Source organism: Phaseolus vulgaris, chromosome 7, assembly GCF_051622355.1.
Source record: "Phaseolus vulgaris cultivar YP4 chromosome 7, ASM5162235v1, whole genome shotgun sequence".
Classification (NCBI taxonomy): domain Eukaryota; kingdom Viridiplantae; phylum Streptophyta; class Magnoliopsida; order Fabales; family Fabaceae; genus Phaseolus; species Phaseolus vulgaris.
The window spans coordinates 54,943,149-55,048,975 of record NC_143504.1 but is presented as its reverse complement, the minus strand read 5'-3'; the positions used below and the strand labels follow the sequence as shown (position 1 = coordinate 55,048,975).

At 31.0% G+C, this 105,827-nt stretch overlaps 8 protein-coding genes across 15 annotated transcripts; 3 read left to right on the top strand and 5 right to left on the bottom strand.

The window, feature by feature from the left end:
- Positions 1 to 5,230: 5,230 nt before the first annotated feature.
- Positions 5,231 to 8,027, top strand: TBL8 (TRICHOME BIREFRINGENCE-LIKE 8; the record flags this gene model as incomplete). The annotated part of the gene is given in 4 exon segments (XM_068636234.2): positions 5,231 to 5,559; positions 5,898 to 6,206; positions 6,568 to 6,720; positions 7,652 to 8,027. Coding segments are annotated over 4 exon segments (1,167 nt in total), but the record flags the coding sequence as incomplete, so codon positions are not given.
- LOC137830359 (LETM1-like protein) lies at positions 7,329 to 31,844 on the bottom strand. Of its 2 annotated transcripts, none has more exons than XM_068637647.1 (18): positions 31,592 to 31,844; positions 30,562 to 31,033; positions 29,567 to 29,658; positions 27,562 to 27,726; positions 27,042 to 27,429; positions 26,194 to 26,312; positions 25,582 to 25,654; positions 25,278 to 25,498; positions 25,151 to 25,195; positions 17,729 to 17,822; positions 14,861 to 15,052; positions 12,974 to 13,074; positions 12,765 to 12,852; positions 11,611 to 11,757; positions 9,988 to 10,113; positions 9,601 to 9,771; positions 8,290 to 8,349; positions 7,329 to 8,187 (listed from the first exon to the last, which is right to left on the bottom strand). In XM_068637647.1, the coding sequence occupies exons 1-18, from the start codon at positions 31,633 to 31,635 to the stop codon at positions 8,074 to 8,076; spliced, it is 2,712 nt and encodes a 903-aa protein (XP_068493748.1). In that variant the 5' UTR covers positions 31,636 to 31,844; the 3' UTR covers positions 7,329 to 8,073. The 2 variants fall into 2 exon arrangements, with proteins under 2 accessions (XP_068493748.1, XP_068493749.1); XM_068637648.2 differs by having other exon boundaries at positions 29,567 to 29,693; positions 31,592 to 31,749.
- A 4,707-nt stretch (positions 31,845 to 36,551) lies between these two features.
- MDAR1 (monodehydroascorbate reductase 1) lies at positions 36,552 to 40,320 on the top strand. Its single transcript, XM_068637646.2, has 10 exons — positions 36,552 to 36,678; positions 37,060 to 37,131; positions 38,051 to 38,102; positions 38,367 to 38,447; positions 38,608 to 38,726; positions 38,806 to 39,025; positions 39,129 to 39,247; positions 39,335 to 39,460; positions 39,569 to 39,709; positions 39,854 to 40,320. The coding sequence occupies exons 1-10, from the start codon at positions 36,631 to 36,633 to the stop codon at positions 40,175 to 40,177; spliced, it is 1,302 nt and encodes a 433-aa protein (XP_068493747.1). The 5' UTR covers positions 36,552 to 36,630; the 3' UTR covers positions 40,178 to 40,320.
- A 4,605-nt stretch (positions 40,321 to 44,925) lies between these two features.
- On the bottom strand, positions 44,926 to 46,648 carry LOC137830360 (large ribosomal subunit protein P2y). Its single transcript, XM_068637649.2, has 4 exons — positions 46,451 to 46,648; positions 46,289 to 46,380; positions 45,689 to 45,918; positions 44,926 to 45,157 (listed from the first exon to the last, which is right to left on the bottom strand). Exons 2-4 carry the CDS (start codon positions 46,374 to 46,376, stop codon positions 45,131 to 45,133), a joined length of 345 nt encoding a protein of 114 aa, XP_068493750.2. The 5' UTR covers positions 46,377 to 46,380; positions 46,451 to 46,648; the 3' UTR covers positions 44,926 to 45,130.
- Positions 46,649 to 64,406: 17,758 nt separating this feature from the next.
- LOC137830357 (IQ calmodulin-binding motif family protein) lies at positions 64,407 to 67,901 on the top strand. Its single transcript, XM_068637645.1, has 9 exons — positions 64,407 to 65,068; positions 65,212 to 65,320; positions 65,482 to 65,547; positions 65,785 to 65,873; positions 66,242 to 66,329; positions 66,481 to 66,627; positions 66,739 to 66,831; positions 66,995 to 67,096; positions 67,267 to 67,901. The coding sequence occupies exons 1-9, from the start codon at positions 64,767 to 64,769 to the stop codon at positions 67,774 to 67,776; spliced, it is 1,506 nt and encodes a 501-aa protein (XP_068493746.1). The 5' UTR covers positions 64,407 to 64,766; the 3' UTR covers positions 67,777 to 67,901.
- A 4,450-nt stretch (positions 67,902 to 72,351) lies between these two features.
- On the bottom strand, positions 72,352 to 78,357 carry LOC137830350 (subtilisin-like protease SBT4.15). The gene is given in 12 exon segments (XM_068637637.2): positions 72,352 to 72,953; positions 73,570 to 73,783; positions 73,942 to 74,050; positions 74,717 to 74,941; positions 75,062 to 75,162; positions 75,853 to 76,061; positions 76,064 to 76,356; positions 77,169 to 77,274; positions 77,394 to 77,537; positions 77,815 to 77,912; positions 78,038 to 78,129; positions 78,262 to 78,357. Coding segments are annotated over 12 exon segments (2,226 nt in total). The 3' UTR covers positions 72,352 to 72,414.
- Positions 78,358 to 78,805: 448 nt separating this feature from the next.
- Positions 78,806 to 93,293, bottom strand: LOC137830349 (uncharacterized). 7 transcript variants are annotated; one of them, XR_016523400.1, is made up of 15 exons: positions 92,932 to 93,289; positions 91,815 to 91,947; positions 91,632 to 91,681; positions 91,369 to 91,459; positions 89,383 to 90,809; positions 87,793 to 87,918; positions 84,844 to 84,963; positions 84,547 to 84,592; positions 84,355 to 84,427; positions 81,082 to 81,147; positions 80,899 to 80,976; positions 80,641 to 80,813; positions 80,339 to 80,385; positions 79,480 to 79,738; positions 78,806 to 79,390 (listed from the first exon to the last, which is right to left on the bottom strand). XR_016523400.1 is itself a non-coding variant. In XM_068637634.2 (15 exons), exons 3-15 carry the CDS (start codon positions 91,673 to 91,675, stop codon positions 79,026 to 79,028), a joined length of 2,868 nt encoding a protein of 955 aa, XP_068493735.1. In that variant the 5' UTR covers positions 91,676 to 91,718; positions 91,815 to 91,947; positions 92,932 to 93,293; the 3' UTR covers positions 78,806 to 79,025. The 7 variants fall into 7 exon arrangements, 4 of the variants coding, with proteins under 4 accessions (XP_068493735.1, XP_068493736.1, XP_068493733.1 ...); XR_016523398.1 differs by having other exon boundaries at positions 79,480 to 79,757; positions 84,844 to 84,916; XM_068637634.2 differs by having other exon boundaries at positions 84,844 to 84,916; positions 91,632 to 91,718; positions 92,932 to 93,293.
- Positions 93,294 to 99,578: 6,285 nt separating this feature from the next.
- On the bottom strand, positions 99,579 to 101,525 carry LOC137830348 (cytochrome P450 94C1). The gene is given in 2 exon segments (XM_068637631.2): positions 99,579 to 99,824; positions 99,827 to 101,525. Coding segments are annotated over 2 exon segments (1,560 nt in total). The 5' UTR covers positions 101,352 to 101,525; the 3' UTR covers positions 99,579 to 99,789.
- Positions 101,526 to 105,827: the final 4,302 nt, after the last annotated feature.

The following is a 105,827-nucleotide window of genomic DNA, read 5'->3' as shown; positions in this document are numbered from 1 at the left end:
TAAGAGAGTAGTAATTTTACAAAATTACAATCACTTTATCATTAATTCATATTTTCACTAATTTATTGTCTACAATATATCATTAATATGTAGTATAAGTGGGAAAAAATAGATAACATTACATTGCAAAATTAAAATGAATCTTATTTTAAGATTTTTGTTTGTCTTTATCAAAAAATAATATGGGATGGAAAAAAGGGTTAGTCGTGTTGGAATCCCATGCCTACCATATTCTTGAACATATGATCAAAATATGTGTTGCTATAAACATGATTTTAGGATAATTATTATATTAAATTAACAAACTTCTATATATATATAAATATAAACAGTAATTAAAATAATATTCCTTCAAAATTAAAGAAGACGAATGTGTTTAGAAATTGATTGTTTGAAAACTGTTTTGTTTGTTTGAATATAAATTTAACCTAATAGGTGCTAGAAATGGATATTCACAAGTATTGAGTTTTGAACATAAGAAGGGTGTTGTGTTTGGTTATGTGGGAATCTTAATCTGCCATGAAGATTGAAACTTGTGGATGAAAAAAAGCTGAATAGAGCAGGGCGTGGAGCCCCCAACCCCACTTCATTGCTGCCAAATCTGTTTTATGTGAGATTCTCATTTGGCCATGCTGTAAGCTTCTGCAAAATACGAACAAGACACCTAAGAAAACAATAGTGAGGGCAAAGAGGAACAACGTTAACAATATCGCTAACTGGGGTGAAATGTTTAAGCAAAAGTGGGAAAAAGTGAAAGAAGGAGTTGAAAATGAGTTGATCTTATCTACTTATCTGGTGAATCATGGGTTCTAAATTGTGATGAAGATGTTGTGTGATGTAGTATGAGAGCATGAGGGAAACTGGCATGCAGCATTTGTGGCAACCTGAGTCTTTGCTTTTTGGCTGATTAGCAGAGTGGGTGAGCCAGTTTTGGACCACTTCCACATACCCATTTCAACTCTTACATAATAATACATACAAAAAAAGAGAGAATACTTGATTCATTCAACTTTCCTTTCCACCATTCAAAACCTCTCTCTCTCTCTCCAAGTTAATGTGGTAGTTCAATTCTTTTTCTTCATTGCAAACTCCTTCTTTCAAATAAATAATACTACTTAAACTCATTACATACAACACTTAACATTGCATACAAAACATCATTATATATTTAATTTTGTTTCATTGTACTGAACATGTATGTGATATAAACAGTTAAAATATTATTTAAGGATATTAATATTTTTTAAGCATGATATTGGTATGAATTTGTGTTGTCCGGATAGGTCAATCACGTCAGTCAATTGATCAACCTATTATCAAATAAGGTAATTATTTAACGAACAATGACTTGATATGTTATGTTGAGATTTCTGAGTAAGTCGGTATATAAATTGAATTAAAACATTATTTAGTAAATATATTGTTTCAATAAGCATCATGAAAGAAAATATTCGGAATAAAACATCACTCTAAGAAATCACCGATAAGAGGAACATTTTCAGTGAGGAGTAGAGATTATTTGAATCGTAAAATAGAAGATGACTAAGTAAGCGATACTAAAAATGACGTGGGAACATGTCTGTAACGACTCATTCCAAAATCGGGACAGAGGAATTTCATGAAGAGAAAAAGGACTATAAAAAAAAATACATAAAAGAAAAGAGATGGAAGAGAGAGTGACAACAGATAATAGAAGAAAAAAGAAAGAGAAAAAAATCTATTAGATTTTCCAATTCATAACTTGGTCAGAATTATTCAAAATTAATCATCACCACACTTCAATGCATTGAACATAAATATGTTTAGTATTTATTTTTCTTATATATTTATTTGATATTCAAATACAAATATTAATTATTTAAGATTAATCTATCAATATTATATAAAGGATAGGATATATAGATTTATTTTTTATAACTACTTTCGATAATATGTTTTATTTAGACTATTTTGTGATTGGATAAATTGAAGTATTTTTTTAAAATAATGTCATATTTTTTCATTTTATGCCGACGAAAGGTCTTTCCACTCTTCATATAACTAATTTCACTTTGGTAATCACGAATAAACGTAGAAAGGGATTGAATTAAGGGTGGAAGAATGATGAAATGTTAGAAAGCGTAATTCGATAATAAAAATGAAGAGAAAAAAAGTACAATAGTTAGCAAACTAGTTGTAATTGCTAATTACAAAATTGAATTATCACAATATAATTTATTGCTATTATTATATTTCGTGTCACACGATTATAATTGATTATTTATTTTTGTACTTTACAATTTGTTTTTCTTATTTAAGTCCTTTTCTTTTTCTACTTTCACTTATTTTACTTTTTATTAATTTGTCTAATTCTTTTTTAAAAGAATATATTTTGTTTCATTATTCCAAATAGCATGCATAATGAAAAGAATGAAAAGGAAAGATGGATATAATGTAAACCAAAGTGTGAGGAGCCAGTGGAACACCTTCCACCCATTGCTGTGTTTATCAAACATATGTCAATGTCATATCATAAATCATCATGCAATAACCACAGTGTCTACTTTGGTACTTGGATTAACCATAAATATATAATTAGGATCTATATTTTTAAATATATAAATTTAAATTAATTATTAAATCTTTTTATGTAGTTTTTTAATGTTTTCATTTTCAATTTGTATATAAAATAATTTTAATTTTTTTTTATTTTAAAAATATTTATTGGAAGTGTATGGAAATATATGATGAGTTTAGTGGAAAAGGTGAGGAAGTGGGAAGGTCCCCAGGTATGTAGTTGGTAGCATCTATAATAGCCAATCAATCAAACCAACAAACAAACACATTTGACTTCACCACTATACAAAACTTGGATTGGATTTGGCTCTATACTAAATAAAAAAAAGGCTAATTTTCATCAAAAAAAGTTTGATTATAATTTTTTTGTTTCAAAGTTCGGATGATTTTTTTATTTAAAAATGTCATTTTAGTACTTCAATATTTAAAAAATGCATTTTTAGTTTCAAATAAACTCTTACAAAAATGTTAAAAATATTATTTCTGTACTAAGAAAAATGTTAAAAATATTCTTTCTATACTAAGAAAAATGTTAAAAACATTCTTTCTACACTAGTATAAATATATTGATTTTATCTATATATAACATTCACTACTTTCAAATAAACTATATTGATTGTTAATAAAGTGTTGATAAATATGTAAATACTTTCTATATAATTATTGAAATTATTATTATTAATATTAATATTAACATTAACATTACTATTATTATATTAATAATATTATTGTAATAATTATTATTATAATTATTAATATTAACATTAATATAAATATTAATATTATTGTAATTATTAATAATATTAGTATTATTATGAATATTACTAAGATAAATATTATTATTATTATGGAATTTACTTGATGAATTTTAATTTGCGTCTAGTTATCGATAGATATTAATAATAAATTTTATTAATATTTAATTGACGAATTTTATTAATAGGTATTATTTTTTACGTTTAAATTATTTTTTAAAATTTTAGATTCGTTGATAATTATCAACGGATAAAATTTCGTTAGTAATAAAAAATTATCAGTAAATATAAATTTATTCATAATTTTTTATTAATAATAATATTTGTTCTTATAATACTAATATCTCCTTATGATACCAAAGAAATATATTACAAAGTAGATTTTAAATCTAACTCAACTCCATAAAACCGGCTCATAGGATTGAGGTTTGCACCCACTTATATCCAATGAAAGGCTCTAATCTCTAGTTGATGTGGGATCTTCAACAAAATATTTTAACACTTAATCTCTCTTATCTTTATTATTATATAATGTGAAGGGATGGGTACATATTCCTTTCCTCTTCAGTTGGTTGTGACTAAGATATTAAACTAATTTGTGAAGTTTTAAACTAAAGTAACCAATTGTGCTAATTTTATGTCAATTTCAAAAGATTGTTACTTGAGGGAGGAATTTCTATTATATGTTTCTAACACTTACATTTTTTCTTTGATTTTTTTAGTATATTTTACATTTGAGTCATGATATTTTAACACTTTGTCTATCCTAAATCAGTATACAATTGTTGTATTTACCCACCCCAACTAATTAATAAAAATAATAATTAAGTACTTTTAATATGACTAAAGACTAAATATTACTCATTTAAGTCTTCTTAGCTCACTGTTTTGAAGAAAATAAACTACGAAGTGCAAATGTTAGATTTTGAGATTGAAAAGATTTGAAGTGATTTGAGTGATTGTTGTTTGTTTAAGAAAATACAATGCTGGAAGGGTCATAGTGGAGGGCTACTGGTGAGGAAGACTGACCAATAATACTCAAAAGTTTATTTATGAAGAAGATTTTAAAAAAAGAGTCCATTGTTAAAAATTCAATAATTGCTGTTATAAATGTTTTTTAAATTTATTATTAATTATTGTTTTTTAATAAAAAAAGATTTTAAATTACATTTTACCTTCTAAATTAATAGTGTTTAGCCGCCAACATTTTAGTCATTGCACAACACTGTATGAATCCAGTAAAAACCAATATTAACAGGGAAATCACAAAAATATTAATACTGGCATAGTTCACTTACATTGGTTTAGTTAACATTGGATTTTCATATTTAAAACTAAATCAAATTGAACCAAAAAAAACATACCTCCTCACTTATATTAGTTTTTTATTCTTTTCTCAAATACCACTAAAAAAAATCATTAAATCATAATTAAATTTAAAAATTAAAAATAATTAATAATTAAATTAAATATTAATTAAAAAATTAGTAATATTCAATATGATTTCTATTATTAATAAAATATTATAAAATAATTTCTAAATTAGTATTTAAATTAGATAATAAAATTTTAGTTATTAATATTTTAAATTCTAAACTAATCTTTAAAAAATTAATAAAGACTAATTTAAAAGTTAGTAGCTATACCTTACTAACTAATCTCTAAAATTACTTTGGGGTAAAATATGTATACGAGAAGATGAATTGAATTAGTCAAAAGAAGAATCTCATAATCAGGGAGAGTTTAATTAGTGTAAAGGCAATTAGCTAGACTGGGAAGAATTAAACAAAAGCTCTAGACTGTGTGCTTCCTTTTCTTATGGATCTTCTTCAACTACTCAAAGAAAGAACCCTCAAAATAAACACCTTAACCTTAGATTACTTTTTTAAGCCTCACGTAGTTTTAATAGAATGTGAAAAATGAAGAAAGAATCAACATGGGCACTCTATTTTCTTCTTCTCTTACTAACATCCATATTCCTCTTCAATTTCGTGTACCCTTTTGATCGACAGTTTCTCTCTCGTTTTGCTTTCTTATCATCATCATATTTCGCTCACAAGAAATCGCCGTTCATCGGACCCTGTGATTACTCCAGAGGTCACTGGGTTTGGGATGAAACCTACCCACATCGGTTATACGATGAAAACTGTCCCTTTCTGGATCCAGGATTCCGGTGCCACCAAAACGGACGCAAAAATGAAACCTTTCGTAAATGGCGATGGCAACCTGATGACTGTGACATTCCCCGGTATGTGATATATGTTGCCATTCTCTCATGCATGGCTATGTATATATGCTATCATTCCTTATCAGTGTAAGAGAGAATTGGGTGTGAGTTGAGTGAAATAGTAGATTTTTGTTTTGAGGTTTATGATTGTCGAATTGAATTAAGGAGCATAATCTGCATTAAAAGAAAAGGGTTAAATACAATGGTTGAACATGTAGCATTAATTAAGGTTCTGACAGGTGTAATTTGTTGAAAGTAACTAGCTATTGCACATTTGTTATAATTTTGTATGGTACTTCCTAAAAGTGACGAGTAGCTGAAAGCAAGTTCTCTTGATGGGGTATGGTGATGAAACTCAGATTCAATGCAAGTGTGCTGCTAGAGAGAAATCGCAATGGACGCATTGTGTTTGCGGGTGATTCTGTGGGAAGAAACCAGTGGGAGTCTTTCCTATGCATGCTGACACAAGGGGTTTCTAACCTGTCAAAAATATATGAAGTAAATGGAAATCCCATAAGCAAACACAAAGGGTATCTGGTGATGAGGTTTGAGGAATACAACATGACAGTAGAATACTACAGGACACCCTTCTTGTGTGTTATAGGTCGTCCACCGCTCAACTTATCCAATAATGTAAGAAGGACTATCAGGCTTGACGAGTTGCACTGGTATTCCAAAAAATGGGTTGGTGCTGATATTCTTATTTTCAATTCCGGACATTGGTGGAACCCAGACAAAACTATCAAGTCGTAGGTCAACCGCAACTATTTCTTTAATAAAGTTAGTCTTGCCAAATTTCTTATCAACTTTCGGACTTATTTGAAAGACCTTTTTTTCTTTCTGAAAAAAAAAACGCTTAAAAATGCTTTCTTCTTACCTTTTAAACAAAGATTCTTCAAAAACAGCTTCTGTATCTCGTAAAGATATCCTTTCTAAAATGATTTTTACTAGTGTTACAGTAAATAATGTAAAAATTAAATCTTCTACAATCGAAAATAACACTCTTACAAGCTCCTTAACATTTTGCAGGCGCAACTACTTCCAGGAAGGAGGGAGGGTAAACATGATGAACGTGAAAGAAGCATTTAGGAGATCCTTGCAGACCTGGAAATCATGGGCATTGCACAATCTAGATTCTAGGAGTTCCGTCTTCTTTCGTAGCTTTTCCCCCGTCCACTTCAGGCAAGTGCATTCACACATTTTTTTCTGGGTCTGACACTCAAATAAAAACCCTCCAAGACAATCTTTGATACGAAACACGAATAGAAATCTTTCTGCCACTTTTTACTTACCGCTTGAACAAAATTCTTAATGCCCCCAAGTCACTCTACAAAAGTTAGTTTTCAAGGGTCTAGAGTGCTTGTAACAACATTCCACACTTCTCATTACGTGACAACAACATATTCAATCGGAGTATATGTACATTAAAGACTTATGTGAACCCAAATGTATTAAGATGGATGTAAAGAACAAATAGGGAGTAACATCTATAGTTCTTATGAAAGGAGGAAGATGCAAGGAACACAGTTTTCTTGTAATACCCGTTTGTGACCAAATAACTAAAGAACGTCTGTTAAGAATTTTTCATATAAACAAAAAGAGATATTCATATTTGTAATAAACATCTGTAAGAACATGTTTCATGTAGCATGACGTTTATAATTTCGGCCAAACAGTTAATTAACTCACTTCAAAATTATTGCTAAGTTTTGTCATTCAATAGTTTTTTGTGATTTCTTATGATCATCCACATCCACCGTAAATTTACAAATAAAATAACAGGTAACCACTTGAGATTATAACACAGGTGTGTTTGTTTTTCCATTTGAAACCTTTAAAACGAACGTTCGATTCAAAGTTACAAAATTGTAACGAAGCTTTGGAACGTGTGCACGTGTATCCAAACATGCACAACTTAACTAGAAGTTAGATATCAATTATGAGAAATAAGTTTATCTAATTCACCCCCTCCCCCATTTTTCCTTTAACAACTAATGTTCTGAAATTTGTTATAGTAGATCTAAAATAACATGTATTTGGGGGAGGGAGTTTGGGATGACATGATGCAAGCCTTACATTTTGGACAAGTGTTTACAAAACACTGAAATTGCAGGAATGGCACATGGAATGATGGAGGACGGTGTGACAAACAAACAGAGCCAGAAAATGACCCTACAAAACTTGAAACTGAACCATATCATAACATATTTATATCTGGTGTTGTCAAACAGATGCAATACGAGAGCCGGAAAGCCCACTTTTTGAACATCACATATCTTTCAGAGTTCAGGAAAGATGGTCACCCTTCAAGATTTCGGGAACCAGGCACCCCACCTGATGCCCCACAGGATTGTAGCCACTGGTGCTTACCAGGAGTGCCAGACACGTGGAATGAACTTCTCTATGCCCAACTCCTATCTGAGAAATTTGGCACGAACAAAAAATTTCCAGAAAGAGGATAACAAAGCAGTCCAATTTTCATCAGATCACAAAGAATAGTTTTGCTAGCTATACATAAATCGGCCTTGCTTCTGATCATTTATCTTCATCTACTTCCTCGTCTGAGCCCATATCATCGGCTGTCATTTGCTTTACTTTCTCAAGCTGCCTCAAGAGATCTAACCTTTCTGGTGCATAAGTGGATGGAATCTGCAAGAAATAACGCATAGTAAATTCTCATGGCGTGATTGGAGATGTGATATCTGAATAGGAGATTGAAAAAAATGCAGCCGTAAGTTATAGTATGCATACTAGAGCTGGTACATATCTCTGAATAGCAGCCAACATTGCAGCATGCCCCACGGCAGTAACCTGTGCAATATAAGCATTTCTTCTTAGTAGGTTACACTGGACAATTACACAAAGAAAAGGACCAGATCTAATGTGGGAAAATGATAATTTACCAGTCACACATAAAAATAGCAATAGGTTTTTAATCTTCCATCTTTTCTGCATTTCCTATAAGCAGTCGCTCTTCATCTTATATTTCCAGTTAAATATTTTATAAGAGAAGGGAGAGCTAAATGGGTAAAACGAAGACCATGCCAAGTTTAGCAGACTCAGTCTCAGGAAAAAAAAATGGAGGAAACAAGAATCTGTCGCTTTTACAGGATCAATAATTAAATTTATTCACCATTGATTCAAAAACAGTACTAAGCTTAGAGATATATTTCACTTGAAATATGGCGGAGAAGGATTCTTTTGAATATTATTTGATGATACCCAGAAGGAATATGCAATATGGATATATTAGCAAATCCTAATAAATAATGAGACTCGTATGGCAATACAATATAATTATAATAATGCCCAGAAGGAATAGGCTCTAATATGGATATTGGCAAATCCCAATAAATAATGAGACTCGTGAAATATGGCAATACAATATAATTACAAAGATTAATTGGATATGTACAAGAAGGAGAGAAGTTATTCTACCCCAAATTGGAGCTATTTACATATTTCAACACTCCTCAAGTTGATGAGAATATACAGACCCACCGCAAAAAAATTCCTCCATTAAGGGGGTACATTTGGTTAAGAATAGGAAGAATATTAGGGTTCAAAGGTGCTAGCGAAGAGATATATGAAGGCCTGAAGGTACCAACCAATTGGTGGCAGATCGTACTCAGTGAAGAAGCAAAAAAGGGGTACAGTGAAGGTGCCAAATGCTGCAATAAAGGCAGAAAATAGGTGCCAGATACTATTCCTTGTCATTTATAGGCAACATGCCTTATTTCTTCAACCAACAATCTTAAATATTTAGGTAACTAGCTAACTAAATAATGGATATTTATCAAAGCTTTCACCTAATAGCATAATTTTTAGTAGTTACTTCTTGACATTAAAATTTTAGCCTCTATGGTACAAATGGGCTTGCGCATTCTCCATTTTCACTGGCATCAAGGGGTGCACCCAATGTGTAAACAGACTTCACTAATTAATAGCTCTATGTTCTTTGTTGCACATGGTAACTTCAAGCTAAAACACTTGCATGAGGAGAACAATGTGCTTCTCTACGCTAGAGATTAGAAAATGAGTAATAAAGTGTGTTCAACTCACTGGAAGAAGCATTAAAACACCAATAGGAACAACCGAAGCCATGTCAGTCAAGGTTCTTTTAAGTGTTTTCTTCTCCTTCTCAGTCAATTCATCCCCTATGAGTGCCCTTTTAAGTAAACCCATGGCCGCGGCAACATCAATAGCAAGAAGCTGAGTTCCTTGCCACACATCCTGCTTATTCAAAAGTAGGTTTCAGATGTTTATAAAGAGATAACAGATGATGTAATTCTAAATATTTTCAGAGGCACTAATGCATATTGTGCCCACCAATTTCTTAGTCTCCACAGAAAAAACAGGGTAAAAACTTGACTAAAATATGCACAGATGCAAATGAATAAAATTAAGATAATATTTCCAAGAAAGAAAAGCCAGGAGATTAAACCGTACTGTTCCGGTTTCTTTCAGTCTGACAATAGATTTTTCCAGGATATTTTCTTTCTTCTCAACCCTGGTAATCTGAACAACCCCAGCCTCATCACTATAACGAGGACCATCATCAGTAGCCAGTGAATCCTGTAAAAGTGACATTCAATGCTTAATCTAAAAGAAAAGTCAGGGCAAAACTCTTAGTTCAAAGGACATACAGACAGTAATATTGACCAAATGATATCATGGTCATGGACCTTCAAAATCAGTGAGTATGGAACAAAGTGATAGACCAAAATCGGGTTTAGGCAATTATAGTTCTATATTAAGAATTTATTAGTGTGAAGGATGATGATGACGTATATAATTGAGAATATGAAGATAGTGATGCAATGTTTTAATGAATACTTCACACTTGGAGTAAAGAAAGACTTGGTGTTAGTTTGATACTTGTAATTTTGTGTTCATCTTGCTTGAAAGTTTAGATATTGAGCCTACTTAAAATCAACTTAAAATTCACAAGAATTGATTTTTGAAATTAAAATTAATCATCCGCTTAATAATGAGTATGTAAACCCCATGGAGGATTTAAGGTTTGTGATAAGTGGAGAAAGCAGGATATGTCGAGGGAGAAGATGCTATGGGGTGGATAGGGAAGGTAGAAAGATATATCTGATTGAGAGCAAAAAGATGAGAAAAATGAAACTCTCATGGTGGTGATGGAAGGAAATGCATATCTTGGTTTTAGTGGTGGGAAATATGCAATCGAAACCAATCTTGGATAGGTCTCAAGAATGCACTCAGCTAGAGGCTTCAACCAAATATTATACTGATGGGAGATCCTTTCGAATCGTGTTGTCAATAAGGCAGGAGAAGTATGTGAGTGAATTCATCATGTAGTTTGAAAATTTTGCAAGGGTTATTAAGGGTTAGGTGAACAATATTTTATGTGAATTTTTTCCAATAGGTTAATGGAAGAGACCAGAGCAGAATTGGAATTGTATAAAGTAGAAAATCTTTTTGAAATGATTTCTACTCAAATCTGGCCTGAAAACTAGATTATTTTATGTTTTTTTCGAATTCAGTGTGTTTATACTTGAGTCAAATACAAAGGCTTCAAAAACAATTTTTTAAACCTCAAACACACTAGAACCTATCCAGTTTGATATCCCACATGTGTGGACTGTCAGTGGTTGGCCTTTGCATTATTTGTTGATACAAAGACTATAAATCAAGAATAAGTAACTGGTGGATCAAAAAGAAAGATGAATAAAAGATAAAAAGAAAAGATGACTAAAACAACAAAACTGTATGTATCCCCAGCAAAAAACAACAGTTAAGTTTAAAAAATCTTTAGTTTTTCAGCAGCAATCCACACAAAAATTGCAAATGAAGCTTACAAGGTACGTAAAATTTTTAGGACAGAGATAGAAGTAGGATGAGGCAGCAGTACAATTAGGGTGATTATTGACAACAACAAAGCTTTATCATACTAGGCGAGATCAGCTGCATGGGTCACACAACATCATTTGGCACGGTCAAAGACCAAATTTTCAGAATTATTACCAATGCACTTAGTAAGCAAAACATATGAAAGAAATATAAAATCATAAACTTGAAACTTATTGAATGTTTAAGACATACTTCATTATTTTCTGATTGATAGGCACTTCTTTGAACCCGTTTCTCAAGTTCTATTAGCTCATTTCGCAGAAGCTCAAAGCGGTGGATTTCATTGGGTTCTTGGTCCACAACCCCAACGTTTGGTGCAGGCACTTCAATATTATTTTCCTTCAATCAAGATAGCAAGTCCATGTTACTCAAGTTCCACGCAGTATCCACTCACTAATTGTAACAGAACTATTTTTACAACTAGACCAAATGAAGTACAGGCCAATTCAAGATACGAATTAATAGGCAATACAACTCATGCAAAAACAGGTTTAATCTTAGCATTTCAACATTGTAAAAATTTGAAGCTAAGAATAGTCAACCACTTTTGCAAGGTCTAAGCAAAAGGTATAAAAACAGAGGTTTTTAAATTCTTAAGATAGGCTTTTTGAGGTCAACCTTCATTTCTGCATATGTGAGCTGCAGCAGTTTTTTTTTCTGTTTCAATAATCTAGTATATAACTGACCAGCAAAATTGGGCTACTCCTCCATCCTTGAATGGCCAGAGGCAGGAGACAAAGGCTCATCCTCAAGTGGCCTGAGAGGGGTGGGTTGCATTATGCAGTGCCAGACAAGGCTGCTTCCTAAGTCCAGAAGAAGGGTGACAGAGACTTGTGCCTCAAGTGCCCTGACACAGGTTGGGTTGCAAGATCTATGCAGTGGTTATTTCTCACTTAATGCAGTGAAACAGCTTTAACAAGCAATTGTGGCAAGTTGACCCAATTATTCACACTAAAACACTTAGTAATACCTAATAGGTATCGAATCTAAAGGGGTTTTAACTCTTATATCTAGTCAATAATTTTAATTGACTTTGCTATTTATCACCTAAACATTATATTTAGACATAACCAGATAGAATCTTTATTGTGCTACCAATCAAACATTGACTTTTAATTCCCAGTTAAATTAGCAAAAGTGATTATATATTAGACAAGATTAGAGGACAACTGAAGAACATATAATAATAATAATAATATAACACAATTACAATGAAAATATGCTTATACATTTATGATAATAAAAGCAAAACCATCATGGACATTTATGAGTTATGTTGCACTAAAGCCACTAAAGATATGGAGAGCATATTAACAACATCAAATTATAAAGACAACAACGCATACATAAGGATCCACGTCAGACTCCAAGCCAGGCTTTTTGGTGACAGGACTTCCAAACAAGCTCCAAAATCCACGAGATTTTCCAACATTTCTGGAGAAAAAACATGTTTATTTTTATATAAATATAAAAAAAAAAGAAACAAAACTCCAAAAAATAGAAGTAATAGCTGCCACTTGTACTCAGAAATAAGCAACTAGATAGATATTCATACCTTTTGTTCCTGTCCACCCTTACATTAGCATTCTTTCTGCTTTTCCCTTTTATATACTCGTCTTCTTCAACTGGTGTGTAGGAACGGCCACTGTTAACCCCCTGAATGAGTACAATAGAAATATTATGGACGGTAAAAAAGATTCTCAAAAAGCAAACAGTATGTGACTGGTACTAGGGAGTCAAGCAACACAATGAATTATTGTGCAAGGAAATTGTTACATTGTTACAAGTACAGATATAAGGATCATATCTTTATAAGTACAGATATATGAAGATGATATCTCTGTAATTAGAAATATCAAGATAGGAGATCCTGGATTGACCAAATTGCAGAAGATGGTTCCAAGTTTAAAAAATTGTCTAGTTTGAATTATGAGAAGTGCAAGTCAGGGAAACACAGTTGACGGTCATTCTTTATAGCATCAGTAAACAAGCTTTGTCTCCGTTCTCTTTAGTTCACTTGGATATTTGGTTTTAAATATTTGTTTCCTTAATTGATGACTATTCTAGGTGTATATGGATTTGGTTTATGAAAAATTGATTGGAGTTCTTTTCTATCTTTCAAATATTCTACAGCCAAACACAATTTTCATAGTGACAATGCTCGTGAATATCTGTTTCAACAATTACAACTCCTAGAAAGTATAATTTTATCTTAACTCAACCTCATAAAATCAGTTTGGTAAAATGAGGTTTACACTTACCAATACATTATAATTTGACTATATCACTAGTCGATATAGGATCTCCAGTAACAACAATACACAACATCCATTGTGATGAGTGCATTTGATAACAAGTCAACCATGAGCCTTGTCCATAATAATTCAATCCAACATGATAGGACAAAACATATTAAGATTAGAAGGCATTTCATCAAAGATAATCTTGACAGGCCTAGTAGTTACAACTTATGTTCCTACAAGATTTTAGATAGCACACATTTTCACTAAACAGGATCTTTTAGGCAAGTTGGGAATAATCTATATTCATTCACCAACTTTAGGAGGAGTGTTGTAAATAGCATATTATTAGAATAAAAAATATTTTCAATATCTCCATAATAGTTAGGAAAAATATCTTCCTATTTCTTTGAACATATTTATATTTTCTTTTTGAAAGGTTTTGGTTGATACAAATAGATATGATGAGAATGTAATTGAAGTGATTGATATCAATAAAATAATTCTTTATATTTCAAGTCCACTTATATATTATAATTTGATGTATCTCTACCTAACTTCGGGTCACCTACACACCTTCTCACACTAAGGACTGAACATCTTAAACGCAGAACTAGATATTTGTGAGTGGCTCAATATCAGCTTGATAACAAGTGGCATCATAGGCCCAACAACCTCTCAAAATTGGCTTAGTAAGGTGAGATTTGCATCCACTTATATACTATAATTCAATCTTATCTCTAGTCGGTGTGGAATCTCCAACAAACATCAACATATGAAAAAGGACAGCGTTGTAGATTGTGTATTTCCATCATTTAACTTGTATATTGTATTATTATCAAAGTTTACTTTGTTATTCTTTCACAAAATTTAAGAAGATATATTTCCCCGTTATATGTAATTAGGACTGATTTTCATTTTTGTAGTAATCAGGCAAGATTTGTTGGCCGGAATTCTATGATAGTTTTTATCATCAAAGGCTTCTCTCTTTACGATAGTTTAGAAGTGTAAGCTAGTTACAGGTTAGTTTAACAGTTGTCCCCAGCCTAAGCAGTTAGTTGTATTATAATATCTCATTACATCATTCACAAATTAGAAATTGATATTCAGAGAAAGTCACAGAAAAAATTTCAAGGTAGTTATTCATTATGCAGAGTTCCAAAGGATTGATCAAGAAGGTTAGGGAGGAGTGGAAGGTGTACCTCATGAAGAGAATCAGCTTTTGCTCTGAAAGATGCCACCAGGAATTCAGCTTCTTTCCAAAGTTTTCGAATTTTCTCCAAGTCAGAACAGGCTGCTTTCAAATGCTCTTTTCCAGAACTAGAGCTTGATACATGCAACTCTTCAAGCAGCTTTTCAAGTCTTATGACAGTTTCTTCAACACTTTCCAATGCCTAAAATTATATGCCAAATAGAATGCGTAAACAAGAATGGGATACATGAAAACAAAAGGTTTGAGAACCATCTAAAGTATGAAGCAAGAATATTGATAAAGATATCCTTTGTATATATTATTCTATTTTATAGACAGGATATTGCTATATACTATTGAATAATTAGGACATAATTATTCCGTAATTAAGTGCAGATTTCATTATCTAACAGATTTGATATTTTTTAGTGATTTGATTTGATTTGTATAGCTCTAATTACCTATTATTTCTTACTTTCATTACCTATTACTTTTTTTCTTAATTAGGTTGTAAACAGTCTATAAATTGAGACTGTAAATATGAAATATATTTCATCTAATTCTTTCAACTTGGTATTAGAGCTGGAGACTCTGCTTCTGCAATCTTTTTTTTAGCAGTCTTCATTGCTGCAATTACTTTGGTAGCCTTAATTGCTGCAAAAAAAAATTCTTCTCTTTTCTCTATTGACTACCACCTTGCACCATTGACCGTCACTGCCACCAACATTGACTGTCGACCGCCGACCACCGCTTCCGACCGCCGGAACCTCCACCAACCACCAGAAACCACCGTCGGAGAATTTTTCCGAAAAACTCTTTTTTGTGAACGGAACCAAATTTTGCCAAACTTTCCTTTAAAAAATGTGCTTCATGTTCCTAAATTATCCAATAACCTCTTGTCTATTCAAAAATGTTACCCAAGATTTAAATTATGCAGTGGTATTTTTTCATTCCCATTGTATTTTTTAGGATCTTGCCACGGGGAAGACTGTTGGAATTGCTAAAGAGCAGGGCGAGTTATATTATTTACAGCATGAAGAAAATAAAAAGTGCTAGACTACAGGCACACACTTCTAATCTTCAGCAAGGCCTTGAATCTTGGTCATCATCTCAGATATGGCTTCAACACAGACGTCTTTGTAAAACATACTCTGTTTATAAAACATTCTCAGAATGGTAAATGCACTCTACTTTTGGTCTATGTAGATGATATGATTATTACAGGTGATAATGAGATTGAAAAACAAACTTTGAGGGAGAGACTGGCTGCTCAATTTGAGATGAAGGATTTTCAGATGTTGAAGTACTTCCTTGGGATAGAGGTTGCTTACTTCATAGACAGGGCATCTTTATTTCTCAAAGGAAATACATCCTTGATCTCCTCAAAGAGACTGGTAAGATGGGTTGCAAGACCACTGAAGTGCCAATAGAGCAAAATTATAGGATTGAGAATGATGAGGAAAACCCTAAATCCTAAACCGTAAATCCAAAGGTGGAGAAGATACAATATCAAAGACTTGTTGAAAAACTCATTTATCTATCACACCTAGGCCAGACATAACTTATGCAGTTAGTGTGGTTAGCCAATTCATGCATGATCCAAGAGAAAGACACTTGCAAGCAGTAAATAGAATTATTCAGTACTTAAAAGCCTCTCCAGGGAAAGGATTGCTATTCAAAAAAGGGGAAAACTTATCCATGAAAATATATACTGATGTTGACTATGCAGGATCAATTGTTGATTGGAGATCCATCACAGGCTATTGCATGTTCCTGGGTGGAAATCTGGTGACATGGAGGAGCAAGAAACAAAATGTAGTTGCAAGATCAAGTGCAAAAGTAGAATTTAGAGTCATGGCTCAAGGGGTTTGTGAACTATTATGGATGAAGATCATGCTCGATGACCTCAAAATAAAATATGAAGCTCCTATGGGTTTGGTGTGTGATAATAAGTCCGTCATCAGTATTGCACACAATCCAGTTCAACATGACCGAACAAAGCACGTAGAGATAGACCGACATTTCATTAAGGAGAAGTTGGATAATGGTCTTATAGGCACCGAGTACATCCCTTCAAGACTTCAATTGGTAGATATGTTTACTAATGGACTTCCCACAAAACACTTCAAAGATCTTACTTGCAAGTTGGGAATGATAGATATGCATTCACCAACTTGAGGAGGAGTGTTGAATAATTAGGAGATAATTATTCCGTAATTAAGTGATATCTTTTAGTTATCTTTTATTAGGATAGATTTGATATCTTTTAGTGATTTGATTTGATTTGTATAGCTTTAATTACCTATCATTTCTTACTTTCATTACCTATTATTTATTTCCTTAATTAGGTTGTAAACAGTCTATAAATTGAGACTGTAAATACATCTCAAAAATATAATTCATCTATTTCTTTCAACTTATACTATTTCCTTTTATACACAAGAATCAAATTCCATAACTAGTAGAGTTGATTATCTGAATGTTTTGTATTTATGCATAGGAATCATTGATCCTTAATTACACAAATTGAGAGTGGGTAAAATGATGAAAAATAATTTATTTTCCTTTTTTAGATTATCTTGTATACTATAAGAGAACATTTCTATATACATTGTTTGTAGGGAACAATACTGCATTTGCATCACACAGAGAAAGACTAGATATTGCAAGAGAGAGAGAAAGAGTACAATTTCTCTAGTGAAACTGATTGACTGTACAGTACTTAGGCTCCAAAGAACAACTATCTATCTACAAAGTCTTAACAGACTACGTGGTTATAGAGCATCTATATTTATATATAGACTCTTCATAGACTAAGTGACAACTGTTATTAACTTGGATGCGGCACTTAGATCAAATTTGAAAGTGGGAATCAAACCTCGTCAAAAGAACCTGACTCTTTTATAGTTGACTGAAGTGTAGATCTATGTCCCTGAACTATTTCATTGGCTTCACTCTCCAGGGCTTTTTCCCTGCATTACATTTTAGAAAAAAAAATAAGTGATACAACCTTTGGAATAAGAAACTCTATAAAAATTCAATTTCACAATTCCTGGAATTCTAGTAATGCTATAAAATATAAAATACATTGTATAAACTATCTTCAAAAACCTGTTGCCCCATACAAGCAAATTAGTTCAACATCACATGGTATCTGCATTGTTTGCATGTGGGTCCCAGTGTAAAACAAACACACTAGTAGGTGACACACTGTACCATAATATGACCATTCAACCCATATACCCTGCCCTTGGATAGGATTTTCATCCCCCCCTGCCCTCCCAAGTGAAAGGATATTTGGTAACCAAATCTAACTGACATGACTGTGACATGTGTTAGCTATTTCTGAGAGAGCCCAGATGATTTATTTATTTGAGTAAAAGAAATCAATATAATAAATAGAGGAAATTTGGTATATGCTAATAATAAAGATATGATATGGAAATAAATAAAAATGTTCCTAAGAATAGATATATAATCTAGATATTCTTGATTATATATAATTTACTTCTTGTTTCTATAGTTATAACACTTCCTCTCAAGCAAGATCATATAAGCTGTATGTTCCCAACTTGCTGCAAATATATTTGATCCTTGATCCTCTAAAAGACTTTGTGAATATGTCAACCACATATTCATTAGAGTTGACAAATCTAGTAATGATGTCTCCAAAATAACAATCAACCTCAATATGTTTCATCCTCATGAAAGACAATTAGAGGTAATGTGTAATGTTGCCTCATTGTCACAAATAAGGTAGGAGTTGCTTTAGTCATATGAGCTCACAAGTGACTAATGTCTTCGTTGTGTATTCTAATTCTGCACTTGATCTTGCCACAAAATTTTGCTTCTTACATCTCCAAATTATTAAATTACCTCAACAAGAACACAATACCCTAAATCGAGAGTTTATTGCTAGGTAACTCTGCCTAGTTAGGGTGAGAATACCCAACAATTTGAGTATGTAGAAATATAAGATAGTGTTGAAAATCTCATATTGACTAGAGATATGGTGAAATTATATTATATAAGTGAGTGTCAACCTCACCTTACAAGCCAATTTTGTGAGATTAGGCTTAAAGTTCACTTTCCAAGATTGTTATTCTAGTCTATAGATTCAACTCACGACCTTCCATTTTGTCTTCATTTATTGCAGAGATTCTAGTTCTGGAATGAAAAACTAATAAAAAAAATTATCTTTAATACAAGTGTTAGGTTTATCTTGGAGCAAGTGTACTCATGACATTCGAAGACGAATGTCCTTGAAGAAAGAGGGAATGATATGATCTAGACTGGTCAATATGATTTTGGGATTTCTTGTAATTTTTATTGTTTTTAATTAAGAGTACACTTGGAAGAATATCAAGAATAAAGAAGATGGAGTGATTTGCATGATAGGCTCATGAAAATATATCATCTAATGTTATTTTCTACATGTTGATGAAGACTTTAGCAAAATTTGAAGACAAGATATGACAAGCCAAATTCACATGATCTAGAAGAAGCATTGATGGGCTGGAGTCTAAGTAGTTGGGCTAAATAATTGCTTAAGCCCATTTTTCTTCCTTATTAATGTAATTTTCGCATTTATTTTTATTTAAATATTTCAAATGTCTTTTACGATGGTCTAGGTCATTTTTTAGTGTCTTATTAGGCCTCCTAAACCATAATGATAAGTAGTAGGATAGTGGTGGGGAGTCAATTATAGTGGAAGATAAGTGCTAGTGGGAATTTATTTCTATGTGGAGTCTTAGTGGGCATTTCCTACTAGTTGCTATCTAAGCTTTGTAAATATGAATATTTGTAAGAAGTTGGGACATATATATGAACTCTGTAAGAAAAATAAGTTTTCTCTTTGTGAGAACTTTACAAATAAAAACCCAAATTTAATCTTTTCAGACCACCTATGCCGATCAAACTGATGCCTTAGCAATCACCTTCTCATCTTTCTTTGAGTGTAATGACAATATCCTTCCCCAAACTGAATATTAGAACAGTCCCCCTTCCATCTTCTCATCACATATTCAACTCCTTTTATGTGATTATGGTTGTTCATTTTTGTTAGATATTATTAGATATAATTAGATATTATTTGATATTATGAGATATTATAGATATTGTTAGATATCTCATATTTATGTAATGGGTTTAGCCCATATGTTTCTTTTTCCTATATAAACATAACCCTATGTGTTCAATATACACAAGGGATTTACCCTATTCTTTCTTTTCCTTTAATATGGTATCAGAGCATAAGGTTAGAGTTTAGGGTTTAGGGTTCAAATTTTATTGATGAATCCACTATTCACTGGAATTTTCCAGCCACCACCCCCACTGTCTCGCCGGACCTTCGCCGGACCTTTGCCGGACCTTCGCCGGACCTTCGCCGGACCTTCACCGTACCTCCACCGGACCTTCGCCGGACCTTCACCGGAACTTCGCCGGACCTTCGCCGGAGACGCCGCCGGAATCTCGCCGGAATCGCTGTCGGAGCCTTCATCTTTGTTGCTCCCGCCAATTAACCGGTGACTGGATTTGTCCTTATCTTTTATGGCTTCTTCCGCTTCCGCTGCCACTATGGCTTCTTCTTCAGTCATTATGCCGGATTCATCTATTTATACTAATTACGTCAATGTTCATCTTTCCATTGACAAATTGGATGGAACCAATTATGACACTTGGGCATCAGATATTAAATTATGGCTTAAGAGTCAAGGTTATGTTGATCATCTTACTCATCCTACTCTTGCTGAAAATGAGGTTGTTCGTTGGTCGAAAATTGATGCTCAATTATGCATTGTTATCAAATCGACCATTCACTCATCTTTAAAACAAATTTTTCGTACCTATGAAACATGTTCAGAAGTTTGGGAACAAGCAAAATTATTATACACCAATGATACTCAACGTCTTTATGGTGTGTGTCAAAATCTTCTCACAATTGTTGCTCCCAAACGTCTTGATGGTACAATGGCAGAATATCTAGGTAAACTTCATGCTCTTCTTCATGATTTTAATGAGTTATTACCTCCTGCCTCTACTCCTTCTCAAGAACTAGAACAAAGATCCAAGTTCTTCATGTTATTGGGTTTACATGGTCTTCCTGATGATTATTCTCACGTTCGTGATCAAATTTTGGGATCTCCTATTGTGCCCAATTTTACTTCCACTTGTTCTACCCTTTTGCGCGTGCCAGGTAAACACACCGCTGATATAACGTCTCATGTTGATGACTCTTCTGCTTTAGTATCTCAGCATAATGATCGTACTCGCCCTCACAAGCCGGGCAAAGGGCGTCACAAGTGTGACCATTGTGGCAAACTTGGCCACAAAATTGACAGATGTTATGCCTTACATGGTCGTCCTCCTAGATCTGTTGCGGTTGCTCAAATTGCCCCTGTGCAACCTTCTACCATGGACCATACTTCAATTGATACCCCAAGCCAGCCTGCTATTTTCAATGAATTTCTTAAATGGTATGAGGATCGTCAGAACCCTAGTTCCACGGCTTCTGTTGCACATTCAGGTACATCTTTTGTTGGCCTCACTCACTCCACTTCCCATGGCCCTTGGGTTCTAGATTCAGGTGCCACTGATCACATTACTGGTAATAAATCTTTTTTCTCTTCCCTATCTACTACGGGTTATTTACCTTCAGTTACCATGGCCAATGGATATAGGGTACCATCACATGGTGTTGGTACTATTAATCTTTTTTCATCTTTATCTATTGATAATGTTCTTTATGTCCCTGGGTCTCCATTTAACTTATTATCCATTAGTCGTCTCACTCGTTCCCTTGACTGTGTTATTTCTTTTACCAAAGATTCTGTTACTTTACAGGACCGGAGTTCGGGACGGATGATTGGCACCGGATGTGAGTCTCATGGACTTTATCAACTACAGATCTCTGCACATGTTGGCGCAATTATGGATTCTCCATCTCTCATTCATGCTCGGTTGGGTCATCCTAGTCTTGCCAAGATGCAACAGCTTGTTCCAAGTTTGTCTAATGTGTCTACTTTATCGTGTGAGTCGTGTCAGTTAGGGAAACACATTCGTAGTTCTTTTCCTCGTAGTGTCTCACAACGTGCTTCATCTCCTTTTGCCTTAGTTCACTCTGACATTTGGGGACCAAGTCGTATTAAGTCTAATTTAGGATTTCAGTATTTTGTTACTTTTATTGATGATTATTCAAGATGTACTTGGGTATTTTTAATGAAAAACCGTTCTGAGTTGTTTTCTATATTTCAAATATTTTACAATGAAATTAAAAATCAATTTGGAATTTCCATCCGAATTTTGCGCAGTGATAATGGACGTGAGTATCTTTCTCATTCTTTTAAAAATTTTATGGCTTCTCATGGTATTCTTCATCAAACTTCATGTGCTTATACACCTCAACAAAATGGGGTAGCTGAGCGCAAGAATAGACATCTTGTTGAAACAACTCGTACTATTTTAATCCATGGTGATGTTCCTCAGCGTTTTTGGGGTGATGTTGTTCTTAGTGCATGTTATCTCATTAATCGCATGCCATCTTCAGTTTTAGATAACAAAATTCCTCATTCTATTTTATTTCCACATGACCCTCTCCACTCTTTACCTCCCAAAGTTTTTGGGTCCACATGTTTTGTTCATAATTTTAGTCCTGGTCTTGATAAATTATCTCCTAAGTCACACAAATGTGTCTTTTTAGGGTTCACTAGATCACAAAAAGGATATAAATGTTTCTCACCGTCTTTAAACCGTTATTTTATTTCAGCAGATGTCACCTTCAGTGAATCTTCCCTTTACTTTAAGTCTTGTCCTTCTCCTTCACTTTCTTCATCTAATCAAGTTAATATTCCTCTTGTTGTGCCTAGTGCACCTAACAATTCACCACCGCCGCCAACTCTTCAGGTGTATAGTCGTCGTCAACCGTCTCATCGTCCATCAGCAGACTTTATTCTGGTGCCAACACCTCATCCCCCTCCGGCTCCTATAGTTGAACCTCCGACTGTTGAACCTGATCTTCCTATTGCTATCCGTAAAGGTATACGTTCTACTCGTAATCCCTCTCCACATTATACTGCTTTGAGTTACCATAGACTATCTCAACCCTTTTATACCTGCCTTTCGTCTATTTCTTCTGTATCCATTCCAAAATCTGTAGGTGATGCCTTAGCCCATCCTGGTTGGCGTTAGGCCATGCTTGATGAAATGAATGCGCTTCAGAATAATGGAACTTGGGAACTTGTTCCTTTACCATCTAGGAAATCTGTTGTTGGTTGCAGGTGGATTTTTGCTATCAAAGTTGGTCCTGATGGTACTATTGATCATCTCAAAGCTCGTCTTGTAGCTAAGGGTTATACCCAAATTTTTGGTTTAGACTATGGTGATACTTTTTCTCCAGTAGCAAAGATGGCCTCTGTTCGCTTATTCATAGCTATGGCTGCTCTTCAACAATGGCCTCTTTATCAACTGGATGTTAAAAATGCTTTTCTTAATGGGGATTTGCAGGAAGAAATTTATATGGAGCAACCTCCCGGTTTTGTTGCTCAGGGGGAGTCTTCTGGATTGGTATGTCGTCTTCGCAAATCCTTATATGGCCTCAAGCAGTCTCCTAGGACTTGGTTTGGAAAATTTAGCAATGTTGTTCAACAATTTGGTATGACTCGCAGTGAAGGCGATCATTCAGTTTTTTATCGTCACTCGAGTGCTGGGTGTATCTATCTTGTAGTATATGTTGATGACATTGTTCTTACAGGCAGTGATCACCATGGCATCTCACAAGTAAAACAACACCTTTGTCAACACTTTCAGACCAAAGATCTTGGCAAACTCAGATATTTCTTGGGGATTGAGGTAGCACAATCCAATACTGGTATTGTTATCTCTCAAAGAAAATACGCATTAGATATTTTGGAGGAAATTGGGTTGATGAATTCGAAATCTGTTGATACTCCCATGGATCCCAACGTCAAGCTTCTACCCAATCAGGGGGAGCCTCTTTCAGATCCTGAGAAGTACAGGAGATTAGTTGGAAGATTGAACTATCTCACTGTTACTCGTCCTGATATTTCCTTTGCAATCAGTGTGGTGAGTCAATTTCTTAATTCTCCATGTGAAGATCATTGGAATGCAGTCATTCGTATAGTGAAGTACATTAAAGGCTCTCCTGGAAAAGGTTTGTTATATGGTCATAATAACCATACTAAAGTCGTTTGTTATTCAGATGCTGATTGGGCAGGATCTCCATCTGATAGAAGGTCAACTTCTGGTTATTGTGTCTCCATTGGTGATAACTTGATCTCTTGGAAGAGCAAGAAACAAAGTGTTGTGGCAAGATCTAGTGCAGAAGCAGAATATAGAGCTATGGCCTCGGCTACTTGTGAGCTTATTTGGCTTAAACAGTTACTTAAAGAATTGCAATTTGGAGAGGTTACTCAAATGACACTGATATGTGATAATCAGGTTGCTCTTCATATTAGCTCAAATCCAGTTTTTCATGAAAGGACAAAACATATTGAGATTGATTGTCATTTCATTCGAGAAAAGATTATATCAGGAGATATCAAGACTGAGTTTGTTAATTCAAATAATCAATTAGCAGATATTTTTACTAAACCCTTACGAGGACCTAGGATTGATTACATTTGTAACAAGCTGGGTACATATGATCTATATGCACCAGCTTGAGGGGTAGTGTTAGATATTATTAGATATAATTAGATATTATTTGATATTATGAGATATTATAGATATTGTTAGATATCTCATATTTATGTAATGGGCTTAGCCCATATGTTTCTTTTTCCTATATAAACATAACCCTATGTGTTCAATATACACAAGGGATTTACCCTATTCTTTCTTTTCCTTTAATAATTTTCAATAAAAAGAAAACTCTCCTCTAATAGAAGAGCTTCTTTTTTTCAGATAAAATTTAGCAATGCAATAAGAATTTTTTTATTGAAGAAATGAAGTGTTTATTATGAAAGCTAAAGTTGACAAAATACCCATATTTGGCCAGTTACAAAAACAAGAACAACCAAGCACCTTTGATAATCCAAACATTCTTGGTGAATATTTTGACAAGACTATAAAACAAAAGCATATGCAACTGTAACATGCAGTTACTACACTGGTTTCTTTCGGTTGTTCTTATGAAGCTTTCAGGTATCAATTAATATCCTGGCCTTTATTTAACCCCAAAACTGTATGGTTTTGATGCCTAAATATCAGTGTTGATGAATATGTGAATGCAACTATTTGAGTGAAAATACATCATAAATGCAGAATTTCTTTCATAGCTTACCTAATCATCCCAAGTTCTTCCATACATTCCATCAGCTTCTTGTGTCTAAAATAAAAGAAAAAACATATAAGAATTTATTAAATGGGTGATGTTTTGTCAAACCATAAACAAACATTGTTCAAGTTACCCTGTTGACAGAAACTCAGCTGCTTTCACATTTGAAGGGCTCTCTGGCCATGTACTGTATTTAATAAAGCTCTGAATCCAATGAGAGCAAGCATCAAAAACTTGGGGCACTGCATCAGAATTTGGAGGACCTTCTTGTTTATTTCTATGCATATGAGACTGTTTTGTAAGACTGGTGATTCCCGGATAAAAAGGAAGCCAATCCAACTCTTCACAAACTACCTACGCAGTCAATTGGCCTTCACCAGTTAAAATAACTAAATGATTAAGCATGTCTGCCAATTTTAATGACCATAAATACTAACCTCCACATACAATTGATATGAACTAATTGATGAGAGCTGAGGGTAGTATAAAATACTGCCTCCAATAAGATACCTGCACCAAATAGTCAAAAAATAAAGAAATGCATAAATATTCATAGAAAGCATAAACAGAGTTGATAATAAATATTTGAGTTTGAATTTGATGGGAAAGGAGAGAAGACATACTCTTACAGTGATATGGTGTATAAAGTCACTAACCTAAAACACTTATTATTTATACTAATCATCTAGGCCAAGTACTAGTTTAGTACTCTAAAAGAAATTAGTTGTCTAGTGATATCTACTTCAACTATAAAGAAAGAAAATCATGTCAAAACTGATTTGTTTTATGTATTCTGAAAAGCCTATGCTGGAGTAGGTTATCCCAGTCTGAACCTATCATCTCAATCTTCTTTTTTACTCTTTTCTGCAATCTATACACACACATACTCACTGCTGCTGCTGAGAGAAATACTCACTCAAGCATTCTTCACTTAACCAAATATTCAAGTAGTTCAAGCCCAATCTAAAAGAAACTAACATGATAAGACTCCTAAAACAATAAGAAACATAATGTTTTAACAACAGGGATAACATATAAACAAGTTGTACCTGATGAAATCTTCGATTGGATCATCTAGAGTTTCAAAACCATTTGTCAAAAGAAATGACCTTGTACTTCTGCCTAAAGCAATAAAGAACCCAAAAACAGCCAAATCCTTCTCCAAGACCTGCACTGAGCTAACTTTCAATTGAAGCTTTTTGTAAGAACAAAGCACTAACATGAACGAAAGAGAAGTTATTACACTCAACTAAACTCATCTCTTCTTTCCCTTTTTATTCCATTCATTGAACTATTTCCCTTGAAACATTTTGATGATTATGTGATAGATTTTTATTCATATTTGCAGATTCCTTCCATGTTTCCATGTTTTCCCTATACGATATATCTTACTGAGGAGATTGTTGTAACATATGGAGATAATAGGATGCAGAAAAAAATTGTTGATGCAGTTTTGCTACAGGTGGAGCAGTGACCGTTTGACACATGGGAGGCAATTTCACAAATGAGAACACAGGGTTTGACCGCTAACTTTTTCTAGCAATAACCCAGTGAATTCAAATCCTGATCAAGCCCTAGAACAATATTGATCACGAGTATGGTATACAAGTTGATTTTTATAGGTTTTGATGTGACAGTTTCAGTGTTATACAAGTTGATTTTCACATTTGTATGAGGTAATTAAGAAGTGACATTGTTACTTCTAGTGTTTTGATTGAAGGAGAAAAATCCTTGTTATGTGAAATTCCTTGTTTGTTGATGTTTGTACTCAAGCTGGGCCTAAAAATCACAGTTTTCGATAATTTATTCTAAATTCAGTGTTCCTAGACATTTAATCCAGTATCGCCTCTCTAGAGTGGACAAAAGCAAGCTCTCTTCAAAATTGAAGATAACTAACCTCAATACTTTCAGATGTTGTCAATCTTGACCATATTTTCTCCTTATCAATGGCTTGTTGCAGCTGCCTCTGAGCAAGATTTACCCAGAAAACAACCTCTTCCGAACCCCACTTCTCTTTAGCTCTACATGATGAAGCCCGAGGACCCAAATGTACAAGAAATTCTCTATGTAGACCGATATTCTTTATAGAATTATATGCTTGACTTACAGGAATCAAACCAACTAGCATGTGCATCAAACTACCAGTTATTTCTGTGATCATTGAAAAGAATTGTGAACAAGAAACTTTTGATGGACCAAGTTTAGCAATTGCAGCAATACACGTTAGTGCCAGCAGAAGAAGTGATATGTCACTTGCACTGCTTAAACCCACATTTTTTCCAGACCTGTGAATTCCGTTAAAAGATCATTAATATGCATTTGCAATAAATAATAATAATAATAATAATATCAAGGAATAAGAACTGATCAGTAGCAATTAATATCTCAATATATAGATAAGTTAAGAGAAAACATACAATGCAATGGCAGCAGTAAAGCGTCCATTCCCTTCTAACTTGTCAACAAAGGATGTCACTACAACTGGAACTTGCTCAGACCAAAACCATTCATATGCTTCAGGGTGTTTGGCTGATAATTTCTCTCTAGTTAAACTCTCCAGGGGAGAAGATAGCCTTAGCAAACTGAAACAATGCAACATTTGCAAAAGTTTTATGCTCAAACCTATAGGGAGTAGTATAAAATTCTAAAACTAAACAAATATAAAAACAGAAAAAATATCCATGAACGGTTTTGGTCAATCAAGCACAGTAAGGCAATCAAATGGTTTAGGAAATTAAGTATACATACATTTTGCTTAATAGAATGTTGAAGTGATAATTAAAATTAGATGTTTGATTTGAAACTTCCACATGAAAGTTACAACATAAGTTACTTACTACCTTAAACTTTCATTAAAAAATTAGAACTAGATGGTTCTGTTATAGACAGAAAATCTATACATGGGTACTATATGTTTCTTGGAGAAAGTCTAGTGACCTAGAGACGCAAAAAACAAGAGTATCTCGTTCTAGTGCAAAAGCTAAATTCAAGCCCTTGCTAAAGGCGTGTGTGAAGGACTCAAGGATGAAGATCATACTTGATGACCTTAAATTAAGGTTGACATCCATATGCAATTTTATTGTGACAATAAGTTAGCCATGAACCTTGACTATAATCCAATCCAAGATGATAGGACCAAACATATTGAAATTGTAAGGCACTTCATCAAAAAAATTATCTTAAGAGAGGCCTAATGGCTACAACTCATGTTCCTATGGTATATCAAATAGCATACACTTACACTCTAAAGGCTTCCTCAAGGCGGATTTCAAGATCTTGTAGACAAGTTGGGAATGATTGATATTCATTTACTAACTTGAGGGACACGGTTGTAAATAGCATATTATTAGGATAAAAAATATTCTCAATATCTCCATAGTAATTGAGAAAAAATATCTTCATGATCTTTCTATTTATTTCAGCATTTTTTTATTTTTTTTTAAGGTTTTTGATATTACATATAGAGATGACAATAATGTAATTATGGCGATTGATATCAATAAAATAATTCTTTATTTTTCAAGTATATTATAGTTTTAGCTTGTGTAGAACGAACATCTTAAGTGTCCAAGTTTACACAAATATTTTATCAATTTGACACCTAGCAATAAGTGTCTGACACGTGTTAGACAGGTGTTGAGGACATGTGAGTGTCATAAACGTTTCCAACGGCACAACAATTCAAACAAGAGAGTTGTACATGCTTCATAGGGAACTAGATCCCGAAATCACTTTTGAACAACATGAGATATTGTTGGAGATCTCACATCGACTAAAGATGAAGACACTTCATTGTATATAAATGGGTGCAAACCTCACCTTTAAGCCGGTTTTATGAGGTTGAATTTAGCTTAAAGTCTATCCTAGCGAGTGTTTGGTGGGTTTATCAGGTCACCCGTTATCGGGCCATTATCGACTACCCATAATATGTTGTATCATGCACGAGTTGTTATAAGCCGGTTTTATGAGGTTGAGTTAGGCTTAAAGTCCACTTCGTAATAGATACAGTTATAAATCCAACAGTGAGTAGCCTTTAAACAATTTTTCCATGCTTTGCTTCAATATGAAAAATAAGGTAAAGTACCTATCACTAAAAATTAAATTCAAAGGATCTTGATCCACTCATAAATTCAATAAAACTTAGATTTCATAAGAAAAACAAAAATACATAATTTTAAACTTTAGAATTTAATAATAAGATGTAAAATAGTTGTTGAATCAATGATATAAAACATAAAATGACCGAACCACTTATCTTATGATTTCTGAAATAATTCTGGTACATCTATCACAAGTTTACACAACAGATAAATTCAAGCGTAGAATTTTATTTCCTTCTGATGAATAAGTTTGACATATTATTGTTTGCAAAGTTCAATGGAAACAGGTAAGAATAAACCAAAATACAAAGCAACATGCTACCTCCTTTGAACAAATATATTGACACTTCTGTCTCTACCATCGCTTTGAGATGAAATTTCACTTGCAGCATGCAATAAGGAGTACACAGCAGCCTGAGAGAATTTATGCAACCTGTTTCTCAGTTGTTCTAGAATTTTGAAAATTTTAAAACAATGAGCTCAAGTGACTTGTGAGTTATGTTTTGACTAACGAGGTCACAGCATTCTTGTAGCAAAGGCAATAGAAGAAACATGACTCAGATTTATTTATAATGAAGCATAAATATTACAGCAATATATAATTAGTTTCTATCAATGCAAATGTTGTCCATCAGGAAGATAATTTTAAAAAAGAGAAATAATGAGGATGAAGCCAAATTCTCAAAGTCCTAGCCTATAAGAAGACAGTATGTTAAATTATCCAAAGACTCAACTACCTAACACTTCCAAAATATTGAAAAATAAAAGACAGAAGTATGTTTAACATACAAACAAAGAAATACTATCCCTTGAAAATGAAAAGTGTTCTCTTTATAAGTGATATCAAGAAAGGAGTGAAATTGATAGGACTGTTCCTATAGGTAAATAATAGAAAGTAATACATAATGACAATGATTAATAACTTTTTATAGTAATATCCAAGAAGCATGTTTTTAAACAGAATTTTCATAATTGCAAGTATAATTTTCACATGTGCGTGTCTAATAATGGAGAGTTTCTTCTAGCAACCATAACTGTGCTTATTTTGTTGACAAGTGTTGGTGCATATTATAATCAGAATATCAACAAAGGCAAGCAACATAAAACCCATTGTCCACACTTCTTACTTTTACAATTCATCTAGCTTGTGTTTGTCTATGCTCACATGAATTAAACAATGGAATAAAATGCTTTCAAAAGCCTATTAGTCAAAATTTCAGCATTCACAGATGCGTGTTGAACTTACACGTGATATATGGCCCAAATACTGCAACCTAACAAAAGTCATGGTAATATCTGACACGATAAATGTCATACCTGACAAGACAGTGCCTTCACCCATGCATTTTGGTCAACCCCAAGCCAGGCTGTTGAAAACCAGGACGTTCGTGAGAATGATTTATGTTCCTTAATTGCTAGTTCATAAACCCTGGCTGCATCATATAAAGCTTGGACAAGTCCATCACAAAACTCTTCATCTTCCAGTGACCTATTCAGTTTCACCCTCGTTTTTTCTAGGTCAGTACCGGTGCTAGCTGGAAGGCTCCCATTGAAAGTTACACCGTCATCAGAGGAGGCAAATGGTAGCAGGTGCACCCTCCTTCTAGATTTAGAAAATACCAAATAACACTTTCTACAACCTAAACCAGGATTACTGCTCGATAACAAATCATATCGTATGAGGCATCCCTTTCTTGAACTCCCACATTTACTCAATAGTAGGCAATGTAAGTTGGACACTTTTTTCCCGGCGAAAGGGGAGCCATTTGAAAGCAAACAATTCGAAGAGCTGCCAGTCGATATACAATTAATACCAGCACATAAACGATGAATTATATACAAAAACTCAGCTCAAAGAGAATGCAATAAATACGAAAACATAAAGCACGCGTTCAACCACACCAAATACACTATGTCTTGCAGAGGTGGTGCAACAAAGATAGTAATTACGCGTTACATCCTTCTATCACTCAAACTCGATAACATAACATAGCCGTATCATTATCACCTAAAGAAATTGCAATAAAACTATACATTGCAAGCCATAAATAGTCTCAAACTACTTCATTCTTCACCCGATTGAAAACACTCGTTTCAATGCTGCAACAGGCAAGAGAGTTAAATAGGGAAATGAAGAAGCACTTCCCGAACTATAATTACTGTCACAAATTCGCTCAAGCAACTTCAAAGAAAGCTATATACACAACAAGCAAATGTTTCAATTTAGAATTTTAATCTATATGGAAAACCTAGGCGCCTCCAGACTCAGCGAAGAACCATAATTCGTAACCAGCCAGAGAAAGAAAGAAAGAAAGAGAGAAGGAAAGAAGGGGAAATCGATTGTCACCTTAACGCGAGAGAGCTATTGCTGCCGCGCAATGTTACTGCCATGTAGTGTGGATGCAGAATCCGAGGGAGGATTGAGTTGTGGTTGGCGCAGAGAAAGAGAGGGAAAAAAAAAACAGTGAAATAAAGCGGTGGAAGAGGTTATTTGGCGAAACAGACACGGAAGAGAGAAGAAAGAAAAGATGACGTGGCAAGAAGGGTGTTTTATCCGTTTACGTGGAGAGTCCGTAAATCACACACCAGTGGTTGCCACTGGTTCTTTACACGGACCATTCGGTCCATATAAACATGGAAAATGATAAGTTAACAAAAAGGCATGTTTCTAATTAGATTAATCATATGAAATTTGAAGATTTGGAATAAAAGTGAAAGAATGAAGTAAAATGTAAATTGGATATAATATTTTTAAATCAATTGTTCATTTTATTAATTAAATGGAATATATATATATGTGTGTTTTACATTGTAAGGAAATTTATAAAAAAAAAGTTGAATTAAAATTATTGTAAAGATATATTTGAACATAATAATTTAATTTAATTATGCATATCCATAAATTAAATGACATTTTTTACATGTTTTTCTATATGTTTTATTTTATATGAAAAAAATTAATTTCTTCCATATGCGAAGTTATTAATAAATATTATAAATGACATTACTTTTAATCATTATAAAAAATTAATAATAATAATTCACAAATATTATGAAAATTATATTTATTTTTTTATTTTAAAGTTCACAACTTGTGACCCTAAAATTCAATTATCATATCTTATCATATGGACTATTACATAAAAGAAAATAAAAAATATAAAAAAACATGTGGACCAAATCAAAGTTATGTTCCAAAATATATTACTAAACTCCAGGAATAGTATGGGCTAATAAGAATCTATTTTCAATCTTAAAGTTAGTAAGACTATTTTGTTGAATATTTTAAGGATTCAATTTGAAGTCATGTTGAAGACTTTTTTGTATTAAGGATTCAATTTGAAGTCATGTGGAAGATTTTTTTTATTAAGTGTCTGGTTAGTTTAATTTTTATTTTGTATGTCTTTGATTTATCTTTTACTTTTACTTTAAGAAACGACGATAAATTTAATGATAAGTTTTTTTTTTTAACTGTTTTTTAAAAAAAAGTTTTGCTTTAAAAAGTTTTCAACTATTTTTTTTAATTGTTTTTTAGAAAGTTATAATTTTTTAATTTATTATCTTTTAAATCAATTGATTGGAAAATAATTACAAATTTTAACTTTTCCTGAGATATGTTATATAATGTCTTAAAATGTAAAATAACAAATGTTTTTAGATAAGTTATTTTTATTTGAGAAAATTTAGTTTTCATGGATATTACATGTGAAATCAATAAATTGTTTTGATTTCTTAACAGGTTGAATTTACTTACCTTTTAATCAAAAAAAAATTATTAAATTTCTATAAAAGGGTATACACTGTTATAGAAAAAGGTTGTTTATACATTTTACAATTTTATATATGTGAGAGTCTCTCTAATTCAAGTTTTTGAAAGATCTTTGAGGTTTTTTAGAGCAAAAATTTAATCATTGAGGTTGAGGTTAAAATATATTTTTACTATTGTTGTGAATTTGAGGAACCATGTTGTATTTCTAAATTCACTTTTCAGGTTAATTCATAGTAATTGGTTTATGTTTACAAAGTGTTAAAAAATTGTTTTGTATTTTTGTAAAGATTTTGTGTTAGTTTTAGTGAAATCCACTGAGATGAGATTGAATATAGTTATGTTATGAGTGAATCCGTATAAAATATTGTGTCTTTTACGTGTTATTTATCTTTGTTTTATAATATGTTTACATAATATTTTGTTATGATATAATTAATTGGTTGTTTTCAAAAATCAATCTCTTATTTTTGTTCTCTACAAATTTGTTTGATTCATCAATTTAGACAATTTATTAAAATATTTATTCAAACTTTATTTTATTTTTCATTCTCAAAATCTCTATTCAGATACCAAAGTTTTAATATTCTCATATTTGAATCTCCTTCGAAGTATCACATATTTTTTTGATTATTTTTTTCACTATTGTACTTGAAAATATGGCTAGTGAGATTTCAATCGTTAATTACTTTATAATTTTTCACTCTTCCTTTTTGTGTAGTTTTATTAACCTCATCTTCATACTCTATTTTATGAATGAGACATCTAAGGAGGTAGACAAAGTTTTCATTTTTATAGTCCAAAAACATAATTTTTTTCTTCAAATTCAAACAAATGAACTTGAACATTGCTATAAATTATATTGCTAACTATTAAAGTATTTTTTGATAAAATATTTTTTATATATTTTTTTACAAAGATTTAGAGTTCTGATACTACTTTATTACAAATTTGGTAACATAGAATTTAAAGTAAAAGAAAAATAATTTAGAAATTGAATTAGTCTCTATTTTGATTATTTTTCTTTGTAATTTGTGCTTATTTTGTAGCACATTCAAAAACATTTTAATGAGTAAACATAATTCTAAAATTTTATAATGGGACTCTCATAGTTACAAAAGTGACATGAGTATCATTAAATGCTCTAAATACACATTCGATAAATATTAAATATTCCTTAAACACTTATAATAATACTTTATTAACAAATATGAAAATAAAGACATATGGATTGGTATGTTTTGGTTGCATGAATATAGGCAAAACAAAGGAGTGAATTACTAACACAACAATTTTTTCCAGTGCCAAATTACACAATCAGATTATTACTTGGTTTATCCTCTATCAACTATCAATAGTTGATATGTTCATCAAATTTTTTCTAGTGCCAAAATTATAATTAATACCTCTATATGGATACCCCTTTTTACATTTATACTGTATTCCAGAAAGTTGTTGGGACTTAGTGTTGTCAATACATATACAATTGACATCAGGGCTTGCGTCAATAAATTTCGCCTTTCCGTTCAAATCAGTGGCGTAGAAAAAAGTGGATGAAATTATGCAGAGTTGACCTCCTAGAAGAGTAACAAGTGAGAAAGTGACAAAGAATTATGTTGGTTTAGTTTAACTTCCATATTTTTTTTTAACTATGGAATTGGTACATTTTCAAATTTTAAATATATTTAAAGTTTAAAAATAATTATAGAAATAAAAATATGTAATATATAATAAATTAACATATTTAAACCTTATAAATAAATATACTTTAATGATATAAAACTTATTTATTATAATCTTTATATGAAAAATATATAAGTCAATCTATTTTAATAAGAGTTAAATATATATTTTTTTCAATGTACTATAATACGATTTATTCCAATTATTCATACTATAAACACATAGACACATAGATGATTTAAAGTTTAGATTAATGATGAAAATTAATTTCATATTATAATACATAGATGAAAATTATATTTAATTCTTTTAATAATTATTTTTTAATTAATCAAACTTAGTTTAAGTAAGAAAAATTACTTTAGTTAACTCTTAGCTAGTAAGTTTACGATACAGTCCCTCACTTGTGAAGATTTTATGGCATAACAAGTCTAGGATTCTAAGGTCTGGAGTCTTGATTTTTGGGTGTAAGAGTAAAATTATTTAGTAGAAACTAAAAAACACTTGTAGTACTTGTATTTAATGTTCTTTAGTAAACTAAAAACTTGTCCTACTTGTATTTAATGGTTATATCCGCATCAGATGCTCCCTAATTGCATAACATAACTGACGAACATATTTTACAAGTGCATGTGATGCTCTTCAGTATTATAGAGAGGCTCATCAAATGTTTTTATATGGAAACAAAGAACCATTAGACAAATTGTTAAGAGACTTTCAACCAAATAAGTTCGAAGACGATATAAAAGTATTGAATGAAGATTATCTAAAAGAAAACTCTCAAATAATAAATTAGTCAAACAATAAGTTAATAAATTTTAAAGGAAGAATGAGTTCACACATTCAATGTTCAAATAATAAAATAAAGATTAACAAAATAATAACTAAAAGAGATAAACAAAAAATACTAGTAAATATATTGTTTAGTTTAGAATTTATGGTTGTTTTAATAATATATTTTTGAAAATAAATACACGAATATACGTTTGTTAATAATTGATTTATCAGAATTAAATATATCTGATACAATCTATATATGTAAACATATAAAAGAAAGAGAGAGAGAGTTATTGTTCTACTAATTTAAACATTATTTAGCATGCACATGCTCTACCTGCAATTGCATCATTAAATTGATATAGTTCTCATTTAAAAAAGAAGGATAGTCATGTTTGCAAGATGGAATGCTGATAATTATATTTTACTAATACTTTTATTATCATTTATATCTCTTTCTATTATATTCTAACGTCGAACTTATACTTTTTTTATGAGAAAAGTTTCTCTGATATCCTAACAGTAAAAACATACATAATAATATTTTAAATCAATCAATAAATAAAATGTTAATTCATTGAAATGTGAAATATATGGTTTTCTATCAGTACTCTTCTTCTCATTGGTGTGATGGTTGTCTAAGAATCATTTTAAGAAAAAAATTCTTATAATAATTCTTTCAATCGTTTTAATACATTGACATAACATATCGAAAGAAATATAATTTAAGTATAAACCATGACTTGTGTTTTTTAAATTATAACCATTTATTAACTTTTGAAACATTATTATTCAACTAACTTTCTCAGAATAAATTGACGGAAATAATATTTATTTGTCTCTTTTTTATTTTGATATTTTGTTCCAATATGGAAGGATTTCATGTCCCTTGTTGGTTGGTTTTTGAAACAAGCAAATTTGTTATTTTTCAGTCGAAAATCTTGGTTAAGGCACCATAGTAACCTTGTGAACGGTCAACGAACCTGCCACGCCAGCGAGATTCCTTTCACATTCACGGTCCGCATTCCCAAAATAACCTCCAAGACCTAATAAAAGGATCAGACCAATCACACCAAAGACCATTGATCTTTTCATTACCAGTGCATCGCATCGCTCTCACTCAACCGAGCTTCCATTCCAGCGTTTCTCGTTTTACTTCAATGGCCAAGACCTTCAAATACATCATCGTCGGTGGAGGAGTTGCCGCTGTTAGTTCCTCACTTTCTCTTTTCATATTCGTTTTTTTTTTCTCACTGTTACCTTGTGTTTCCACTCTATCGGTTTTTACTTTCTTCGATTCGCTTTGAGATGCACTGATATCGAAATTCTACTGTAATTTGCGTTTATCTCCGTGTTCTTCTTGATCCGATTGAGTTTAGTAATGGAATCGAATAATTGAGTTTTAGAATCCGTTAACAGAATGCGAATAGGTCGATTCGCATTTCCGGTGGCTTGCGTTAGCTATTGAATGCTGTGAGCTTGGATTGCGCTATTCCAGAATACGAAAACATTTATCATTGTGAAGACGCTTTGATTTTCTCTTGTTTTGATTTGTGGATATTGTTGCTAATTAGTTTTCGAAATCGCAGGGTTATGCGGCGAGGGAGTTTGTCAAACAGGGAGTTAATCCAGGGGAGTTGGCTATCATATCCAAGGAAGCGGTATATAGTTTATTCATAGATTATTAATCTGTATTTTCTGCCTTCTATTTTCGCAAATCTCAGTAGTTCATTTCGCCGTAAGTTGATGCTTCTATCCTGCACTGTTTGATTTTCCTTTCACTTGGACATATTTTCTATTTGTCTTGTTTTAGGAAGGTTATCAACCTGAAATTATCATTACATATATGAATTTTACAATTTCATAGAAAATGACCGTATGTCTCATGAACAAGTTCAAAATCGTAACTGATTATGTGAAGTCTCTGTTTTAGAAGATTGAAAATAGAGCAATGAAATAGCCAAACAGTGAATGAGTAATGCCTATGCGATGTCTTCAGAAGAATTAAAATGAAACATTTGAAAAATTTGTATTTTTTTAAAAATTTTGTTTAGTTATTCAAGCTTATCAAACTTCTCAATTTCTTTGATAAGAAATGGTAAAAATAAAATAAGAAAGGAAAAATATTGAACTATGCAATTCATATCAATGATACGAAATCGCTCTGATTCATCCATGCATATTCTTCAAATGATATGAATCCTTGGGAAGTCAAATCATATCGAACTGTGTGATTCGAATAGTAAATCGTGTGATTCTAATAATAATTAGCAAGTACAATCTTGAATTGTACATCTTATAATTAATATAGTTGAATATTCGAATAGGAATGGTTCTATTTTCAGTTTAACGTGTCAGTTTTATTGAGATGTGTTATTGCCATTTCCTTGAATGCTTATATCTGGTTGTAAGTTTCCAATGGCTAAAATGGTAAAGCAAACTTCATGCATAATCTCTGTAGTATCTCCACTGATGATACATTATTCTTGTCAATTTTTGTATCATATTTTTATCCATTGAACCTGTTGCAATTATTTTTTGCTTCATATTCCGTTATGTATAATGTATATGTTTGCACAGGTAGCACCTTATGAACGTCCTGCTCTGAGCAAGGCTTACCTTTTTCCAGAGTGTAAGTTTGTAATGCTATTAATTCGTACATCTCTTTTTTTTCTCAATCCATTTATGGGTTTTATATTGGTAGCTAAAATGTTGTATTAGTGTTCTGTTAATTTTATCTCTTAAAACATATTGTTGGGTTGAATTTAATCGAGGCTATGTCTATTGTTTATCCTGGACTTTTCATCTCTGTTGAATTCTCCATTGAAATTTAAATATCAGTTGGCCTTGCTAGTCTCACTGAGTATTACCTTGGTGTCACAATTTAATTTTGCAGCCCCTGCTAGACTTCCTGGGTTCCATGTATGTGTTGGAAGTGGAGGAGAAAGGTTGCTTCCTGAGTGGTACACAGAGAAAGGTGACTTTGGCTTTTACCCACATTGTTTTAGTTCAGCCTTGTTACTCGATGGTGTTAGGAATCAATCGTTGACTATATATTAAGTGAAGCGGAAGTAAATGGAAGAATGGATCTTAACAGTTTTCTAATACAAAGTTACAAATTGTTCTGATGATTGCAGGGATAGAGTTAATTCTTAGCACTGAAATAGTAAAGGCAGACCTTGCTGCAAAATCGCTGATCAGTGCCGCAGGAGAAACATTCAGTTATCAGACTTTGGTTATTGCAACTGGCTCAACAGTAAGGATGCTAGTAGATAGTAGAGATGTTGCATTGTCCCGGTTCGTCTCGTACTAATGCTAATACTATCATATGCCAGGTTATAAGACTGACAGATTTTGGTGTGGAAGGAGCTGATGCGAAAAACATATTTTATTTGAGAGAGGTTGACGATGCTGACAAATTGTACGAGGCAATCAAGGCAAAGAAGAATGGCAAAGCTGTGGTTGTTGGAGGAGGATACATTGGTCTGGAGCTTAGTGCAGTGTTGAAACTAAACAATATTGATGTTACCATGGTCTACCCGGAGCCTTGGTGTAGTAAGTGGATGTTTCTTTTTACACCACCCACTCTCGTGTTACCTGCATGGGGAGTATTCACACACACACATATATGAACTAACACTGTTATTTGATGTTGCAGTGCCACGACTTTTTACTGCCGACATTGCTGCATTCTATGAGGGGTATTACGCAAATAAGGGCGTCAATATTATTAAAGGAACTGTTGCTGTTGGATTCACTTCTAATTCCGATGGAGAGGTATGGTTGTTTGTAATCTCGAACCCTGTCATGGGATAGCATTATAAAGTTCGTAATCAAACTTAGAATAACTCATCAACCATTCAGGTAAATGAAGTCAAACTAAAGGATGGCCGAGTCCTGGAAGCTGATATTGTTGTTGTTGGCGTTGGAGGAAGGCCACAAACAGCCTTATTCAAAGGGCAGGTTGAAGAGGATAAGGGTGGAATCAAGGTGAGTGGTAGCATATCCAGAGACTTGTTGGCAGTGTCTAAAATGTTATCCTAAGTGAATAGTGATTCTTGTTATCAATATCAATGACAGCATTTGTTTTGGTTACAGACTGATTCCTTCTTCAAAACTAATCTTTCCGATGTATACGCTGTTGGTGATGTTGCTACTTTCCCTTTGAAATTATACGGTGAATTGAGAAGAGTTGAACATGTTGATCATTCTCGCAAATCAGCTGAACAGGCTGTGAAGGTAAGAAGCTTCTCTAAATCACTGGCCCATGCCCTCTCGATCCTGATATCCTGTATTGAAAGCATTAAATGGTTCCTTTAACCTATTTGATGTATATATGCTTGCTGTTCTGTTTCTCACGCTATGATAACGTGTTTTATGTAGGCCATCAAGGCAGCTGAGGATGGAAAAACAGTTGAGGAGTATGATTACCTTCCATATTTCTATTCCCGTGCATTTGATCTGTCATGGCAATTCTATGGCGACAATGTTGGTGACACAGTGCTATTTGGAGACAACGAACCAGCGTCACCAAAGCCTAAGTTTGGGACATACTGGATTAAAGATGGGAAAGTTGTGGGGGTGTTTCTGGAGAATGGAACTCCTGAAGAAAACAGTGCTATTGCTAAAGTTGCTAGGGTCCAGCCTCCGGTTGCGGATGTAGACCAGCTTGCCAAGGAAGGCCTTTCCTTTGCTAGTAAAATATAATGGTTATGTTAGGAAGGAAATGATGCTTGCTGATTTGCACAGGTTGTATTTGAACTAGCTTCAGTTTACTATGGATTATGTATTTCGGGAACTTTATTGTGTGTTTTTTTTAAATGTGATTGCAAGGGATATGTTTTACCGTATCTATTTCTTTTATCTTGCAACTTTCTGGTTCTGCGTACGCTTTCCACACTTGATAAGCAGCAGCTATCAGTTATCTCACTTTCCTTCATTCTAACGGGAGGATGTCATATTCCTACGCAATAAGAATCTTTTGGGTGACAAAATTCTCCATCTTCTAGTACTCGTCACCAATCATCGTTGTTTACAACCACTCGCCATCTTTTAAGTGTCTTTTGATTAAGTAGGGCGCAAACATGTTGGTACAATTGTTTATTTTCTTGTTTGCCTAGCAATTTGTAATTAAGTATCGAATGCCAGTATTAGCGCTCCATTCAAGCTATAAAATTAGTGTTTTTTTGTTCACTTTTTAAAAAATAAGATATTTTGTTCAAAATTAAATAAAAATAAGTACTACAAATAAAGCGATAAAAATAAGGAGATGAATAAGAAATCGAAATTGAAGTTAAAAAAACTTTTTAAATAATTAAAAAATGAAGAATGTGATAAATAACAGTATAAAAATATTAAAGTTTAGTTTCAGAAAATTACCCACTTATGAAAATTACCTGAAAATAAAACAATCATTGATAAATCTCAATAATATAGTAAACTCATTAAATTATTTAAATTTTAACTTTTATACAAATAAATATAAATTAATTTACTGTAATTTCATTCCTTTACAAATAAATTTCACTCTCAATGTATTGTATTGAGAGTAGAAAAAATATATAATTAAAATAAACCTTTTCTAAATTTAAAATCAAGTATTTAGAGAGTTTAAATATCTTTTCAACCAAGGCTTATTAAGAGTAAAATTAGTCACATATTCTCAAGTATTTAGAGAGTTTAAATATATTTTCATCCAAGCCTCAAGAGTAAAATTAGTCACTCATATTCTCATTATAAAACAATTCCTAATGGTTGAAAGTTGTAAGAGTTCTAGATCTATTTTGCCTAGCCAAAAGTTATATAACTTTTCCTGGTTTTTATTTAGAAGAATACCAACAGCTCCAAATAAAATATATTTATCATCTTTGCAACTTTTTGCTTAAACGATCAACATGTTATAAATTTCATAGTATGAAATCAGCATTAACAAAATAAAGAGAATTTTCAAAATGACAAGTTTTTTTATAAACTTCTTTTGACAACCTGTTTATCACTTTAAAAACTTGCATATGTAATAACTATTTGAGACCCAACTTGTTAAAAAACTGAAAAAAAAATAATACATAATTTAATCTTCCCTTATATTTGACATATTTTTCATATGAATACAACTTATATACCATGTATACATACATCATAAACCTTAAATTCTAAATTCTAAATCCTAAACTATTTATCCTAAACTATTTACTTAAATAATGCAACATGATATATCAAGATTGAAGAGGTACAATATTAGAATTAAAACAAAAGAATCAATATGAAATTTTTTCTACAACAATCATATTTTAAACTGTTATAAATGGAAGAACAAGATGAAGGTAGAGAAGATAATGCAAATATTATTTAACTTCATGAACAAGCTTGTTAAAAGCTACTTAGTATGTATAAGAAAAAGAAAGGTGAGGACACAAAAGATAAAAGTCTATATAAAAGAATGAAGTGTTAGATGACTAAATCCAGCTTAGATGATGTTACTTGAAGTGTTCAACATTATATAAAGTCCAGGTGATGCTACACATAGTCTAACCAAGAATCGAAGCGACTAGACACACTATAAACATAATGATTGCGTGCGTAACTTAAGACTAACACTTTAAAAACCTAAGCGAAGACTAGATGTCATGCTAAGATAAGATGAAATTTAGAAGATGTCAACATTAGAAATATATGCAATATACATGTGGATATCACAAGACACAATTTTAAATTAATTAATCATGTTGTTATAAACAATGACTTACACATCCTCAAGATTATTCGTCAAACAGTAGACCAAATTTCTGACTTTGTATGCTCACTTTGATAATGCCAATACTATAAAGGAATTTATAGAAAAAAAATATTATCTTGCGTATAACATAGTATTACAAAACAAGTTGTCAGTCAAGCTGCAATCAAACTGACACAATGAGAAATATTAGCAATGAAGATCCAATGGTGGTATTCAAGAACACTATATATAGAAGTTTCTCCTTTCAAAAATGACAAAAAGGATTTTAGATGATTCTACATGAGTTTATTGTTGTGTGCACAACAATTTTATAAGAATTTTACGTATTAAATCATAAAATCGTATGCTATAAAACTTAAAGAGAGTCAAATTTATTAGTAAAACCTTTATTAAGTGAAGTCATTCTTTAATATAATGAGATTATATCCTCTTTAACGAGTTTTGTTGTAATCACTTTCAAACAACTTTTGTTGCAAGGCTAGGGGTGACATTGAGTACTTGGTAAAGTTAGAAATGACTTAATGTTAAAAAATACTTGTGTTTTATCTCAAAAGAAGATGGAGATGAAAAGATAACCAAAAATGAATTTGTCTACTTGAATGAGCCAGAAATGACAATGTATAATACTTGTAATCAAGTGTAATTTGTGTAACATTTTACTATTTGTAAAAGGGATAGGACATAGCTTAGGTTGGGAGAATTAGTATAAAAATTGGAAGTGTTACATTTTACGTCTATTGCTCATGCACCAACTCTTGGTTGTTTTAACATCTAACAAAAATATTTGTGAATTGTTTTAAAATTATTAGACAACCCTCATTGAACTTCTAATTAACGACTTATTTTTAAAAAAAATACAAAAAGCATTTGATAAACTTTGTTCAACCTTATATATAGAGTTAATATGGTATTTCATTATAAACATTTTTGTAAAAGATTCCCAATACCATTTTTTTCCTTTTGAATGAGATAGTGAAGAAGGATATAGAGTTTTAACATACCAAAAAACAAGAAAATGTTTTTCAAAGACTTAATAAACGTTTGATCAATGCACTCATCCTAGCATTACCCAATACCAAATCATTTGAGATAGAATATGTTGCTTCTAATTGTGAGCATTGAGTTGTCTTACTTCAAGAAGCACACCATGTAACCTACTTTAGTAAAAACTCAAAAGTAGTCAAATCAAGTACTTTACTTGTGATAATGAATTTGATGCTCTTATTAGAGCAATGCGAATTTGACCATGCTACATTTTGCCTAAAAAATTCATTATTCATAGTTATCATAGGTATGCTTGAAAGGTTAACGCAAGCTTAATAAGATAGATGTAAAGTGGGTATAGTTGATTGGACAATTCTTTTAGATGATTAAACATAAGCAAAATGTGATTATAGATGCTCTTTTAAGAAGATATACATTGCTTTATACTCTTAAAACAATTTATTAGATTTACTCATACAAAGAAAGTGTATCAAAATGAGGATAACTTCTCCAAGGTTTTCCATGAGCGCTCCAAAAGGTCATGCAAAGATTTGTGTACCCAAAGGATCTTTAAGGGATTTACTCATACAAGAGCAAGTGGATAATGAGACATTTAAGAACTTTGAAAACCTTATATTGCATAATTATTTCTTTTGACCAAAAGTGAGGAAACATGTAATTTTTTTTTGTGAAAAGTGCATTATCGGTAAAAACGCCACATCTAAGGTTTAACCCATGAATTTTATACTCCTCTTTGTATCACTAATTATCCGTGGATGGATGTATCAATTAATTTTGTATTTGGGCTTAGAAGAACAAGAAAGGAACATGATCATTTTTTCCTTCAACTACTTTAATACATGATTCATGGAAACTTAAGAATGAACATTTCAAGCGTGTTATTAAATATTCAGTTCGTCACAACAACTTTAGAGTTGTCGATGATTGATATTATAACTGTAAGTTTATGTCTGAGTTGCAAGATGAAATTTATAACTGATTTATATATTACGATTTAATGATGTCTCTAATTGATATGAGATTTTGAACATATTCATTCAACTAATACGTTTTGACCTTCTAAATTTTCCAAACTTTAACTTTACGTGATAGTTTTGAAAAGGTTCAATTTGTAAAAAAATTGCACACTAGGGTCAAAAAACAAATTGAGAAGAATGTTTTCAACAAGACAAGTCTATAAATAAAAGAATGTATTCTATATCTCTGATTTCATATTATCTTACATTGCTTGAATTCATGCATCAAAACTTATAATTGATTCACTTCATGTTCAAACAAATATGAGATTATATTCCATGACTATCTTAATACGATGTTAAAGAGATTACTGAGGTAGGTAGAACAACGAACTCGGCATACTGCGTTTGGAAAAACAATATCAACATTTATTAGCTAGTGTGGTTCAAGAGAAATGGCTTCCAAAATATTAGAAACATGTTAACATCCATCTACCCTTAGTGCAACCTAACATTTAATAATTAACATTTTTTGCAAGTAGCTAGTGAACCTAACTTCTCCAACCGGTAAAATCACCTCATCCACTTAATTTCAACTGTACTAAAATAAAAACGTTCTATGTTCATTTCAACCTGAGAGAATTTGGGATTGACTTCATTTTTCACCAATAAGCATTTGGCAAGAAATTTAAATAATCAGAATCCTAACAGTAATATCACTTCTAACTTATGATGATAGCCATAGTAAAAACAAAAGAAGAAAAATAGATGAACTTTTCCTTTGATGCCAAAATAAAATTCCATAACATCAATAAACTAAAATATCAAATAAAATTCATCCAACTTGGTTGGTCACTGAGATAAAACACACTAAATACTCTCTAGAACAAAAATTTGACAAACGCAGAATCTCTAGTGTCAATTGAAAATATGTTCTGGACAAAGCTGAATAGACTACACCAATTAATCAAAGAGACTGAAACCCATATCCTGCAAGACAAAATAAAAGTGAAGGATAAACAATTAGAGAAATCAGATTACCAAAAACGTAAAAGCTTGAAATTTGCAAGTTGTACTAGATATTATACAGAGCTAATTAACCATATAAAAAAATAATATATAAAGTTTAGGGTTTATGAACTTCAAAGTTCATAGTGGCAATATGGAAGTTCTCTGACACTATTATGTTTTGAGAGAAAACATAAATACAACTTATGTGATTTTTAGCAATGCTTCCCAATTCACCTAATAAAGGTTTGTTCTATAAACTAAAGAGACCAAAACTCCAATTCTGATTAAAGAATAAAACTAAAAGTACCATAAAAAACATGTATCTAAGTTGCCTTTTGCTATTCTATAATCTACAAGGAACCAAATTAAGAACCTTTAGAGGATTGCTACAGCAGAAATGCTACTCAAAATAGACTCACATGCCAACCATAATTTAGAAACCATTTACAGTGAGTGCATCACAACTACAATACATAAAGACAAATGAAGCAGCTAGGGTATAAAACTTACATCATCGGATTCCTCTTTCTCCTCGACTTTCTCCTCTTTCTTTGCCTCAGCGGCAGGAGCGGCAGCAGCGCCACCTCCCCCAGACGCAGCAGCAACAGCAACACCACCACCACCACCTGAGGGCACTGAGGCAAGCTTTTCCCTACCAGCAGCAATAACCACAACAATATCCTTCCCCTTAACTTCAGACAAAAAGAGTTCTATCCTATCATCATCTGCTTCTGCACCAACTGCAAGTAAAAAACAAAAAGAAAAATTGATCAATCCTCAGCTACAAGAACCTCTCCACAATAACCACGTAACCAAACAAAAAATCACAAGCCCTTTCACCTATTTTTTGTACTGTAAAGAAATTCAGATGGGACAACGAATCTCAACTCAATAATCATGTACAAACACAACTCAATAAAGGAAACTCCCTGACCAATTTCTGTACTAATGATACAAAAAAAATACGGAGCAACAAATCTAAACCTAAACTAAACTAAGAACATAATAATATTGTCATTCATAACTAAACCTAATTAGTTTACACATGTTTAATTTGACAGGTTGAAAAATAGAAATAAATAAATGATTGAAGAGAATAATGCAGCGCACCGGAGCCGAGAATATCCTTGATGACAGCGGCGGACGGGCTCTGGTTGCCTCCGAGGACGGCAAGTAAATACGCAGCAACCACCTTCATCTTCCTGGGAATTTATACAGTATCAGTAACACTAGCAATAACTGTAACCATACAGAAAGAGAAAAGGAGAAAACCTGAGAGAGATTTGGAGCAAGTGAAGATGCAGAGAGTAAACGGCGAATTCTAAGGGTTATGATATGTTATGGCGCTGTATTTGAAGCAGTGAGTGTCATACTTCTAGGGTTTGGTTTTGCAGAAACAAAACCAAAGCTTCCTGGGCTTTGTGGCCATTTCTTTTTGCATCCCCACAGTTTTTATGTTCACTCCTATATGGTAATTAAAAGATCAAATTGCCCTCCTTATAATCGCTACCTGGGAAAGCTTTTAGATTATGCATTTCAAAAGTAAAAAAAAAAACTTTTAGGTTGTATAATCAAAAATCAAGTTTTTTTTTTAAGAATCTACAATTCAAAAATCATTTTTTCTTCAACCACAAAGATAAAATAAGAATTTTCATATTTATGGGAATAAAAAATTTATAGCGTGCAAAAAAATATAGACCTATATTAGGCCCATTAATCAGCAAGTACGGCCTTTATGTGTGACTTTGGGTATTTACTATTTATATCGTCCTGATTTTCTGTTTACACTTCCCCTTCCTTTATTTTAACTGTTAATGTCAAAACTACCCTTTTATTTAAAAGAATGTATACACACTACTCTGTACCCTTTACTTTATTTGTATCCTTAATCATTTCCACCTTTTTTGTTTCTTTTTCTATTAAAGGTATGGGAAATTTATTTTAAATTATTATTATTGCAATTTATTAAATTTAGTTATTCATATAAAATATTTTCATTAAATTTGTGATATTGTACAGAAATTTGAAATATATGTCATTTTTTTTATATTCCAGAAATTATCATTTGGATAAGTTCTAAATATTAACTCTCAAAATAGTTTTAATAAGTAATTTCCACATAGTTCTAGAAAATGCTTCCTTATTTGTGTTGAAAAGTTGTTTTTGGAATTTTCCTAAAAATAATTTTCAAAGTTGTCCCACGAATTACTTTTTGAAAATTTTCAGAAAATACTTTTTAAAATTATATATAAGAAAAATACCTTTCTGACCCTTCAAATTTTATTATTTGTTTCATTTAAATTGATTTTATGTATAGATAAACATGAAAGAGCATGCTAGTAAGGTGGTAAATAATTCAAAAGATGAGGCAACAAAAAAATTGTTGATTACAGTGGTACACTACGAATTAAAAAAGATAAGTAACTTAAAAATTACTTTCTGTTATATTATTATTGTATGACTACATTTATATTGTTACTTTTTGTTCTTCTAATGATGTTACAATGAATTGGGTTACATATGTGGCAAAGATAATGAGTTTGTCCTTATTATTTTTAAGTGTGTGAAAATAATACATGAAATGAAAATAGAAAGTCATTTATAGGATAATTTCAAAAAATATTTTATGATTTTTTTTCCAAAAAAAATACTTTATTAGATTTTATTTTCATAAAAAATACTTTCAGAGATGATCATTTATATATATTCTCTAAATTTATACCAAAAGTTTTTTTTCCAAAACTCCCTCCGAAGATACTTTTCGAAGTAGTGAAAATATTACTTTTGTGATATGAATATGATAATAAAAATCTCAATTTTCATTTATATTTTCAAGTCTTTTATCTCTAAGATGTCATGTTGAATTAGGGTATAGATGTTGCATAATAGAATGACTTTATTCTTACTATTTTATGTCTATAAAATATACAAAATAGAGAAGGCACTTAGAAAATCTCATAAAGTAATTATGTGACAATTCAAAACATTTTCTGTAAAACAATTATAGAAAGTATTTTTAGAATTGTCTCAAAAGTTCCGTACAAAAAAAATTATTTGTAAAGTACTTTTTGAAATGGTAAAAACACTAACATATATTTCAAATTTCTATGCACAAAATTTAGAATTTCGTATAAATATTTTATAAGAATAGCTAAAATTAATAAAATTGTAATAAAATAAAATTAATGTAAAATATGCGTACCATTAGTAAAAAAAGTTGCAGAAAATGGGTGGAAAGGGTTAATAGTAGGGGTGGCAAAGCGGGCCAGCCCGTCCCGCATTGGCCCGCCCCGCAAAGTTATTGCGGGTTAGAATTCTTGACCCGCCCCGCATAAGAGCTGGCCTGCGAGTTTGCGGGCCAGCCCGCGTTCTTTTTAAAAGTAAAATAAAATTAAATATATATTTTTTTTTTACATTTTGTTCTTAAAAAATTGTCAAATTAAATCTATATATTTGTTACTATCAAACCTAAATGTTTTTTCTTCCTTTTCAAACATAGTGAAACATCAAAACATTAAGATAAATATCAAATATCATTATTCTCCCACTTCCAAAACATTAAAAATACCTAATTCCAAAACATTAAACATAAACATAAACATTAATTCAAAAATATTAAATATAAACATTATTAACGCGATTGTATTGGGTTTCTTTCTTTGAATTTTTGTGAAAACCTAATTACGTTGCCCAACTGCTATTAAGTGCCAATTTTTTTTTCTTGCAGGTTAGCGGGTCAGTCCGCCCCGCTGCTGGCCCGCGTGGACTGTGGGCTAATGTGGGTTAGCGGGTTGAAAATGTTAGTCTACCCCGTATCAAAACATTAAGATAAATATCAAATATCATTATTCTCCCACTTCCAAAACATTAAAAATACCTAATTCCAAAACATTAAACATAAACATAAACATTAATTCAAAAATATTAAATATAAACATTATTAACGCGATTGTATTGGGTTTCTTTCTTTGAATTTTTGTGAAAACCTAATTACGTTGCCCAACTGCTATTAAGTGCCAATTTTTTTTTCTTGCGGGTTAGCGGGTTAGTCCGCCCCGCTGCTGGCCCGCGTGGACTGTGGGCTAATGTGGGTTAGCGGGTTGAAAATGTTAGTCTACCCCGTATCAAAACATTAAGATAAATATCAAATATCATTATTCTCCCACTTCCAAAACATTAAAAATACCTAATTCCAAAACATTAAACATAAACATAAACATTAATTCAAAAATATTAAATATAAACATTATTAACGCGATTGTATTGGGTTTCTTTCTTTGAATTTTTGTGAAAACCTAATTACGTTGCCCAACTGCTATTAAGTGCCAATTTTTTTTTCTTACGGGTTAGCGGGTCAGTCCGCCCCGCTGCTGGCCCGCGTGGACTGTGGGCTAATGTGGGTTAGCGGGTTGAAAATGTTAGTCTACCCCGTGTTTTTTACCAACGGGCCGCGGATCGGCCCGCACGATCCGCCCCGCTTTGCCATCCCTAGTTAATAGGCAACTAAAGTGTAAACGAATAGGGTTTATATATTCTTTTAGATAAAAGGGTCTTCTCGGTAACAATAATACAAATGAAGGAAGGTGGCAGATAAGAATGTATGAGAGTGTAAACAGTAAAATCTGTGAATCTAATGGGCCATTTTTTAAAATCTTATGAAATAAAGTTTTTGAAACAAGTTTTTGAAATAAAGTAGTATACTTGGTTTTTTTTAGAAAAAAATTTAAAAACAAATTTTTGAACAAAACAAATTATTTTAATCTTTTTGTTGTTAGTATGAAGGTGCAATTAATAATCATGGAAGTGCAAAAAACAAAAGGCACTCATATTACGAGCAATTGAAAGCAATGAAACCGTCGTAAGACCATTACTATTTGCACTCCAAAATATTATAACCTCTCCCTAATTTAAAACTTAATTAAGCTTATATTTTATTTACAATTTATTTATATCATTAAGATAATATAAAAAATTTGTATTGTAATTATTAAGTATAATATTATATAGTTTATTTATAAATATAAGAAAAAAATTAAAATTATAAATATAACAACGATCATATATTTTTTACACAATATCTCTCTATTAAATACTTTTTTATTATAAAGTTTAACAAATTTTTTTATAACAAAAATGTTTTGTAATCACTTTGTAAATGTTTAATAAATTTCTAATGATAAAAAACATAAAACTTAATCCAAACTGAATTTTATATTAAATTTAAATAAAATTGAATTTAAGTTTTATGTATAATTCACATAACTTTTAATAAAAAAAACAAACTAAAACGAGAACCTCTCATTATAGCAACTCTTACAGATATAGATAAATAGATTAATTGGTGACTTTAAGACAAAGTAAATAACTCATTGACAGCTACATAAACATTAATTTTTTTTCTTTTGTTCTTCACTTTCATTAAATCAAAGTGATTCACTCTTTCCTCTAATCGTGTCATCTAATTATTATTATCATTTTCTTATGTCCCTATCAATGAATAATTAAAAGGTACTGGGGTGTTTAATTTTTGTGAAGAGATGAAATAGCATTGAACTTGAAAGCAACACTCTAAGAATAAAGAATTGGAATTCAAGAGGAGACAAGATCATTGAAATAGGTTTCACATGTGAAGGGTGTTATTTGACTTACGAGGAACCAAGAAGGTGCAAAACTAATTCAGGTAGTAAAACAAAGACAAATATAAACCTAAAAACAGCATACTTTTGACTATAAAGTAAATCCTATGCGTGATACCACATGAAACATGCATGTGTGTGAAAAGGGAGTGGCATACTGTTACTCTATATTTTTATATAATTAATATAATATAATAAACTATGTTTCTAGACATTTCCTTCTCTAAAAGTTTTACTATAATCTAAAAATCAGATAAATTATAATATTATCTATCTTAATTATTATAAATTTCACATTAACTAAATATAAAGAGATTTTATAATATATAAATGAATATAAACATATTGTAATATATAAATAAATATAAATTTTAATTTATAAATTAAATTAAATTAAACTTAAAGTTTATATATTTTATTATTAATTTTAATTTATTAACATGTATTTTAAAGTAATATTCAAACTGATTAAATTAGTGTTTGATCATAAATCTTGAATTATATATATATATATATATTAATGTAATTTAAACAATAAATTATATTAAATTTGTTGTATCTTGTTTTAATATGTTATTTAGAATAGAAATAAACAATTATATTTAATTACTTTTTAAGATTTTTGTAGTGAAGCTATACCTTATATTATGTTAAGTTTTATATGAATAAGGACGATGATAATTTAATATGCATGATTCAATTGTTGGGAAAACTTAATTTTGATGAAAAGTTATTAAAATATAATTTTATTATGTTTGACATTTGATCACACACATGCCGACACGCGTGTGTGGTTTGAGAAGGAAAGTATGTTTTCAAGATAAAAAGAAGGGAGAGCTTTTAGATAAAAGATAACATTTTCATCAAAAGTAAACTATAAAAGACAAGTTTAATAAAATCATTCTATATAATTGTGTTATATACTAAAAAAAAGCTACCACTAACAATTATTATGTTAAAATATCTTCACCTATACTCTTAACAGATTATTGCTTAAATTATTTTGCTAAAACATTTCTACACAATACTTAAAATTACTTTTACAATTATTTCTTAATAATCAAAATAATTTTGTCTAAATTCGTAAAAACAACAATAAATATTATAATGTAATATAATCAATTTTAAATTTTAAAAAATGCGATATTTTTTTCATTCAATAGAAGTTTATATATATAAGTATTTTTTATTTATATACTATCAAAGTAATTTTTACATTTTCGTATTTATAAACAATTATAAAACGATAGATTAATCAACTTCATTACATATATTTTATTCAATATAAGTTTGTTTTTTTTTCATTCTCAACACCTAGATCTCAGTATATTTTTAGAAGTGTGGGTGAAGTAATTAATTAGTTGCATAAATAAGAGTAAATATGCTATATATGTTTTCTTAGCTACAAAATATTAAATTTATTTATGGTCTCTCACTATATATAAATTAGAATAATTACCACGAACAAAAATATTTTTCGTTATTACTTTTAAATGAAAGTATTTACAAAAAATATATTAGCACCTCATTCTTTTCAATTTACAATTTTCAATATTTTTACTTATAACTTCAATTTTAATATATTTTTAAAAAAGACTAATGACATTTTAATTTTATAAATTTAAAACTTGTTTTACATATTAATAAAAGCTATTTCTTATAAATTAACTTATACATTTCACATATTTATTTATATATGTGGTTAAATGGTTAAATTATTATTTTTAGATGAAACAACTAAATAATGTAATATTGAATTTAGAAGAAAAAGAGTGGTGATTGAGACAAATACCAAACTAGTGTAAAACAGATACATATTATATAATATGCATGGTCACATAGTTAGAGCTGCATTTACTAAATACATATTCCTTTGTCTATAATTTTGTACTTTCCATCTTCCAAATGTCTTACCTATTAATTGTCCACTGTTTAAAACCTATCTTCTCATTATTATCATTTTCTTTCAAATTAATTTTGATCATCCAGGTTTTTAAAAACACAGATTTGATGGGTTTTAATAAAGTTTGACTTACTTTTCATATCTTTCAATTTAAATTAAAATTTATAATATTTTTAAATTCATATTTTAGTTATTATTAAATAGTACTATCCAATGCATACCAAATAAATATTTACTAGATATAATTAAAATTAATAATAAACATAGTCATTTTAATGTATAAATTATATTTTTTATTTATGATAAATAATTCATACTGTGATACGGGATTATGTAAATAAATTCAATTTACAAATAAAAATGAAAAGGATAAGGTAAAATAAATAAATAAAATAACAAATATTTCAAAGTTACAGAAAAAGTTACTCAATATTGTGATGTTTCTCTTATCAATAATTTAAAAAAAAACACATCAAAATTCAATTTAAAAATAAAGCTGAAAATAATATATTATAAAAAGCAAGAGATTAGAAAAAGAAAAAATAGAGTACGCACTGGTTTTACAACCCAAAAATATTTTTGTTAAAGAAAAAATCTCAAGAGCATTTTCAGAAGAATTCCTAAAAACAAATAATTTGACTTTATATAGAAAAAAAATATACAAAATAAAAGTTTAGCTAGTGATAATCTATTATTCTTTTCTTATCTTACATTTACATTATTATATTATATTTGAAAAATATATTAATTATAATATATAAATTTAATTCCATACTTCTTTAATTAATATTATAATTAGAGTAATAATATGTGAAAACTACATGTATTATATATGTAATTTTTTTATAATATTATTCTAATTTTTAATCATTTTTAATTCTGGGAAAAAAAAAATAAAGATATGTGCTTGGAATATTTGAAAGTTATATATAAATAAATATGGATATTACTTTATAATTATAAATATTTCATTTTATTTTATTTTACATAAATATGTATCTTAAAAAATAAGATCTGATTTCTCTATGCGGAACTTACGAGACTATTAAATAAAATTAGTAATATTAACCTTTCATTAGTTAATATTATGCATGTATATAAATTGAATCATGCATATATTATGCATATCTATTTTAGTGTTACAATATGTATTATGATTTTAACCGGTTAACACTGAGAGAAATATTTTTTTTTTGTCGGATGTTTCTCTTTTACACCTTGAACGACTTTCTTTTCTTCTTTTCTTGTCTCCTCTCCTTTATAAACTTATGGTCTGAATGATACCTGCAAAAGACACTTTGACATTCAAGTGAGATCTTGATATTCGATGTTCGGTGTAGTTAATGCGTGATGATGACATACATTTTTTTCTCAAAACTTGTAATTATTTATATGATTATTATGGACCCCTTCTTATTGGACCGATTTAGTGTTTAGGTTATGATTAAGAGCATATTACCTAATGTGGCTTGTTAATCATATGTTAGACTTAATGAATTTGATCGTGTTGGTCGACTCGAACCGGACGTTGAGACTTCATCCTTCGTCCAGTACCGACCGATTCATATTACAATATCAACACTTTTCTCAAACAAACAATCAAGATTATTACTTAATCCAAAACTTATTGTCATCTTTTTTTTTTCTTTCAAAAAAAAGGGCATCAATTTGACTAATAAAAAATAGGAAATCAATTTACCTTAGAAAACCTTAAATGGGAGGACTTATAGAGTTACCTCTATTTTTATTTTTACAAATAAGTAGTTAAATGACAAGCCTTCTCAATATTAAAAACATATTTTTTTAAAGATTAAAAAATTATATTGTTATTATAACCTCACTTTATAAATTGGTTTTAGAAAATTGAGTTAAATCTAAAGTTTATTTTTTATTATAGTATCAGAGTGTAACCTAGTGAAAGTTTGTTGAGCTTATAAGATCATTTACTATTGAACCATCTATAATATATAATCTCACATACGAGTTGACAACCGTATGAGGAATGTGTGTTGAAGATTCTACATCAACAAAGATAAAAATGTTTCATATTATACAAGTAAATGCAAATCTCATATTATAAGTCGATTTTGTAAGATTTAATTAAATTTTTAATAATTTTCATAATAATTTTCATTTATTGTAAAGTTTAGGAACTTTAATTATTTTGCAAATAATCCTACACCAGTATCAATGCATATGTTTACATCAACATAATTTACATTAATGATATCTTATGTGAATCATTTAATATATGATAAACCAAATGGACAATTGAATATTTAGATTTATGAGTAAGGTGGACATTAAAATCGGGGGACAGTGTCACAGTGGTTACATTTGACTAATACGAAAGTGGAACATTTTGTGTTCATATATGAACCTTCTCAGCACATATATTAGTCTAATTAAAATCAAATGTAAATTATGTGATATAGTTATTGGCATAAAAAAGTTGGTCCATGCATGCATGCAGGTACCTAATATTAGTTATTGTTTGGGTGATACGTCCTTTCTCTGTAGAAATAGGAAACATGTTATCAGTTCAATCTCTAATAATATTAATGACAGTTTGATCGACTGTACCTTCTGAAACAAATATTAAATTTTATTCTATAAAATTCAAATGAATTGCATACCAATAATGTTTTTATTAAAACATTTATAAAACGACTTACTTAATTAAAATTGTTTCCTTTGATGACGTATAATTTATACACTTATTACGTCTAGTAGATAAATAGATTCGTTGTATATCTATTCAGTGAAATTTATTTACAATATCTCAATATAATAAATTTTTTAAAAATGGATTATTAGCTAAAAGCATGTACTTGTGCTAAAGCGGATCGGCTCGCTCCGCATAGACCCATCCCACATACAAAATACGGGTTGGATTTCGTGACCCGCCTCACATGCGGGTTGGTCTGTGCACTACAAGAAAATGATGGATTTGCGTGGACCAAAAACGGACGCTTATGCCACATGCGGCGGCTTTTGCGTGGGCCTATCCGACGCATAATTACAAAAATTTATATTATATTTTTTTATTGATGTTGGAAATCCAGTGATCCAGGGAAGCATTAACCACTCGACCAGACAAATTCTTTGATCATATTATCATTTTTATTATAGTTATTATTAATATAATTTATACATATTAATATAATTATTATTATTAATAATAAAATAAATTATACTCATATTATTAAATTATTATTAAATTATTATTAACATTATTATTAATATTATTATTAACATTATAATTAATATTATAATTAATATTATAATTAACATTATAATTAACATTATTATTAATATTATAATTAATATTATTATACATATTATACATATTATTAATATTATTAGTATTAATATTTAATAAATTTAATATTATTATCATCAATTTAATAAATTTAATTTAACTAATTTATATCATAATTTCAAAAATAAAATAGTTATGACAATATATAAATAAAATAAGTTTAAAATAAATAATATTTAAAATAAACAAATATTTTATATAACATTTAAATAATTTAAATATATATTTTATTTTACTCAATTAATTTTAAATCAAACGCTTATTTAATTTAATAAATCTAATTTAATTAATTTATATTCAAAATTGATAAATTAAATAATTTATTATAACATTAAAGAAATAATTCTAAAATAAATATAATAAAGAATTCAAAATTAAAATATTTATTATACATTAAAAATATTTAAATTTTAAAATTCTAAACATGCGTGGGTTCTGTGGACAACGCAAAACGGACGCATATGCGTGGATCGTGACCGACGCAAAACCGACGCCTATGCGTGGGCCGCAATTTTTTTTTTTTAAAAATTAAATTAATATATGCGTCTGTTTTGCGTCCAATGTAAATCTTGCGTGGACTTTTACTCATTTTGGCCGACGAAAGTAGCGTCCGCAAATGACCCACGCAAAAATTTGGAAGCTAAATCAAGTTTTTCTTGTAGTGGCGGGTTTGCAGGCCTGCAGCAGCGGGTAGTAGCACGCGACAGTTGCAAGCGAAGTCACGCGGGCTCACAAACAAAGTAAGCGGCGACACTGCAAAGAAGAATACGTCGTGTTGTGTGTGTTTTTTTGAACAGCGTAACTGCGTTGTGTTTTGAGTGAAAACTTAATTTTATTTCACTCAAAGTTGTCACTCCTCCACTGACTGAACCATTGTTGTCAAGTCAATTAATTTTTTCTATTTTTTGGCGGGCTAACGGGCCAACCCGTCCCACCCCGCTGCTAATCCGCACAGACCATGAATTATGCGGGACAGACTAATGCGGGTCAGCGGATTAAAAACGTCAACCCGCCCCACGTTTTTTACTGCATACATACGCATGTCAGCCCGCACGGTCTGCCTCACTTTACCACTCCTACGTACTTTGTTGGTCTTAATTTATTTAAGTATTTTAATTAAATTTAATTGTATAGCATTTTAGCTTTATAAAATTCATTTTATATATTTTGACAAAATTAGTGTTATTTATATAGTTTTAATTATCATTACACAGTTTATACAATGTCATTGTTTAGTGTGATATTGTCCGTTTGACTATAATAGCAGAGATTTTGTCCACAGGAAAATGATGAGTATTACATATTTGGCACCAAGTTTGTGTAAAACACGATCCCATACATGCTTAGTTACGTGACACGTATATATTGGAGGATTTATGCACAGTTTTCTCAAAGTCTTTTCAGATCTGTCTTCTGATTTTTGAAAGAGAAGTGTTACTCGCTAGATATCATCTCATATTTGTGGTATAATTCACATTTGGCATCTAATCATCAAATCAAATTAAAGGTTAATAATATTATCCAATTAGACATCTAGGCTAGGTTCATTTAGATAAATAATCAATTGAAATATTGTAAGTAGGTAAATTTTTCAACTATATACTGTTTATATTTATCATTTATTATTACTTTATTTGCATTTTTTAACGTATCTTTCATATAAAAGTTTTGTGATGCTTATCCTAAACTTTTTGTGAGATTATATAATATCAACCACTAACAGAAACAGCAAATAACCACAATAATAATTAAGATCTAGAATACTCGTGACATGATATTATTGATATTCAACTCTACAAAGAAATAACTGAAATGAAAAGATAAAAATGTTGAAAAAATTGTTGTTCTTAATATAATTATCTCATAACAAATATATATAAAATTTGAGTAATACGTTTTTAAGTAAAAAAATTACATTATAATTATTAATTATAGTTTATTTATTTATTTAAGTGTATGATTCAATAATTAATATTAAAGTCAAGGTCACAAAGAGAAGATGAAAAAAAAGAGACGAAAAGAAATATTTATTACTTATTTATTTTGTTCTAAGTCAAAAGTGTAAACCTTTTGATTTTTTATACTGTTTATTTATTTTATTCATGATAAAAAATATATTTTAAAGCACTTTTAAAAATATATTTTTATTTAAAAACATAAAATAAATATACAATCCATAAATATAAACTAACTTAAAATTGATGTATATGTATTATAAACACTCCTACAGCAAAATAACAATTCATAATTGTTTAAGGTACATCATCAAAAATAACCATATCACTAAACACAATATAAGATTTTCATCTCATATTAAATTACATATACTTTTTAAAAAATAGATATTTTATTAAAAAGTAAGATTTAATAAAAAAAATTGTTATAATATTTTTTTTTCCCAATTTCGTCTTATCTTCGTGATAACAATATGTTACTACAATGACACGTGACATCATTGTTGATGCCGTGTTAATTTTTTTACTAAGTCAACTTCAATTGTTTACTTTATTTATGTTACACTCAATGTAACATACATTGACTCATTTAAAGAAAATGAAATGAAATTTAAAATATTCAAAATAGTAAAACAAAATTAAAATAATAATAATAATAATAACAATATAAAAAGCTATTAAACCTAAAAATAAATACTATATTATATACCTTAATTTACGTTTTTTTATCAGCATATACTTGACGTGATAAATGAATATTAGCAAAGCCATTGTATAAAGTGAGGTGGAAAAAAATTAAGAAAGAAAAACATATAATAATTGAATTAAAGTGGTTCAAATGTGGTGGGCGGAAGAAAGTGAACAAAACGTTAGTTATTTTCAGGACCACTCACTCACCACTGTCACTTCAGTCTGTGTAACTCCAATTTCGTTTGCTTCTATTTTCTTCTCCATTTTTTCTATAAACCACTCATTTTTTCCATTAAAAGTAATTTTATTCAAATAAGATATAATTGATAAATTTGTTCTCCAAATATTTAATATAATATTATTAACACTCAAACTAGAGGTAAAAACAATTTTATATCAGTTCTTCCGAATGTTTAAGTCTTTCTAACTCTAGACAAATTTACATAAATAGATATAATTATAATATCAGAAACTAAAACTAAATATTTGTAATATCACAGTTAAGATATAAAGTACGAAAATCGCTTAATTATAGTAAGCAGTGATAAAAAATAAATTTTAAATCTAAAAATTAATAATAGAGCCGTTTTATTAACCTATTTTAATATATAATTTTTCTGTCAATAATGTAAGATTATATCATCATGTAACTATATTCTAAACCGTGCAGCGATATTAATTTTCGCTATTGTAGTAATGACCCACATTATAATAATATGTTAATTTAATGTATAATTTGTTTGTTTTAATGTTGCTTAACTGTACTTAGGATTCTGATACCTATACTTAAAAAATATTTAGAAAAAGACTGATATACTTGTGGATAACATATAATAATATAAGGTCTAATAAATTCTAATACCGTACATAATTAATGTTTGATATATCATTATTATGACATATACTATTATTTTATATTCCTACATATTTTGCAAAACTAATTAGCTAATGAGAAAGGTAAAATATGTTTTCAATACAATAACTATTGGAAAGAAAGTAAATAAAATGAAGCACGATTAGTTTAGTTTTAGTTTTTTTTAATTATGCTATTGAAAAAAATGTAAGTATAATAAGAAAAAAAAAGCAAGCATGATTAGTTTAATTTTAGTTTCTATTTTAATTATGTTAAAGGTTCAGTTAAATGGGCGTGTAGGACTCCTGTATCAACACATAAGTGGCTATATTGTATTACAATTAACTACAATAAATATTATTTATTTAGTTTGTAAAAATTAAATATTGTTTTGATGAGTTTTAGTATTGATTGAAATGTTGACTTTTGAGGCACGAGTAGAAGAAAATCAGAAGAGATTAGATACGTTTATGGGACGAGGTGCTTTTGTGGAGTGGAATAGATGGTTTAATAACTTTTATGGTTTAATTTTGTGATTTAATTAGGATTTTTAAAAAGCCTTCTAATTAGGATTTTAAATTGAGGATTTTTAGTAACTATTAATAATTAAATATTAGTTTGTTGGTTTTAAATTGAGAGTTTTTTATTGTTACAAGGAAATTTTTAGTAGCTAATCACATTGAAATACAAAGATACAAATAACAACTAATAGGAATGAATGAAAATAATAGAGATTGTAAAAGGTTTTGGGTATTAGTGGAGTGAGATTAGGTTCCTGAAAATGAAATAATGTTAACTTAAAAAATAAATAAATTTTTTCTATCGGTTAAGAATACAATTAATAAAGAGGAATATTTCATGGATATCTCATTTTTTTTTATAAAAAATAGTATTATCAAACTTTCAACATGCATTAAGCTTAAAACGATACTATATTCAAAATAGGATTGACAATACTAAAATTCAAAGGAGAACTTATTAATCCAAACTCTTTACAAGTGACGTTCTCTTGTATTTACATTTCCAAAATTCAATCATAGATTATAGCTATGATTGAATGATTTGGAATTGAATGATTATGCACTTTATAAAAAGATTGATGTTTTTTTACATTACACCATCTTTATTCCTATTCTTTCAACTTCCCTGCAAACTTTGTGCAATAATCCTAAATCGACATATATCACAATTAACCTAATAGTATTTCACTTTAACACATAAAAAATAAAATATCCACGTCATAGTTAATAACATGTGCATATTGCTACAATAGGTTTCATACACATTTAACATTTAAGGAGACCCTCCTAAAAGAAGTAATGGAATTCAACTTATTTTACTATTTTATTTTCATCTTATTATACTAAAAAGGAATTTTTTTTTTTTTATATTTGTTGCAATGAAAACTTATTTTACTCTCTCTTATAATGTAACATGAAATTTTAAGAAGATAATCATTCCATTAGTGTAAAAATAGTCATCAACAATGCCTTGGATTATGGTTACTTTAACAAAAATATGGCGATGGTTTAAAATCAAATTAAACTTTACAATGATGATTGTTAGAGAAATGTTGTTGTTTGTACCTTTCAACAACGATTATATAAAGTATTGTCGTTGTATTTGTTTACAATGAAAGTTATTTATATAATTTCTGTTATATGTCTTAAATTTAAACGTCATACACCATCCTTTTTATTTATCCATTGGGTAGCAATGCAAAAATATCTCTTCTATCTTCTTTCTTGCATTGTGTTTCACTTTTTTCCACTTGCCTCTATTGCCTTTGTCACAACGTTGCATTCATTGTTGCCATCAACTTTCTCCCTTGTGTTTTCTCGCAAAGAGTCATCTGCCTCCTCCCTTTTCAGGTTAGTAATCAAAATGTTTAATAAGTTCTTTGATTCCTTTATTATGATGATTTCTTTTTTTTATCTCCCATTTGAAATGTTATAGTTTTGGACCCATTTCTTTGAGAAAACAACGTAATCTCTTGCGTCAAATTCTTTACAACATTACTATAATAATAGGTGATATTTATTGTTCACGTCGCATATCCACTCAATCAGCAAGTCAACTTTATTTGATGATGTGTCATTTGTTGTTCATTTTGACATAATAAAATTTTTGTCTTGTTTTTTTTTTTTAAAAAAAAGTAACCAAATTGAAAATGTTTAATATAATGAGATGAAATTGAAAAAAAAATATCACAATAGTAGAAAAAAAGGCTATTAAACCTAATAATTTTATTTTTTATATTTTATTTTTTATATTTTAGAAATAATAAGAATTGTTAAGTTATGTAGTATGTTAAAAAGTATAAATTAGAACCTTTAGTTAGGTAGGCTTGTGATTTAGTTAGTTACTTTTCAAGTGTTAATTTTAAAGAATGTTTACTCAACATATAGTTAATGTTTATAGCATTGTCTTTTAACATAAACTAATCTAATACATTTATATATCAAACCACCACCAAAACTTTATTCATTAAGTAACAATTAAGTAAGGCTAGGATCACAAAATCACGAAATCTATTTCTGCATAATTTCTAGAGTGAAACCATCATAATCAAATAATTAATGAAGCTTTCAAACAAAAAGGAAGATTTACTAAAAGATTCATTACAATATCCTTATCTTTCATCTTTACATTCATATCTCCTAGTTCCATTAAAATTGAGTTCATCTCATCAATGTGATCCTTCAGTGACGAACACCCTGTAAATGAAGCCCAAACAACCACTTCTTGAGAAACAACTTACTATAAACAAACTTAGCCATGAAAAATTCTTTTAACTTCAACCACAACCTAGAAGCAGATTCTTCATTCACAACCTCATGAAGAATTTCATTTGAGAGATTCAAGAGAATTAGGTAATGAGCATTCTCGTATTGAATTCTCATAAATGATTTCTCTATACAGATGTCATTCTATTAGGAAAAATGGTCTAGACACCTTATTTATTCAAGAAAACACACATTTTGATGCATTACAAATTGAAATTATTTTATTTCGTAAACTTCACAATTTTCATCGTGTTGATAATCTTCTTGAACATATTCTTAAAGTTTTTTTTCATGACAAACAAACAAAAGTGATTAATTGTAATTAGGGATCACCATTTATAAATGGAACACAAATCATAATGAACCATTTTTAAATGAAACACAAATCATAACCAAAACTTAGACACACATTTGTTAGATATAAAAGAATCCTAAATCCTAACACCTAAACTCACAAACATAAATATTTCAAATCAAATAAAAAAATAAGAAAAATAAATATAATTCTTTATAATGTTCACACAAAAATAAACATAATAACTATAAAAAATAAATACACACTTAAATAAAAAACAAATTAGAAAAATGAACCAAAAGAGGGGAATGAACACATAATATATAAAATAACTACTATTATAATTAATATACAACAATATAATGTAAAGCCTAACAAATTAAATAATAATCTAATAACAATCATTAACAAACACTAATACTTTAGGTTATAATCAATATTCATTAAATAATGTGTCTCTGAATAATGTCTCTCGTACCCACTAGAACATCTCTACGAAACAAACCAACTAAATATTTCTATTAGACAATATATTAGCTGAGAAAGATAGAGGATAAAACTCAACAAATCAATAAAATAAATCTTCTACAATAATAACGTAGGAGGTTTTGTTTATCTTTAATTTGATAAAAGGAAATAATCTTAATTCTTACCTACCGCGGTGTTTTTTTGTGTGGACTTTTCCTCGAAGGTACCCAGATGTGTGCCAGCTTTCATAGCCACCAATAACACAAGTTAAATATTTTTCTGCAGTAAACCACGTGGAAGGAAACTACACAAGCAAAAACACTTTAAGATGATTATTAATTAATTTTATTTATTTAAATACATATATATTATAAATATAATTTTATATATATACATTTATAAATATATTGCATATATAGTTTTTAAATAACATAAAAAATGACAAACTTTTATCTTTCAAAACAACTCTCACATAAACAGATATGAGATAAAATTAAGAAATAATTATCTTAATGATCACTTATAGATAATTTTAAATAATTTAAAAATATATATGCATGTCCTCGGGCAATAGAAATTTACTTATACTTTAAATAAATATATTATATATTATATATTACAATAAAATAATATAATAAAAATTATTTAAGTCATTAATGAGCTGGATTGACTCATTTTAACACTCGATGTTTGACCGAAAGAAGAGAATTTGACGAAGAAGGGAAAAGTTTGAAATTTGAATTAAATCCAAAATTGTTTCAAATTTGTATTAAAAATATTTTTGTTTTTGTTTTTTTTTTTACTTCTAACAAAACATAAAAAAATTTGATCTCTATATTTCCATTCTTATCATAATCACTTCCAAATATGGTATACTGTTGATATTCATTTAAAAAAATTGATTTTGTTTAACATATATATTGTTTTATGTACACAAATTTGAAGATAATCTTCATTCATATACCTATATTTCATTACATTTACTATTTAGTATATAATATTTTGTTGAGTTGATATTTAGTGTGTAATATATTATTTAAAGTATTCATAATTTCTTTATTATAACATTATACATATAAAAATTGTATGAAAAAAACTAATGTATACAATTTTCAAATTGTAACAAATTTATGAAGACAATTATGCAATTCATGAATTGAATTAACTAAGATTAAATCTTTAAAAGGGTTAATAAAGTTTTACTCCATCAGCTTTGACATAGTAAATAAATCGTGTTGCATGGGTAACGTAAAGTGTTTTTTAAGAACAAATATATGGATTTTAAAATGTTGTGCGTGGTCCAGTTCCAAAATCCCTTCCATTGACTGACTCAGTATTAACACATGAAATGAATTTTTTTCTTATAGGTTGGAGGAAGACCACGCGACAAGGGAAGCGCGTGGAGAGGCGGAACAAGAAAGGAAAAATAATAAAGAAAGGGACACCCTGTGTTCCTCACAACGCCATATTTAACTACCACTATCCACTCGCTAAATCCAACGTTGTAATGCGTGCTTCTTAGCTCCCTCTTCACTTACACTCCGACATCGTTTTACTCGAACCACCAAACTCTGTTCAGAAACAAACCCTTCTCTTTCTCTCTCTCTGTGATTCCAAGAACATCCCAAGAACTCGATTGATTCTGCCATTCCTGTTTGCGTTTTCGTGTTTTTTGTCTCAATGGAAGTTCAAACTCACACCCACGCTCACTCCACCTTCGATGTCAACCCCAACCCCAACGCATCATTCCCTTACGACATTCATCATCCTCAATTTCGGAGCTCCGAATACCCGACCCCAACATTCCCGCTCTCCCCTCACGACCCGCCACAACCTTTACCCACCCACGAGTCATCGGAGACTCACGCGCCGGGACGCGCCTGCCCTCAGACTACGGCTGCCCTCCAGGTGCAGAAGGTCTACCGGAGTTACCGCACACGGCGGAGGTTGGCTGATTCCGCCGTCGTCGCCGAGGAGCTCTGGTGCGTCTTCTCTGCATGCAAACTCTCTCTCTCTCTCTGTCTACCTAATTTATATATTTTTTAATTAGAACGATTTTTTTTTTTCTTTAAATTTTCACGGACTATGAGTTCATTTTGATAAAGTGGGGTTTGAAAATTTGAAGGTGGCAATTGATGGATTTCGCGAGGCTAAACCACAGTACCATTTCGTTTTTCAATTTGCCTGAGACTGCTGCATCACGGTGGAATAGGGTCAAACTCAACGCTTCCAAGGTCTCTCTCTATTTTTTTTGTATGCGTGTATAGACTTATATGTGTAATACGGATAGTATTCGGGTACTTGTACGTTTTGTCGGAAGCTATTTTGCCTTTTGTTCCGTTTGATACTAAGATTATGTTTGATTCTGAAGTCAACTGTTTTTTGTATTTTGTAGGTGGGAAAGGGTTTGTCCTTGGACGCCAAAGCACTAAAATTGGCTTTTCAACATTGGATTGAAGCTGTGAGCATACATTTCCTAACACCCTACGTTGACATTATTTAATTTATTTATAATTTGTTATATATGAGACCAAGTCATCCTTATCTCTGTTGTAGCTGTTTGGTTCCACGTCTTGGTTTTTAACGTTTAATGAGAAGCTAGTAGTAATAAATAGTAGCTTTCATGTTTCAAATGTGATTTATTACTTCTCCATATTCCAAACAAATAATTTAGTTGGTGTTATGGCTTGAACTGTAGATTGATCCACGCCACCGCTATGGGCATAACTTGCATTATTACTATGAAGAATGGTGCAAAACGGATTCTGGCCAGCCATTCTTTTATTGGTGAGACTAGTTTTCTACAAAGAAAGCATTTATTGATTCATTCATTGGCCTTGGTCGTTTCTGATTGATGAAATGCTGTTGATATTGAATGGTTCCATTGTGAATACAGGGGAATATGTTTTTGCTGTATACTTAAGCATCTAAATCCCAACGGTCTTTCATTGTCTTCCACACTTTCAATGAAAAAAGGGGATTGTTTAGGGGTCCAATTTCATTAGTTAGATGAAATGAGGAATTTTGATTTTGTTTCCTATTTCTTGTTTTGACTAAGTGAAACTTGTCATGTGGAGTGAAATGTTAAGTGGAACGATGAAGAGGTTAAAGTTGTGGTTTTTCACTGAAGTATTTTGATTTGTCTCATTCTGCAGGTTGGATTTGGGAAATGGAAAAAATCTTGATCTTGAACAGTGCCCGAGATCCAAGCTCCGAAAACAATGCATCAAGTATCTAGGACCTGTATGTATACATACTTGTTTCTATTGTTAATTGTAGTTGTCGTTTACTTCATCGACAATTTGACTTGTAATTTGTACTGCATTATTCCAAAAGTTGTTGTCTTTTCCTGCTTTTCGACTAGTTGATCCTTCTCAATAATTTTCTGTATTAGCAAGAGAGAGAACACTATGAATACATTGTCTGCGAGGGGAAAATTATCCACAGCCAATCTGGAGATTTTCTGCACACAAAAGAAGATTCTAAGGATGCCAAGTGGATATTCATAATGAGCACCTCTAAGAAACTTTATGCTGGCAAGGTAACAACAATGCAAGCTCAGTAATTGTTTCTAATTTTCTATTTCTCCTTTTTATACAGGCACTCTGCCATTTCTTTTCAGCCATATTGATACTTTTTAATTACCTCTCAGAAAAAGAAGGGATTATTCCACCATTCTTCTTTTCTGGCTGGTGGAGCTACCTTGGCTGCTGGAAGGCTGGAGGCTGAGCATGGTGTTCTTAAGGTATACTTAATTTCGTAGGTTGCATGATTAATTTGTCTTTTTTTCTTTTGGTGCAAATTTGGCTTTGCACATAGAATCTCACTGATAGACTCATTTACTAATTGCAATTTATGTGCATTGAAAAATGACAAATGACTGATTCTCAATGCTTTTGGCTTTTTAGTCCATCTCTGCATATAGTGGACACTATCGGCCAACAGATGAGGCGCTCAACTCCTTCTTATCATTTCTCAAGGAAAATGGTGTCAAGATTGATGAAGTTGAGGTAATTGATTTATATTCTTGTGAACTTAGGTGTTTGTTTTCACCAAAAGCTGTTGCTTCAAGTAGAAATTGATCAGTTACAGCCAGAACATTTTGACGATTGTTAGTTGGAACACATGTATGATCACTGGCATTTTTCATTGAACAATTATGATGCATTGTTTGTTTCAGATTCGCAATCCAAAAGATGACAGCGATACTTACGAGGATGGAAAGGTTAGTGAAATAGACACAGCATCTGCAGATTCTAGCCATGGTAAAATACCAGAGCCTGGAATTTTTGAGGAAGCTGAGTACACCTCATCTACAAGCAATGTAAACCTTCAACCTGTGTCTGCTGGTAGTTATAAAAGGACTCTCTCTGGTGGTCTTCAGAGTCCAAGAGCTGAGGTACCCAAGGAAGCAATATTGCAAAGAATCAATTCCAAGAAGGCAAAATCCTACCAATTGGGGCATCAACTTTCACGTAGATGGTCAACTGGGGCTGGACCTAGAATTGGTTGTGTTGCTGACTACCCTGTAGAGCTTAGACTGCAGGCCCTAGAGATGGTTAACCTTTCTCCAAGATTTCCTCCTTCACCTTCCTCATACAGGTTACCGGGTGGTCTTGTGGCACCAACGGCATGTTCAACTCCCAATGGCACTAGAACTGAAACTGATGACAATTCAACTCCTAAATGATATCATATTAGGATTATGTCTGCCAAGGTTATAGGTACCTTAGTTAATGTATTGTTCTTTATGTTATGTCTACTTTGAAGGACTTAATTAATGTTATGTTTTATAAAATTCAGTAGTTTTTATTAGCTCACGTCTTGGTTCTCTCCACTAACCTGAGGATAAAGGCCATCATCCTTTGTTGAATACGCTGTGCCTTGTTAGCAAACTAGACATTAGTGGGGTAATGGTTGAGGGGTTTCCTACATGTACTACAATTGTGCATTGTGCCTTGAAGATAAAGGTGTACTTGTGAGTCCGAACAAAAGAGACAAAGAATGGTTCTTCTTCTTTGTGCTCCTGGTATATCCATGCTTATAAAACCATTAATAAATTTAATGTGTAAATAAAAAGTCTTAGAAAGTGAAAATAAAATAAACACTAAAGAATAACAAGATCATTTTATCTTCAAGGAATCTGGAAATAACAAGATCCTTTATCTTCAAGTTATTATGATTAACAAAGGTTCGACATATGGTTTGTTTGGTTTTGAAGAAATAAAGGGGGAAAGAAAATAATAATGACACTAATCATAACATTTTGGAGAAAACTAACATAACATACAAGTTGTTGTATAAAAATATTCAGTTTCATTTTAATAACAAGTGATGCATTTAAGGAAATTTCAATTATCAAAGTAAAATTTTAAATTTAATTAGAAAATAGCATCAACTGCAGTCATAGTATTGCAATTATTATTTGTATATATTTATTTGTACTTATCGTTCTTTCTCTCTTTCCTTCTATTTTAGTCTTTTTTCAATCAACCCCTTTAACTTCTACTTTATTTTTCATTTTTATTCGTCTCTTTTAATTGTCATTCACCTTATTTTTCTGTTTTATACCAAACATAATATAAGATTTTGACAAAAATCATTTTAAAAGAATTGGATTTAAAAACTTGACTTTTATTTTAGAATGGTATTTTAAAAGTGAGTTAAGAAAAATTAATTGCATGATGCACTACAAGTACTTTATGATAGGAGGCTACCTATCGATAATAAGTGAAAAATATCAAAGTTAACGTTTACCTTTTCTCTATAGCTTTAATAGATATGCATCTTAATTTTAAGGAGAGATAAATTCCTTAATTACTAGTCAATTGGAATAGAAAATAAAATAAATATTATTAATTTTTTTATTAAAATAGAGTAATTTCACAGGTTAACTATTAAAATAGATAAAATTTTAAAAAACTATTAAAATGTGTAAGTTGTGTCAATTTGACATGATTTCATTATAAAGAAGTTATGTCAATGTGACATAGTTTTGGTGTAACTAGTTTTCAACTGAAGTTATATCTTCTTAGCACGATTTCAGTTTTAGTTGAAATCTGATTACACTGAAATTAGAATAAGGTGACATAACTTACTCATTAATAATTTTTAAAATTTTTATTTATCTTGATAATTAACATATAAAATTATTCACATTTTGCTAAAAAAAAAAAACTTCTGACAATAGGAACGACTAGGAAAGGTTGGTGTGGAAAATTAAGAAGTGTACACATTGAAAAGGGTTGGTACAGAAGAAATTAAAGAGGACCCATATATTGAATAAAATCTGTACATCAATTCCTCAACCACTAAATGTCCATTGTAAATTCATTTCTTCAAGTAATAACTCTTCTCGTACTTTCTGCTGAAAATTTTCCTGCTGTGTTCAGTTAGGATCTGATATGCAAAAACTTCAATTGTAATTGTTTAATGTGTGCCTATTTCATTCAAAACAGCAGCAGACCGAATTTCGGTCTCGACATTTATTTTAAACAGAAAATATATTTTTTCAAATAATATATAATAAATTTGGTTAAAATTATCATAATATTAGAAAATTTATTTATATTTTCTAAAAATTGAAAATAAGAACAATAGAGTTTTAGGTATTTTGACTGTTTTAACAAACAAAAAATATTTTTTGTTGATATAAATATAGAAAACAAATTTTGGTTTAAATTATTTTAATTATTAGAACTTTATTTATATTTTTAAATATAAGAAGTAAATGTGCAAAAGTTAATGATTAATTACTTTGTTTGAAGTTAAAAAAATATTAGAAAACGTTAAAGTAAAGTTTAATAGAGCTCATTTGATTTTGATAGGGTATTTTACAACAAAGTATAAAATATATTTTTAAACATTAAATCTCAATAGACGTGACTGTTTTTGAATGATAAACGGGGGTGCTTCATCTTATTGAGAAAGATATAACATTTTGTTTATAGATTTTATTTTAGTAACTTAACATTTCGAAAAACAATAGATACATAGTACGAAACATCTCATGGGATATTTCTAATTTACAAATGTTTATTATATGTTGTAGAAAATATCTATATTTTTGTCTTTCAAAAGATCATACAAATATCATACCAAAATCTATCGATATTAAAATATTTTAAAGAACACACTAAAGTTGTTCCCTACCAATAACTTTCCTTAAAAGAAAAAAATGTTAGCTCCTCAAACACAATCATCCTAGTCTTATGTTTTATGAATTTAATGTATCTCTATAATTAAACATGGACATACACAAACTTGAAAAAGAAGACATTTTTTTAAAGATTTCAATAACTAAGAATGATTTGTAACGATTATTTCTTCTATATATATATAAAAGATCTTTTGAAGAAGAAATGTTGAAGATGATAACTACAAACACTCTTAAAACTCTTGTAATCTTTTAAAGCAATTGATGAACATATATTTATTCACACTCACTAGCCTTATTCATAGATTATTGGACTATAATAAATAAATCCATTTTTTTAATTAATATTCTTATAATTGGGTTTATTTGGGCCTTAACTATTATTATTGTTAATTTTGTGTTTTTAGAGTAAATTATCCGGAGGAAGCATCTACCTTTGTGAATGGGCCAAATATGCAAAAGTCCAAGTTGTTTCTTGAACCAAAACAGAAAACAAATTCTGAGGAGAAGAAAGAGAAAATAAAATCTACAATATCTCAGAAACAGAATTGGAAGCAAATCTTCTGCAAAATATAAGAATTCTGGCAAGATGGAAACTTAGAAACGGTTAACAAAATATAAACTACAATATTCTCTCAAGATCCTGGGAGCAGAAAAGCCTATAAAAGGACAAAGCATAAAAGAGAAAAGGGAGAACTTCATAGGGTTTTCTTGGTTTATTTTCTTCTTAGTAATTCTTTTGTTTTGCCTCCGCATGGAAGGCTAAACCTTTTTGGTTGATTCCTTTGTAATTTCGCATTGAGTTCTGAGGATTCAAGAGAGAGGAGGTAAGCATTCCCATGGAGTATACGCATGGAACAAAGTGGGTATGGATTAAACCAGTAGACGCATGCTTTACTGGTGAGTTTCAGTTGAATCAGATTGACGCATGTTCAATCTGGTTTAGCTCTGTTGAAGGATTGAGAAAAGATTAATCTTTAGACAACCTGTGAAGAATTCAATGGTGGAAGAACTTGGGATCAACAACTTTTTATTTGCTATTTTAATCTCTTTTATATTTTCTGTACAACTATCTAAAATCCCCTTTTTATCTTTAGTGTTATTGCTAACTTTTATTGCTTGCAGATAGATTTTAAACCCTGATCAGCTAATTTTACTATTGGATTCGTTGGGAGACGACTTGGGGACATTTGTCCACAATTATACTATCATCTCTCTTGTTAGACAAGTCTACGCTAGAATCATATTAATTTGACAGCAAAACGACAACTATCAGCCATCCTTGTGTCCTAGTTGTAAGACAAGAACACTATTTTTCTTTTCTTTACCAGGGTAAAAGAATATTATAGATCTTGTGTTCATCTTAAGATGATACCCTCTTTTAATTAACAAACCCGTGATTGTTTAAATCACACTCTTTGTACAAATATTTTTTTTAGCTCAGACTGATTGTCTTTCGAAATTTTATAAGAAGTGATTGTATTCCAAAATAAACACACATTTGCACCATCTAATGTTCTTTTTTTCACTTAATTTTTCATATTTCTTGTTTGTTCTTCTTAATAAAAATAATAGAAAGCGCAGTAGATACGTATCCTTGAACGTTGGACAACTTTTTGCACTAATGAATACTACATTCCCGGAAGTTAAGTGAAATGTAGATATACAAAACAACAGAAGGACCTTCTTAGGACAATGATCATCTTTAGTAACAGTACCAGATAGTTCTTAATGTGAAGAGGTGTCTTAAAGATAAGATGTATTGAAAATTTATTTTAATAAACTGATTTTGTAAGGTTAATTTAAGCTTAATTTTATTAATATCTTAAAGAAAAATATTATTTTGACACTCACTTTTTGCATTGCTCTAAAACACCTTTCAAATGATAGAGGTTATTAAATGTAAAGAGATATTTTTATCATTTGAAGAAGTGTAATTTGGAGCAAGAGGTGTGAAATTATCAGTCCTTTATCTTAAAAAAAACTATAATACTTTAAAAGAATATTAGCAATGCATAAGCAGTACTGGCCATTACCATTGGATGAATGAATAATCCATACAATAAGGAAAACTACCATTCACTAGCTTCCACAGAGATAAGCCAAAAATAAAACTTTTAAATCCTAAACTCAATTTCTTAGCTATTTAACATGCTGACGGCATGCTTAGTATCACAAGGTCCGTTTATAGACAACTATGGGGCTTCTTATATTGTGTTGACAGTCACTCCATTCTAGAGATGCTGATAGTAATTTTGAGTCCTTAGGCATTGGAGGACCCTTAAGCACAACCTTGAAGGACAACTCTTGGTTCACCCCACTAAATGTCAAAGTGTCAGGGATGACCTTAATGGAAAGACCCTTAGGTGATGTGACTTTGGCCTTGTAAGTTGAGTTTCCAAGTCCTACGTTGGTCACACTCCGATAAAAGATTGCAGAAATGCTACCATTAGGTGTGATCTGGGTGTGCATTGAAGGGTAGTTTATTCCATCAGTGCCTTGTGCAGGGTCAATGCCAGAGCAGTCGAAGCCTTTGGTGCCAATTATTATTCCAATGCTGCTGCTGTTGTAGCCTTCTTTGCACAGGAATGCAATGTAGGAATCGATGCTAATGTTGTAAAGTAAGCCAGGATCCAATGCTTTCACCGGGTTGATCTGCCCTGACCCAGATCCTAGCTCTGCAGTATTGTCGTTGATTCTCATTGGGGTGGCTGAACCATAGAGACCAGAATATGTTAGAAACTGAAGAAGAATCGCCTTGTTCATCAAGAATTTCATTGAACAATTATATAATAGCAACTCTTGTTTTCTTTTTATATTTTCTTACCGAAGTTTAGATTGAGACCTTGAGAGGCTAATACTAAGATCAGGACTAAGGACATACAATCATGGTTTCAAATTGTAGTCACAGTTTCACTGCAACATGTGGTCTTTGATATTCTGAGAAATTAAGGTCATATACAACCTATATATGACTGCCATTTTGGTCACGCTAGCTTGAATACCTTGATTTTGCAACAGTTACATGCAACACTTCATGTGGGTGCAAATTGTTTATATGTTGTAAATAGGAGAAAGTTTACTCGTACCCTTGTCTCATAATTGATCAAGGGAAAACTAGAAAATATTCATTACACAGAATGTAGAACTATCATTTTATATTTTAATAACTGAAATATTTTATAAACTGTACCAAATGCTTCTTAACAAGTATCCAAAAAGTCGATTAGCAATAAGATAACAGAATTTTATAGAATGTTTTTCTATTGCAAGATTGAAGTTGAAAATAAGCATTCTAATCTATGGATGGTGAATTTGGGTTCTCACCTGTGGTCATGAGAGCAGATTTAATTGCAGCAGGACTCCAATGAGGATGAAAAGATTTGACATAAGCAGTAGCAGCAGCAGCATGTGGGCATGCCATAGATGTTCCAGACAATATATTGAAAACGTTTCTACGGGTGTCATCAGGATCGCCTGATAGTGTGGCTAATTTGGAATATCCAGCAAGAATGTCCACTCCAGGAGCAGTCAAATCAGGCTGCACATAGAAAACCCTGAAATTCAGAAACCACACACCAAGGCCAAGTCTTTCATGAGTATGCACTACTAATTAGTTGTGCCTATAGTCACTGCATTATTAAATTGCTCACAAGGCAAAGAGAACAAGATATAGATAAATAATCATGTCATGATTACCTTTAGGATATTAGTGGAGATGGATTGAGGTCCTCTAGATGAGAAAGAAGCAACAAATGGAGCAGGGCCTCTGGTGCTTTTAACCTTCTGTATAACAGCTTTAGCATCCCTGAAATTCAGTTACATGCAGGGTTTGTTTGAGATCAATTTGAACATGAGAGAAAGAAGTCAGACATAATAACCAGTCTGAATTTCGTACGCTAAGAAGAAGAAATTTGTTTATGTATCCAATCCACTAAAGATAAAGACATTTAATTTATAAGGTTAATATATCATCAGAATCATTTGGAGTCAATTATAAGAAGAGTTTGTTTGTTGGACTTATAAGATCACGGTTATCGAATCGCTATCAAATCACTCGTAATATAGTTCCACGCACAAGTTGGAAGATCTCGACGTTGGAGAAATGTATTGGAGATCTTCAATCAACTAGAAATAATAACATTTAATAATATATAAGTGAGTGCAAAACTGATCTTATAAAATTTGTTTCATAAGGTTGAGTCCACTTCTTAATAGTCTACATCATATAACACTATATTATCCCGACAAATAAACCTTAAATCTTAAATCAATACATAGAAGACATTGCATCATGTTTTTCTTTTCATAAATTGAAAATACGATAAAGTATTTATCATGTGAGAAGAAGAGATGAAGGTAACCAACAAGATTTTTCATTGAGATTAGTCATTTCATTCCAACATAATAGTTATAAAAGAAATCCAAACAAATTTCTTTGTGAGGGAGGGACATGGTAGACTAAAAAACTTACTTGGTGGAATTGATGTAGAGATCAATGGTTTTACCAGCAGTATTGGAATAAACATATACAGCAGGAATAATAGTGGTGGTGGAGTAGTCTAATGGGTATGAAAGACTTATGATGGTGCCTGCTCCATTTAGTTCTTTGATTATGTAGTCCTTGCTGCCTGGGCCAAGGCAATACACTATCTTCCTCATCACCTTCTCCTTGCTTAGACTCCCATAATCACATGCACTGCATACATCCAATATTATGCAGTACAATTCTCAAACTCATATCATACTTGTTAGAGAAATACACATGTTTTTGTTTAAAGGGTAGGTTCACTATGAACAAAATTGCTTCATATTTTACCTGGCATTGCCATAGCCGCCTTCTGTAACGTTGGAAGCAAGGGCTCCACTGATCAGAGGGTACATTTTTTTCTTAGGGGTGAAGGTATTGATGGACATACCCTGCAAAAAATGTTAATTTTTATTTCTCAGGGTTTAACATGTTTGCTTGTATATGCAAAAAAAAATGGTTCAACCTTTCAATTTTTCTTGCTATAGAAGTTCTGCAAATAATTCACATAACCCTTTGTTCATGTCATCATTTTTAGTCTTTATTCCAAAGTTTTGAAGTGTAATCTTTTACAACTTGAGACATAGTTATTAGAGTCAATATGTCTACTTTAAAATTCGAAACTCTATCATAAATTAAATTGTTCTTTATTTAACTTAAGCTATATGAAATTAAAAAAAAATACTATTGTTCAAAAATACAAAATTAATTATGTTTTCGTTTCTATATGTTAACTTTTTTCATTTAATTTTAATTAATTTACATATTATTGCGATTTAAAAATAATAGGAGTAAAATAATTTTCTATGAATATTTTATTAAAAGTAAAGAAAAACTATGTATCTTAATTTCTCTAAAATTAACTTAAGCACTTAAAGAAGTAGATGGAGTAATTATTATAATGATAAACAAATTTATTATATTCAAGAAAGATGTAAAAAGGTGTATGTTCTTTATTATTTCAACAAAATGAGAGAAAAAAGAGAGTAAGAGTTTAATTTGATAAAAGTTTGTATTATGAAGTAGTAAAAATAGTAAGGTAGATCATTATAGAGTGAGGGAAAATGCAATAATACACTAACCTTAAATTTGTGGCCATCGCCGAGGTCAACGACGGTGGTGAAGAGCCTGTCAGTGTTGGAAGCAGCAACCGTCAAAATCCAAGGAGCAACATTTTCGACGGTCATGGTGGCAGGGCCAGAGTTGCCGGCGGAGCAAGAGGTGACAATCCCTCTCTTCATAGCATGGAAGGCTCCGATGGCCACAGGGTCGCTGAAGAACTTTCTTGGAGTCCTCCCAGAGACAAAGAAATCACGTTTACGCCGTCGGCTATGGCCTCGTCGAAAGCCGCCAGCAAGTCCATGTCGCTGCACCCGGAACTGCCCCAACAGACCTTGTACATCGCTATACGGGCACGCGCCACCCCGCCATGAGCTGTGCCGCCGCCGATTCCTTCCAGGCTGGCGCCCCTCACCGGCACTCCTGCCGCCGTAGATGATGTGTGGGTTCCATGGCCGTCTTCGTCTGCAGGACTGAGGTTTGGCTCAGAGTTTTCGAGATTGAAGAATTTTGCTCCGATTACCTTGCTGCATGCATGGAGCCATGCACTCAATTAGGTTGAACATGCACACAACTATCAAAAATATTTTTTTTTATATTAACACCCTATAATCCAATAAATATTAATATTTTAATTATTTATAAAAATTTATAATTTTTATTTTTTCTTAATTTATTTTATTATAAATATTAACATCTTATTGTGGATTTTATTGGATGTGAGGTGAAACATGTATCAATATCATAATCCACAATTATATATTCAATCGTTTCTGTACTACTCCACTCTCATAATATGGTGTAAGAAAATAATATGTATAGAAACATTATTTTTTCTATTTCTTTTATTAAATTTTAAAAGTGGTAGTTAATTTTTGGTTTCTTAAAAGTATTTTTTTTTCTAGTCAAGTAAGGTGGGTTTTACTTGTTATAGACAAAGTTTATGAACCAAAATGTATGATAAAGGGTTGTGAAACATCTAAATGTCTCTTTTATTTAATTAATTTATTCCTGATAAAAAAGAAAAACTTTAAATTATTATATTAAGTTACAAACTTTTACATATCAATAAATTTTGCTTTTGAAATATTTGTATTTGAGTGTGTTTTTTTTTTCAAAGAATAAAAAACTACTAAATAATTTTAATTAACTATTGTTGGTTACTGAAATATTGAAAATATTATACTTAGTATACATTCTTATTTTACGAGAGATAACAATTCAAAAATAATTTCTCGATATAAAAGTAACATAAAATTTCTTAGTTTTTTTTTTATAAATTTTTGTGTTAGTTTCATCGGTAATAGTGACAAAAAAGTGTGAATGGACAGAAGAATACTTGTTGCAACCAGTGAAATTGGCTCCAGTGACACATTTGCCCTTCCATCTGGGTGGGGGAGGTCCATATCCTGAATCGTTGAAACTGGGGCAATCAAGGGAAATTCCTGTTTATAATTTACATGTTAAAAGATTTAGAGATATAAACATTAAATAGATGAAAAATGAGAAATTTTACTCACTGTATAAAATAAAAATATTTTCTTTTGTCTATTTATATACATACCTGTGTCAAACACACCAACAATCATATGTTTTTCCACACGAGAGTGTCTGTTATTTTTTAAGGGCAACCCTAGAAAATTCCATGATCTTGTCGTGTGTAATTTGTTATGTGTATTTGGAAACACAGATACCACATTTTCCTCCTCTGTATATGTAGAATTAAACATCAATGAATATACATGGATAGAGAGAAGTTATATATATATATATATATATATATATATATATATATATATATATGTATGTATGTATTAAAGCAATTAGTTGAGTTAAATGCAGTTCTTTAGGCGCTTCTGCTGTATTGTTTATTAATTAAAATTAAAATTTGCACTTCACTATCAAATGTTGATTTTTAATGTAATATAGAAAAAAACATTTAAAAAATTATATTTAAGTTTTGTGCTTATTTTAATATACACTACCTAGTAACTTCTCTGCTTCATGAGGCAAAAGTCTTGCAGCAAATCCATTGAAGCTCTTTCCATAGCTATGTATTTTGGATTTTCTGGCTAACTGCTGGCTGTAGAAAGGAAAAAAAGAAAAAAGATGAAAAAATTATGATTATTTGTAATAAACCAAATAAAGTCCAATTTTATAGGATTATAATAATGAAATGCATTTCTACTTGAGAAATGAGATTATTACTCTCCAATGGCTGTAGCCAGCAAGTTGTGGTGATGATCTTCCGGAGCATATGCTGTTGCCACTGGCAGCTCTCCCATGTATACAATATAAGTCTGTTTTTAGTTTCAATTTTTTAATCACAAATTTTTGCGTCAATGTTATTGTTCATCAATTTAAATAAGATCTTCATAAAATTGAATACAAACAATAACAAAAGTGTAAGTTTTAGTCACAAGATAACTTACCTTTCTCTCATGTTGATTTGATCCTTGAACAGGTGAACAACAGAAGAAGAGTAATATTGACAGAAAACTCTGTAACATCTTCATTGTAGTGCTCATTCCACCAATAGAACTAATATTTTGGTGTTAGTCACAAGTAGTTTATTTATTTATTTCAGTATTGAGCCGAGAAATAAGAGGATGTGTTTTGACTAAGTTGCAAAACGGCTTAGGAATAAGATTTAATACTCAGTATTTGGTGGCTTGGATTTTGGATCTGTGATATTTCATTAATTTGCTTTGCTTTGATTGCAATGAATCATGTTATTTGAACAGGTGGCATGGAGTGAAATTGATTTTTGTAATACAGATTTTTAAAAATGTAACCTATAAAACCCATATAAAAGTATAAAGATATACTTACAAAACCAAATTTTGTGTATATAGAAATCAAACTAAAAATTCCAACATTACAGGATTAAATTACGTTTAACTTACATCTCAAATTTATACTTAGACCTATTTGAAGACGGAAAACATTTTAAAATAAAAATTTCTCTGAAACAAATAATAATAAATAATCTCAAATTTAAAATTAAATTAACAAAATCAAAACCTTAAATTAAATAACAAATCCTAAATATTAAATAGTCCAAGTTACCTCAGGTGCTTTACACAAAAGCTCAGTCACTTTTACTATGTTTTTTGTAGTGGGGTTAATCTAAATCTTAAGAAGATATTCACATCAAGGCAATTTTCGACACCTAATTTAGGTGGATTTGATGCTGTCATTTTTTCAAGGCCCATTTCTTATCAATATCAGAGTAAACAATCTCCTGACAACGTACGAGTCCACAAGCTCCTCCAAAGCATAACCATTTTTCACTACCTTTGTTCATGTTCCATCTCACTTTGTGCAATGCAGCCATTTTGGGAGGGAAGGTTTCAGGTATATTCCCAAAATCCGACTTTTCATTATCAGCTTCGGTAGTAATTAGTGGCACATCACCATCTTTGCAAACCACATCTAGGTTTTCTTCTGGTTTTTTCTTGCTGCCATTGTTCAGTTTTGTTCTCTTGGGCTGCTTCATAGAATATAAAGCTTCCTCCGACCCAGATTCCAACAAATCCACATTCTCATCAGCACCAATGGCTGCAAAAAATTGAATTGTTAATAAGCTTTCTCAGCTACTCTACGGCAGTTAATCATATTGGTATCATATTATGGTTAGCAAGACTGACCTAAAGTCTGAGAATCAAAATCAAAACTTGAAGTTTCTGGCACTTTATTAAGTGCGTTTTTGTATGGATTTGTCTTGGATAACAGGTCTCGGAAAGATTCAGCACACCGACCCTTGACAGGCAGCTTCTTACACAGAAAAGGAGCATTTGATACAGGAGTGTTGATGACTAAATTTGAATTCTCCTCGGTTACTGACCCACAAAGGAAGCGTCGGGCTCGATTGCGTGCATGATCTGTCTCCACTGATTTAGTAGTAAGCTGAGTATGTCAAAACAAGCTAGTATTATTTTTATTTGGGGGAGGAGGTTAGAGAAGGTCATGTGTACAAAGCATTAATCAAGGATTGAAGTTACAGTTTTGAAAGAGTGAAACTATAGGATAGAAAGAGTGAAACTGCCATGAGTGAAATTATAATTTACCCTAAAATTTATTTAGCCTATTGGGCAGTAGCACTTCTCATCAATATCATACATTTTAGAAAAAATCATCATGGGTTCATGTCATCTAAAACTGTATAATAGGTCTTGTACTCCTAATATTAAACAAGATATACGAAAGCCTTTTGAACCATTTAGGCAATATTAGCTAATAAATTTTACATGAATTATGGGCTGTGTAAAAAATCAACTCTATTATATCCTGCAGTTACTATGTGGAGGCACATACGCAAAACACATTTTTGCTTGTACTAAGAAATTAACAATGCGTACGGCCATACTTCCTTGTGTTGAAAGTTGAAGTTCAACTTCAGCATAAAGAGTGCATCCACAAAATTCTTCACTATTGGTCACAAAAAACTATTGAGTAAAAAAAAGACACTGCAGGTAATTGTAATCTCCAACAAATTATAAGAGTTACCTGAAAACGGAAGACAGTACCGTCTGCACCACAAAAAGCAAGCATGCCTAACATAATAAAAGCAAATCCATCAATTTAGAAAATTGTAGTAATGATAATGAATTGTTTTAGTGTACCATTATGATATTGAGAAAAAAACAATGACAAATTTGTCATTACAAGAAAGTTTGTTCGCTCAGAAATACTAACCGTTACTTTATGGAGTAAGGTCAATAGTACACAAGTATTTTAATTCCTAAAATAAAATGTTTCTAGCAATAAGATTATGTAATCATATTGTCAATGCATACCGAAAAACATACCTGTTATACGTGACACTTGAACACTCCAAATGGCAAAAGAGGCATATAAAGAACCGTGCAACCCAGGTTGCTTTTTTCCACTGTATATTTCTCCAGTGACAGGAAGGTCATTTGCAGCCTTCGCCAAGCTAATGGTTCTTATTGTTCCATCTTCAAAGGACATAATGATGCAACTAGAAAAAGTACCGACGAAATCATTCCGGGCTCATTACATTGACAATTTAGACAGCATTTGATCCAGTTAAAATAATGTATTACCTTGGCTTTGACAGCCAATCCAAACTGTATATGATTCTTGGAGCAGGATGGAGGCTTCTCAAAGGACGAAATGGATTACTACAAACAAATTCCAATCATAAAGCAAACCATTGTAAACATAAGCATTGCGTATTATTGTTTAAAACATAACAAAGTAAACAAAAATATCAATAACAGACTCACCGTAGGTCCCAAAACTTAAGGCCTTCATGTCCAGCAGTTACTATTATATTAGAACTCTCTGGATCCCTGGAGTATGATAACAAAACCTCAGATTGGTTCAACATGAGGGTAAAAAGATGCGCAACTTATGCATACATAGATGAATTCAGATGCATGATGTTTGCATGTGTAATAACCTAATGCTTTGTTATTGAAGCAATCTTCATGGGAAAAACAAGGGTGCGTGTGTACACCTCAAACAAAAAAAGATTGACTTACAAACCATATCCAGACAAAATTGGTGGTATCATTTTACTTTTCAATAGGAAAAAAATTGATTAAGGAAAGAAACCAGCTAAATCAGAAATAGTATCCTCTAGGAAAAATTAAATAAGAAAAAAAGAATAAATCAATGATGGGTTTGCGCCAGTCATGAAGGTGGAACCGGTCAAGAGGGTAGAGAAGAATGTATAGGGGAGGCCAACGAAAACTTTTGCACGGGCCTTTAATAACACTTGTGACGTTTCATTAAGCCAACTTCCTACTCCTTGTGTCAAGGAGATCATGTAATGGTGCAGATTAATGAGGAGGACTACTTGGCTGGGCTTGAAGATTGTAAGAACCACCAACTTCCTACTCCTTGTGTCAAGGGAGACTTTGTAATGGTGCAGATTAATGAGGAGGACTACATGGCTGGGCTTGACGATTGTATGAACCACTGACATGGTCACATAACTCTGCACAAAGGGGAAAAAACCATGACACATCTTGATTTTTGTTCCAAAATCAGCAAACCTTGGTCTTCCTTAGTTTAGTGGAAGGAGGTCTCTCTGGGGAAAGGGTACTATGAATTCGGGTTTCACTCTTTGGAGTAGAAGAGAGGCGTGTCTTGGTGGTAGGATCTTAGAGTATCTTTTTCACATGGAGCGTTAAGGGGTTTTGTCTGGACAAAGAACTTCATCCTAGCTACGGAGAAATTAACAAAAGTCAAGTGTTGGGTGAAGCTGAGGGGGTTACCCATGGAATACTAGAAACCTCGAATTCTTGGATAGAATACTAGAAAACTAGAACATTATTCTTGTTGTAAATAGTAGATTAATAGGATAAAACATGTTCTCAATATCTCCATAGTAAGTAGGAAAAAATACCTTCAGAATCTTCCTATTCATTTCAACATATTTTTATATCTTTTTTTAAAAGTTTTGATTATTACAAATAGAGATTATGAGAATGTAATTGGTGTGATTATTATCAATAAAATAATTCTGTATTTCATTTGTGGGTACAAACTATAGTATATAAGTAAGTCTAAACCTCATCTTATAAGTTGGTTTTGTAAAGTTGAGTTAGACATGAACGCTTATTAACATGGTATGAGAGCTTATCCTAAAGAAGTGTTTTTGGGTTTCATGTTACCCGCTATTGGACATTACAAGCTGGTTTTGTGAGGTTGAATTAAACTTAAATTTCACTTTCTTAAGAAAGTATCAAAGCCATATTAACGAGATTCGTTGGGGCTATTGTGCCACCACTATCGGATTCTTATTAGATCACCTACAAATATCTAGTTTATTCCTCATCATGAAGAGGTGTGTTGGAGATCCCACATCGACTAGTGATATGACAAAATCATAATGGGTGCAAACCTTACCTTACAAGCTGGGTTTATGAGATTAAGTTAGGCATAAACCCACCTATTAACCATCTTGATTACTACAAATGGAGATGACGAGAATGTAACTGGTGTGATTGTTATCAATAAAACAATTCTTTATCTTAGATAGTTTTAAGTATTCTCAATTGCTAAAGGAACTGGAACACCTCTTTCTTTGGACCATTGCACGCTAGCCAGATCAAAGTTTTTTTTTGCAAGAGTTCTAGTTGATGTGGTTCTTCAATATGACCTACCGCTGCAAATTATGGTGGAGAGAAAAGGCTTTGCCTTGGTGGTTGATCTAGAATATGAAAGAGTTTCAGAATTTTGTCACCCATGTGAGATGATTGGATTGGATCTTCTTCACAAAATTGTTGGAGGAATAAGACTATGGTATATAGTCAAAAGAAAAAACAGGTTTTTGTTCAGAAGAAATTTGATTTAATGTATATGGATCAGGGTGTGGACAACATTGAATCTGAGAAGCAGGGTTTACAAAATGGGATATGGAGCATAGCACACCTAATCATCACATAGTCTTGACAAATGGAATTGGAGATGACAGGATGCTTCATAGTATTCAACCAGAGAAGGAAGTGCAGGATGCACAGCTTTCTGATGCTCAAGAAATAAATAACGTAAATGATTGCATGCATGATCACAATACTATCAGTCCTGTGCCAGATATTTCAGGTTTAGAAGGTAAGGATAAGGTTGCTCTGCAGGATTTTGAGACTGGTGAGGAACATCAGAGAAAGGAAGATGATATTGAAGAAAGTCTATCTGATTTTGAGTCCGAGAGAGGACAGCAAGCTAAGAATTTAGAATCTGAGGAGGAACTACTAAATATTCAGTCCACGGAGATGGAAATGAATATCAGAATTCTGTCAATATTTTGCTGTGATAGTTGAGGAGGGGGAGGAACTTAATTCAGCTGAGAAAGAAATTTCACCTCAAACTGTGGTAAGGCCCCCTAAGAAAAATAAGGAGTGGTTATACACTAGCTAGAAGGTACAAAAACAAATAATCTTGCAGTTCAAATGTCTGCATTGGAATTTTAGCGGAATAGCATATGAGGAATGCTTATAGGCATAGTTTTTATTGTTTGGTATCAACTATTGCCCATTGCATTAGGGAAGGGTCTTTTTAATTCGGTACATGCTACCGGAGTTTAGGTTTGCTTGCTTTCATGGGTTACATGTGGTCCCCCCATGGTTTGTGTTTTGCTTTTCATTTTTTTTCTTAATGCTATTTTCATAAGAGAAATTCAAATAAAAAACCACACAAATAGATATAATAAAGAAATTAGTTTATGAATTAATTAATTAGATATAGTTGTTGATGGAATATGGTTAATTAGCAATGAGGGGTTACAACTGCTTTGAATTTTATGTTTCTTAAAGGTAGTGGCTGATGATTTGCCTCATTTTCATACTGAAGTTTCTGACTTAATTAAATATGTTTTTGTAGCTGGAGTATCATTTTTTTAACAATGATGGAATACAGAGAAGTAAAAATCCTAAACATTTGCAGAGTATTTCTTAATAATGTGCATGGAATCCTGTGTCTCGTAGAGATATATAGTAACAGAACCATATTCAAAGCAACATGCTATTGTTGAAAAGGTTCAATTTACTAACCCTTCAAATGGAGCCCAGGCAACTGTTCTAATAGGAACTGTATCCCCACCAAAACAAAGCAAAGGCATTGTATCTGCATATTGCAAATTTAGTCAATAAAAGATAAAGTATCAACTTATTTTTCAATATAGCTACCTTCCCTCACAATCAAATAGGTAAACATGAGACAAACACCAATTACAAAAATATTACCATCACATTTGGATGAAGAATTTATACAAAATTTCCACAAAGCAACCTAAATAAATATAAAGCAAATTACATTAGAAGTGATATCCATTGTGAATAAAAAAGTTTTCAGATGACAATAAGCTGATATTTTAACAAAACAGTGCTACTTAGAGGAAAAATATTATGGAAAAGAATTGAAGGTTTTCCCTTTTCCATAATGAAACTTCATAGAAAAATCTATTTCCTAATTATTAGAGCAACGGAAACCTCAATTTAGAGAATGCAAAGTACATAAATTGAATATTCAAGGAGTTATACCGTTCCATCATGGCAGCCAGCAAGTAAATAGTCATGCGGGGGTGTAACTGACCACTCCACTGTCAGTGGAATGCTGTGAGATCAAATGATGGACTAAATTAAACCACATATTCAGGATACCTAAAAGCATATATTAAACAGGATTATGTAAATTCAATAACATTTTGCAGCTGAGTTCCAGCTTTTAGCATCCTCCACAATGGATAATGAGCAGACTATAAACAGAAGGTTCTAATTCAGTAAAAAAACCATTCACTAGAAAAAGAAATTAGCATAGCAAGTTCTTTTAAAATGAATATTTTTAAGTTTCTATTTAAAATAAATCTGAATAAAAGCTAACATTTACTTTCAATAGCACCTAAACTTTTGCAATGAACAAGTGTCTACTGGAAAACTAATGCTTTTTACCCTAAATTAAAATAACAAGTAAAGAGGTTAATTTAATTCAAAACTTGCCCCAACGATTTATTTAGTGCCCCTTTGTATGAAAATTTATTCTAGTTTCACTATGCAGAAACAGATTTATGAATATAGCTTCAGTGTACAGCCAAAACAAACACAATAAATCATTACCAATGCAGTTCCTTTTTTGAAAAGGATAATGTCAGGTAGCATTTTATCATTCATGAAATTACCATTCTAGTTATAAACAAGCTCTAAATAGGGATGTATCATGTAAATGGGTCAATTACAGTAGTGTTTACCAAACCTTAACAAAATAACACCAACCACTACATGAATAACATTATCGATGAAAATATCCAAGTGCTATCACACAAAAAAATCATGCATACAGCAATCAGAAACTGAAATAAGGTCCCATTATTGACATTATCTATAAATTTGATATTATATGCATAATTATATAATGAAAATAGGAGCTTTTTTTCCCTAAAATAAATTTATGGTTATGACAAGCTCATGTAAGAAATTTTTTTTGAGTTTGATAAAATAATGATATTCAAATATGCTTAAACTGACAACAATGAAAACGTTAAGAATGGGTGCACTTATGACCATAAATAGTATTATTACCTTTAAAATAGTACACAACAGATCATCATTTGCATATACAGAGAGGACTACATTTCTTAGAATTTGAGTTTGGGTATAGTTCACAAAGTGGGGGCCTCAAATAGAGTGGCAGATTTTCTGTGTATAAGGGATTAAGACAAAGAGCTAAAAGGAGATTCAAGACCTTTTGGCCATATAATACAGAAATTGATGAAGAAATAAGGACGGATGCAATTTTTGCTAAAATTTTGGAGGCCCCTACAAGCTGACCCAGATTCACGTCGCCAATATACCTTGGAACAAGGCAGGCATTAGCTGGATCAGTTTGGATTCCAAAATTATTACACGAGTTTCACATCACCTATGGGGGACACTTAGACATTTAATGAAATTATAAGAGAATGGGTCGGTCATATGGTTAGCTATGAAGGGAATAAAACCTAATTTGTGCCATCCTGTCATGAGTCAAAGGAGCAAATATCAGGCTTCTTCTCCAGTTGGGCTATTACAGCCATTGTCCATTCCTAATGCCATTTGGGAGGATATAAGCATGGTTATGGGGCTTCCAAGATCAAAAGGATTTGATGAAGTTCTAGTTGTAGTGGATAGGTTAAGCAAATATGGATATTTTATCTTGATTAAACGACCATATTTCCCCTTGGTCTATTGGTGAGCTTTTTGCTGAAGAAATCATAGGAGTTACATGGGCTGCCTGTTTCCATTGTCAGTACGAAGACCCCACTTTCATGAATCATTTTTGGAAGGAACTTTTAAGAGGACAAGGTACTACTTTAAATGAGTACAGCCTGACAGATTGAATCTATTGGAACAAACAGAGATTTTAAATACAACCTTGGAGACCTATCTTAGGTGCTTCAGTTCAGAACAGTGGAAGTATTGGGAAGATTTTATTCCATGGGCAAAAAATGGGTATAATACCAGCTTTCAAAGCACTCCACAATGCACCCCCTTTGACCTACACCTTCTTTGGCCAGGTTTGTACTTGGGGAAACTTTGGTGGAAGCCATGTCTCAGGATTTAATAGATAAAGATGAAGCATTGAAGCAATAGAAATTTCACCTACAAAAGGCACAAAATCAGATAGTTCACTATGCAAATAAGCATAGGAAAACTTCTCTGATTCAGCCAGGAGATTAGGTTTGCTTAAATATTGGACCTCATAGCCAACTCCTAGCCTACTAAACTTCATCCTAAACTATCAGCCAGGTATTATGGACCTTATTTGGTTTTGCAGCAGTTTGGAGCAATAACTTTCAAATTATAACTTCTAGAACAAGCACACATACATCCAGTGTTCTCTCAAGCTAAAAAGGCAGCAGGGGATTGCACAATTAGTTGCAAGGAACACTAGACAATCATCAACCTTCACAGATTTTTAGTACCAAAACATCGAATCAATTTGGTGCTAGACTTCTCAGGTGTTGGTGCAGTGGCAAGGAAAACTTCCATAAGAGGCTACTTGGGAGGACAGATCCTCCATTAGCAATCAGTTACCTGATTTCAACCTTCACGACATGGTCATTTCACGGGGAGGGAGGGAGTACTTTTAGGAATAATTTCAGGGAGTATAATAAACCTATATCTACAGGTTTATTATAGGAGGAAAAGGGAAAAAGGGTCAAACTGTAATTTTGGTGGGGAAACTGAGTTAACTAAATTAGTTTGTTTTTAGTTGTTATATAAGTCCTCCTTTGTTTTGAGATGCAGTTTTTTTAATAATTGTTTTAATTGGACTTTTCCAGTGTGAAAAAGAGAGTGCTACTTTTGGGGGTATCCTTGTATACCTTTGGTTTTGTATGACTTTGATTCTTAAATCAACAAAGAGGAAATTCAGATAGATATCATTGCTGCGAGTGTAACTTGGTTTTTGGTTAGGATTTTTGAGTTTTTCTTGAATAGAGTCCAAACAGATACCTTTGTATGCCACGTCGCTTCAACATTGAGCATCTAAATACAGGCTCCAACTTTATAAAACGTGGATCAGTCCCCTCTCTGTGCATATAAATTGCTCTCACTACATGAGGAAGAGGAACCTCCCACCTGCAATGACAAGGTGCAAACAAAAACAAGTCACCCCCAAGTCAATGTTTCAAAAAACAACTTACACTTGATAAAAAAAAACTTATTTTTTCTGTGAATAAACAATGAAGTAGTTATTATGAAGGAACAAGATTTATTAATTTATTAACAGCATCTCTACTAAAAATAATTTCTTAGCAACATGAATGAAAAGTTCATGTATAGTATTCAAAACTTGCAAAGCGTCTACTGAAATTTATGATAAAATTAGAAAAAACAGTATGGTCATGAGCACCAGAAATTATGAAGTTAGGTAGTGACAAACAAAAATTCTCAGTATCGAATAAATTATGAACATAAATCTCTCCTCATTTTCCTCATACACAAAAAACAAGATTACCACATTCTTCTTTCAAACAGAATTTAGTGCCACAGGAAACTATGATTAACAACAACCAGAAATGTTTTCCTGAGATTTACTGCTAAATGCTTGAATATGCATAAATATAAAAAAAAAATACACTGAATGAGACAAATGAAAGAGTACTGACATTGTGACTTTTTATTGACACAATTTTGGCTTTTACACCATGTAAATAACCAGCTACACTGATATGTAAATACAAATAAGAAATGGAATGTAGTTAGTTAGTTAGTTGATCTGCCAGCAGCAGGTCATAGTTGTACGGTACCTGCTAATAAATAAGGTAAGACTGTTGTATTTTCAACTAAATGATAATAACAGATGTGCAGTACACACTTTCTTTTATTTCTCTGTTGCTCTCCTCTTTCCCTCTATTCTCACTATTTTGTTTCCTTTTCTCTTCCCCACCTAAATTCTACATCATACACTAACTGCAAATACAAAATTTTAGGCAGACTGTATGATAAACTTTTGCATGGTAAACACTTTGTTCTTGTGCACAATAGTTTGTAATACACTTCATTCAAACTATAGGTACTTTCAATACTTATTCTCTGTTTCTGTAATCGCCCTCCGTATAGTCCAATTATGTCTCCTTCAAGTTTTCATGAAGTCGTTATTGTACAGTATACCAAGTTTGGAAAATTTGAGAAAATATTTTCCATTTTTATAGATTGACAATACACACTCGACTAACTTCTGTTTGCATTCAAGTATTTTTAAATAGAACAGAAACTTGAAACAATGACAGATGCTAGTTGTGACAATTACAGCATCTGACTACAGATAAGGTAACGGAAATACAGTAAGTAAACACCCAGCACAATCCATAAAAGACAAATCTAAATTAAACAACTAGACAAAAGGAGAACTGGTATTCTCTCACAATATTATATATAACAATTAGAATTGTATTTGTTTAAAATAGACAATTTTCAAATACTTCAAATCTAAAGAAGGAGTAGCAGTAACAACATATAAACACAATGAACAAAAACAAGAAATCATAAATACTAAAGAACAACGATTGCAAATGGAGAATAAGACTCAAGATATCTTACACTTCCAAAGATCCATTGCCCAACAAGACAGCAAGATAGCCCATTCGATGTTTGTAAGAAGAATCAGAAATGTTAGTAGGTCGCCATTTCACATCCCATGCCACCTTTCCATTATGAGCTAGGCATGAAACTACTCTAGGCAAAGTTACATCTTCCGGAATAGAAGAAGTAGTTGGTGGAGCTTCCAACTCAGAGGTAGAACATAGTTGATAATTTGCCTGATTATCATACTGTAGTGGCTGACTTATATCTTGGTCATATCTCCCTTCTCTATGATTAATTTTCAAGCCATCGCTTTTAACAACAGTTGTTGAAAAAGTATTGCAGGCAGAAACAGCCTCCTTTGTAACAGAACATTGTTGCAAAGCATGTTTATTGCAATTGTCATGAGCATCATCTAGAGAAAGAAATTCAGCTGAATCCTCTAGGACTTGAATATCAAGAGGCATGGATTCATTCTCACAATTTGGATCATTTGTCATTGTTGAATTTGATTCATGTCTTTTTCTAGGCCTCTGTACTGATTTTTCATTGCAATCGTCAAGAGTCATATCTGGAGAAAGATATTCAGTTGAAACTTCTGCGTTTTGAATATCAAGAGATTTATTGTAACAATGTGGATCATCTGCTGTTACTCCTTTTGAATTTGATTTTGGTTTTCTTCTAAGACTCTTTATTAGTGCTGACTTTTCATCTGTCTCTTCATTTTCTTTAGCTCTGTTTTTTCTTCTGTATGTAATAAGAAGTTTTTCATTGTTTTTCCCATCTGAAGCAAGAAACTCAGTAGAATTTTGTGCAACTTGAACATCACAAGCTGACTTGTTCTGGGTCTCACAGTTCATATCATCCACTGCAATTACTATGGAATTTTTTCCAGGTGTTCCTCTAAACTTCTTTATTTGTGTCAATTTGTCATTTGTGCCTCCATCAGTTTTAGGAAGTATTTCTTCATTTTTTTCATGATTCCCTTCTGGAGTAGGAAACTCAGTAGAATTTTCTGGAAATTGAACAAGAGGTGGCATATCCTGGATCTCACAATTTGCATCATCCACTGCTGTCACTGTTGGATTCTTTCTCGGTCTTCCTCTAGGCCTCTTTATTAGCGTCGATTTATCATTTGCACCTCCATCTTTTTTATCACAACTCATATCATCCACTGCTATCACTATTGGATTTTTTCTAGGTCTTCCTCTAGGCTTCTTTATTTGGGTTGATTTGTCAGTGGTGTCTCCATCTGTTTTATCACAACTCATATCCTCAGTTGGATTTTTTCTCGGTCTTCCTTTAGGCTTCTTTCTTTCTGTTGACTTGTCATTGTGTTCCCAGATATTTAGAAGACACCATATTTGTATGACACCTCTGCCAGTAAGTGGGGCACCCATTTTGTGATAAGAAGAGCCCGGTGGATGAGCAGCGACAGCAATAAACTAAAACACATATCATATAGAAGTTCATTTCAGGTGCAAGGTTTGCAGAAGAAAATGTTTATTATATTTTCTATTCTCATATATACAGTAAAGATCAAAGCTTAGTTTATCAGTTCACTACATACAAAAAGTCCAAGTGCAGACAAACAAATGAGCAAGCATACACAACATTATTCAAAATATTACAATGTGCATTTCCCCTTTCATTTAATGCATCTCATTTTATTGCAGGTAAATGAATTTATAAAAGAAAAACCAAAAGAGATAATACTTAGAAGAATAGTTCAATTTGATTAAATTGAAAATTAGTTAAGAACAAATAGGGATGTCAAGAAGAAGATTTGAGAATATACAAGAGGATTATCCACTACCAATAAATAGCCCTATAATCTTGGTAACATCAAATTGGCAAAGTTATACTTAATATGCGAGTCATCAAAGTCACTTAGACAAATATCATTTGGATTGCATTAAACCTTTAAAGACTTTTCACTACAGCAGCCAAAAAAACCTACAATAAAGATTGATATGTGTTAAAGGAAGACAGCTAACCAAGTACCTCACATTTAATTGAAGAATCCGGTTTTTCATGTACTTGAGGACACCAATCTAATGCCCATACAGAGCCTCCAACATTCATCACAAAATCTCTGCTCCAACAAAACTTGAAGTGTTAGCCAAGATAAATAATATAGGACTAAAACGCTCTAATTTATCAGCAATTTCAAAGATAATTATTATTTGATTAATAGAAACATATACTATAGTGGCATAGTCATGTCAATGAATAAAACAACAAAAATAGCTATATCTTAGTCATACTTGCATTCTTGAGATATGACCTCCCCAAGTTGGTCCTTTTGCATATCTTGCTACAAAAAAGATATACAACGATGATGTGTTGGAAGTCTAGTTAGTGATGAAAAAAAGGTAAATATCAGAGAGATGTATGTTGTCAAAATTGGCCAGGAAACAAATAAAGTATACAATGTAAAGGAAATGTACCTTAGGAACAGAAGCAGAAGAAAATGGGGGCAAATTTATGGCACTGACATCTTTCCCCTCAAAACAATCAGTGTCCTCAATTCCATATGTAAATTTAATGTTTTTTGATGGATATTTAAAATCTCTCCATTCTCTGCACATTTAACATCAACAAAAACAAGAAATTGAGGATTTATTTCGGAAATACAAGGCTTTTGGTAACTACTAATATTATTCTTTAGAATGATTCTCACACTGACAGTGCAAAAGGTTTTTTTACATTACGATCCAACCATCTTAAAAATAGATATTATCAAGGTGACATGTTGTATTTCTGAGTTGCGGGAAGAATTATACTTGTAAAATCAGGAGATACATCCATAACCAATTATTCTACTAATTTGAAAGGAATTTGACTAGAATTAGAAAATTTTAGACCTAATCCTTCCTGTGCTTGTCATGTTGTATTTTAGACATGTTCATTCTAGAATTGAACTTGCAATCTGATTCCCGCAATTAGATCCTACAGGAAGAATGCTATGTAACAAGGTTTCTTAAAGGCTGTAAATGAACAGTATTCACTTGTGATTATCCTCCAAATATTCAGAGGACGTCTAATGTAAGCAATTACACTGTTGGATATGAAATAGAAGAGGATTTGAAATCAGTCAAGTCAGTCAGACAGAAAGAGATCATGAAAAGTTCTTCAAAGCTGACTTTTACACCTGAACAACATAAAGCCATATTGGAAGTGTTGCAGCAATATGCTATGAATCATAACCTCAACCACATTGTGAATCAGCCAACAGATAAATCATATATGATTTCTACTATTGTAAAATAAGATGATTCCAATAATTGGATACTCCACAGAGGGGTTACAGATCATGTTTGTCATTCCATGTCAGAAGATGGAAAAGTATCTGTCCTTACATATGTTCCTCTTTGATTCACAACATGGAAAAGTAACAATATTAGTTAACATAGCTGGAGACAGAATAACACTGTGGACTCCTCACTCCTCACTCCTCTTATAGATACAGACTAGCTAGGAGGGAAAACTCTATATTGTACCTAATTTACAAAAATAAGATTGAATACAATAAAAGTTCTGGCATCAAATTTGATTTGTTTGTACCTTAAGAAAGTGACTGAGGAAGACATTCTTTGAATCTCGCTCTGTTCAATAGCAGCACCGCCTTCTTCTTTCCCATAGAGTCTGACAATGGTGTCCATGTCTCGGAAGAAATTTTCAACGGAGAAATCGAACAGAGCAATCCTAACAGCACTAACATCACCACCATTGTTTGCAGTTGCAGAATTTGCTGCTGATGCTTTCACAGCAATTCTCTGGGTGGCTTGTTTCGCCTTCCCCTTCTTGTTCTTCTCCTTCTCATTGCAATCAATTAGCTGAGTAGTGCAAGTGTTATTCTCTCTCTCTTCCATTCCTCTAAGAACATAAATTGTAAATTTTTTTGAAGATACCAGGTTTCGAACCCTAAACCACAATGAGGACACAAGTTGTTTATATATAAAATTTATTTCATATATAAAACTATTTAATGATAATATTATCTTCTATAATATAACGGGTATACACTCTTTTACAAAGATTTTATTGTTACTTTTTAATTAAATTTTTTATCTTTTACTAAATAAAAATTATTCCATCCTAAATAAAAACATAATTAATAAATGCTAAATATTTTAACAAAAGATAATCAGGTAATATCTACACTCTAACAAACATAGACCATATTTCTCCACATAATTTTTCTAAACATTTTTTATATTTTTACAAAATTTAAGTTTTTAAATTTTTTTATCAAAATCATATTATTTTATTATAATTTAAATTTATTTTACTATTTACTTCTTATATAATTATATAAATTATATAAAATTACTCTAAATTTTATAACTGTATATAATTTATAATTATATAATTTAATATAATTAAATTATGTTATAAATTTTATTATATATATTATATGATTTATACAATTAATGTAATTTATATAATTTTATGCAATTTTTTTATATGATTTATATAATTCACATCATTTTATATAATTTTATTTTTTAAATTATATAAATAATATATTCTATATAATTTATCATTTGTATAAATTTATATATGTTTGTAAAGTTATATAATTTTATAAGATAAAAAATTTGCATAATTTTATAACTTATACAACATAATTTTATATAGTCTAATATAATTTTATATGATATATTATAATTTTATATAATCTAATATAATTTATATTATATAATACTTCTGGGAACACAGGCACATTAGTGCCTACGTATTTGTATTTTTTTTTATTAACCATATTTGATATATATGTTTAATATTAAAATTTGAATAAATAATGTTTTATATTAAACTTTAAATAAATGATGTTATTATTTGTACACTTATATTAACAATATAAAGGTTTTTTTGACCATTATGGGATTATTTTTTTTGCTTTTTACTAAAATGAGGTCCGTTTAAAAAAAATTACAAATTTAGATAAGTCGTGCCAATTCGGCACGACTTCATATGCAGTTCCAATTAGGCACGACTTCTACCCCGTCATATTGAAGTTGTGTCAACTTGGCACGACTTCTGCACGTCATTTTTTCCTTTTAATTTTATTGTTTATATATTTGATAGTAAGTTATGTAATGTTAAAAATTAATTTGATACATAATTTTCTAAGAGTGTTAGTTTTAAGGAACAAAAAACTGGATAATCGTGTATGAATCATGTTTGACGGTAATGTAATACAATAACTTGATTATTTGATTAATTAAAAAATGAAGAAAATTGTTATTGAATTTGGAAATAAATAGATAAATGAAAAATTATTATATTTGAAAAATAAATAGAGAATTATTGTTGTGAATTTGCAAAATAAATAGCTTGAGAAGTAATGATTTCACAGAACATGTAATGATGAGAATAAATTAATTTTTAACATTACATAACTTACTACCCAATATATAAACAATAAAATTAAAAAATTATGACGTGGCAAAAGTCGTGTCAAGTTGACACGACTTTAGTATGACAGGGTAGAAGTCGTGCCTATTTGGGACGCACGACTTGCCTAAATTTGTAATTTTTTAAAACGGACCCCATTTTGGTAAAAAAAAAAAAAAAAAAACTCCATCATGGTAAAAAAAACCCAATATAAATTTATACTACGTTTTCATAAATATGAACATACGTGATGTCTATGGTCAAGAATCAACCGTCGAAGCATATTCATCCGCTGAAAAAAATCCTATTTCTGCACTTAAGATCTAAGAATATGTGTTGTTATCTTGATAACATCTATTTGTGTTCAACTACTGAGACAAGCAATAGAAAAGGTGACGATAAGTGAGAAATGGTGAAAATGTTTTCCAAGAATGCGGAAAGTACAAATAATAATTTATTAAGTTGTTGCTTTGATCGTATCGTAGAGAGACAAATAATCAAATTTACTTTAAAGCATCTATGTCTGACCCTTAAATACAAAAACATGCATCTATATGGTGGTTAACTTTACCACACCACCCTCTTATATCCTCCTCTCTCTTCCTCGCATACTTCAACAATCTCCCACACTATTCCTGTCACCATGCCTTCGAAACATTGCACCATATAAACCACCTTCACTGCATGCCATGCGCTTTCTTCTTTGTCATCCACCTCATTCAATCAGCGAGCGACTCAACTCTTCATTTTGAAGTATGTTCATTGGACTAACGGAAACAACCTTTTATTAAATTAGATACATAAATTTTTTTTATGACTTTGAACGTGAATAACATTCTGGCCCCATCAGCTTCTAGGCATAAAATATGCTGCGATGGATTTACAATTGAAACCATAGTTACTAACAAAGCCATCAATCATAGTGAAACAAGCTATCATATCCATCATTTTCTTTCTAATTCACGATTTTCTTCTACGTGCATATCTCTCTAATATCACAATCACCAAAGAACTTGACACTTATGCTCAAGTTATCCTTGATCCAAATTGGCAAAAAGCAATGGATGAAGAGTTTTCTGCCTTGCAGCTAAATCAAACGTGGACCTTAACACACCGTTACCCGCTGGACAAAAACCCATCGGATGCAAATGAGTCTATAAAATAAAGTACAACTCAGATGGCAGTGTCGCCAGATATAAGGCACGCCTTGTCGCAAGGGATACACTCAGATTGGAGGTGTCGACTATTCTGAAACATTTTCACCAACATCAAAATTAACAACTTTGAGGTGTCTCCTCACCATTGCAGCAACCAGAAATTGGTTTACTCACCAGCTAGATATCCAAAATGCTTTCTTACATGACACATTGCATGAAATTATTTACATGGACTTGTCACCCGAGCATCATCGACAGAGGAGAACATTGTATTTCAACTCAACAAAACCTTTTATGGTCTCAAACAGACATTCCGAACATGGTGTTCAACATTTTCTCATGTGATTAAATATGTAGGATTTCAATAGTCCAAAACAATCTCATGTGAACATTTTCTCATGTGATTAAATATGTGCGCTTGATATTTTGGAGGATACAGAACTCACACGTTCAGTTTTTTATCAATAGTTTAACATCGTCTACAATTTCTTTCTTCATATCTATAATATATTTTTCCTACTTTTCTTTTTCAACCACCACGGTGAAGTCCAAATCAATGACATACCATATTAACAACCTACTTTTTCAAAGGTTATTTTGTTGTCCCATTTTTGTTTTTCTTCCTTTTCTTTTTCTTTGCAACAAATCTAATACATATACCTCAACTATAGCATTAAAGTTAAATAGATATTAATTACTATTTTTATGATCATTTGGTATTTTTTATTTGTTTTTAAAACTAATATTTGTCTTAATTTTCTTCTGCATATCATCATTCTTTAGTTTTTTTATAGTCTTCTCTATGGATATTCTCTTCTCTCATTGAATTTTCTCTCTCTTAATAAGTCCTTTGTAATTTGATAACATAAAATCTGTATTTCCTCAATATTACATTGCATTATAATTCAAACCTTTTTAACTTTTTTTCTTTGCTTTATACTAAATTATAAAATGTTATGGAAAGTGATCATTTCTCATACTCTAATTCATCTCCGCAACTACCACAGAATAATGTTTTTTCATCATACTCCAATTCAAATTTGAACAGTAAAATTAGTATGTAAAATGTTTTAATTTTTTTTATTTTATGTATTATCTTATTTTGGTTTACAATTTTCTTTATAAAGATTTGATTTTTTTTTAACGTTATAGAACATAATTTAATGGGAGGTCTTTTAAAATTATTGTGTAAATCAAAATAAACACAATTTTACTAAATTTAATGCGTTCTGATAATTTTCAATCAATATACATTTAAAAAATATATTTTTATGACATAAATTTCACAATCTATGTTAAAAAAATAGTATATATATATTATTGTCTATATATTTGATTTAAAAAGTTAATTATTACTATAGTTACTTAAAAATATATATAAATTACGACCTAATTTTTTTTTAGTTTGAAATACTAATTAAAATAAATAAAATGATAAAACATTTAAATAAAAATATTTTTTTAGTTGCAAAATTTAAGTTATTTTTCCATTTTTTTTCTACTTCATTATATTTGACAATAATAAAAATAAAAAATACGAATACACAGGCGCGCGAGAGCACCTGTGTTCCCGCTTGTATTTATAATAAAATAAATATTGATAAAAGAGTACAATTTAGAAATAATTTATAAAAAAATAGGAAAAAATAGGAATCCCCTTTATATTAGGTATAAAAACTAATGGGAACGTGCTTTGTATCCACATTTTTTTCTCTCTTATATATGGCAAAAGGAAAGAATGAATCTTCAAAATTTAAAATTTAAAACTGCATTTTTATTTATTTTATCATTGTTTAATATTTTATTTTATTAATTTATTTTAGTTTTTTTGTACATTTTATAATTTCAAAAGTTAATAAAGTAGTTTTTTATTTTAAAATTTTATTTTATTTGTTCTCATTAATAGGTAAGAGAGTGGAGAGATTGGTAGATTACTTTTCTGTTCTAACTCATTTTCTTTTCTATTAAATAACAAATTAAAGATATAAGGATAAAATAGGAAAAAAGTTAAGAGCAGTTAAAAAGGGATAGAAAATGACTGGAATACCCATAATACAATAATAAAATTAAATATTTATATAAGGATAAAATAAGAAAAAAATTAATAGCAGTTAAAGAGAGAATTCCCTTTATATATAGGTATATATAGTTTATATTTTTATATAATTTGGTAAATTATATAACTTATAATTTACACAATTTATATAGATTTATAGCATTTTATTATATAATTTTATAATATTTATATAAATGTCAAATATTGCGTCTGCAATGAAGATTTGACCTTTTAACTTACACTAAAAATTATTAAAATAATAAGTTAGCGTCTATAATGAAAATACAAAGTATATGCAATCAAAAATTAAGTTGCAGATGATACTACATCCAGAATGGAGACACAAAGTTGATGCAAGTTCATTTAGCATAGATCTAGGTGACACTAAGGTGACGTGACCTTTATTGTCACCTTAGTCCACACTAAGTTATTTAATGATAAAAAAAATATTAAAACATTTTTGTCTCACATCTTTATTTTCTCACACCTTCAATTTTTCATTTTTGTCTCACACGTTTAAGCTCTTAATCTCAAAATTCCCCCAAAAAACCCTACATCTTCTTTGTGGTCATTTCGATCTCCTTAAGTGCATTTACTCGTATTTATTTTTCGGGTAATGATGATAATTTATTTACATTTTTTTTTCTCACATTAACTAAAATATAGAACATTTCATAATATATAAGTGGGTACAAATCTCATATACACTTTTATGAAGTTGAGTTAAACTTAAAGTTCAATTCTTAATATCATATAAAAAAAATAATGTGGTAAGAAAGTTATTATTGGAGTACTCCATTGTCACTTCTTAATTCTACTATACTACAATTTTTATACAATTCATGAAAAAAATAAAAGATAAAAGAAAGACACACAAATATGTGACAGCTTTCGTGGCGCACTAAATAAATGTCGGATCCACTTAACAAATCCACATGCACAGTCAAAAACCACCATCTTCAGGAATCAAGTTCAACGTTAACTTTGTACCTCAACAGGAATCCACGACATCAAGACATTCATTCTGGTTTAGTGGTGCAAACAAGACCCTTCTGCAGCCTAAGCCAGTAATCACATATCCTAGTCATTTTCAACTAATCACTTCCATAACTTGTGGTGCACAAAACAATGCTGTCTCTTCATTTTCCACCTATATAATCATCACCATGGATTAATCTGCAATAATCTCTCATACATGACAATTAACCACATGCTATATGTATGGTTCATAAATGTTCCGGTGAAGAACATTGTCAAAGATCAGTTATAAATACCTATTGGGGTTGCTTTTCTGCACTCATGCTTTTCCTTTTTCAAGTGGATGTTCCAACTGTCGAGTCACCTCTCAACTATAAGTATTACGAACAAGTATACATCTTCATCAATCCAAAACTTTTGATCCTGCCTTAGGGTACAAGATTCGCCTAATTTTGGAAGGGTTCAAGATCAACTCATGTGGAACTTAACTTGTGACAGAGATTAATTCTAAGATCAGTTAAATATCCAGTTTAGAGTAAAAATTATCGGCCAAATACAGGGTTGACTAAAGAGTTTGTATCCGATATAGAATCTAAATTCAGTCTTTGATAAACCTGAAGTTGGCCTAAGAACTTCATACGCCTGATATAATTAACTTACATACTTTAATATTACACACTTGCTTCAAACAATCTCATGCTATATGTATGGATTATGGAGTATATGGACCATAAATAATGAACACCTAGAATCTAGATCCCAAATGTAAAATATATATATATATATATATATATATATATATATATAGGTAGGTAGGTAGGTGATGAATAACTAGGACGAGGATAGATGAATGAGAGGTTTCAGTGTTGTTGTTCCAATCCTATCTCACAAACCTTGACGGGAAGGCCAAAACTAAAGGTGGCAGTGAGTCCAGGAGAGAAACGAGGGTTTCCACAAGATGGTTCCACCAACTGGATGTGGAACTTCCGAAGCAATGAAAGTGAGACAGTTTTGAGCTCCATCAGAGCCATTTTCTTCCCCACACAAACCCTCAACCCTGCTTGAAAAATCGGGTACTTGAACGGACACTTGGGGTGGAACACCCCATCCTTCAACCACCTTTGTGGCCTAAACTCCAAACAATCACAACCCCATATTTCTTCCAACCTCCCCATGGCATAGGGATGGTAAGTAACCCTAGTTCCACTCTCCACTTTCGTCCCATCGGGTAACACATCCTCCTCCAAACAAAACTTTGAATCAAACTGAATCGGTGGAAACAGCCTCATACTTTCATGCATCGCGGCTTCCAAATAGTGCAATTGCTTAAGCTCTTGGAAGCTCGTGAGATCCTTATGAGGCCCAATCACTCGATCTGCCTCCACACGTATCTCTGATTCAACTTCTGGATGTTTCCCCAACAGATAAAAGAAGCTGGTGAGAGCCGAAGCCACTGTGTCACGACCCGCCAATAAAAAGCTCACAACAATGTCTCGTAAGTACGTGTCGTCATCGTGGACCGTGCTCATGAACCGCGACAACAAGTCCTTGTTTTCAGAGAAACCCATTTCGCGCTTCTGCTTTATGACCTCTCTGGCCAACGCGTTAATCACTTCAACCGCTTCCCTAAGCCGTTTCTCGCTCCCCACGTTGAAAAACCTCTTCGCCTTCCACACAGAAGGCGAGAAAGCCATGGCTCTTTCCGCAGACAGCTTCGACGCCAAGTCAAAGCAAACCGCGAACTCGGACATCGGCAAAGACCTCTCCAAACATTTAGGGTCCAACCCGAAGGAGAAACGGCAAATGCTGTCGAAGGAGAATCTCCGGAACACGTCCTGCAGGTCCAACACGACGCCGTTTCGAGTTGACGCGTGAAGGAGCGGGACGAGTCTGTTATGGATTTCGCTCTTGACGATTTCGAAGCCGAAGAAGGTTATGGCGTGGTTGTTGAGTTCGAGGGTGGCCATCTTCTTCTGGAAGCGCCACGCATCGCCATCGACGTTGAAGATTCCTTTGCCGAGGAAGTCACCGAGGATGGCAGAGAAGGGTTTCCCCTTGGGAAAGTTGTGGAACCTGGTCTTGAGAATGTACTCCACGTTTTCCGCGTTGGCCGTGATGGTGTTGCGCAACACGTGGATGTGGATGGTTTTGGTGGGTGAGGTTTGGAGGAGGTGGGTGTACCAGTCGCAGAGGTTGTGGAAGCACTGGGACCAGCTTGAAGTGAGGTAGGCCTGGCACGTTTCGCAGCTGCAGATGATGTTCTTTCGGTGAGAAACACGCACGATTGCGATGAGAAGAAGGAGGATGGTGAATGAGAGGAGAAGAGAAGAGACATAGACGTGGTTGCTGAAGAACTGCAATGGAGAGGTGGTACCTAAGGGTTGGAATTCCATTGATGGAAGATGGAAGATGGAAGGAGAGAAAGGAGGAGGATGAAGAGGGGGACAAGTAGGATTGCCATTTGTTACAATTCTTATTTATTCTTTGGATCCTCACGTGGCAGGTTTATTTTTTTTTTTCAAAACCTAAACTTTATAAAGAAAAACACAGTGTGTGGAATTGATATATTTTTCTTTTTGTGCAAATTAACTTAAGTTTAATATTTATCCAAAATTAACACATGCTTCCCATTTCTAACTTTTCTTGAATACATTAATTATAGCATTGGCGCATGAGTAGCATTGGTGGTCCCTTGAGTGTACGTAGCAAGCTAGGCCTCTCTGTAGTAGTATCTTTTGTTTTTTAGTTTGAACCTGGTTTTGGAGTGGAGCGTAAGGGCTGGAGAAGTTTTTTATATAGTTTTTTTGGAATTATCTGATGTATTTCTGCTTGTAGGTAGTTTTATTAGGAGTTATTTATGTAAGGGTCATAACATCCACAAAGTATTCCGTTTTATTTAATTAATTTATTGTTAAAAAAAAACATTCTCTATCCTCAACTAGTGTTGATGATTTATTTTTATTAAAAAATTATTTATTATCTTTAATAGAGTCCCCTCTCTAAATTATAACTTTCTTAACTACAAAACTTTATTTCATGAACATTCTAGATATTTATAATTTAGAATGATTTAATCTTGATTAAATATTTATATAATAAGTGAATAATTAAAATAAATTATATTTTATTATTTACTGTTATATATTTTAAGTTAATTGATAGCACCTTCACGAGAAATATACGAGATATATTAAGTGAAACATATTTTTTAATTTGATTTACATTAGTAACTATCCTTTTAATTAGTTCATAATGGACCTTTTTCTACACAAATAATTCATAGAAATTAAACTTAATATTTTTCAAATAAGTGAAAGCTTAACTATACTAACTTAAAGAGTGTGATACTTTAACACTATTAAAAACAATACTAAAAGACAAAATACATTCAAATAACAATTTAAACTAATATATTTTAATTATATTTATTTTTGTTTTTTAATTTAAAATCTTAATATGTATACATTATTGTATTATTAAAGTTGATAGTGTAATTTTTTAGTATTGTGAAGATATTCTTTCTGTAAGTTGATATGTTGTTACGTAGTTGAGTGGTAGACAAATGCTGCAACAAAAAGTGAATGAGTTCAGAAAAGCATAAAGAAATAAGTTAAAAGAAGGGGTTGATGAAGCTTGGACAGAAAACTAAGGGCATAAACAACGTTCGTCGGAGACATGCGCTGCATCGTCCATGATGTTTCGTATCGTAGCCCGAAGCCACATCACCTCATCACGTGCTCAATTTTGAGGACACCACCAACACATCTTCTCTGACGCTTCCTTCATTACTTCTCATAATATATATTTTTTTAAACATAGGAACAATCATATTTTTAAAAAGTGAAGAGATTAATTATTCTGAAATGTTTATTTTAGTTTAATTAAAAAGTATAATTTTGGATTATATTTAAAATTATCTTCCTTATTTAAATTGGTATTTTGATTTTTAGCCTATATTTTTTTATTTAAGTTGGATTTGGGATATTTATTTAGTATTATGTTTTTGTTAGGTATTTTAAGTTAGGAGGTTCAGACACTTCTCTTAAATGATGTATTTGTGTCGGATACACGTATCGGATATCGATACTCGTAAAACATTCGTAGTACACGTATCAGTGAAGTATCTAATTTAAAAAATATTTGTTGGATTTCTAACAATTTTTTTTATGATTTTAATACAATTTTAAAAAGAAAAAAAAACATTAATTTTCTAAAAACTCAAATTTATTGTATTATTTTTTAGTATGATTATAAAAATAAGGAACAAATCATTTTGAACTAGTAATGAAAAGTATAATTTTATTAAAAAAATATAATTATATAATATATATATTTGTGTTCCTATATCCTATATCCTATATTTTAGAAGTGATTCGTATTTCTGTATTTGTATTCGTGTCTATTAACTTGTAATTTTAACGGTAAAAAGAAAAAAAAAGAGTAATAACTTGTAGGTTTAACAGTGAAAAAAAAGTGAAAACTTAATTTGTTTTACTCGGTATAAATGTTAGATTATTTATGAGGTAATTCTTATTTATTTATTTATTTTTAATAAAAAATATTTTTTTTTAAATATTGCTTTTGAAATTACACACATCCGTTTATAATTCTAAGGTGATATAATATAATTTTAAAATTAATAAAAAATTGTTTCTCTGCAGTTATAATATGACTAGATATCAACATTATTTTTTTTCTCTTTCAAAAAAAAGATTGCCTCACTATCACATCATTTCTTCTTTTTTTCTTTTGGTCACATTACCTTTAATAAATAGTTTTCATCACCCTTCTAATAATGATGTGATACAATTATCAGCACTTTAATTATTACATGCTAGGTTTTGTTGCTTTCGGCTTCGACAAATTCTTAATTAATAATATAAAGCGTATAACTTGTAATTTTTAATAGAATTTTGCGTGAAAATAAGTATGACCGAATCGAATCGGTCTTTATTAGGTCTAAGTTTCGCTTGATACAATCATTCTGAAAAATATACATTTATAAATAAAAATTAACGCTAATTAATTAATAGAATTAAATTATATCATATTTGTAATGAATTTTAATATAGCTTAAATTTTCGACAATTTATTATTTTTTTAAAATTATTTTTTAATTAAAATGTTTAGTGTCAATTTAATCCAACTTAACGTTTGTTCAGTTTAATGTTAGTTAAAATCTACTTTAATATTATTTTAAATTGTATTAGTTTGATCGATGCTAGTAATAATAATTTAAAAAAAATATATCCTGCAATGTCTTTATCTTTAACAAAATAAAATATAAAAAAGTAGAAAAAAAAACTTAAATAGTGAATGAATACTATAAAACATTATTTAATTATCGATAAAAATTTATCGACAAGTTTATATTTATCAGTAATTTTTTAATTATTAATGAATTCAAATCCGTCAATAATTAACGATAAATTTAAAAATTAAAAAAAAAAAAGTAAGTGTCAATCAATATTCGTTGTGGACATCAAAATTGTTAAAGTTATTAAAGTTAAAATTATTATTTTGGTTAAAAATATATTTGAAGTCAGGTTTACTATATAGAAGAGGTGGTAGTCATTACACAAAAATCATTTAATAATTAGGTTATGATTCTTATTATATTATTATTATTAATATTAATAATATAATAACAATTATTATTCATATTAACATTATTAATAATATAGTAATTATTATTAATATTAACATTATTACTATTAGTATTAATATTATTATTATTTATATTATTAATACTATTATTATTAATCCTATTGTAAGTACATCACCAATAGCTTAGCTAAAGGACACAAATAGATTTACTTCACATATACAAAATATACACAACTAAGTCAATTTTTATTAAATAAATTATAGTGAATTATTTAAATATATTACAGTAATTATTTTTTAGTGCATACATAATCATTGGTTAATACTGGTTATGTGTTTTTTTGCCTTACATAATAAGCTTTATATTTACTTTAGACAAATAGTAGACTAGTATGTCAAATTCATTTAATATTTATTACATCGACAGTGTATAATATTATGTATTTTAATTTTAAATATTTTTATTTTATTAACGTCTATTATATTAAATACTATTTTAGGGACTAAAAAAATTATTGATATCTAAATTAGTTTCTATTATAAATAGTTTATAAATTAATATATAATTAATTAATAGGATATAACTATCAATTATTTAAATTCTAAAATTGGTAACTAAATCCTAGGTAGCTAATTAAATATCAATTTAAAAATTATTTATCAATAATAAAAATTAGTTTTAGAAATCAATAATTTTTTTAGTTTTTAAATTAACACTACAAGACAATCATGAAATAAAAACCAAGTTTTAGATACCAAAATAATTAGTTGCAATAGTAACTAAATTAGAGACCATTTTAGAAACTAAAAAACAAATTGGTTTCTAAATTAGTTTTTATTGTTAAATAGTTTTTAAATTGGTATCTAATTAGCAACTAAGATTTTAGAAACCATATTTAGAAACTAAATAATTGGTAGTTAAAACCTTGGTTGCTAATTAGATACCAATTTAGAAATTATTTAATAATAATAAAAAATAATTTAGAAACCAATTTTTCTTTTAATTTCTAAAATAGTCTCTAATTTAGTTACTATTACAACTAATTATTTTGATTTCTAAAAATTAGTTTTTATTTCATAATTTTTTTTAGTGTAATATCTAATTTAGTTAATATAGAAACTAATTATTTTTTGTCTTTAAAATTAATTTTTATTTAATGATTTTTTTTAGTAGTGTTACTTTTCATATAACATACCAGAATACAAAAACTTTGCGTGGCACCTTAAGTTATTTAAATTACATTGTGTATTCACTTTTATAT

Excerpts from the sequence above, each read along its gene's own strand:
- LOC137830359 (XM_068637647.1), bottom strand. The coding sequence starts at position 31,635 with ATGGCAGTAACATTGCGCGGCAGCAATAGCTCTCTCGCGTTAAG. Across the intron at positions 31,034-31,591 it reads AATAGCTCTCTCGCGTTAAG|CTCTTCGAATTGTTTGCTTT; the intron begins GTGACAATCGAT and ends ATCGACTGGCAG. Across the intron at positions 9,772-9,987 it reads GACTGAAAGAAACCGGAACA|GATGTGTGGCAAGGAACTCA; the intron begins GTACGGTTTAAT and ends TTGAATAAGCAG.
- MDAR1 (XM_068637646.2), top strand. The coding sequence starts at position 36,631 with ATGGCCAAGACCTTCAAATACATCATCGTCGGTGGAGGAGTTGCCGCT. Across the intron at positions 38,448-38,607 it reads TGAGTGGTACACAGAGAAAG|GGATAGAGTTAATTCTTAGC; the intron begins GTGACTTTGGCT and ends TGATGATTGCAG. Across the intron at positions 39,026-39,128 it reads CTACCCGGAGCCTTGGTGTA|TGCCACGACTTTTTACTGCC; the intron begins GTAAGTGGATGT and ends TTGATGTTGCAG.
- LOC137830360 (XM_068637649.2), bottom strand. The coding sequence starts at position 46,376 with ATGAAGGTGGTTGCTGCGTATTTACTTGCCGTCCTCGGAGGCAACCAG. Across the intron at positions 45,919-46,288 it reads CAAGGATATTCTCGGCTCCG|TTGGTGCAGAAGCAGATGAT; the intron begins GTGCGCTGCATT and ends TTTTACTTGCAG. Across the intron at positions 45,158-45,688 it reads AGAAAGAGGAATCCGATGAT|GATATGGGTTTCAGTCTCTT; the intron begins GTAAGTTTTATA and ends TTTGTCTTGCAG.
- LOC137830357 (XM_068637645.1), top strand. The coding sequence starts at position 64,767 with ATGGAAGTTCAAACTCACACCCACGCTCACTCCACCTTCGATGTCAAC. Across the intron at positions 66,330-66,480 it reads GCATCAAGTATCTAGGACCT|CAAGAGAGAGAACACTATGA; the intron begins GTATGTATACAT and ends TTTCTGTATTAG. Across the intron at positions 67,097-67,266 it reads TCAAGATTGATGAAGTTGAG|ATTCGCAATCCAAAAGATGA; the intron begins GTAATTGATTTA and ends TGTTTGTTTCAG.
- LOC137830349 (XM_068637632.2), bottom strand. The coding sequence starts at position 93,239 with ATGGAAGAGAGAGAGAATAACACTTGCACTACTCAGCTAATTGATTGC. Across the intron at positions 80,814-80,898 it reads GATTGGCTGTCAAAGCCAAG|TTGCATCATTATGTCCTTTG; the intron begins GTAATACATTAT and ends TACTTTTTCTAG. Across the intron at positions 79,739-80,338 it reads GTACTGTCTTCCGTTTTCAG|CTTACTACTAAATCAGTGGA; the intron begins GTAACTCTTATA and ends TGACATACTCAG.